The 120,050-nt window shown below is 50.2% G+C and overlaps 3 protein-coding genes across 8 annotated transcripts; all 3 read right to left on the bottom strand.

The window, feature by feature from the left end:
• Positions 1–32,160: 32,160 nt before the first annotated feature.
• TBX21 (T-box transcription factor 21) lies at positions 32,161–43,853 on the bottom strand. Its single transcript, XM_047709071.1, has 6 exons — positions 42,997–43,853; positions 35,083–35,237; positions 34,618–34,739; positions 33,892–34,050; positions 33,693–33,754; positions 32,161–33,424 (listed from the first exon to the last, which is right to left on the bottom strand). The coding sequence occupies exons 1-6, from the start codon at positions 43,485–43,487 to the stop codon at positions 32,806–32,808; spliced, it is 1,608 nt and encodes a 535-aa protein (XP_047565027.1). The 5' UTR covers positions 43,488–43,853; the 3' UTR covers positions 32,161–32,805.
• Positions 43,854–64,300: 20,447 nt separating this feature from the next.
• Positions 64,301–81,865, bottom strand: TBKBP1 (TBK1 binding protein 1). Of its 6 annotated transcripts, XM_047707716.1 has the most exons (11): positions 81,718–81,865; positions 80,180–80,311; positions 79,543–79,802; positions 79,040–79,162; positions 78,667–78,771; positions 77,467–77,647; positions 76,699–76,874; positions 76,440–76,501; positions 67,796–67,914; positions 66,837–67,564; positions 64,301–65,895 (listed from the first exon to the last, which is right to left on the bottom strand). In XM_047707716.1, exons 3-11 carry the CDS (start codon positions 79,765–79,767, stop codon positions 65,767–65,769), a joined length of 1,848 nt encoding a protein of 615 aa, XP_047563672.1. In that variant the 5' UTR covers positions 79,768–79,802; positions 80,180–80,311; positions 81,718–81,865; the 3' UTR covers positions 64,301–65,766. The 6 variants fall into 6 exon arrangements, with proteins under 6 accessions (XP_047563672.1, XP_047563670.1, XP_047563675.1 ...); XM_047707714.1 differs by lacking the exon at positions 80,180–80,311; XM_047707719.1 differs by lacking the exon at positions 81,718–81,865 and having other exon boundaries at positions 78,667–78,765; positions 80,180–81,630.
• A 6,118-nt stretch (positions 81,866–87,983) lies between these two features.
• Positions 87,984–116,489, bottom strand: KPNB1 (karyopherin subunit beta 1). The gene is made up of 22 exons (XM_047707897.1): positions 116,153–116,489; positions 115,992–116,050; positions 113,647–113,829; positions 110,299–110,499; positions 109,254–109,406; positions 106,905–106,964; positions 106,017–106,106; positions 105,545–105,655; positions 104,657–104,758; positions 102,262–102,486; positions 100,899–101,090; positions 100,012–100,142; positions 98,380–98,527; positions 97,966–98,037; positions 96,641–96,785; positions 95,236–95,318; positions 94,507–94,614; positions 93,760–93,903; positions 93,543–93,648; positions 92,757–92,871; positions 91,788–91,949; positions 87,984–91,075 (listed from the first exon to the last, which is right to left on the bottom strand). Coding segments are annotated over exons 1-22 (2,631 nt in total). The 5' UTR covers positions 116,193–116,489; the 3' UTR covers positions 87,984–91,074.
• Positions 116,490–120,050: the final 3,561 nt, after the last annotated feature.

Here is a 120,050-nt window from a genome sequence, read left to right as displayed (position 1 = left end):
CCCTGCGTCGGCTCTGCCCTGAGCATGGAGCCTGCTTGAGATCATCTCTCTCCCTCTCCCTCTCCCTCTGCTGCTCCCCACACCTCCCTCTTAAAAAATAAATTAGGGGCGCCCAGGTGGCTCGGTGGGTTAAAGCCTCTGCCTTCGGCTCAGGTCATGATCCCCGGGGTCCTGGGATGGAGCCCCACAACAGGCTCTCTGCTTGGCGGGGAGCCTGCTTCCTCATCTCTCTCTGCCTACTTGTGATCTCTGTCTGTCAAATAAATAAATAAGTAAATCTTTAAATAAATATATATATGTATATATATGTATGTATACATGTGTATGTGTGTATATATATTCATATATATATATATTGAGGAGTGAAATTGCTGAACCTTATGCTAGGTGTATAACTTTACGAAAAGCTTAACTTTATGAAAAAACTGTTAAGTGTATGTTTAACTTTATTAGAAACTGCCAAACCATTTCCCAGAGTGGCTGCCCCATCTCTCATGGTGAGATCTCTAACTGCTCCACATCCTCATCCACCGTGGTCATAGTCGAGAATTTGGTTTTTATGTTTTTAGGTGTTTTTTTTTTTTTTAGATTTCTATTTATTTGTCAGAGAGAGAGAAAGCGAGCATGAGAGGGGGTTGGGGGGGAAGGGCAGAGGGAGATGCAGGCTGGGCTTTTGGCAATCCTTGCCTGGATTATCGCTTTAAAGTTCCCCTTAAAGCACTTCCATTCTAATGCTGACTTTTAGGGCGATATTTTGTTTTTTTCAAAGATTTCATTTATTTATTTGACAGAGAAAGCACGAGAGAGCGGGAAGGAGGGGCAAAGGGAGAGGAAGAAGCAGGCGTCCTGTTTTTAGCTATTTTAATAAACCTAGTGGCATCTCATTGTGGCTTTAATTTGCATTTCACTAAAGAGCAATATCTTAGGATTTTTTCATGTGCTTGTTTACCATGAATAAACCTCCTTTGGGGAAGAAGCTATTGGAGTCTTTTGCCCATTTATTATTTTTTATTATTATTATTATTGGGTTTTAAGACTTCTTGATATATTCTAGGTCCAAATCCTTTATTGGATACATGTTTTGCAAATATTGTCTCCCAGACTATGGCTTGTCCTTTTCTTCTCTTGAGAGTGTTATCTGAACAGTGTAAGTTGTTGTTTTTTTTTTTTTTTTTAAGATTTTATTTATTCACTTGAGAGAGAGAGAGAGCACAAGCAGGGGGATCCCTACAGGGTTAGGGAGAAGCAGACTCCCCACTGAGCAGAGAGCTTGTGGGGCTTGATCCCAGGACCTGGGGACAGTGATCTGAGCAGAAGACAGATGCTTAACCAACTGAGTCACCCAAGCACCCCCAGTGTAAGTTTTTTAGTTCAATGGAATCCAGTTTTTTCTCTGATGGATCATGATTTTGGTGTGGTGTTTAATAGATTTCTGCCTAACCTAAAATCAAAAATATTGTCTCCTGTGTTTTCTTCTAGACATTTTTATAGTTTAACACTTAGGTCTGTGATCCATTTTGGACTAATCTTTATAGTAAATGCTATTTAGAAGAATTAAAAATAAGGAAAAATGAATTTTATTGTCATTTGAATTTTTATGATTTCCACCACATTTCATTTTTTTCAGGTGGAGCCAAATTTCTCTCTGTTTTTCACATCCACAGCATTGTTTTTAAAAGACATTTACAGACATTACAGACATTAAAGACAAGCATAGTGATTGAGATGGGAGACAGTATCCATGACATTTTGGAAGCTGAAAACCAACAGTGAGTGATAGGCAACCCAAGAAAGCTGCCTGTGGACCTGGCAGGGGGAAAAGCCTGGGGTGACCCTGATTTTTACATGGTTCCCCAAAGGCTCTGGCATGGAAGGTGCCAGGTACTTCTGGAAATGGGGGGAAAGAGAAAATTGGAAAAAATGGGGAGGGAGGATTATTTAAGAGAATATTTAAGAAACAGTTACATCCTCTGGGCGCCTGCGGGGCTCCGTCGTTAAGCGTCTGACTTCAGCTCAGGTCATAGTTCTGGGGTCCTGGGATGGAGCCTGGCATCAGGCTCCCTGCCCAGCAGGAAGTCTGCTTCTCCCTCTGCCCCTTCCCTACTGCTTGTGTGTTTGCTCTCTCTCTCTAGCAAAGATAAATAAAGTCATGGGTTTTTTTTTTAAAGATTTTATTTATTTATTTGACAGAGATCACAAGTAGAGGGGTTGGAAGCAGGCTCACTGCTGAGCAAAGAGCCCGATGTGGGGCTCGACCCCAGGACCCCAAGACCACAACCTGAGCCGAAGTCAGAGGCTCAACCCACTGAGCCACCCAGGTGCCCCTAAATAGAATCTTAAAAAAAAGAAAGAAAGAAAGAAACAGCTATATCTTCAGATTCTCTTCGTACAACACAGCTTAACAACCTTCCCTTCCAATTCCCTAAAGAAAACTGGGGGCTTACTGTGTGGAGAGATTCAAATAAATGGTCTCTGAGCCAGCTGCTAGAGGCCAGATGTAGCAGAGGGCAGGACCTCCCTTCAAGAACCAGAAGGATAATCAGGATGCCTGGGTGGCTCAGTTGGTTGAGTGGCTGCCTCAGCTCAGGTCATGATTCCAACATCCTGGGATCGAGTCCCGCATCCGGCTCTTTGCTCAGCGGGAAGCCTGCTTCTCCCTCTGCCTCTGCCTGCCACTCTGCTTGCCACTCTGTCTGCTGGTGCTCACTCTCTCCGACAAATTAAAAAAAAAAAAAAAAAGAACCAGAAGGATAAGTGACGTTTACATGTTAAATGTTGAGACCTTCTTCTCAAACCTCTTCTTTCACTTAGTGCCCAGGGTCTGGCCATGAGGCTTCAGCCCCATGGGCGAGGGGTCAAAGGGTCCTTTTTAGAGACTCTGACTAGCTCATGAGGATAGACCCAAAAGGGTTCCCCACAAAAGATCCAGCCTGACCTCTACACGAGTCCACTGTGGATAAACCCACTCATGAACTCAGCTCTTCCAATACGTGTTTAGCACCCCATTCTCAAACAGAAGCAGACAAAAGGGTCACTCAGTCTGCAAACCTGGTGGCAAGTCTTTTCCAAGCGTTAGCCCATCCCCAAATGTGGATTTTTGACCCTCTTATGTTGGAGCTAGCTGAAAGCTTTCAGAAGAGATTTCTTCAGCGAAGATAAAATAGATTCATATCAAAGCACATCATCACAAAACACACAGGCTAGTGATCTGGAGAAGACCCTACAAGCTTCCTGGGAGAGAGCAAAAGAGAGTTCATGGGTGAAAGATCAAAAATCAGAAAGGCTTTGGACCCCTCAAGAGTAACACTGGATGTTAGAAGGCAATGAACCATAACTTCTCTGAGGGAAAGTTATTTCTTTGAATTTTGTACCCAGGAAAACTCATAATTTCGTGTGAACTGAATGAAAAACTTTTGGGATGCGCAAATTCTGAAAATACTTACCTGCCACATAGGCCTTCTCAGGAAGCTGCTGGGGCATATACTCTACCAAAACGAGGGTGAAAGCCAAGAAAGAAAAGACATAGGACAGAGGAATCCGGACTCCAGCTCAAGAGAAAAGCAACAGGACTCCCTAGGGTGATGATGGGCGGCAGTGTGGACAGCAGTCAGCCCAGATCAGAGCAGGAGCGAAGATTTGGTTCAGGAAAGATACTTCCATCAGATGAAATGGATGAAAATTCTCGATGTCTCCAAGAGTATTGAGAAGAGATTTAGATAATTGGCAAAGTGTTTGGGATTGGAGTAGTGATATATTCATAGAACAGGAAAACAAAAGCAATTACTAACTTCAAAGGAAAAAAAGAAAAGCTTTTTCAGGGCACCTGATTGCCTCAGTTGGTGGAACTTGTGACTATTGATCTCCGGGTTGTGAGTTTGACCTTCACACTGGGCGCAGAGATTACTTGTAAAAATTTGTTCAGGAAAGTAATTCTATGAGTTTCAGTTATGAACAGGGTTTTACATGGTCCCAATAATGTAAACATGGACTATTGATCTAGTGTATCACATTTCCAGCCATGTTTAGGATATAATTATATCGAGATTGTATGGGGAAGCAAGCATGTTCATGAGATAAAGATTGGAGATGAGGACAGTAAATCCTTATCTTCCATACTGGGAAGTAAATAGATCCTGTCTCCAGGCGCCTGGGTGGCTCAGTTGGTTAAGCATCTGCCTTCTGCTCAGGTCATGATCTTGGAGTCCTGGGATAGTGTCCTGCATCCGGCTACCTGCTCAGCAGGGAGATGGCTTCCCCCTTTCCCTCTGCCCCTCCCCACTGTCATTCTTTCTCACTCTCTCTTTCAAATGAGTAAATAAAATCTTTAAAAAATAAATAGATACTGTCTCCAATGTTCATACTTATGTGAACAAGTAGCTATATAAACATGTTATTTTGAGCTAAAGGAATCAAGGGAGGTTGCCTCAAGAACAACAGAACTTTTCACAAGCCTTCCAGAAAAATTGAGCTCTTTAAACTACCATATGATGAGAGTTAGAAAGGAAAAATAAATTTTAAAAATTAAACAATGAAGAAGATTTATATTTATTGACCAGGAAGGAAGCATTTTTATGATTGACTCTTGAATAAGAAAAGCAAATTTCATAGTAATGTCAACCATATGATCCCATATTCATTATTTTAAAGTGAAAAGAAAAAAATCATGACCCCATGTATATGTTTCCATGTTTTTAGAAGCATAAAGAATGGTATGTAAGGATAAAACTAAACTCTAAACAGTGGTTGTCAAGGGGATGGAATAGGGTGGGAAGCGAGAGAAATTATTATAATCATCTTTATGCCTTTTGCATTATTTGGCTTGTTATTATGAATATATGCATATATTACTTCTGTAACAAAAAAGTTTAATGGCATCCTCTTTACAACTTGACAATGTGATTCTAAATGTTACTGGTATTCTAGAAGAAGAAACATAGGAGACCACTTAAGAAAAAAATTGAAACACTGTCTCCCCTGGCCCCAACAATCAAGTGTTTAATTTTCAGGACTTGTGTGTGTGTGTGCATTCTTGCATTCTGTTTCAGTTATTTGCTGCTGTTTAACCAACTGCCCCAAACTATGGCTTCACACAACTATTTGCTCGTGATTCTGTACCCTTGGCAGGCTTGGTAGGGGAGCTCTCTGGGTCTTGCCGGCGGCCCATATAGCTGTATTCAGCTGGCAGGTCAGTTGTGGGGGGGTTAGTGATCAGCCGGGACAGCCAGGCTTCTGTCTCTCCATGTAGCCTGGGGGACTTTCTGTTCCATCTCTACTTCAACTCGCCAGTGGGGGGTATCTGGACTTCTTAAATGGTGACTCAGGGCTGCCAAGAGCACAAACACAGAACACAAGATTGAAACCCGGAGCTGGCACACTTCTGCCAAAGCGCACGGATTCAAGCAGGTCAGAGGCTAGCCCAGGGCTAGCGCGAAAGGGGGACTACCAAGGACGGGGACATCAGGAGCTCTGGTTTACTGGGTACTGCCCATGTGTCTCAGTGCCAGTCAGCCTCCTGGAGGTACTAACTGTACTTCTTGACGCATCTCTTGTTTGCTCACTTAACTCTCAGGATGTTAGACCTTCCATTGGCAGCAAATTGCTGCCAGGAGGGATGAGCTGGGAGTTCGTCTTCTGCACACGAGGACATCTAGATCCTGCCTTTTCCATCGTGGGGCTCACAGTCTGTTTCCACAGTTCTGCAGGTGTCACTCACGCGTGCCGCTCAGCAGCAGTGATGAGGGGGGTACGGTGCTGCCTTCCCCCTCATCGCTCTTGCTCCCGGCTCCAGAGGCAGCACTGCCAGCTACCCTGACTCACGCTCCACCCAGAGCAGTCTTCTCCAAAAATGTGTGTAGTGAGCTGCTTCCTCAGGAAGGCTGATTTCCATATTTTAGAACTTCTCCAGCATTTCCAGTTTGCAGGCACTATCCCTGCACCCCTGCCTCTCTCCCGTCCTTCCCTGAGATTTGGTGTGAAAGGTGCAGAGGTGTGCCTAGTCTACCGTGCCAATGCAACTCCAATGCACATTTGCCATAACCTATGCGATCAGTTTCCTCCACAAAGCCCTGGCCATGGGTACTCCTAGGACAATCAGTTTCTCAGCCCTGCCTGGCCCAGCCTTGAATCCTGATCCCTCCTCCCACGTCCTCCACCCCCGCCCCCCACCCTCGAAGCTGACAGACATGTCTAAGAGGGTGGTGATACTGAGCAGAATATAAACTATGGGGGAGGGGCAAGCAAGCAGCAAGTGCACTTCAGAAGGCAATAGACTAGAAATGTTATCAGCCTGGACAGTCCTCCCTTCTGGGCTCCTGACTACGTGTCCCGATCAAGTTCCCATTCTCTCTGGTGGTCAGGCAGGAATACCAGATCCCGGCTTCAACACAGTGCACTCCACCGAGACAACACGTCCTTTACGTCTAGTATCTTCTGTCGGATCTCCTCCCCAGTTAGGGAGCCCCACCCACCTCACACGCCCGGGGAAACCTGGCCCAAACCCGCCAGACAGTCCTCAAGGCCAGGAAGCCCCGGCGGACAAAAGGGGAAGGCCCAGGGGGCAGAAATGGGCAGGTGCTCCCGGGCATCCCCTTGAGCGCGCGCGCTGGCACGGACACCCGGTGCCCGGGGCGCGTGCGGGTCGCCGGCGTCGCCGGAGCCCTGGGGGACCAGAGCCGCGCCGCCCAGCCCGGCGATCGGCTGCAGCCGGCACGGTGGCCGCGGGGCGGAGCCCGAGGACCGGAGACGCCCGAGTGTGGGGCCTCTGACGCGCGGAGGGAGCGGGCGCGCCGCAGCCTCGGTCGCCTCTGGCCGCAGCGGCGCGGGGGCCCCGATTGCCCTGGCGGTGGGTTGCCGGGCTGCGGGGCTGCGGGGCTGCGGGGCTGCGGCGCTCGGGACGCGCGGGATGGCGGGGCGCCGTCCTCGGACCCCGTGGCCTGCGGCGGGGAAGCTCGGCTGCGACGCGAGACGGAGGGCGCCAGGAGCCCCGACTCCCGGGCGGGGCCGAGGGGGCCGGAGGCTCCGCGCACACGAAGGCGCGTCCCCTCCCCGACACCGGCACACGGGCACCGCGCCCCCCAGACGGCACACCCCCCCACCCCCGGCAGAGAGAGCTGCCCACCGCACCCCGGCCACTGAGAGTTACTGACGGGACGGAAAAGGCACTTCGGGTCCCACACATTAAAGGACTGAGGGTCGAGAGGTGGTTGGATTGGGGGCGGGCGCACTTTGGAAGAAAAAGGCTGTGTGCGCGCGCGGGGTAGGTGGGGGGCGGTGGGAGGTGTGGGAGGCACGAGACACTGCCAACAGCATTTTATACCATTTATACAGGGTCTGTGGACCCTTTCCAGGCTGAAATGCTCTTCGCATGTATTTGATTAAGTCGCTGCTGGCTTCTTTCTTGCAGATAAAAGCGATGCAAATCGATTGTAGAAAATTTCTGACAAAATTCAGAAAATTATAAGCTGCTCCTAATCTTACCACCCAGAGACAGTCATTGGTAAGCAAACTGTATTTAAATCCCTTTCCTGCTCTCAAGCCGTAACATGATCTCAAGATCACTTTCCCATATCATCAAATAATCAGTGAAGGCATGATTTTTGAAGTTGTTCCCTATTTAAGTGGAAGGCTACATGACCACTTGTTCAGCCCAGTCTCTATTTGCTGGCCTGTGAGGCTGTCAATCTCTAAATAGTGTCTGGGAGCCTCAGCCAACGTCCTCCCACGGGGATCTGAGCCCACGGGGGGAGCTTAGTCTTTTAGCATGAGAACTAAGAGTAGGATCATTGAGTGAATATACAAATGCTCTTTCTCAAATTTATTTGAATTCTAAAAGAAGTACCAGCTCCTTGGGAAGTAAAAAAGCCAAAGAAAATACAAATTCCCTGTAGACAGCAACAATTCATCAAATAACATTAGGAAAGAAAGCAGAGTCAGAACTGAGAGCATCTTCCTGACTCCTACTATCCCCATATCTGCTTTCATGGTCATGGTGGTAAATCGAGGCCCACTCTCTGTGAGGGTCCTGAGGAAAGGCCCTCAGACCCTTGAACCTCGGGTCCTGGAGGGGAGACCCCAGAGTGGGTTAGTGCAGGTTGGATGGAAGCTATGATGCCAGTGCCATTAGGACCCATGGTTCTAGAGGACAGGGCGCTGTGCTTTGCTTGCTTTGAGTGTCCGTGGTGGTGGTGGTGGGGGCTTTCAACAGGGAAGTCTGGGTTTCTCATGTGCTCCGGGGTGTCGATCTGTGTCTGTGCAAGAAATGCCCATCCTCTCCCAACCTTGTGGCATATAGGACAGGCGCCTCCCGTAGCCCTTTCCCAGGGCCTGGCTCTGGACCTGTTTGGAGGTGAGCCTAGGAGAGCTCCCAGGACCTCACTCCTGGTGCCAGGACTGAGCCAGTGTCCTATGAAGCCCTCTCACCTGGCTTTGAGCACACCCTAACCTGTCCTTCTGGCCAGAAATCCTCTTAGAAGCCTATATTGTATCTCCTTATCCACCATGTTCTGGGGGCCTCTGTCTGGGCCTGGCTGTGCCCTGCCACTCAGGGCTTGTGTTCTGGTGAGGTCCCACGGTAGATAACGATACTGAAAGATGTAGAGGGGTGTGGGGAGAATTTGGCCTTGATTTTGTACTTTTTCTGTGTAAAATGGGGCAATAGTGTTCACCAAGTAGACTGGTACAAGGATTAGAAACAAAAAGGCATATGAGGTACTTTGGCTCCTCCCCACTGTGTTCCTTCCCTTTCTGGAATGTCTTTCCACCTCCTACTTAAGGGACTTTGAGATGACGCCTATGACGGTGTTTGCAGAGATCTGAGTTTTTCACACTGCCTGTTGACAGTGGCGGGTCTGATGTAGTGGGATCCCTCCTGCTCCTTAGCTCTGAAGGCAGAGTTGACATCCCCCAGGGAACCCCTAGGGTGGGGTCACCCCCCCCCCCAACAAGGCAGGTGAAAGGGGAAGAGAGTCTCAACTCAGCTAGTTCCTAATTAAGTTCTCAGGTGTTCATCATTATCATAACAATTACGTTCTTTCTTTCCTAATGTTATTTGATGAGTTGTTGCTGTCTACAAGGAATTTATATTTTTCTTACAATGATCAATTTAATTTCAAATAACTCTGACTTTTGGTTGTGTGATCTGCTGTTGCCCCATCATACACACATATACAGCTTAGGGCGTGTCTCTCTCTCAGTGCCTATGGGAAAATCTTGAACCTTCTCTACAAAAGCTTCAACAGTGAGTGGCACCCCAGGGCAGTTAGACAAAGGGGGAAGGGGTAGGAGTTCGGTGATCTCTTTTGGACCCTTAGGATGGCTTTTATATTTTCCAAGGAGCTGGTACTTCTTTTAGAATTCAAATAAATTTGAGAAAGAGCATTTGTATATTCACTCAATGATCCTACTCTTAGTTCTCATGCTAAAAGACTAAGCTCCCCCCGTGGGCTCAGATCCCCGTGGGAGGACGTTGGCTGAGGCTCCCAGACACTATTTAGAGATTGACAGCCTCACAGGCCAGCAAATAGAGACTGGGCTGAACAAGTGGTCATGTAGCCTTCCACTTAAATAGGGAACAACTTCAAAAATCATGCCTTCACTGATTATTTGATGATATGGGAAAGTGATCTTGAGATCATGTTACGGCTTGAGAGCAGGAAAGGGATTTAAATACAGTTTGCTTACCAATGACTGTCTCTGGGTGGTAAGATTAGGAGCAGCTTATAATTTTCTGAATTTTGTCAGAAATTTTCTACAATCGATTTGCATCGCTTTTATCTGCAAGAAAGAAGCCAGCAGCGACTTAATCAAATACATGCGAAGAGCATTTCAGCCTGGAAAGGGTCCACAGACCCTGTATAAATGGTATAAAATGCTGTTGGCAGTGTCTCGTGCCTCCCACACCTCCCACCGCCCCCCACCTACCCCGCGCGCGCACACAGCCTTTTTCTTCCAAAGTGCGCCCGCCCCCAATCCAACCACCTCTCGACCCTCAGTCCTTTAATGTGTGGGACCCGAAGTGCCTTTTCCGTCCCGTCAGTAACTCTCAGTGGCCGGGGTGCGGTGGGCAGCTCTCTCTGCCGGGGGTGGGGGGGTGTGCCGTCTGGGGGGCGCGGTGCCCGTGTGCCGGTGTCGGGGAGGGGACGCGCCTTCGTGTGCGCGGAGCCTCCGGCCCCCTCGGCCCCGCCCGGGAGTCGGGGCTCCTGGCGCCCTCCGTCTCGCGTCGCAGCCGAGCTTCCCCGCCGCAGGCCACGGGGTCCGAGGACGGCGCCCCGCCATCCCGCGCGTCCCGAGCGCCGCAGCCCCGCAGCCCCGCAGCCCCGCAGCCCGGCAACCCACCGCCAGGGCAATCGGGGCCCCCGCGCCGCTGCGGCCAGAGGCGACCGAGGCTGCGGCGCGCCCGCTCCCTCCGCGCGTCAGAGGCCCCACACTCGGGCGTCTCCGGTCCTCGGGCTCCGCCCCGCGGCCACCGTGCCGGCTGCAGCCGATCGCCGGGCTGGGCGGCGCGGCTCTGGTCCCCCAGGGCTCCGGCGACGCCGGCGACCCGCACGCGCCCCGGGCACCGGGTGTCCGTGCCAGCGCGCGCGCTCAAGGGGATGCCCGGGAGCACCTGCCCATTTCTGCCCCCTGGGCCTTCCCCTTTTGTCCGCCGGGGCTTCCTGGCCTTGAGGACTGTCTGGCGGGTTTGGGCCAGGTTTCCCCGGGCGTGTGAGGTTGGGGGACAGCAGCTCCCACGGCCCGGGGGGCTCCCTAACTGGGGAGGGGATCCGTCAGCTCAGGGACAGAAGGATGCTGCGTTCTGTCTCAGAGACTGACAGTGAGGGCACCACAGAGATGGGGGACTCCGCCATCGTTTGAGAAGGAACTTAAGTTTCCACTGTCTTCTCTGTTCCGCCCCCAACTAAACTGTTTTTTTAGGAACTATTTCTGAGTTCCACCTCTGGTTGGCAGGATTCCTGTTCCTCTCATCCTTCTGAGAGGGATTCCATCTCCTGCAGGAACCAGACTGCCGCTGCATTGCCTGAGCTGGGAGACGTTGTTATCCGTCCCCACTCCCCTACCGGGACTTACAGAGGAAGAGACAGGCTCAGGGAGGTGACAGTGGCCATGTGTGGAAGCTGGGTCTGTTCTAGAGCCCGGTGTTTTTTCCTCTGCCCCCCCACTCCCCCTGTTCTGGGCGGCAGGGCCTTGCTTTGCTGGCTGCTGGAAAGGTGGCCTTGGGCTGGATTGTGGGGAGGAAGGGAGAGGAGGAGAGAGAGTTTGGGCTAGACCTCCCTTCCCTAACCTCCACCTTCCCAACCCTTTGTGACCCAGGGGCCTTTGTGATGTCTCTAGTCAGTCAGGAGTTCTGTACAGAATCAGGGCCTGGGCTTGTTCTCCCCACCTCAGCCATCACCCTCTCAGCAGGCAGACAGAAATCTCCATCCCACCACCTCCCCCTCCCCCTCCCCCTCCTTACAGCTCTCTCTGAGAAGCCATAGTTGAGGACCAGAGCTGGATACAGCTTACCCAGCTCAGACTCTGGTCAGACTCAGGTAGCTAGGGGAGGGGTAGGAGAAGAATCCGTGATGGTGTGTTAGGACCATTTGAGGACCCAATGGGTGAGCTAGCGGGTGGGTCTGACTCCCCCAGGGGAGGGGCGTCAGAGTGAGGGGACAAGCATATCAAGGCATGGAAACACCTGATGCTCTTTTTCCTAAATATCCAGTCAGTCCTCAGGATAGCAGGTTCAGGGACAGTGTCTAAGGTTGGGGATATCTAGGTCTCTGAGCAGTGAGTGTATTGGGGTGCACACAGCCTGAATTTGGAGGTTTCCATATGAGTCATTTATCATGACTGGGTAGCACTGTCACCCATTGTCACCCACTTGTGGTCTGGGTCTAACTGACCTGCTTTGGAATAGATACTCCAGTAGAAGTAAATGAAGGCCATAAGGCCATGGGCTCTCCATTATGAAGTGGACTCTTTTGCGCAATTGGGTGCCCTCTTGTGGATACTTGAGAAATTTCACTCTCTTTTCCGCTCCCCCCAGGTAGTTCCGGGACCATTTCGACCACCACCACCTCCACTAAAGGCCTATCCAGGGGTCTCTTTATTAAAGTCAAAAAGTCTTCTAGGATCCCCCATTGGATTTCCATGCATGAAATCCCAATACAGTCTGAACGAGCATTTGCATAGTACTTATTACGGACTTCACAAATAACAGCTCCTTTATTCCCTACAGCTAGCCTGTGAGGTAAGTACTATTATCATCTTTACTTTACAGATGAGGAAATTGTGGCCCAGAGAAGCTAAGTGGCTTACCTGAGGTCACACAGCCACTCTAGATTCTAGACTCTCGCCATGCTGCCTCTCACTGGTGTGGGAGGCTTCACAGAGCAACGCAGAGTCACACTCAGAAGACAGCTGTGTGTACAACAGAAAGAATTTCCCCAGCTCCCCAGGCTTCTTCTCTGACTCCCCCAGAGCTCACCCCACACACCCTTGGGAGGAGTCTGTCCCACCACGTGAATGGAGGATTGGAAGATTTACAAGAACCCCTCTTTTTGGACCTTTTTGGTTCTTTCTACCACTACTGGGGGGTAGAACGTGAGGGAGGAAGCAGGGCTGCTCAAAATTCAGAATCTCAGGGAGCATCAGAGTTCCCTAAGACAATATGGTGCCATCACTAACTGAACCAGAAGCCAGTGTAGATACATGCCAGTCAGGAGGCATCCACACTCTCTTTCCACTCTCGACCCTCTTGGCATGAAGCGGGTCCTGGTGAATGATCATAGGACTTGCCTCTCTTCTGAAACCTGAAACATGGGGGTGTGTGGGCTCAGAAGAACTCCACTTCTACCATGTACAGATAAGGAAATGAAGCCTCTTCCTAAGACCTCCACTCACTCACCACATGTTAGCTGACAACCCACTGTGGGTGTTGGGAGACGGGACACAGAACAAGGTGAAGAGCAGCTCTCTGCCTTTGAGGAACTCTGTCTAGCAAGCAAGAAACAAATGAGGAAACCATAATTGCAGTCAGTGTGCTGGTGTACAGGAAGCTGACTGCTACAGCAAATGAGACTGGACCCTGTTTAAGCGGGGGCAGGGAGGCTGTGAAGGAGGTACCCTTCGCGATTAGTCTTAGAGGGTAGATTGGGCTTCATGGAGGAAAGGGAGAGTACTCCTGGTTGCGGCTCCTTCATACATGCAACGTTCTGGAACAACAAGGCAGGTGCACGCAGTAGTGAGCTTTACATGGCTCCCACAGAGGCTGCCTAGGAAGAGGACAGGACATCGGCTGGCAGTTGGGGTCAGCTGGCAAAAGTCTCATTTGCCAGGCTGAGAAGTTCCGACTCAATGCAGTAAGTGCAGGCAAGGGCCGGTATTGCCCTCTCCAAAGAGCCTGGCTGAGGGGGTGTCCCGCCATGCTCAGAGGGGGCGAGGGACAGGGAGACAGGCACTGGGGACGGTTCGTCCAGTCAGGTTTTCATTAAACTGTTACGGAGTTCTCTATTAGAACTCTTTCCCTTACAAGTGTTAGAAACCCACTCAAAGCAATTTAAACAAAAAGGGAATTTGTTGGTTCGAGTACCTGGGGGAGGTCCTGTGAGAGAAGGAGTGAGAGAAGGAGCCCAGGAGCCAACGGAGCTGGAACTCAGGAGTCAAGGCTATCAGAACTCCTTCCCTGCCCATGTCTTTTCTCCGCTCATCTCTGCCTGGCTGTGTTCTGCAAAGACCCCTTTCATGTGGAGGCACTGTTGGCTAAGCGTCCGACTCCTGGTTTTGGTTCAGGTCGTGATCTCGGGGTCGTGAGATGCAGCCCCTCGTTGGGCTCCAAGTTCAACAGGGTGTCTGCTTGTCCCTCTTCCTCTCTCCCCCCCACCACCCTTTCTCTCTCAAATTTATTTATTTATTTTAAGATTTTTTATTTTTTATTTATTTGACAGAGAGAGAAAGATCACAAGTAGGCAGAGAGGCAGGCAGAGAGAGAGGGGGAAGCAGGCTCCCCGCCAAGCAGAGAGCCTGATGTGGGGCTCGATCCCGGGACCCTGAGATCATGACGCGAGCCAAAGGCAGAGGCTTAACCCACTGAGCCACCCAGGTGCCCCTCTCTCTCAAATTAAAAAAAAAAAATTAGGGCGCCTGGGTGGCTCAGTGGGTTAAGCCGCTGCCTTCGGCTCAGGTCATGATCTCAGGGTCCTGGGATCGAGTCCCGCATCGGGCTCTCTGCTCGGCAGGGAGCCTGCTTCCTCCTCTCTCTCTGCTTGCCTCTCTGTCTACTTGTGATCTCTCTCTGTCAAATAAATAAATAAAATCTTTTAAAAAAAAAAAGAAAAAAAAATTAGCCAAGGGAAGAAAGGAAGAAGGAAGTTCAAAAAAAAAGAAAAAAGAGGACTATATAGAGGTATAGACCACACAGAAAAGGCAGGTTTCTGTCATGGGCAAAAGGGCAAAATGTTTCGTAGTTCCTCGAAAGATGGACGCAGAAGAATGTTCTGTGCAGTGAGAGGAAGTGGCAAGTTCAGATGGCACGTTTGGTGGGGACTGGGGGGCGGCCATGGGTCAGTCGGGTCAGTAGATGACTGGATGCTTTGGATCTAGAGGTTGAAGGAAAAGATGAAGCTGCGGAGATCATTCGGATTCATCCCAGTGGATGGCAGCCGGAGCCATGGGAGGAGGCCGTCACCCAGCGAGAGTGAGAGGAGAGCTGCAGACGCAAAGCTGGTGAACACCCACACGGGCTGAATGGGTGAACACAGAGGACACAGGAAGGAAGACGTCTGTGAAAGGAACAAGTGCAGGTTAGTAACACATTGTGAGCAAATGCTCTGTCCTCCGCAGATGCACTTGTCTCTCATTTGAAACCATCCAGGGGATGATTACAGATTACAGATTACCTTCAAAGGAACGAAAATCAGATTGTCATCAGACATCTTATCAGCAACCTCAGTGCAAGAAGACAGTGGTACAAAGCCTGCAGACGGCAAAGGGAATGGCAAGACTACTAGTTGTCCCCAGTCTCTGTTCCCCCAGAGGCAGGCCAACAGGAGGGCGGGTAGATGCTACAGCAAGTGTGTAATTCTACTTCAGTAATACAACCTTGGGTTTTTAGCTGGGCACATCGCCTTCCAGAACCAAGGGTACATTTCCCACCTCCCTCGAAGCTAAGTGTGTCCAAGTGACTAAGTTCTGGCCGTCCCTTTCCTTCTTTGGACCTTCTCCCATGCATCCTGCTACCTGGAAAGTTAATATGAGGCCATCGTCTTGGACCATGAGGACAAGACAACATCTTGCATGAGTCAGAGTAGAAAACTGGGAGACGCCTAGCCCCCAGAAGTCTTTTACATGAGAAAAAAATAAACTTCAGCTTGTTGGAGCCACCGCTATTTTGGGTCTCTTATTTATAGATAATCCTAACTGATATTAGGGGGAAATTATACCCAGCCAAAATGTCAGTCATGTATGGGAATAAAAGAAAGTCATTTTTACACAGGTAATAATCCAAAGAGAAGTTAGGAAATAAACATTTAAATATATTATTTATAATATATATGTTATAATGTATATTGTCTGGGATACAGACAAGGGTCTCACTTAATAACCTTTTATTTTTTTATTTGGTGTTACAAAAATGAGCACTTGTTATTTTTGTAAAAAAAATTTAAGCATTTATTTTTTTTACATTTTTAAAAAATTTATTTGACAGAGAGACAGCAAGAGAGGGAACACAAGCAGGGGAGTGGGAGAGGGAGAAGCAGGCTTCCAACTGAGTGGAGAGTCTGATGCAGGGCTCGATCCCAGGACCCTGGGGATCATGACCTGCATGGAAGGCAGATGCTTAACAACTGAGCCATCCAGGCACCCTAAACATATATTTTTTAAAGAGAATGAGGAAGGGAAAATAACAGAGGTTTACCATCTAGAAAATACCACAAGCAGAATGACCGGACCGGCAAGGACTCACTTCCCTGGCAGTGAAATCAGGTGTCTCTTAGCAAGTCTGATTGCCCCTGATTTTGACTGCTGTCTGGATTTATCTCATCCGTTGTCCTCCATGGCCAGTTTAAAGAGAATTCCCCTCTCGGGAGGTGTCCTGCTCAAGTGCCCCATTTCCTGCTGGCATAGTTAGAGTTGGAATTATCTCAGGGCTGAGCAATCAGAGCCCCCATTTGCCAGGCTTGGGATTTCTCTAGTGATACAACTCCCTTAAATCCTGGTTGGCTGTCTGCCATTTCAATTCCTAGGGATGCCATGTGCAAGTAACCAATGCCAGAAATCTTGCCCAGTCATGAAACTTGATTCTGAGCCGGTCTCTTGTGGTTCGTCTCTTAGCAACAGGCTCTGACGATCCATCTAGGCCTTAAGTCAAGGTTCTTCCTTGGTGTATGGACTTCTGGGGTTTATAGCATTCAAGGATGTTTATAGCATCCCTTCTGGACTGAGATCTTGAATTTCCTTTGGGAACCATCTCTGCCCATTTCCATCCTTTTCCAAGAGATTTAATCTGGGATTGCTTTCTGCCCCCATATCTAGAGGTATGTCAATCAGTATGTTCCCATCGACCCAGCCGAAATGATCGTTCAGGGAGGGACACATGATCTACAGCAGCCCCAATCAGAATAAATCACAGGACTGACTTTTGCTGAAAATGCCGGGACTTTTCTTGCTCTTCCTTCATGATATTGAATAAGGAAGCTTGTAGCTGCTGTAGGAGCTGCTGTCGGCCAAGAGGGCTGTGGAGACTATGAGTTAAGTTACCCAAAGTGGCATAAGAGGTATGAGGTAGGATAAGACAAAGATGGCGAAGATAGGGGGAAAAAAAAATAAAAAGATTATGATTACAATGGATTGTTTTCTCTGCCTCTTCCTAACTTTAGCATAGAAATAAAATTCAACTTTTGCAATTACATGTAGTACAGAATTATCTCTTGGTGGTCTTAGATCACTGATCACGAAGAGACTAGATGATCTTTCTTAACAAAGCTAATTTTCCAATCTCCTCTGTAAAATTTTTAAATTTTATTTATTTATTTTTTTTAATTTTTAAATTTTAAAGAAAGGTTTTTGTCACCTTGCAGCACCATACTGAAGACTGCCAGTTGTATATCGCATTCAATATCTGTTATTTTTCTATCAAATCCCCAGTGACCTCATTACCACTGGGAAGTATCCACTTTATGAGAGCCCAACAGTACAGTAAAAACGGTGGCCTAAATCCCACACAGGTCAGCAAAGACCGAGTGGGGAGTCTAGACTTCCAACCTTGCCAGGCTATAAAGAGGTGACTGACTCTTCTATTCTTCAGCCCACTGGACTGGTGTCAAGGCAAGGCTAAATATAAAGTCAGAAATTTCATCCCCACTGAGGGCAATCCCCACCCCCGACATACACAGTGTCAGCAGGAATGATGTACAGAACCTGGACATTCACCTCCACCTGAAAGTAAGGAAGGGATTCCACCTCTTTCTTTGCCTGAGCAGTGTCAGAGGAAGTCAGATAAAACAGAAAGATTAAATAAGATCCAACATATCAGAACATAATATCCAAATGTAGAAATTTCAGTAGAAAGTCACTTGTCCTATCAAGAACGAGGTAGTTGTCAAACTGAATGGAAAAAGAAAATCGGGGCGTCTGGGTGGCTCAGTGGGTTAGGCCTCTGCCTTTGGCTCAGGTCATGATCCCAGGGTCCTGGGATCGAGCCCCAAATCGGGCTTTCTGCTCAGCAGGGAGCCTGCTTCCCTTCCTCTCTTTCTCTGCCTGCCTCTCTGCCTACTTGTGATATCTGTCTGTCAAATAAATAAATCAATAAATCTAAAAAAAAAAAAGAATAAGGAGGAACTCAAAACATTCTCAGATTTAAAAACCTAGAATTTGTTACCAGCAGACCTACCTAAAAAAAAAAAAAAAAGACTAAGAGTTCTCTAAATAGAAAGAAAACTCTAAAAGAAGTAATTTTGGAACATCAAGAAGTAAGAACATAATAAGGAAAAATATGAGTAAGTTCAATAAGCTTTTCTTCTCTGCTTGAGTTTTCTAAATTATGTTTGATTGTTGAAGCAAAAATTATAACACTATCTGATGTGGTTTTAAACACACATAAAGGAGGGACACCTGTTGGCTCATTTGGTTAAGCATTCAATTCTTTTACTCCCTGCTGGTCATGAAGGCCAATGCAGGGCTCAATCCCAGGACCCTGAGATCATGACCTGAGCCAAAACCAAGAGCTGGCCACTCAACTGACTGAGCCACCCAGGTGCCCTTAAGCACCCAACTCTTGATCTCAGCTCAGTTCTTCATTTCAGGGTTGTGAATTCAAGCCCTGTGTTGAGCTCCATGCTGGGTGTGGAGCCTACTTCAAATAAACAAATAAACAAACAGGCAAACATAGAAGAAATGTTTAAGACTGTTATACTAAAAATGGGGAGAGTAAAAGGACATAAGGGTAGATAAGGTTTCTATATTTCATTCTAACTGGTAAAATAACACTGACTTTAAGACCATGAAAAGATAAACATAATGTGCGGACACCTGGGTGGCTCAGTCAGTTCAGCATCTGCCTTCAGATCAGGTCACGATCCCAGGGTCCTGCGATTGAGTACCACATCAGTCTTCTTGCTCAGCAGGGAGCCTGTTTCTCCCTCTGCCTGGCTCTCTCTCTGACAGATAAATAAATAAAGTCTTTTAAAAAAAGATATGCATAATGTATAATGTAATAATTAGAGCAACTACAAAAATAAACTATACAAACCGATATGCTTAAAAACACAATAGATGAGGTGGCTCAGTCAGTCAGGTGTCTGCCTTTGGCTCAGGTCATGATCTCTGGGTCCTGGGAATGAGCCCGACATCAGGCTTCCTGCTCGGTGGGGAGTCTGCTTCTCCCTCACCCTGAGCCCCTCTCCCTGCTCATTCTCTCTTTCTCTCTCTCAAATGAGTAAGTAAAATCCTTAAAAAAATAGCTTATTAATGGAACGCCTGGGTGGCTCAGTTGGTTAAGCTGCTGCCTTCAGCTCAGGTCACGATCCTGGGGTCCTGGGATAGAGTCCCACATCGGGCTCCAAGCTCTGCAGGGAGCCTGCTTCTCTCTCCACCTCTGCCAGCTGATCTGCCTGCTTCTACACTTGTTTTCTCTCTCTGACAAATAAATAAATAAATAAAATCTTTTTAAAAATAGTATTAAAAAACCACTATAGAGGGACGCCTGGGTGGCTCAGTTGGTTAAGCGGCTGCCTTCGGCTCGGGTCATGATCCCGGCGTCCTGGGATCGAGTCCCACATCAGGCTCCTTGCTCAGCGGGAAGCCTGCTTCTCCCTCTGCCTCTGCCTGCCACTCTGTCTGCCTGTGCTCACTCTCTCTGACAAAAAACAAAACAAAACAAAAAAAAACCACTATAGAGATATCAAAATGGAATTTTTAAAAAAATTTTGTTTATTTATTTGACAGACATAGATCACAAATGGGCACAGAGAGGGGAGGGTGAGAAGCAGGCTCCCTGCTGAGCAGAGAGCCTGATGCGGGGCTCAATCCCAGGACCCTGGAATCATGACCTGAGCTGAAGGCAGAAGCTTTAACCCACTGAGCCACCTAGGCGCCCCTCAAAATGGAGTTCTAAAAATATATTCAAGTAACCTCCAGGAAAGCAGAAAAAAGAAAACAGAAATGAAAAACAGAAAGAACAATCCTCCAACAAAAAATAAAATGGGAGATTTAATCCACGACATAGCAGTAATTATATTAAAAATAAATGGCATAAATACACCAATTTAAAGACAGAGATTGGCAGAGTGGATGAAAAAAATATGACCCAACTATATACTGTCTACAAAAAATTCACTTAAAATATATTATTTTTGGCAGGTTGAAAATAAAAGGATGGAAAAATATAAATCATGCGAACATGAGGGGCACCTGGGTGGCTCGGTTGGTTGGGCGACTGCCTTCGGCTCAGGTTGTGATCCCAGAGTCCTAGGATTGAGTCCCACATTGGGCTCCTGGCTCCATGGGGAGTCTGCTTCTCCCTCTGCCCTTCTCCCTTCTCATTTTCTCTCTTACTCACTCTCTCTCTCAAATAAATAAATAAATAAAATCTCTTTTAAAAGTCACACGAACATGAAAAGAAATCAGAAGTGGCTATTTTAATATCTTAAAGTAGACTTCATTTTTTAAAAAGATTTTATTTATTGGGGAGCCTGGGTGGCTCAGTGAGTGCTCAGATCATGATCTCAGGATCCTGGGATTGAGCCCCATGTCAGGCTATCTGCTCGGCAGGGAGTCTGCCTCCCCCTCTCTCTCTGACTGCCTCTCTGCCTACTTGTGATCTGTCTGTCAAATAAATAAATAAACTTTAAAAAAAAGATTTTATTTATTTATTTGACAAAGAGAGCAGGAGAGCACAGGCAGGGGGAGTGGCAGAGGGAGAGGGAAAAGCAGGCCCCTTGTTGAGTGGGGATCCGGATTGGGGGCTTGATCCTAGGATCCTGGGATCATGACCTGAGACAAAGGCAGGTGCTCAACCAACTGAGTCACCCAGGTACCCCAGAACTGGTTCTTTAAAAAGATAAATAAAATTAACAAAACTCTAGCAAGAGGAAAAAAAACCCCTCAAATTATCAATATTAGGAACAAAACAGAGGATATCACTATAGACAATGAAGACATTAAAAGTATAATACAGAATACTGTGAATAACTCTACACATATAAATTTGATAACATAGGTAAACTGGACCGATTCCTAAAAAAACAAAACAAAACAAAACAAAAAAAAAACTACAACTAGCCCCATATAAAATAGGAAATTTAAATTGACCTACAACAATTAAGTTAAATTTATAAGATTAAAACTTCCAAAAATGAAATCTCCAAGCCAGATCATTTCACTGGAGAATTCTATCAAAAATTCAAAGAATAATATAAATTTCATACAATCTCTTCCAGAACATAGGAGGAAACAATTGTCCATTCATTTTAAGCAACTATATCAGTAATTACACTAAATTTAAATGGCCTACATACATCAATTAAAAGACAGAGATTACAAAAGAGACTGAAAAAATATGATCCATTTATATGCTGTCTCCAAGAGATTCATGTTAGATATAAGGACAGAAAGAGGTTGACATGAAAGGATGGAAAAAAACATTCTATGCAAACAGTAAGCAAAAGAGAGCTGGTGTGGCTATATTATTGTCAAAGTAGATTTTAAACTGTTTTATAAATTTATAAGAGACAAAGAACATTATATACTGATAAAAGTCTCATTAATGATAATAAACATATACACACAGAGGTGCCTGGGTGGTGGCTCAGCCGTTAAACATCTGACTTTGGCTCAGGTCATGATCCCAGGGTCCTGGGATGGAGCCCCGATTTAGGCTCCCTGCTCAGCCGGAAGCCTTCTTCTCCCTCTCCCACTCCCCTTGCTGTGTTCCCTCTCCCGCTGTCTCTCTCTCTGTCAAATAAGTAAAATATTTAAAAATAAATAAACATATGCACACCTAATAACAGAGCTCTCCAAATATATGAAGGAAAATTGACAGCAATAGTTGTCTGGGTAATGCTCAGGGGTTAAGGAGGTAGTGGTATCTGGAAAGGAGTGAGTAGGTCTATAAAAGGGCATCATGAGGGATCCCTGTGGTCATGGAAATGTTCTGTCATTTGACTGCATTAATGTTGATATTCAAGCTGTAATATTGTATTATAGTTTTGCCAGTGTGCCAGTACAAGAACTGAGAGAAGAGTATATGAAATCTCTGTATGATTTCTTACAATGGCATATGAATCTATAATTATTTCAAAGTAAAGTATTTCCTTTTAAAAGTGTATTATTGGCATAGTAATAGGCAAATAGATGAACAAAAGGGAGAAAATATCTAGAAAGATACATATGTATGCCTTGGAATTTAACATATGATAATGATGACATTCAAGTGGGGAACTAGTGGACTAGTTAGGTAAAGGTGAATAGGGACTTAATATGGGAACATATTAGGAATTACTGTTGATTTTGTTAGGTTTGATAATGACACTGTGGCTGTGTAAGGAAATGTCATTCTTTTTAAAGATTTTATTTTTAAATAATCTCTAACTGAATGTGGGGCTCAAACTTACAACCCTGAGACCAAGAGTTGCATGTTCTACCAACTGAGGCAGACAGGTTCCCCCCCAAAATTTCTTATTTGTAAGCGATGTAGACCACAATTTTTGGAGGTGAAATATCATGAAGTTCATAATTAACTTTATAATACAACTGGTGGTTGTCCTCACCACCAAGCTAGAAGCTTCACTTTCTCTCATCTTTAACCCTCTGATCAAGAATTGGTCATAAGCAAAGCTTTACAAGCTTTTGCTACTCATAAGGAGCCTGCACTTTAATACTTCACTAAGACCTAGGAATGACAGGATCAACCTTCTCACAGATCAGAAAATAATTTCCACAGGGGCAAAAGGAGGATGTGGTCTCTGTCTCCCCACCCTAACCCACTTCCACATCCTTTCACCTTGTTTCCTAATCATCTGATATTACTTTGGGATGAGCTGGATGTACATCCTCTCACTATAGGAACTGAATGGGCAGCATTTTCTTCATCCTCTTAATCACAATGATGTGATTCGCTTATTACGACTGGGATTGGATGTCTTAGTCAAAGTTTCCTTAGTAGTCCCAGACTCCCACTCCAAACTAAAGGAAAACTGTTAACACGTGGTTGTGGCTCAGCGACAAAGAGAGGAAGTTTAGTAGGAACTTAAGAGGAACTGGAACCAGGAAGTTCTTACTCACTCTCGCTCTCGCTCTTGCTCTCACTCTCACTCCCTCCCTCTCTTGTATTTTATTACTTTTTCTCTTCGCACATCTTTTGCTCCTGTCCCCACACACTCATTCTCTGCATCTTCATATATTTGGCTGCCCGGTTGCACCACAGTTTATACAACCCAAACTCAAGTGATATCCCAAACTAATGACTCTTTTTTTAAAGCTTCTTTTTTTTAAAATTTTTATTTATTTATTAGAGAGAGAGAGAGAGAGAGTACAATCAGGGGGAGTGGCACTACAAGATCCAAAAGAAAATTCCAGGGAATTATCATCATCAAAGAGATTTAAAAAATAAAAGAAATCCTTAGGAGAGATATAAAAATATAGGCCAGGATGAAGGGGAGATAGATGAGAAAATGTGGGGTTGAAAAGAAAACTAAAATTCAGTCGAAGAATTTAAACTCTCAATGAAGGCTCTAAAGAAAACCAAGTCAGTGTAGTGAAAGACCATTCTGATCTGTTGTGTTTAGATATGATTCTGCTACATATCTATGCCACAATTCCTCTTTCATCACAAAAGGATACTTGCCATAGGGGGCACCAGGTTGGCTCAGTTGGAAAAGCATGTGACTCTTGGGGCGCCTGGGTGGCTCAGTGGGTTAAAGCCTCTGCCTTCGGCTCAGGTCATGATCTCAGGGTCCTGGGATCGAGCTCCACATCGGGCTCTCTGATAGGCAGGGAGCCTGCTTCCCTTCCTCTCTCTCTGCTTGCCTCTCTGCCTACTTGTGATCTCTGTCAAGTAAATAAATAAAAATCTTAAAAAAAAAAAAAGAAAAGAAAAGCATGTGACTCTTAATCTCAGCATAGTGAGTTCAAGCCTCACATTGGGTGTAGAGATTACTTAAATAAACAAAACTTAAAAAAAAAAAAGGATAGGGGTGCCTGGGTGGCTCAGTGGTTTAAAGCCTCTGCCTTGGGCTCGGGTCATGGTCCTGGGGTCCTGGGATCGAGCCCACCATCGGGCTCTCTGCTCAGCGGGGAGCCTGCTTTCCTCTCTCCTCTCTGCCTACTTGTGATCTCTCTCTCTCTGTCAAATAAATAAATAAATAAAATCTTTAAAAAAAAAGGATACTTGTCATATAAGGATATGAGCATAGGCAGCTGTGTTTTCTTAGATATTTCCTGAAATAATTTTTGTGTCCCACTTTCCTACTTGGAAAAACCATTGGTAATTTAAGTAAAGTAACTCATACAAGCTGGGTTTGGCTGAGTCTGAGAAAAGATTAAACTAGTGCTTAATCTAGTTTTACATCTTAACCCTAGTAGTTACTTTTAAACCCAGCTATTTATAACTCCTGTTATTATTAGTTCTTATAAAACAACATTTAAGACACAGTTATAACCATTGACACTCACAAGGCATTCATGTAAATCATAAGTACAGGCATTTAAACTTCTGGATCACTGTCTCCTTAGATATCAGTCTTCAGTCATCCCCAAGTTAATATTCCATTACTAAGATAAATTTGGAATTCTTTCCTAAAGCACAGAATATAATTTTTTATATATTTTTAAAAGATGAAAGGAAAGAAATAGAAAGAGAACAAAGGGTAGAGATCAAGCCAAAGAATTACATATGTCCCTGAAAAATAAATACTAACTGGATAAGAGGTAATCAGAGGCAAAATTAAATAAAATTTTCCTAAAATGGGGAGGGAGGAAGGCCAACTTCTGAAGGCTGAAAAATTTACAAGCTTTCATTCAAAATCAATGAAGAGTATTTCATTTAAATTTTGTATATTGGGGGCGCCTGGGTGGCTCAGTGGGTTAAGCCTCTGCCTTTGGCTCAGGTCATGATCCCAGGGACCTGGGATCGAGCCCCGCATTGGAGTCTCTGCTCCGCAGGGAACCTGCTCCCTCTCTCTCTCTGCCTGCCTCTCTGCCTACTTGTGATCTCTGTCTGTCAAATAAATAAATAAAATCTTTTAAAAAAATAAATAAATTTTGTATATTGGTTGCAAACATAATAATATAGCGATTTTCTTAATATATGGAACCACAGAAACAAAGAGAGGAAAAAAGAAGCAGACAACAAATTCCAACAAATTTTTGGACTATAGGAAGCAGATAGAGGAGTAGTATCTGATTAAGAAAGATGCAACAACAACTTAAAATGTAGCTACACCCAGAAATGCCTACAATCAGGACTAGCAATAGGTGATTTACCACTAATTTACTCATAAGAAACTCAGGACTTGGGAGTGTCAGGCACAGTAGCAGGTGGAGTCAAGGCATGGTGCTGAAAATCCGTGGGTTGGCTAAACGTCTGAAATTATGGTGCCCATGACCACTTCCTACCCTGAAGAAGTACATATGTCCTAAAAGAACAGTATTAATCTCTGAAGAAAATGAGAACAGACACGGGACTTGTGTATGCCAAAGACAGTGGCTGAGAAAGTGAGTCAAAGCTGAACACAGAAAGTGTGTAAAAGAAAAAATTGGACCCCCAATTTCTCTTTTCACATCTCATTCTTAGAATGCTATCAGCTGGGGTTCCTGGGTGGTTCAGTGGGTTAAGCCTCTGCCTTTGGCTCAGGTCATGATCGCAGGGTCCTGGGATTGAGCCCCGCATCAGGCTTTCTGCTTGGCAGGGAGCCTGCTTCCCTCCTCTCTCTCTGCTTGCCTCTCTGCCTACTTGAGATCTCTCTCTCTGTCAAATAAATAAATAAAATATTTTTTAAAAAATGCTATCAGCCAGGGAAAAGTTGAAAGAGAATTTAGGAGATGTGAATAATATCTTAGGAGAAAAGACTTCTGTACAGCCCTCTTAGGCTTCATGGCGAGGGCCTCAACCTAATAAACCAGCTCCCAGTGTTGTGGCAATAAATGTTTAACAACCAGCAATCTGGGAGGAAGTGTGCCTCACTTGTAGCATTTGCTAATGTGCATCAAAACGTCCATGGACAATGTCAATCTACCAACAGGATGTCACTGAATGCAGAACTGGGAGACAAGTGCACAGTTAGCTTTTGCAAGCTGGTGTTAGCCAGCTCCAGCCCACCATTGACAGTTCACCCATCTTATCATCCTTTCATGTTATCTGAAGTGAAGCTCACTGTTGATTAATCCCTTCCCCCTAGACACATACAAGAGTTTTCATGTAACCTCTAGTGCCTTGTTTGTTTTAATAATAATATATGATAATTATATTATTATATTATTTAATTTATTATATTTATAAATTTATAATTTATTTGATTTATTATATTTTATTATATATTTAATTATATTATTATTATTATTATTATTATTATGTTTTTGTTCTGAAACATGAACAGTCAAGGATCACCAAATATTTGACCAAAACCTCCAATACGAAAGAATCTAAATAAACAGAAAAATAATTTGGAAAACAGAGATACTGAAAGAAGCAAAAGACAAACTCCCTCTTCCAATGAATATACTTTGAGATATGAAAAGATCTTTCATCCATGAACAAGTATAAGAACATTTGGAGAACAAGAAAGAATTCTTGGAATTGAAAGCAAGATAAGAGAAATTTAAAAGTCAATAACAGAACCAAGAGAATCAGCAAAAGGTATCTACCATGTGATTAAAAAGAGTTGCCTAGTTCAGTTGATAAAGCATGTGATTCTTGATCTCAGGGGCTTGAGTTCAAGCCCCATGTTGGGCATGGAGTCTATTAAAAAAAAAAAAAGACTTGAGGAAAAAAAGAATGAATGAATGAAAGGGAAACTTTCTATGAATGAAGAACAGAGTCTCTGAATTGATAGACAGATCTCATTCAGTGCCCCAGAATAATAGATGGGGAAAAAGTATTTCAGACCAAGTCATATAATCAAAAATGTTCAAAATACTAGAGTTAAGGAGAGGATCCAAAAATATAACACAAAGAATCATTAATCACCATGATATCAGACTTTTTAAGTGCAATACTAAAAACTAAAATGAGGAAATGGACAAAGGAGAAACGCCTTGAAAATTCCACCCACAAAAAAATGATTTCCAACCAAAATTTTATACCCAGTCAATCTATGAATCAAATGTACAAGTGAAATATAGGCAATTTCTGACACGTTAAAAACTCAGAAATTTTACCTCCTGTGTACCAGAAAGCTCCTTCAGAAAAATAAAAGAATAGGGGCATCTGGGTGGCTCAGTTGGTTAAGTGACTACCTTCCGCTCAGGTCATGGTCCTGGAGTCCCAGGATGGAGTCCTGCATCAGGCTCCCTGGTCAGCATGGAATCAGCTTCTCCTTCTGACCTTCCCTTCTCATGCTCTCTCTCTCTCATTCTCTCTCTCTCTCAGATAAAGAAATAAAAAAATCTTTAAAAAAACAAAGAAAAATAAAAGAACAAACAAATAAAAAGATATGTATTCCAGGATACAGGAGATACAACACAAGAGAGACATGAAGGGAATCCCCAGATTGATGGCGAAGGAAAATATCCTAGGATAATGGCTAGGCAATACATCCCATGGCTATCATCTAGCAAAAAAATTATTTCCCCTCTTCTTGTATATGCACTGGCTTTGACCAATAGAATGTAGTGAGAGTGATGCAGTTTCAGTTCCAGACCTACCCTTGGAGTTCTGGAAGCTTCTCTCTCACTCTTTTGGAGCCCTGAGCCAAGAAGTTTGACTACAGTGCTAGAGGATTAAGTCCAGTCATAATTTGGTGTTCTCCATCTGTTGAATTAGACAGAAAGAGAAAGTGGAAGAAAGTTTCCTCAAGCTATTCTTACTAACTTAAAACTAACAACTTACTAACTTAAAACTAACTTCAAACTCAAACATGACCCTAGAAAGACCACCAAGTATGCAAGAAGACAAATCCACTATGAGTGATAGTCAGAAAAATCAACATATTAGAGAACACTCCTACCACACCCTCCACAAATACCCTTCATTATTATCTGGAATTGTCAAATACAAATACAAAATCATTGTGTAAAGAATTCTTACAGAAATAAAGAATGCACTTATAGGGGCGCCTGGTTGGCTCAGTGGGTTAAGCCTCTGCCTTCGGCTCAGGTCATGATCCCAGGGTCCTGGAATAGAGCCCCACATTGGGCTCTCTGCTCAGCAGGGAGCCTGCTTTCCCCTCTCTCTGCCTGCTTCTCTGCCTACTTGTGATCTCTGTCTGTCAAATAAATAAATAAAATCTTAAAAAAAAAAAAAGAATGCACTTATAAGGGAAAACATGCAACAGGAAATCATCAGGATCATACAATTTGCAAAAATAGAATTCATAGAAATGTAAAGCATGGGGCACCTGGCTGACTCAGTCAGAAGAGCATGCAACTCTTGATCTCAGGGTTGTGAGTTTGAGCCCCACATTGGATGTAGAGATTACTTAAAAATAATAAAAATTTAAAAAACTAAAAAATAAGTGTGAAGCATAACATTAAAGAAACTTAATGGGGATGTACAAAATAACGATGAGAAATACCTTGTAAACTATGAAAAGAAATTTCAATGAGTGGGCTTATCAGCATATTAGATACCGTTGAAAGTAGAATTAAACTAAGAGATATATCTCAAGAATTTATTCAGGAGGTGCCTGGGTGTCTCAGCAGGTTAAAACCTCTGTCTTTGGCTCAGGTCATGACCCCAGAATTCTGGGATGGAGCCCCACATCAGGCTCTCTGCTCAGTGGGGAGCCTGCTTCCCCCTCTCTCTCTGCCTGACTCTCTGCCTACTTGTGATCTCTGTCTGTTAAATGAATAAATAAAATCTTTAAAAAAAAGAATTTATTCAGAATGCAGAGGAGAGGCAAGAAGAAAAAACCTGAGAGTTGTGAGACATGAGTAATAATAGAATGAGAATGTCTGACATCCATCTGATTGGAGTCCCAAAAGGTGAAATTGGAGAGAATGGAAAGAAGTAATGTTTAAAGATGGGGTGCCTTGGTGGCTTAGTGGGTTAAGAGTCTGCCTTTGGGTCGGGTCATGGTCTCAGGGTCCTGGGATCAAGCCCCGCATTAGGCTCTCTGCTCAGTGGGGAGCCTGCTTCCCCCCCGCCCCCACCTATCTTTCTGCCTACTCGTGATCTCTCTCTCTCTGTGTCAAATAAATAAAATCTTTAAAAAAAAATAAAGAAAATAAAGAAATAATGATTGGGAAATTTCAGAATTAATGAAAACCATGAATACACAGATTCAGAAAGCAAAACATATCCCAAATATGATCAAGAACAAATAAATTCATACCTTGTCACATCATAACAAATCTGTTGCACATCAAATATATCTAGAAGATCTGGAAAGCAGAAATAAAAAGACAGATGACCTACAAAAGAATGATAATTAGAGTAGCAGCTGATTTCACAACGACAGAAGCCAGAAAATGATGGAATAGCTTCTATAAAATAAGAAAAAATTACTATCCACTTAAAATTGTTTACTCAGCAAAATACTATCCAATAACAAGGGGAAAAATAATAATTTTTGTAAGAAACAAGCTTACAAGGAATTTACAAAGAGACCATCTCATAAAAAGTTACAAAGCATTTCGTTTAAGATGTAGGAAAGTGATCCCAGAAAAAACAGAGGTAGAAATACAAAAAGGAATAGTGAACAAAGAGAATGATGATATAAAGTTAAACCCAAGCAACTAGTAACTAAACAAAGTAATACAGGAGTATAACCTGTGGGGATTAAAGAAGAACTGAAGGGGTGCCCGGTTGGCTCAGACAGTAGAGCATACAGCTATTGATCTCAGGGCCGTGAGTTTGAGTCCCGTGATGGGCATAGAGTTTACTTTAAAAATATAGAGAGTGGGGCGCCTGGGTGGCTCAGTGGGTTGAGCCTCTGCCTTCGGTTCATTTCATGATCTCAGGGTCCTGGGATGGAGCCCTGCATCGGGCTCTCTGCTCAGTGGGGAGCCTGCTTCCCCCTCTCTCTCTGCCTACCTATGCCTACTTGTGATCTCTGTCTGTCAATTAAATAAATAAAATCTTTATATATATATATTATAATTTAATATATATATTATATTTTTATATTATATTTATATTTATATAATATATTATATTTTATATAATATTTATATTTATATAATATAATATAATATTTATATTATATTATATATTATAATTTATATATAATATAATATATATATTAGTATTTTGTATTTTACCTTTTCAGTAAACGGTACATTGAATATTGGACAAGTAATAGTAATGAACCTTTATGAGTCAAATAACAAAGCATCAAAACATATGCCCCCACACTTCTGGAAAAAGTGAAGTGTGTAAGTGAACTCCCTTCACTTATAGCTAATGAAGGGAACCAAAACCATTTAAAGACAGTGGGGAATGGGATGCCAGGTGGGCTGGCCCAGTTGGAAGAGCACGGAACTCTTTTTTTTTTTTTTAATTTAAGATTTTATTTATTTATTTGGCAGAGAGAGAGATATCACAAGTAGGCAGAGAGAGAGGGAGGGGAAGCAGGCTCCCTGCTGAGCAGAGAGCCCAATTCGGGGCTCGATCCCAGGACCCCAGGATCATGACCTCAGCCGAAGGCAGTGGCTTTACCCACTGAGCCACCCAGGCACCCCAAGCATGGAATTATTGATCTCAGGGTCAGACTCGAACTCATTCGAGCCCCACTTGGGTGTTGGGTGTAGAGATGACTAAAGATAAGTAAATAAACAAACTTTAAAAATCAAAAATAAAACAGAGGGAGAGAGGAGTGCTGTGATTACAGACAACAGTTCCCAAGGTCTAATTTAAAACCAATACTTATAACCCTAGAGAGTGACCGCCAAAGGCCAGAGCATGGGGCTGGGAGGAATTACTGCATTCACAGAGTGGAGCCTAACAGAACTCCTAATGTTTACAACATTATGAGCTTCCAAATCCAGAGAGGGTGGAACCAAATATGTCTTCCTATCTTTTCCTTCTTCTGACTTGAAAGTGATGAAAATGGCCTCTGGAGAGAGATCAAGAAAGGAGGGGATGTGAACTGTGATAGAAATGAAGTTTTCGGGGCGCCTGGGTGGCTCAGTGGGTTAGGCCGCTGCCTTCGGCTCAGGTCATGATCTCAGGGTCCTGGGATCGAGTCCCGCATCGGGCTCTCTGCTCAGCGGGGAGCCTGCTTCCTCCTCTCTCTCTGCCTGCCTCTCTGCCTGCTTGTGATCTCTCTCTGTCAAATAAATAAATAAAAATAAAAAAAAAATGAAGTTTTCCAAGCTCCAGCAGAAGTGAGAAAATACCCCAGGGCCCATGAGGACAAGCTCCCCTTAGAATGGGGTGTGCTCTGAACTGGCCTGAGGCAAAGGGAGTAATTCCAACCTCTCAAGGGGGGAGGGAGGGACAAACAAACAAAAAACCCCCACTTATCTCTGAGTTCTGTGATCCCTTTGCTCACCTGAGAGTTTTTCATTATTTGACGGTTTGCTTGTTGAGGTTTTTATTTTTGTATTATTCAATCCTGTAAACTAAAATTCAATAGTTTTCCTGAAGAAAAAGCATTTTCAGGGGCACCCAGCTGGCCCAGTCGGTGAAGCATGCAACTCTTGATTCTGGGGTTGTGAGTTCCAGCCCCACATTGGGTGTAGATTACTTAAAAATAAAATCTTAAAAAAAAAAAAAAGCATTTTCCATACGACCATATGATTCCAATGTTATAAAAACACATTTCTGTCTATCTATTTAACCCATTTAACATTTAGTGATAATTTTGGATGGGTGGTAAGATTTGGGAAAATTTATTGCTGTCTTTTTACTTTCCTGCCTGGCTTACGTTAAGAGAAGCAGGTGTCATTTTACAAACATGATTTAGCAGCCGTGTAAAAAGAGAGAAGAACAGAGCTAGAGAATTACAGCAACAATCATGTACAGGCTGAGGCTTACTGTTTACCAGGCGCTGTTCTAAACCCTTTACAGATGTTAGTTTGAATCACGAAATTCTCAATATTCGGCTGTTCTTGACCGACAGAAACAGCAATTTCATGGGGTTCAACTTACATTTACTCCTCTAACTTTTGAACACCCCTAAGATGAAGATGGAAAACCAGAGCTGCTAGACATGTAGAGAGAAATCAAGGCTCTTCTTCTTCGCAGAAACCCCAGTCCCCTCACCCCTAGGGCCCGGTCTTCTGGTCTTGCCCTCCGTCGCCTCCTCTACAGGTCAGGCGCTACCCAGACAGAGGGACCGCTCTCTGCCCCAAGATGCCTTACGAGGTGGAATCAGCCATCAGCCTGAGTGCCAAAGGTAGCACGTATGGCCTTGCTTTGACTCTGTCTGTCCCCGGAATGAAGCCACTCAGGATTTCTAGGCAGCTCCCGTTCTTGGAAACTTCTGCTGCAGCCGGGGATGGATGGTGTCCTCGCAATTCCCAATGGAGCCCCCATCCATGTCCCCCTTCAGGGCACTGAAGCAGGACACATTCTATAGTTTCACGTTTATTTTCAGAAAGTGATGAAGACAAAAGAAATAGATCCAGACACCACTCTCTGTACAATAAATAGCCTTCCCGTTCAAAAAGAAAAAGAAAGAAAGAAAGCGCACACAACCAACCCCCACCCCAAGATGTTGCTCCTTGAGGTGTGCACCAACCCCGCTCCCCTTTCCAGCCTCTTCCTCGGGACCCCACTGTCTCCGAGCCGGTGGGGCCCAGGCCAGCTGCCCCAAAGTCATCTGAGTCCCCTCGCCGACCCTGGCTGGCTGGCTGTCATCAAATCCTCAGCATCTTTATTTGCACACACCTGACCCCTAACCCACCCCACAGAAGAGAGGAAGCTCCTTTGTGTCCAAGACTTTCTTGTTCTGTTTTCTGTTCTCCAGCTGGGAACCCACAGCCAGAAGCAGCACCAGGTAAATGACTGTAGTTAGGGCAAAGGAGGGGGCAGGGAACACGCCTCTCAGGTTTCGCTTTGGGCCCGAAGCAGCAAGTGAACCCCAGAAGCCTTCTTGGCGCCCCTCTTCCTCAACCAACTACGAAAGGAGAAGGGACAGAGGGAGCTGGGGGCCTCCCAGTCCTGAGTCGCCTGTCTGCGGTACTTGATGTCCTCCAACCTGATGACATTGTTCGTGTCATGTCATCTGTTCAATTGGGAAAGTAGCTATAAAACTGACCTTCGGTTTCCTTATCAAAAGGAGAAGGGGCCCCAGCAGGGGAGGAGCTGTCGCCACTGGAAGGATAGGGGGACACACGCCTCCTCTTAGAGTCTCCTTCACCCAGTCCTGAATCACTGGACTCTGGCCGGATGGGGGTGATCTCAGTCCACACTGAAGGGGAGCCCTGGTCCTCTGGCCCCCGTCCCTCAGAAGCTCCAGGACCAGGTTCCATGGGCAGAGTCCGCATGGGGCGGAACCAGCTGCCTGGGCCCATCTTGGGAGGGTACTGGGGGGCCATCGGCCAGCCAGCTCCAGGCGCCAGGACGTCCTGGCCTCGGTAGTAGGACATGGTGGGTCCAGGGGCGGAGGGCAGGAAGGCAGGCTTCATGCTGACTGCTCGAAACTCGGCCTCATAGCTGTGGTCCCGGGGGGCCCCCAACCAGTAAGGCTGGGAAGCCACATCCTTGGCCTGCCCAGGAAGGTCGGGGTAGAAGCGGCTGGGAACGGGATACTGGTTCGGTAGGAGAGGAGAGTAGTGGTCTCCCCCGAGCAATTGACAGTTGGGTCCGGGCGGGGAGGGCACGCTCATGTCAACAGATGCATACATGCTAAAAAAAAAAAAAAAAAAAAAAAAAAAAAAAAGGCAAGAAAACAGGGGTCACGAACAGAACCCATCGCCTGTGAGCCTGCCTGCTGCCTGCCCCTCCCTGGACCTTCTTTCCCTGGCCTCACTGCCCTCCAAGCATCCGTCCCATCTCTTCCCACTGGCTCCCACCCCCAGGGGCAGAGAGGATACAGGCTCTGCGCATGTCTGGAGTCAGGCCTCAGGAGGGACCAAGAGGAGGCCCTTGGTGAACTGAACCCAGCAGCACTTACGACTCAAAGTTCTCCCGGAATCCTTTGGCAAAAGGGTTGTTATCAATTTTCAGCTGAGTAATCTAGAGAGAGGGAAGATGGAGGCACCTGAGTCCCGAGTCTGGGGCTAGGGAACTCCTGAATGTCCCGCCGAGGAAGACGGTGAGCCCCACTCTCCCCCTCCTGCCCCTCGCAGCTCGGGCAGGCCGAAGGCCCTCACCTCCGCGTTCTGGTAGGCGGTCACGGCGATGAACTGGGTCTCTTGGAAGGTGAAGACGTGCGTATTGGAAGCGCTGCAGGCTGCCTCCGGCTCCCCGTCGTTCACCTCGACGATGTGCAGCCGAGGCTGGTACTTATGGAGGGACTGGAGCACGATCATCTAAGAGAGAACCGGATGCTTGTGGGGGTCGACGGGTCCTCTACCCCCACCCTGGCTGGCCGATGGCCAGGCTAGCAGGGACCCTGAGGCCATCATGTCCACTGCCCCACCCTGCTACCATGTGACTTCCTCCAGGCGCTCTAGCTCCGGTCCCCAGACTCTCTAGGGCATCAGCTCTGCCCCCTTGCCCCGTCTCTTATCCCCCAGATGTGCATTGCGACTGAGGTATTAGTACAAGCAGGGTTTTTCAGGGATGGGGCTCTGTTAACAGTATTGCTCAACTCAGAGAGACTCTGCATCCATTGCCTGGGACCACTGGCACCAAATCTATGCCCAGCATGGCGCACGCGTGATGGCAGCTTGGGGTTCGGTGAAGAAACCCCCAGGGCTGGTTTGGCACATGTCATCCCAGATGCGAGCCCACATCTGCCCGTGAGAGTCAGCCGCCTCCCACCTCATCTTCCCCCCTGCCCAGGCATGTGGAAAAGAACGAGTGAGAGAGGAAGGAAGATGACTTTAACAGAACCGAATCAGCCAGGAGGGGTGGGGGTTGGCAAGGAGTCCTACCTGGGTCACATTGTTAGAGGCCCCTTTGTTGTTCGTGAGCTTTAATTTCCCAAATGAAACTTCCTGGCGCATCCAGTGGGCCCCGGTATTGGGGGAGTCTGGGTGGACGTAGAGGCGGTTTCCTGTGGACAGTGAACCTCGTTGGCACACAGCCCCCTAGGGACCAGACCCGTAGTGATGTGGGGCTTCTTTGCCTGTTCTGAGGGGGATGTCAGAAAGGCTGCAGGGGGAAGGCCAGATGCGGCAGGGCAAGGGGAGGTGGGGGCAGAGGACTGAGCAGAAGACAGGCTAAGGCAAGTAGAGAAGGGAAGACAAACCCAACCGGAGTGAGAAGTGGGAGGGGATAAGGGTGGAATGGGGAACTCAGGTGTAGGGGGCAAGGGCTTGGGGGTTCCTCCTGGATCCACCAGGGGGCGCCCAGCCTCAGAGGAAAAGCGTGCCCACCGCTCCACAGGGCGCTCCTACCTGGCATGCTGCCCTCAGCCTTTCCACACTGCACCCACTTGCCGCTCTGATACCGCCAGTGGTGCTGGTCCACCAAGACCACGTCCACGAACATCCGGTAATGGCTAGTGGGCTCCAGTCCCGCCACAGTAAATGACAAGAATGGGAACATCCTCCTGGGGAGAACAGAGAGACCCGCCGACATCCATCAGCCCCCCAACCTCGCAGAGGGCCACCCCCATGCAGAGGCTTTCATTTCGGTGGTGTGCTGGCATCGGCTGGCATCCTGCGAGAGAGCCGACTGGAAATGACCAGGACGTGTGCCAGGCAATTGTTATGTACTGGCAATATTTTTAAATTAAATTATGTAAACTTACAATTAAGTATACTGCCTTATAAGCCAAGGTAATAACTACTCAAAAATCATCACTTCTCAGTTCGTTTACTATATTTCACTATTATCTCTGCTTTTGAAGCGACTTATATCTCTTGTTCCTGCAAGATGGAAATACTAGACACCACACGAATGCCCAGCTCTTCCTGACTTTGCATTCAGTGACTCCGCGTGCACAGCTCGAAATCAGGCACCACAGGAGTCTTCACACCATGGAAATCAGCAAACACTATGAATCAGGGCTTTTCAGTGTTTTTCATCCTGAGGATCGGTTTCTAGACATTAGCTACAAGGCACTGTCTCTAATCTTCGTTTGCTTCCTACTGGGGAGCAAAGCCACAAGCCAGCCCCGCACAGGCACTTCCCAGTAGGCCCTCATGCCTCAGCTCCCCAAGCCCTGGGGTGGTCTCAGGACTTGACCCATCCTCTCCACAGCAGCCCTCACGGTGCTCACGCATTCCCGGCCCCGCAGTGCCCAGGCTTTGCCTGCCCCACCCTCCTGGACCTGATGTCTATAGTACGGCCTGTCCCAGGCCTGAGCCTCATAGAAGTACCTAAATTCCCAGCTGAAACTTTCCATCCACCCGAAATAGAACTCTATTAAGTACAATTCTCACGCTCAAAGTCTTGCTTCCAGGGGAAAGCGGAGGAAGTCAAGGTTGGGATGCTGCATTATCTTCCCTTGTGCCAGAGTAATAGATCAAGAGAAAGAAGCACTTCCCTACCCAACCATCTCTGCCACTTCCACCATCACCACTCCCACCTATACCATCACTATAACCACCAGTGCACCAACAACCCCATCACCACCATCACTACAACTACTACCTCCACCAACACCCCATCACCACCATCACTACCACCCCCACCCCCATCACCACCATCACTACAACCACTACCTCCACCAACACCCCATCACCACCATCACTATGACCACCACCTGCACGAATACCCCCATGACCACCATCACTGCAACCACTACCCACACCAACACCCCCATCACCACCATCACTACAACCTCCACCTCCACCCCCATCACCACCATCACTACAACCACACCTCCACCATCACTGCCCCCATCACCAAACCGTCACCTCCATTATCACCATCACTACAATGGTCCCCTCCACCATTACTGCCCCTACTACAACCACCACCTCTACCAGCACCAGGCTAATGGCCTAGCTTTTCTTTCTTAACCCAAACAGGAAGAGTAGAATTTGCAGGTTGGCAGAATCAAACTCTCATCAGAATGACTTCGCATTCCCACACACCTCTCCCTTCCTACAAGAAGTCATACCAGATGGGAAGAAAGACACCAGCCCATGTGTCAGGAAACCCGGAGAAGGGAGAGTTCCAGAGGCCTGGGAACACTTTTAGGTGGACCCTAGGCCCCAGAAGATCCCAGAGCAACACCCTTGATAACCTTGGGAAGGTGTCCCCACCTTCTTGTCTTCTCCAGACTCTCCCATGCTGAGAAAAAAAATGAGAGACTTACTGGCCCCATCCCCTGGTGTAAGTTAAATCCCAAACCAAACCTCAGTTTCTTCACCCATAAATGGGGACAATAACTCCTAACCATTTTTCCTCTAAGAGCTGCGAAAAAGTTTGAAAGATGTGAAACTCAGCTCATCCGGTCCCTCCCCCACTGCACCCTCTCGCTGGCCCAGAGCGATCAAAGCCCGCTGGGTCTGCGGAAGGACCCTGGGCCAGGGTCCTGAGCTCTAGCCTCAGGCTCCAGGTCCCAGGGGCTCAGAGGGCAGCTGACTTGAGAAATCAAAGGTTAGGGAGGGTACCTTAAATAATTAAAGCTGAAACAATATTTTCAACACGTCTCTAGTAACATCTCATCGTATGACAGCGGTCAGGCTGTCCACATTTTCTGTATTATAACCAGCTGTTGCCTAAACCTGCAGGTTTAAAGGAAGGGAAGGACTATATTCATTGTGTCTCTACTTAGAAGCATCCAGTTCGCCCGAAATGTAACACGGTATTTCCAATTTTATACTTGAAGGAACCAAGGAGCAGAGAGCAGAGCTGACAGCTCCCTGGTGAGAGGGCAGAGTCAGGGTCTCCCGGGCTGTGCGTCCATCTCTCCGCCCCACTTATCTCTGCTGGAGGGACATGAAGGAGATGCCGGAAGAGGATGGGGGAACGGGAGAGGAGAAAGGAGGTCTCATTTCACCCTAAAAGTCTAGAATCACCACCAGCTGGGAATCCCAAAATAGCCCCTGATTTACATGACACTTTGCTGGGAAGCAACAGGGTCTGGTGCCAACCTCAGCTCTCTCCAAAAAGACCATCCTGCCCTCAGAGGATAGAGCCCAAGACCCTAAATTCCTCCGCTGCCACATAGGACTAGCCCATCTCGAAATGATCTGCAGGGTCATCATACCCGTCCGATCCCGAACACTTTTTTTTTTTAAGATTTTATTTATTTATTTATTTATTTGACAGAGAGAAACAGCAAGAGACGGAACACAAACAGGGGGAGTGGGTGAGAGAGAAGCAGGCTTCCCGCTGAGCAGGGAGCCCAATGCAAGTCTCTATCCCAGGACCCCGGGATCATGACCTGAGCCGAAGGCAGACACTTAAAAACTGAGCCACCCAGGTGCCCCTGAACACTTCTGATAGGCTCCAACTCACCATCGTGACAAACAAATTACAAGGAGGTAGTTTTGGTGTCGTGTTGGCAGGATGTTTTAAAATTAATCTCTAGGGGCGCCTGGGTGCTCAGTGGGTTGAGGCCTCTGCCTTCGGCTCAGGTCATGATCTCAGGGTCCTGGAATCGAGCCCCGCATCAGGCTCTCTGCTCTGCGGGGATCCTGCTTCCTCCTCCCTCTCTCTCTCTCTCTGCCTGACTCTCTGCCTACTTGTGATCTCTGTCTGTCAAATAAATTTTAAAAATCTTAAAAATCAATCAATCAATCAATCAATCAATAAAATTAATCTCTAATGCTGACGAGTCTGTGGGGAAATGGGTCCTCTTACATTTTATTCGTTATTTGTGGGAGTATTAATTAGCAGCACCTTTTAGAACATTCCAGCAGTGCCTTGGACCCATGGAAACACAAACAGTACTCAGGCATCAAAGATCTCCACCCACCAACCTCAGACCCAGCTTCGTGGAAATCGGACAGCCACTAGCAAACGGGCCAACAAAAAGTAAAGCTGTTTTCACCTGCCCTGAGAGAAATGAAGCCAGTGGGTCCAAATTCAAGTGCTCCCCTGCCCCGCAACAAAAGAAAAATATAAAAGAAAATTGTTTTAAAGATCTACAAAGTTCTAGGAGTCGGGATTGTAGGGAAGGCCACAATGGCTGTGAGGCCAGTGATCCAGGATCCTGCAGCACTGAAATTGTTTCCTCCAACACTAAATTCACACACACACACGCACACAAATTGAACTACTTAACAACAGAACTACCCAAAGTTATCTTAATTATAATAATCAACTAATCACACCCAGAAAAGTGGGGATTGCCAGCCATGAATGCACTCCCACACACCCACACATGCAGACACCCGCCTCTCCCTTCCTCTGCTGAGAATGTCTACCATCATCTAGTCAATGCCCACCAACACATTCACAGTACACACACAGTGCCACCCAGAAATACAGCACAAGTCCGCGGTGGGCACCCCGAATTTCCACAAACGCGCCAACTTTGAACTCCAACCTCTCCTGTTGGCCAGTCCAACATTTTACCTCACTTTCCCCTCCGTGCCCCACCCGAGTTGCTGGGGTCAGTTGCTGGTGCTGGGAATTGCCACCCCCCACTGTGCCCCACCCTGTTGCTGCCCATGGAGGAGAGAGTGACTGTGTGACTTGTCCATACTGAGGGATGGGTCTAGGGTGGGTGGGAGAGGAAGGATCTGGGAGAGAGTGAGTCATCCCAAGGCAAAAGGCCGTGGGGCTGTGGGTGGGCCTGGCCTGGGAGGATTTTTCAAAAAGGAAGAAGGCCGTGGGTGATGTGGTGGTGACAGGCAGGTCACTGGAACCCACGGAGGGACGGGCCAGCCCTCCATACAGGAGAGAAAGTGTGCCGTGCTCTTCATAAGCCAGTAGAATAAGGAAATGGCCGCCAAGTTCCAAGATCACTGGAGCCCGAGCTCTGTGCCCAGTTATGAGGGCTGGTAGGACTGAATGGGGGACAGTGTGTTTTCTGTCCCCTCTACCCCACCATGGGGACCCTGAGGTCTGATTCAAGGGAAGGCATCAAAGAAAATGGTGAGGGACTACTGCCCCTTTCCAACGGGGACCCCATGGTGTCTGAAGCAGTTCCTCAGGATGGATGGAAAGCCTGAGGATTATCACACACACATGCACAGACACGTGCATGCACATGCAATTACAAAGTGGTCAAGGAAATTTTGATGATATTTATGAATTTTTTCTCAGGTTTGTTAATGATATTGTTTACTTATCAAAAGCTATTTTTAGGGACACCTGGTGGTGTCAGTTGAGCGTCCAACTCTTGATTTTGGCTCAGATCATGATCTTAGAGTTGTAAGATTGAGTCCCGTGTCAAACTCTGTGCTGGGCATGGAGCCTGCTTAGGATTCTCTCTCCCCCCAACCCCCAGTAAATAAATACATAAACAAATAAATGAATAATTTTGAAAACCATTTTTAGGGGCACCTGGGTGGCTCAGTGGGTTAAGCCTCTGCCTTTGGCTCAGGTCATGATCTCAGGATCCTGGGATAAAGCCCCGCATGGGGCTCTCTGCTCAGCAGGGGCCTGCTTCCCTTTCTCCTTCTCCCATCCAAGTACTAACCAGGCCCGACCCTGCTTAGCTTCCGAGATCAGACGAGATCGGGCGCGTTAAGGGTGGTATGGCCGTAGACTCCCTTTCTCCTTCTGTCTGCCTCTCTGCCTACTTGTGATCTCTCTCTCTCTCTCTCTCAATCTGTCAAATAAATAAATAAATAAATAAATAAATAATTTTTTTAAAAAAAACCACTTTTAGACGTGCATAGAGAAATTTTCAGGATGCAAGAATATAGTGCCTAGGATTTACTTACTACATACTTGCCGCCATCACTAATATAACTGCAGACTAGGGGGTGGGAGGCAGAAGCGAGGTGAGTGAGGATAAGAAGAAATGAGATTGGACCAAGCAGTAACAACTGTTGAAACTGGGTGATGGGTAGGTGGAGATTTTTCCTGTACTTTTGTATATATTGGAATTTTTCATATTAAAAGAAAGTAGTTTGGGGTGCCTGGGTGGCTCAGTGGGTTAAGCCTCTGCCTTTGGCTCAGGTCATGATCTCAGGGTCCTGGGATCGAGCCCCACATCAGGCTCTCTGCTCAGCAGGGAGCCTGCTTCCCCCTCTCTCTCTGCCTGCCTCTCTGCCTGCTTGTGATCTCTCTCTCTGTCAAATACATAAATAAATAAAATCTTAAAAAAAAAAAAGGAAAGTAGTTTTATGGATCTGAAAGGGAGACAACAAGACTTGTCAAGAGAGAATTATTCAGCAAGACTCTAAAGGAAGAAGGAAGCCACAGGGGTAGTGACGGCGACCTCACTGAGATGCATGCCCGCATCCCCATGAGACACCCACCCAACCAGGTTGCAGGCGGCCCACAGCCAGCCCCGGACCCACCACCCGGATCTCCGAAGTGCTGGCCAAGGCTCTGGGCAGGCCGCCCCTCGAGACTGGAAGGGCAGGAGCCTGGCAGCAGGTGGCAGGGAGACCCGGGCCAGGCCCCCGGGTGGGAGAGCTTCCTGAGCACCTGAGAGCAGAGGCCTGAGTTCAGGTCAGTTGTGCGACCAAGGACAAGCCACCAGCCGTCCCTGTGCTTCGGTACCACTAGCTGTGAATGGGGAGATCTCTTGGCCTACATAGTAGCACACAGTGGAAGAATGGAAGTGAAAGCACTCTGAACGCATCAAGGCCTTTGGACAGTGTAGGTGGCTCTTTTCACTCCCGGCCATGACGGGCTGGAGAAAGAAGCTCAGGCAGATACCATCTGGGTTCAGGTGCCCGTTCTGCCTACAACAGGTGGGCTGTGAAACCTCAGAGAGTCTCCTTCTGTCACTGAGCCCATTTCCCTGTCTGTGCAGGAAGGGGCCTGGATAGGATCTTCTGGGTCCCCCTCCAATTCAGACGTGATAGGGCTGGAGGCCTGGGCTGTGTCTGGCAGCACTCAGAGGGGACTGGTTTTGGGGGACATAGAGAGAAATTCTCAGAAGGCTTAAGGGATAAAGGCCACACCTTAAAAAAAAAAAATGCCAACTTTCCTCGGTTCATCCCAGAGAAAGAGGTACAACTCAGCAACTTGAAGCTATTCGTTGTTGGTGGACAGGTCCCTCAATCCCATGCTACCCCACAGAAATCCCTGGAAAGGAAGAATGTCCTAGCTATCCCTAGATTGAATGCCAACACCCCTGGGGCCAGCATGGTCTCCCCCACCCCCTGCCCCTTCTCCCTCCCCAAGCCGCACCCTGGGCTCTGCCCTTTGACACCTCCTGGATGCGCTGATGACAGAGCCTCACAGAGGTCCTCCCTGGTCCCCAGTCTGAGCAGGCCCCCACAGGGAACGGTGGGTGCACACTCTCCCAGGCCAGACCCAGGCAGGGCCCACTCAGCATTGCTTACTAAACAAATACCAGTGGCAAGTTTCTCTTCCTTTCCCCACGCAGGAGGCTCTCCCCGGAAGCAGCACCCTTGGCCCCAAACCCTACCCCGCATGCACTGGGCTTCAGGGTCCCCAGAAGCATAGAAGCCATGGGTTCCCCAGGCTGGATCCCCAGATACACTGGAAAGTATCTGGCCAAGGGTGAGGCAGACTTTCGGGGGACAGAGGCGGGAAGGAGCAGAGTGGGACTGGCTGCCCGCTGGGACCCATAAGTTAGCTTCACCTGCTCAGGCCCATGGGCATGTGGGCTCTTGGGCAGGGCCTATGCCTGGAAGGGATCTGAGCCCCCCACACACTTTACCACTCCCCCCTAAAACACACTCACAGGAGACATACGATCTCAAAGTACTACCGGAAAGGAAACTTGGCGACAGCTTCTCCATGTCACCAAATCCCAGGCTTACCCACCTCCCAAAACTGACCTGTGCACAACAGCAGCAAAAAGGCTTGGAGAGGTGGGCCGTGGGAGGGTAGAGGTAGGAGAAGTTGGGGGGTGGGGGTGGTTGTGCTGGGTTATTGTCTGGGGTACCAAGACCCTACCTTCTCCTCCATTTCTCCACATAGGGGCTAAGAGGGGTCCTGCCCTGTTAAATCCGAAACACAGTCCCTCTCTGCCCAGAGATCCCCATGGAGGCAGGCAGGGAGGTAAGGGCACACCCTTAAACCATGATAGCTTCTCATCGCACCCACTCTGCTCCATCTCCCTTCTGAGTTCTGCCTGTTGGTGTAATGTCCTGGGACAAAACAACCCCCAGAACTTTTCTGTCTCGCTACAACTCCCTCCCCGCTTCCCCCAAAGCCTAAGCCAAACGGTGAGGGGCGCCGTCTAGACAGCAGGAAAAAAAAACCACGTCCTTGTTCCGGGCCCGCTCGCCTCGAGGGGCGCGCGTCTCACTCACCGTCCCTGCTTGGTGATGATCATCTCCGTCTGGTGCTGATTAAACTTGGACCACAACAGGTGGTTGTTGAGCGCGACTCTCAGCTTCCCGGACACTTCCAGTCCCGCGGGCAGCGCGTAGTCCTCGCGCGGCCCCGGGTAGAGTCCCGAGCGCGGGTCCGGGGCCGCGTAGCCGTCCCCAGGCTGGTAGCCCTCGGCGCTCGCCGTCGGCGGGAAGGGCTCGCCCACGCCGGGGAAGCCGGTGGCCTGGGGCCGGGGCGGGTAGGCGTAGGCTCCGAGGAAGCGGCCTGGCGGAGCGGGCACCAGGGCGCCCCCTGCGTAGGGCGCCCCCAGGGTGGCGCCCCCGCGACGGTCGGCCGCGTCCTGGGCGCCGGGATCCGGGTAGAAGTAGCGGTTCTGCGGGTCGGCGCCAGGCGCCCGGCCCTCGTCGCTCGCCGGCATCGGCTCGGTACCCGTCAGCATGTCTCCGCAGCCCCGCGCCACGATGCCCATCCGGGGCGGGCTGGCACCTGCCCGCTGCCGTCGGGGACCGGCCCCTCTCCGCGCGGGGGGCAGGCGCGGGGGGTCGCGAGGGGCGGGGCCCCGGGGGCGGGAACGCGGGTGGGGGAGCCCCACTCGAGCCCGGCCTCGGACGCCTGGGTCCTGCGCCCGCGTTCGGCGGGCGCGCGGCAGCTCCCGGGCTCCCTCTCCAGCGGGCCGCTGTCACTAGCGCCGCGGCGCCTTTGCTGTGGCTTTATGAAGCTCTCCGGGCTCCCCCCACCCCACCACCTCCGCGCCGCCCCGCCTCACCCCGCCCCCTCGTGGCTAATACTCTGCAAATTCTATGCAGTCGCCGAGGACTGGAGGCCCCCACAGTGTGGCGAGTCCCCAGGCGCCGCGAAATTCGCGCTTCAAGACTACCTTCTGGAAGAGTCCACCCGTCCACCTGAAAACGCCAACCTGTTTCTCTCCTCTGGACCCTCGTGGAAATTCCACCCATCCTTCAAGGCTCAGCTCTAAGGTCCCCTCCTACAGGAAGCCGTCGGTGATGGCGTTGGCCCGGATGGGACTCACAGAGCCTTGTGGCAGCACTCTAGGAGCAACTAGCAGGGTCTGTACTCAGTCCGAGCTGCTTAGACGGGAAACATTCAACAGATCCACTGGTGCCCACTGTGCGCAGAGGCTCTGTGCTAAGTGGCTTGCCTGAAGTGTCTGTGTTCTTCCTCCAGGCCAGAGACCCAGGTGGGCTGTGTCCTATGCATCTTGTTCCTCCAGCCCCAAGGCAGACCTGGCAGCAGGTGGGCAGTGGGCAGAGATCCCTGAAGGGGACTGCATCACTCCAGCCTCAGATTTGCAGGGCGCTGGGCGTCCTGGGGGTTAGCGAAGGCTCTGGAAGCAGCACTGACATGTCTCTCCTCTGGGTCTTGGCACTGACTCTGCCTGTCACTCAGGTACGTGTGACCTGGACAAGACGCTTCCCTTGCCTGAAAGTCAGCCTCACGTGCCTCCTGGTTAGAATGGGGAAAATTCACTGATCCACTTTTCCGAGGGGCTGTGCATCTCACCTGGGGGGTGGAAGTGTGCAGAGCTTTACCCCTTTACCCCTGCTGCCCGGAACGGATTCAGAGCTGACTGACAGGAAGGACACCCACCTGTTCTGGGGGACTGCCTGCACGAGGGGACGACCACACCAGGGCTTTTCTTTCTCTATTTTCCTTTTCTGTTGACTAACACAGTCTTCTTATGATGAAAACAATCCCCCTCCCCCAGTTGAAAATAGCACCTTCGGAAGTTTTCCTGCATACAAAGGTAAAATACACTCAGAAAAAAATTTAAGCAGTAAAAGTAAAAATGGGACTATATAAACCACCCCAAATTCCACCCGCACCAGAAGCAAACTGGATTGACATTTTGGCGAATACCCCTCCAGACATTACCCCTCCAGACATCACTCCTTGCACACAGCCTTTCTGTCTTTTGTGTGCGTGCCCACACACACACACACACAATTTTATATAAACACCACATGTGCTGCTTTGTAATATGTATTTTTTTTCACTCAACAAGGTGTCATGGAATTTTTTACATGTCAATACACAGATAAAGATTTACATTTTTAAGAGTGTTTTGAAAAATACTTTCAATTTTCATCCTGATAAAGGTTAACCTCTCCTCTCATCGCACCCTCCCAGACCTCCTCACTTCTCCCCTGGGGGCTGGCCCCATCTCCCATCTCTGTCCCAGCGCAACAGGGCTTCACCCTTAGGGGTCCATGGGGACTCTCTGTTCTCAACTAGAGCTGAACCAAGAGGCAGTTTGGCAGGAGAAGGCGAAGCTGGGGATCCCGGGAGGCGGGCATGACCCAGGGAGGGTAGGGGAAGAGAGAATCAGTACATCCCCCAGTGGAGACCAGATGCGGGACAACACCAGAATTGGGAACTAACAGCCCCTCCCACCCCTTTACCCACCATTCCTCCCCCCCATCCTCCCCACCCCACCCCCACCCTATCCACCACCCCCACCACCCCCACCCCGCCGCCATGCCTTAGGGAGGTGGGAAGTTTCTGCCTGCTGTTCCAAGTGAAGCAGCCTTGCCTGAAAGAGATGGGACCTTGGGATCCTTGGCTACTTTTTGAGAAACAAGAGAGATTTCAGTATGACTCCCCTGAATGACTAATTTCCCCAAGAGACTTGAGTGCTGACATCTCTTCTGGGAGACATTTTTGCTAAGTATTTGGCTGTGGAAGGCCAGGTGGAGTCTTGTTCTTCCCTCTCTCACCCTCCTCTTTTCCACATTAATCCTCAGGTCTAGAGATGGAGACATCATCCCCCTGCCTCTGAACAGGATGTCCAGAGCTCCCATCCAGGTTTCCACGGGAGGAGGGATTATGAATTGCAGACTCAGGTGGACCCGGGGACATATGTCCGGAGGAACAGGGTGCCTGGGGGCAGTCCCTCTCTAACCTGATGGCCTGTCAGGGGGCCATCAACTCCAGATTCCTCACCCCCTCACTCCAATTTCTTCCACCCAAAAAAGAAAGTGCTTGTGAAAAGCGGGGGCTGAGTGGCCCTAGTGTCACCACTGCCAGTCCCGCCCTCCGCCAGCTCGGGTGAGAAGAACCCTGGCAGTGACACCTCCTCCTTCTGTTGCTGCATCACCCTCTTCCCAGGCCCCAGGGCTGGAGGGGTGGGAAAGGAGGAGCAGGAGACCAGGCCCCCTGGGATCTCCTCACTTCTCCATCACTGCCTCTCCCGGCCCCTCTCCCATCCCATCAGCCTGCTGAGCGTCCAGAAGGCTGTTCCATCAGGAGAAGCTACACAGGGTGTGAGTCCGGGATTTGAGAGGCACTGTCTCCTACACATATCACATGTGATGACACAAGCTGGATGGTGACTCTGGGAAACCCAGTGACCTGCCAAACTCACAACCCCACTCGTGGCCAAGCCAGGGCTGGAACCCTGGTCTCTGGACTCCTGATCCAGTGTTCTCGAGACTGTCTGCCTTCCCATTTCAAGTCAGAACAATAATAATAAATGAAAAGTCATGTAATCCCGTTGGAAGAGGTTTGGAAAACAGGAGAGAAAATTGCCCCTAACCCACCAGCTTGGACCCTTGTTTTTCTCACCCTGGGGTCCCACGCATGTTTTCAATGCTCCTTTTTCAAGCTGTTCCAAGACTCAAAATGAGGGAGGTCTCCTTGATGGCACTCAGCACCTGCCACACCCGGGGGTCACAGACTGTGCCAGAAGGCTCTGACAGTATGCATTCCTGGGACCTGCTTCCGGAGATTCTGATTCCCAGGCCTGTGGCAGGTTCCCAGAATCTGTGTGTTCCAGGAGGATGCCAGGTGATACTGGGCTCCGGGGAGTCCGCACAGCCCCCTCCCGGCTCCTCTCCCCCTCCACTCTTCCAGCCCCAAGCCCAGCACCATAGAAGGACATTCCGTGTGCCTGCTCCAGCTTGCGTGTGCCTCCCTGTGGTGGATGGAAGGGCTTCGATGCCGGAGGACGGAGGACGGCTGCCCCCAGCATAAAGGCTTCCTTATCAGCTTCAGGACCACATAATTCCTTCCTCACCGCAGAATCCAAAAGCCACCCCGGACCCTCTCCTTAAAATGTGTGGAGTGTCAGGGCACCTGGGTGGCTCAGTCAGTCAAGCATCTATCTGCCTTCAGCTCAGGTTGTGATCTCAAGATCCTGGGATCAAGCCCCGCCTTGGGCTCCCGGCTCAGTGAGGAGCTGCTTCTCTGCTTCTCCCCCCTCTCTGCCCCTGGACCGTCCCCATGTTCTCTCTCACTCTTTCTCTCTCTAAATAAATTTTTTAAAAATGTGTGGACTGTTGAGCTCCCCCAGGACCCAGAAGGCTCCTGAATGGGCTCACCCTGCAGGTGCAGGGAGGGTGGGACAGCCAGCTGGGGCCCGGGGGCGGGTGGGGATAGGGGGGAACGGGAGCCAGGTTGGGGGGGGAGCTGTGGAGACTCAGAGGACCCAGGATGACTCCCCTCCACCCTGCTGGACCCAACCTGAGAGGATAGCTGGGTGAAAGAGAGGGGATCAGCATGTTGGGGATGAGGCAGGAAAGGAAGGAGAGTCACTGTGAGACTTGGGCCATTCTGCAAGAAGCATTGAGAGATGGAGAGGGGCAGGGGCCTCAGTGAGGAAGTTTCAGGTTGGGTAACAGGGGGTGCGGGGGGCGCCTGGGTGTCTCAGTCAGTTGCAGGGTCCTGGGATGGAGCCCCACATGATCGGGCTTCTTGCTCAGTGGGGAGCCTGCTTCTCCCTCTCCTACTGCTGCTCCCCCTGCTTGTGTTCCCTCTCTGTGTCCGTCCAATAAATAAATAAAATCTTTTTTAAAAATGAGGGGGTACAAGACAGAAGAGAGGGAGACAGAATAGGGAGAGGGTGAGGGAGATCTACAGAGGCAGAGCAACCTTGAGAGCTGGGGATAGGGCAGAGGGAGATGGTAGGGCAGAGAGAGATGGGTAGGCTTGGAGCCCCAATTCCAACCCTCGCTGGCTGTGTGACCTGTTCCAGTAGCTTAACCTCTCTGGTTTCCTAGTCAGCAAAAAGAGCCGGTAGACCTTCTGCAAGAACAAACTGGGTGAACTGGATCCCAAGTGAGCTGTGAGGTCCTGTAAAGGGGAGGGGTTTGGCCCTAAGACAGGCACGGATCAGAGGCACGGGCTGGGCTAAAGTGCCTCTTCTTCCCTCTCTTCTGAGCCATCCACATCCTACTCTGCTCCCTCCAGTGTCTGTAGGTCCCTCACTCAGGGTCCTTGAGGCCAGCCCCCAGCCTTTCACTAACGGCCCTGGGCCTAATGAGAGCTTCTCTCTAAGATTTCACCTCAGAAAGGACAGGCTTCCCCTCCTGAGATGCCCATCCACCATTCCCTAGAGGATCTTGTCCCTGAGATGAGCCAGCCGCCCCCACCCCTGGGACTCTGGGGTCACAGAGATCAATCTCAGTCCCAGCTCCTGCCCCCAAACAGCTCCTAGCAGCCGGAGGCCAGGGCCAGAGCTCTTGAGTCCCTCTGCGCCCTTGTCCCCGGAAACCCACCAGCCTGCGCGTGTCCGTGACCCACGTCTGTGCACATACAACCCAAAGACCTCCACTGGACAAACCTACAAGCTGTCCCCACGGCCGCACCCCTTCTCTCATCCTACATCCAGCCTCAGCCTCCCCGGGGCTCCTGGGGCATCTGCCTCAGCTCCCCCCCCCCCCCCCCCCCCCCCCCCCCGCCCTCAATGCCCTACCCCCTGGGGCCCAGATTGCCAGGCCTTCAGAAGAGCAGGGCCAGGGCCGGAACCACGGGATTAACAGCCAGGGAGGGAAGGAGGGGAACGACAAGCACCTGTAGGATCCCCTCCCCCCATGACAGCTGCAGGAGTTCCATGTCCCCAGCCGACCGGTGGTCAGTATGGACTCATCTCAAGGTCAAAGGCTCTGGGTTCTCACCCCTTGGCTGGCTCAGTGTTCCCCACTCCACACCCCTCAAGGTTGGACAGCCCTTACCCTTTGGCTCCAGGCCATGCCTGGGTCTGTCTGCATTTCGGTCCTTCACTCTCTGTGGGCACCTATCAGGGACCATCTCTTCTCTTGGTCGCTAACTCTTCTCACCCCCGCCCCAGCTCTTCACACAAGACCCACACCCCACACACCCCACATGCAACCACACAGCACCCCGCCCCCACTGAGCCCCCAGGCCAGGGTGCCCGTGCCCTCCTAAAGGGACCCTAAGATGTTGGGGCCGGTCTGTGATCCTGGGGGCATGCCAGGTTGTGGATGGGCAAGCCTGAGCTTCAGGGAAGAGAGACTGTGTGCGCCCCGCCCCCCTTCCTGGAGACTCTCAGCAGACAGGCCCTTAATCTCAGGCAGGAAGCAGGGTCCGGTTACCAGGAGGTGAGGGGAATACCCTGGGCTTTGGGTAAAGGGAGCTACTGGGGGGGGGTGCATTGAGGGGAGATGAGGGAAGAAAAGAAGGGTGAGTGGGGTCTAATCAAGTTAACCCCTTCACAGCCAGGCTCCTGTGCTCTTGGAGACGGTGTGACTCCTGGTCACAGTGAGGCTTGGCCAGCTGGGGGTGGGGTGGGGGGGCCTCTCTGGGCCTCTGGTCACAGGACAGCAGACTCCCTGCTCAGCTGCCATCTCTCCAAGGCCGGCTTCTGGCTTCCCGGGAGCCCGGAGGCACCCCTGCTTGTCTGGTGCCTCTATTAGCCTCTAAAGCTTCCAAGTCTCTGGTGCTCTGCTGTGTTTGTCTGCTGCTCAGCCTCTCAGGTCCCTGTGTCTCTGCCAGCCTGGTCGTGTGTCTTCTTTACATCCAGCTGTCTCTGGGATCTGTGCGCTGGGCCTGAGGGCAGGCTCCGTACCGACCGCATCTCCTCCCTCTGGGCCTCCATGTCTGCTTGTCTCTACATCTCTACATCTCTCTTTATCAATCTCTTGAGATCTATCTCCATCTCGGTGTGGCTGCTGTCTGGCTGTCTGGCTGTCTGTCTGGGATGGGGCCTCCATCGGTGAGTCTGTACTGGGCCTGTTGTCTCTGGCCTGAGGCCCTTTGGCTTGGCGCTCTGGTTAATGTTGTGGGGTGGAGATGAGATGGGGCGGGCTTATGGGCTAGACCAGGGATGGCTGAAGGAGGGAGGTAAAAGGGGGACATGGGCGGTAAGGGGGTGGGGGGAGGCGGTGGAGTGGGATGGGAGGGGGGAGATGGAGGGGCAAATCTCATTCCTAACCGTGCCTAAAGCAAGCCGGGAGAGGAGCGCCAGATGAAGCTCCACGGGCCAAGGGAGTGCACAAGGGAGAGAGGGACTGGCAGGGAGTACCCCTGGCTGGGGCCGGGAGTGGAACTGCACAGAAATTGAAACAGACATCAATGGGGAGGACCGGGAAGCAAATAGAAAGACAGGCAGAGTAGATCTGGGTTCTGATCCTGAGTCCACCAGGGGTCCCTGATAACCCTCTCTGTGCGGGGAGTGCGGGGAGTGCGGAGGAGGGGGCAGAAGCCTTCCCCAAACCCAGCACCGGAGACTGCTTGGCCCCTTCTGTCTCTCAAGGGGTATCCCAAAGTCCCATCCAGTCCCAAGGTCCTCTGTGTCTGTGATTGGGCCAGGGGGCAGGTCAGAGAGAAGAATGGAGGTTAGATAGCAGGAAGGACTTCCTGCCACGCAGCAGGAGGGTGAGGAGGCCCAGCTTCTCCCCGCCCCCCCAGTGGTCCTGGGCCCCTCCATTAGGGCTGGGGGTGGGGCTCAGCAGCTGGGTAATTAGCCCTTGCTCTCAGGCCCTGGGGGAGGGGCCCGCTGGACTGAGAAACCAACGCAAAGTGACAGGGGCAGTTTTGACACGCCATGGAGCTGACGGGCCCAGGGGGCCGGGGCTTTGGTTTGGGGGGGTGAAATCCCATCAGATGATTAAAAAATAGGTCAGAGGGAAGAAGCGCAGCCGGCACTGGGTCCGTGGTGAGAACGCCATGTAGCTTCCCTGGGGGCTTCAGGCCAAAATGGGGCGGGGAAGCTGGGGAGCATTGGCAGGGGCGGGGGAGCTAGCAGTGAGGACAGGAAGGCTTCGGGGCCCAGCAACTGGCCCTCTGTCTCCCTCAGCCCTGTCTCATGGGGACACTTGGACATCCTATCTGCAATCCACTTTCTGGCCATCCTGGGGTACCTGCTTCCTTCTCAAAGGCAGGAAGGTGCCGCTCTTCCTCTGTCCAGCCCTACTCTGCCAGAATCTGTTGCCCCCCCTCTGCAAGACCTTCTTACCTTCTCGCCCCAGACCTCCTGCTGCAAAGGCAGCCCTTTGACTTCCCCAGCATTTCTCGACCAGCTAAAAAACTCACCTACCACCACACCCTCTTCATCACCTTGATGACTCTACGTCCTGCTTGGGGTCCGCTTGGCCCTCCAGCTTTTTCTCAGAGCTTCCATTTCCCTCTTTCCCTCCTACTTCTCCTTCTCAACTCTTGCCATAAAACAAAACAGGGACCTGGGAAAGGCATACGACAAAGAAAAGGCAAGGAGGAGCGAGGGCGGGGGCCCACGAATCTGGCCCAGGCCGCTGATCTCCATGCACTTCATAGATAGAAGTGACTGTCTGGGTTGTACAGACCTCGGAGACACCTGGAAGTGTCCTGTCCCTTGAAGCAGCATAGAGCCACCTCCCACTTCATTTACCTAAGGTTGGGAAGTTCTTTCCATTGTCTTCCCACAGCCCCTCATGCTGCAGCTATGATCCCCAGAGCCTATGCAGACGGAAGCACCTGCTCAGTGCTCAGGGAATGGCAGTTCGACAGCCGGTGCCCTGTTCCTCATAGATCCCAGGTGCACACACAAGGCGGGCAGGCAACAGCGTCTGAGCAGTGGGACAAACCAGGCATGAGCAGCTTCATCTTCAGCGAGGGGACACCAGGATCCCTCTCGCAGCAATGGAGGACACCCAAAACCATGTTGGCATGAAAATGGATTTGGCTGGGTCTGACCTTGAGTTTAACCCCATTTACCAACCCAGACATAGATCCACTCTGACACGCAAGTCTAAGATTTCCCTGGGAGCCTGTCTTTGGCTGCCCACCCCACTCAGTCACCCACAAGGCGCCACAAGGCGTCCTGCCCACTTCCTTCCACCAGGGCCACAGGCAGGCGGCACTCCCCGCAGGGTCCTGAGATAAGCCCTGGACCCACAGCTCCAGCCACAGGGGGCATGAAGCTGGTGTGGCCGCCCAACACTGCCCCCCTCCCATTGCCTGCTTCCATTTCTTTCCAATCGCTGGACCAGAACCTGACGAGTCCGTTGGGTTGGGGAGGGATGGCTGTGGTCAGGCAAGTCCTTTGCCTTGGGACGAGTGGCTGCAAATTGAGGTACTGAGCCCATAGTCTTCACACCTCTCCTCCCTTCCCCCAAGCACCCTGACCTGAGGCTACCACCAAAGCTCAGGGCCCCAGGAACGGGCTGTGCACCAGGGTTCCCCAGCTCCCATTACCCCAGACACACGGCTGCTGAGTCTAACTTGTATTTTGTCTCATCCCTGGACTCCCAGTGAGTTTGGAAATTGGAAAAACCCAAATCCTCTCTGATTACCCCATTCCCCTCACTGCTGCTTGGGGTGGGGAGGAAGAGACAACAGAGCACCCCAAGCCATTCATACCCTTGACTTCACTAGACGTCTCGGGGCTGTGAGGTCAGCTCGGCAGGGGTCATGGTCCTCCTTCCGCAGACAGGGAAACTGAGGTAGAAGTTAAGTACCTGGTTAAGGTCACAGAGTTAGAGACCCAACGCCAAGCCCTGCACCTGCACTTTCCCATGATAGCAGCTGCAAAGAAGAAATTGTTGTTCTTCCCATTTTACAGATGAGGAATCTGCTGCTTAAATTTCCCCAGGCTCTCTATTGTTTGGATCCCCTCTCCTTCTCTCCTCCCAAGGTATCCTGCCCAACCCAATTCTGGCTCAGAGTCCTTCCCCTTCCTCTGGAGAAGGGCGAGACCCTAAGGTCTCCCCATTCACCCTAGTGAGCGCCCCCCTGTACTTTGAGTAGTCATTCTTTATGTCCTTTTCCATCTGATGAGCCTGCAGAACTGAACTCCATTACGCAGCAAATCCCATCCCACTTAGAGTCAGGAGGGGTGGGATGTAGGACTTAGGAACTGGAAGGGACAGGGAGAGGCTCAGATGCACGGCCACGATTGGATGGGGCACGGCAGCAGTGGAGGAAAGAAGAATCTGAAGAATCCGGGAAGAATCGGGAGTCCTGGTATCCAAGTGCAGGGGTGGGGGACAGGGGCATTCCTCACTTCTCTGAACTCCCTACCCCTTGAGACTGGGCTCCCTTCCAGACATCCAAGCTGTTAGGTGCTTCTATCTGTGTCGGGAGGGGATCTGGGCAGCTCTTAGAAATGGGAGGAGGACGCCACTGGTCATGCTGCCTGTCGTTCCTGCTCTCTGTCCACTCTGAGTTTCATCACACCTTCAGCTCTGCCCTTCTGCTAACAGAACCCGCACTCACTCTCCCTCCCGCTCTCACCTTGGGACCTGTGAGCCAGTGGCCAAGAGGGGGGCAGCAGAGCCAGCTGGAGATGCCAGCTGCCCCCACCTCTCCCCTGCCAACCCGACTGTCTATGATCCTAGGGAGCCCTGCCTGCCCCAGGCTCAGCCTCCGCGGTGGCTCTGAAGACAGCAAGCGGGACGTAAGAATTCCTGATCTAGGCTGAAAGCGAGGAGGGGGCTTTCTTTGACTACTTATGCGGGGAACTCGAGGGTCCCATCCTCTGGCCCCAGATCATCTCAGGATCTAAAACCACCTGAAGCTGCCATCCTTCTTTCACAAACCCAGGGAAGATTTTCAAAAGGATAATCTGAGGCAGAGTCCCTTCCTTGCCTGGGCTGTAAGTTCTTCTTCGAGTCTAACCTTGGTCCCTTGCAGAGGGGTGGAAGGGGGCAGAGATGAATCGCAGTTTCTTATAAACCTGGTGGCTTCTTGTTCCCCGACGACAATATAGCGGAGGAGCTCTGTGGTTCTGGCTCTGAGTCAGGCCCCCTCGCCTGGGCGTCCCCAGTGCCATCTCTCTCCGCCCCGCCCTAGACTGGAAAATCAGGCTCATGCCTCTGCCGGAGTCAGTGCTTCCCCTGCTTCCCCTCACGAATCTCGCTTTCCCCTAAAGGGAGGTATTTCCTCGAAGCTGGGAAAAGTTAAGGGGGCAGAGGACTTGCCAGCTATGGGGAGATGGGGAGATGGGGAGGCGGATGGTGGGCATGGGGCATGGGGCAGGGGTGGGGCTACGCTGCCTTCCCTGTCCTCCCCCTCCCCCACTGTGCCCAGCTCCCCAGTCCAGATCTTCTAGCTCAGGATGTGTGCACCAGAGCGCAGAGCTTGGTGTGTGTGTGTTCACACACTTAACACACACATATATGGCTGGTATTGGGGGTCGGCCCCCCGCAGTCCCCAACAGTGAAGAGGGGGAGGAGGATGGGACGTGTCATGCTTCTGGTATGCCTGTGAATGGTACATATTTTTCCTAAATGCATGTTCTTTATATGTTCGGTGTCCACACGTGGTCTGCTTCCCTCCCAGAATCATAAGTCTGGTCAGTACCCACCTCCCTACCCTACAGCCTGGGTCAGTAAAAGCGTTCCCTCCCCCTCCTTAAACGAAAAGAAGCACCCTGGCTTGGGCTGCCCCAAAGGTTGGGGGACTCGAGGATCAAAGAGGAGGTAGGCATTTCCCTTCTCAGAAAACCAACTCTTCCTCTGCCTACCGGCCAGGGGACCCCCAGCCCTCAGCTGCGGGGGGCTGTTCACAGAGACAGGGTCTGTGTGCAGACCCTCCAACTTCCCACCTGCACAAAGGCTCAAAGGGACAAGAATCCCGTCCTTGTGGTTCCCAGACCCCAGGTGAGGGGAGTTTGGGGAAAGCGAATCCTGGGGAGAGTGTGGTTAGATGGCCTGAGTCAGCAATCTAGAACTCACGTGTGCCCACCCCCAGCCTGGGGCAGGCAGGGGTAATGCGGCACCGAAACAGAAAGAAAGATGGGGAGACAGAATGAGAACAGGAGAGAGAGAAACCGAGACAATGGCCAGTCAGAAAGAGAGTGAGGGGCCGAACGGGACGGGGTCGAGGCTGGGCACTGGGAGCTGTGAGAACACAAATGATGAGGGAGCTGGCAGGAGGGTCAAGGGTCCCTTTGCCCTTCTCTTTCTTCGCTAGCAGTGCTGAGCCACCAAAGGTCAGCACTGGAAGAATCCAAGAATCCAAGTCTTTCATCTCAAGAAGGGGAAATGAGGCTTAATGATAAAGTCACCAAAAGGGAAAACCGGGCAGGGGTAGGACCCACCCTCCTGCCCCAAATGGAATCGGGAGGACCAGGCAGGGGGAATGTTCGGTCTCAGCCTTCTGGATAGGTGATGCTGGGGGTGGGGGTTGGGAGAGAACTGGAGACTTGTCTTGACACGTACTTGCTTGCCAAGTACACTTCTTCCTTTGAGACATTACAGATCAATAATAGCTAAACTTTCTAAAGGATGCTTTAACCCCACTTTACATAACATTGAGATGAAGGGAGGCGACCTCCTCCCTTTGCGGATGCCCAGGAAGGAGGAGGGAGGACAAGGGGCCCAGAGTGTTTTATCCAAAAGAAAAAAAAAAAAAACAAAAAACAAAAAACAGTCCCTCTCTTACCCGGCCCACCTCCACCCGGAACTCAGGATCACCTGGGTTCTCTCTTCCTGACTCAGGTAAGGATGGAGAGGTAGACCCTGTCAGCTCTAGAACTATCTGTCTAAATCACACGGACTGCAGGCCTGGGGCTGGGCATTCCCATTCACAGCCTGGCTTCTCCCATCCCCCGCCTGTCCCCCCCCACCTGAAAGACCACCAGCAGAACTTGGCCCGGATGGCAGAGGGGACCTGTCTCCAGGTCACATGGCCACCAGGTGTGGGGGAGAGGAGGGGAATTCCCAGCAAGCACTCTGGTCCCAGGCCCAGGCACCAGCTGGGCTGCCAAGCTGATACCCAGGCCTGCCCAAGGGACCTGCCGTGCCCAGTCCCGCCCTCAGCAGCAGGCAGCTTGGCTCCTGGCTCCCTGGAGACTGGGAGCTGGAAAAGGCAGATTGAGAGGAGACCCTCTGGGGGACCTGAGTTTCCTCATCCTCGGCCCCTCCCTGTTCCAAACTGTTGGATAAGGGCAGTCCAGGAATGATGTTACCCTCCACCTTGGTAACCTCCCCGCCAAGCCCCCGGGAGCCCAAAGACACAGTGCCTGCCGCCCACCATGTGGGAGCTCAGATCCCATCCAAAGCAAACCACTTTTCCATCTCTGCCTCTGACTCCTACAAAAATTTGGGGGGCTGTTAAGGGGGGCTTCCAACCCCTTTAGTCATCCTAAGAAGCTGAGCTGAATAGCGGTGACTGATAGTCACCTAACCACAAGCCAATTCTGTGGTTTGAGTTGTTTTCAGGGGAGCAGCAATGCACCAGCAGAAGGCCCAGGGCAGGGGAGGTGCCTCCTGGACCCCTGCCTTTGTCCTTGCCCTTGCCCAGGGCCCCACCCCCACCTCCCAGATGCACAGAGAAGGCTCTGAAACCACCAGGAAACCCTCGCTCTCCCCTCTTGCCTCCATGTCCGCCTGGCACCATGACTGGTTAGGGGGGCTGCTTCCTACATCCATGACACACATTTTTCTTCTCTTCTTTTCATTTCATTTCATCCATGGTTTTCCCCCTTTGCTTTCATTTCCTTTCCTTTTCCTTTCTTCCCTCCTCCCCTCCCTTCCTTCCTTCTTCCCTCTCTGCCCCCTTTCCTACCCTCTTTCCTGTGTGTGGCAGAAATAATTTAGGAGCCATAGTGAAGACAGCAGAGGCTGCTGGAAGGCCCCCAAATGTACATGGCCTGCCAGGCCCCCAAACCAAACCTACAGATACCCAGGCCCAGTCTCCAGCTCCTTCAGCTGTGGTACCTGCTGCCCCCAGTCACGGAGCACATCTGTTCACCTCCCTCACAGGCTGGGAAAAGATCAGGATTAGCAACAAGGGATACTCGCCACAGAACAGATTTTAGAAGACTTTCCGAAATATAGAATGCCAAAATGTCAGAGCCAAGAAGGAAATTAAAACCACCTGGTCCAGAACCTTCTTTTTTTTTTTTTTTCTTCCTCAAATTGAGAAGCGGAAGCTCTGAGAAGTGATGCAATGTTCCCAGAGCATGGTTAGGACCAGAGGTCCTCACTCTCAGAATGTACTCTAACCGCCTCCCCTCACTGGACGGCAAGCTGCGGTGTTTCTCGCCTTCAGGGAGCAGCATTGAGCGGACCCTTTGTCCTGATGACCAGGGAGAAACATAAGCCAACCAGGGAACAGGCCAAGCACAGGGAGGCAGAGAGGCTTATGTTTTTTCCAGAAACACACAGCATCCCTCTCCTTGTCCTCTTCCTCCAGGAAGTCTGCCTGGATTAGCTATGGGCCTGTCACCTCCATACATGGAGGGAGAGAAGGAGGGAGCAAGGCTGAGAGAGATGGGCCTGAGTGCCAAATCCAGCTCAAAGCCCCGAGGGACAGGGAAGGAGGAGAAGTGAGAAAGGCCAGAAGTGGGATCTGGACAGGAGGCGCCGTGGGGAGAGAAGGTAGGGAAAGGAGGCGGCACCCCCAGGGGAGAGAAGCGGCCCAAATGAGTCACGGCTGGTCAGGTGCAGCTCTCCTGGGGGTACCCATTTTTGGTTAAGCTTTATCATGTGATTTCTAGGAGTGGTGGGCTGGAGCTGGCTCCCACCAGCTTGAAAGAGCAGATTATGTCCCCCTCTTCCCAGGGCTCCGTGCCATCATCACGGCAGCTGAAACTGGAGAGCCCGTTGTTAGACACTGACCAGCCCAGCACTGGGTAATGGGGGCGACTTCCAAGCCAGGAGCCCGTGTGTCAGTGTGCATGTTGGCCATCATGCACCATTCCCAGGGTCCCCATGGGGTCCTATATGAGTGCGAGACAGTGCACTGTGACACCTGGGCTAGATCCGTGTGGCACTGTGTTCCCGGTGGTGTGAGACTCTGTGTGTGTGTGCCATGCGTGTGAGAGGAGTGCGGCATCCCTGGGAGCCTGGAATGTGAGGAAGGGTATGGTGTGTGTGTGTGCATGTGTAACTGGGACTGTCATGTGCTTTGTGTATCTGGGGCTAAGTGTGACAGGGTGAGTCTGCTGGACAGTGGGGAAGAGACCCGCATGTGCCCGCTGTCGGGGATTAGGACAGTGCCTGGGACCAGAGACCCATAAATCCCAGAGTTCTGAGGACTCAGAGTGGGTGGTGGCTGAGGGCCCATCTGTGAAGTCCCACTCAGGCCTCTGTCTCTGTCGCTCCTGGAGGGAGTCGGATGCCAAGGCAGGATCTCCCTGACTCCAGTCCTCTTCCGTGCCCCTCACCCACGTTTCGGGGTGAACCATCACCTTCACACCATCTCCAGATCTTCCCTGTCACCTCCCATCCACACTTGGCTTTTGTCGGGGGAGCAGGACAGCTCAGGGGCCTGCAGCACCCACAAGGCCAAGGAGGGACATGATGGGCACGCAATCAGCCCCGCCCACTTACCTCCCTTTGCACTGGAAAACTGGGCCGGATGTCCTTCCAGAGCAGGGGGTACTGGCTGGAATGGTGTGGGCTCCCTGCGTCGTCCCTTTGCTGAGCACCTCCACCCAGTCCCTCTGCCTCAGGGAATTTGAGTCCACTACCTGAAAACCCCTGCAAGAGGTCCTGCCAGCCTTGGGCTCAGGTATCAGGGGAGGGGGCCAGGCTCCTTCACCACAGCCGCTCCCCCTGCCCCTGTCCCTCCCTGGTCTGAGTTTGGAGGAAAAGCAAGACAGGACAGTAGGAAGAGGACTGAGAGGAGAGACAGCGTTCCCACTTGTGGCTTCCTGACCCAAATCCCACACCACAGTCCGGCTTGGGGCCATAGGTCTTCTGCCTCACCATCCTCCCTCCCCCTCCTCCCTGGAGCCTTCAGACCCCCATCACCTAAAGTGGGTGACGGCTCAGCTCCTGCCTCTGGCCTGCACCGGCCCCTGGCAGCCCAGACTCCTGGCCTTAGAGGGGGAGAGCTGTCTACTGTGGAAAACAGCCAAGGAAGCAGAGCCGTCCGTTCATCCGGGCAACGCGCCCGAGTGTCTTCACCAGAAATTCTTCCTAAAGTCGACCCTAACATTCCCTGTACGTGCCCTGCACCAGCTGGCTCCAAGCCGGGCTTTCTTCCCAGTTCAGCCAGCCCTGCTCCTTCTGCCGAAGCGGGACTATCAGGCAGAGCAAGAGCCCAGTTCCAAAAACGAAAACAAAAGTCTCTGCTCATTCCCAGCGCTCACCTTCTCTGTGCACCGTGTCCACCCCCGGCCACCACAGAAACCCACAGGGCATTGGAGCCTTCATCCCAAAATGAGTCAAGGTCCCTCAGAGGGGGTTGAACCAGGGTACAGGAATTTCCCTCCATGTCAAGCAAGGGCTTTACTTGACACCAACCTCTGTCCAGCCTTCTTGGCCCTTGGAGCCAAGATTGGCTTCCCTACTCAGAGGGGCCAGAGCTCCTGTGGGCAAACCCAGTTGTCCCCTGGAGATGCCTTCCTCCCTGACCTCTGATAATACCTAACTCACTCCCTAAGTTCGACGTTAAGGGGGGGACCCTAAGTCCTGGCTTGGGGGCGAGAAGCGCTCAGGCCTGCTGAGCTGTACTGTGCACCTGCCTCACGTCGTGTCCCACAGTACACTCCACATCTTCTGTCCAGGGAAGCAATGGAAATAGAAGCTTCTCCCTAGGTCTGAGGCCTCAGGGGGCTCTCAAATGGGGTACCAGGAGGCCAACTGCAAATCTCCTAGCTCATTCTTTTTCCCCTTGTGCTCAAGAGAACAAGAAGATTTTCTTCCAGCAGGGAGGGGAGCGCTTGGAGGCAGGGAGAGGTTCCAGGGCCAGTAGGGATGGCTGGCAGGAGGAGTGGAGGCAGCGGGCCATCCAGCTGACCCCCAGGGGAGCTGGCATATCCCCCCACACCCTGCCCCCTGCTCTGCATATATTCTCTCCCTCCAAAATAGCATCTCTGGAGGGGGGAAGAGGGGGTTCTCAGCTCACTGTTCGCTCCTTCCCACATTGTGTTCACAGCTCTCTGGGCTGTCTCTCGCGACCTGGTTTCTCTGCCAGGCCCTTCTGCTGTGCCTCCGCCCTCACCACTTGGCTCTTCCAGGTCCCAGACCCCTCTGGCCAAGAGGGCGCTCCTTCTCCTAGCTTGGCCCGTCTCCGTCCTGCAAGCTGTGCCTGCCACAGCATCCCCTCTGCTCTTTGAGACAGAAGTGAATTCAGTGCACACAAATGGGCACCAAATGCATTTGTGGGGGGTCTGTGTGGTCATCACGGGGGCAGGGAGGAAATAGGGCACAGTCCTGGTTCTGTTCTACAAGGAACTCACAAAGGAGAGGTCTGGCACGGGAGCCGCTTCCAAGTAAAGGTGGGCCATAGGCCTCTCCCAGAACTGGGAGGCCCTCCTCCCACTCACCCCATAGTCCTCAGGCCAGGGTCCCACACTGGATCCTGGTGCACCTCACACCACTTCCAGAATCTCCTCACAAGCTCCCCTACTAGCGTCTGGACTATTTCTCATGCCGAATGTTCCCTTGCGCAGCAACCAGGTGGGCCCTGCCCTGGGAAATGCCCAATCTGACAGAGCAGCAGGACCCAGACTAAAGAGAACAAGGTAGGCAGAGCTGGGGCATGAGAGCCGTGAGAGGGTCCCCAGGGAGAGAGTTTCCAGGGGAGGGAAGGCTGAGGGGACGCTGCTTCGGAGAAGGACTGAGGCAGGGCTGGGCTTCTGGGGTGTCTGGGCCAAAGGAAGTGGGAGGTCAGGATGGGGTGTCCGCCCAGTCTGAGGAAGGAGGAGCCTGGGGCCAGCTGTGGGTCTGGAAAAGGCCTGACCTCCTGCCTCCCTCCCTGCCCTGTTTGGTGGGGGCGTTGGAGGCAAGGAAAGAGAACCTCCAAGAGCCCCCCAGGGAACCACCTCACCCCCCTTGTTATTTCTGGCTCCATTTTCTTGGTCAAGAAGGGTGTCAGTGGTAATGCAAATTAGGAGGTGTTGGCCAACACCCATCCTGTCCCCACTCCCAGCCTCTCCCTCCCTCCCCCCATGCCCACGCTCACACAGCCAACTGGAACATCTGTGAGGCATGCCTGGTGCCCTTGACCTTGGCTCAGTTGGTATGGAGGGTGAGTGAAGCGGTGGGTTCTCTGGGGCACCAGCCCCTGCCCCAAGGACAGGGCAGCCATCTGATGCCCAGGTCCTCCCCCCACCTTGACCCCCTCCAGCCCTTGACCTGGCCAGGCCTCCCTGGGTCATTACCATCTGCAGAGACAGCCAATGCCCAGACCAAAGCCTTCTCTCCAGGCAGCCATGGGAGCAGCAGAGACTGGAGCACCGTCCCCAGCACTCCCTGGCCCTGCAGTTTTGGTTAGACCTCAAAGGCACTTGGGCAACCCCGGGGCACAGCCCTAAGAGCCCCTAGTTTCTCTGGAATCAATACAGAGAGACTGGAGGAAGGGCAGAAAGAGAGCAGGGCGCTGGGAGGATCTCTCACACTCTTCCCCAGGAGCTGGCCTCTGCCCCAGACACCTTGTCCCCCTCCTTCCCAGTTAGAATCCACCTTGTCCTTGATGGTTCATCTGTGCGTCTGACCTCAATTCTTCCTGGGGAAGCCAAAGTGGCTCTGTTCTTGTTCTTGCTGAGGGAGAAGTGGGACCGGGGGAGCGGCCCTGCTCCCCCCACCCTGTATAAAGTTGTCACCCCCTCTGTTCTTGTTCATTAGTCCTAATCAGCGGGGTGAGTTGTTTCTCATTAACACGGCTGACTCACCTACACACCCCTCCTCTTTGTTAGCGATCAGCTTCTTCCCTCACACACACACACACACACACACACACACACACACACACACAGCGCGTGTGCTCACGCACGTGAGCATACACACACGCCAACTTCTAGAAGGAGCTGACAGCCTGCACAGGGACCCAGAAGAGGGGCAGAGGTCTCCCAGAGAAGGGCAGTGGTGTAGGGTCCCCAGAGATGAGGCAGCTTGTAGTGAAGGAGAGACCGAAGGCAGAGGGGCCACAGCCGGAGAGAACGTTACTGGGCGCCGGGCCTTCACGGAGCCCTTGGAGATAGACATGTGCTGGCTTTGGTCCCTGTGCATCTCCCCCATCCCTACTACATCTGGCTTTGGGTCTGCGCTGGCAGGAGCCAGTGGGTCCCTTGGGTGTCTTCTCCAGCCTCAACAGCAGTCTCCTCTCCATTCTGCCCCTGGGAAAGTTGTTGCAGCCTTCTCATCCTTCCAGAAGCCTCATGATCCGGATCCTTTTGTCCCCACACTCTCTCAGGCCCTAGAGAGCCCCCTACGTTACTCCCACAGACTAACAGGTACCCAGAGTAGCCAAGGCCCTGTCTGATCACCATTCTACTTGAGAAGAGAGAGAGGAGTGTTGGCAGGCTCCCCAGCCCTCTCCCAGCTCCCCCAGCTCTCATGTCCTCTCCTTTTGGGGGGCATTAAATGAAAGCCTACAGTTCTGGAGGACATGGGCTGGGGACACACTGGCTTTCCCCTCTTTCTCCCTTCCCTCCCAGCCCTCAGCAACTTTCTGCCTTGCACCTGAGACCCTCCCCAGATCCCTAGAAATCAGAGACAAACTGACAGAATATGCACCCTAGGGGCGCCGGGGTGGCTCAGTGGGTTAAGCCTCTGCCTTCAGCTCAGGTCACGATCCCAGGGTCCTGGGATCCAGCCCCGCATCGGGCTCTCTGCTCAGCATGGAGCCTGCTTCCTCCTCTCTCTGCCTGCTTCTCTGCCTACTTGTGATCTCCATCTGTCAAATAAATTTAAAAAAAAAAAAAAAAGAAGAAGAAAGAAAATAATATGCACCCTATGTCCCCATGCCCTCCTCACACTGGTGACCACAAAGATGTCCAGGCTATGGGATACCTGGGTTCCCTCTTACCTTCAGACATGCCAAGGACCAGAAGTGGTTCCCCAGGTCATGCCCCAGCCTATAGTTCATTCCCAGGTCATCCTTTGCCTTTTTTCTCTCAACGACTGGGATTTTTCTTTGCCTCATGTCCTTGTACCACCCCTAATTCACTCAAATGCTAGCAAATGTTTCCAGAGATGCAAGAAGGACGACCCAGAAACCTGGGTGCTGCCTTCTTCCATGGGAGTTGTCTGAGGTGGAAGAATAGCAGGGTACACTGAGTGCCAATGTTCCAGAAGTTTCCAGAACCTTCTTTCCCACGGTTTATGAAGCCATGTCCCATAGGAATGGCTATTCTCACCTTTCTTTGCACTCAGGATTTGGCTGCAGATGGAGTCAAGGTTGGAAGAACTTTTAGAAGCCAACTGTAGTTGTTAACTGCAACAGAGGAGCAGAGAAAGCTGGGACATCTCCCCACTGGGGTTTGAACCTTGGCACTGTATGGGGAGGAATGTTTGCCCTGGATCTGGAGCTGAACCTCAGCCTTCTATGAGCAATTGCCCCAGCCTTTTAAGTGAATTCTTGGCCTGCAGGTGTCATGAGGAAATGAAAGGCACCAAGAGTTGGTGAATAGAGCTCAGGCCTTTTCTGCAGACAGAGGGCACAGCTCTGACTGGGGCCAAAGTCACAGGTTTATGACCTGGCTTTGACAGCCCCGGTTGTGGGGCTTTCAAGGCAGCTGCTGAGGCTGGAGCCCAGCCCCTCCCCCACTCTCAGAACCATAAGGATGTGGAACACGGGTTCTTCCTTTTTGAGGCCAAGCCTGGTTCCTGGGATGCAGAAATCACTAGGTGAAGACATAGCTGGTCCCGAACCCCCAAGGCATTGGAACCTCTACCTGCTGGGAGGGAAAATTCAAGAGTTCCCGACACCTGCTCAGGGCTGGGCTGGCTGCTTTGTCACAAAGACATCCTCTACTGGGGTGCCTGGGTGGCTCAGGGGATGTAGCGTCCACCTTTGGCTCAGGTCATGATCCCAAAGTTCTGGGATCCAGCCCTCCCTCCAGCTCCCTGCTCAGCCAGGAGCCTGGTTCTCCCTCTCCCTCTGCTCCTCCCCCCGCTTGTGCTCTCTCTCTGTCTGAAACAAATAAATAAAATCTTTTAGAAAGATGCAGTTTAAATAAACTCCATGTTACAAGTCATCTGTGCCCACCTCCATATCCACGTCTCCAGAATCACTCTAAAACACCGATGCCCCACACATCCCGTTGTCCAGTGCAACCCTGCATGGTTGTGGTTCCTCGAGAGGGTCTGCAAAACCTCCCACTACCCAGGGTTTTCTCCCTGCCCCAGCCAGGGACAGCACAGACCAAGAGCAGATGGAACAGGTAAGTTTTATTTGGACTTTCAACTTGTTCAGAGAGCTCAGGGGCCCCCACCTCCCTCTTCAGGCCCCCTTCTCCACTTCCCCTCCCCAGGGGAACCCTCAAGGTACAGTGCCATGTGTCTCTGGAGTCCTTGGTCCCTTCCTGCCTGACACACCTCTTCACTCCCCTGCACTGAGGGGGAGGAGAGGGGTGTGAGGAGGTGGGGGGGGGGCTGGAAGTGTTGGATCAGAATGGGACATGCACTGACGGGTAGCGCCCACTGCCACCAGCCCTGGGCTAATACCTGGGAGAGGCTCGCAGCGGGGAGCAGTGGGGGAGAGTTGGATTCATCGTGGGGCAGCAGGCTCTTGCCTTAGGAAGCTCCCCACCTCAGCCCTAGGGACCCCCTGGCCTCCTGCTTACCCATCCTTCTGAGGGTACGACTCTGAGGTAGATTTCACAGAGGGAATGTGGGTCGCTGGGGTATGGGAAGGGGGTTAGCTCTTTTGAAGTTGATCTCCAACAGCACCCTCGGCCCAGCCTCAGGTTCTGGCCTGGGAGGCAGGGCTGACGACACCCACCCAGCTAACAGAGGCCGAGTTACACACAGGTTCCAGGGCAACTGTGTTCAGGGACTCGAGTAGTGTAAGGGTGGAGGCGAGCATCTGTCTTAACCATCTGTGTCTTGGTGCAAGGGGCTCTGGGGGGTTGCAGGGGCCTGGGAGGCTAGCACAGACACTCCCCTGGCCTGGGGGTCATGGTGCAGGGTGTCCCCCTCACCACCACCACCCCTGCCCTAAGGGCAGCCTCTTTAGGCTGAATCCTCCCAGTCCTGCAGGGTCCTCCCTCTCCACTCTCACCCCCAGGGGGGCAGAGGAGAACAAGACTGGCTGCAGGGAATGGCAAGAAATGAGATGCCTCCTTCCCCTAAGGAGGGCAGACCGTGCCAAGAGCCCAGAGCTGGCCATGGGATGGAGGAACCAGTATCCTTGTGCAAGGCAGGCTCTGGGACCCCACCGAGAGGTGCTCCCTGGACAGAGCACAGCCTGAGAAAGATGGACATCTGGGGAGAAGCTAGGGGAGCTCCCAGAGTCCTCTGATACCTTCCCCCTCCCCCAGGCCCAAGCACTAGACACTTTCTTGGATCCAACCCTGTCTTGAGAACAGAAAGGCAGAGGGAGAGGCTGGGCGGGGGATGCCCCTCCCCATCCCAGCCCAGATCCTCACCCCCATCCCCCCTGGCAGAAACCAGGGAGCTGGGGAGAGCCTCGGCTGGCCTTCTGGAAAGAGCCAGGGCTGAGTGGTGCCTAGACCAGGGAAGACGGCACACACGTTGACTCGGTAGCTAGTGGAGGTATCTGGGGGTCGCAAGGGGCAGGGGCCCCCCACGAGATTCATGCAGCATTCAAAGTGAGTGAGTGTTTGGGGGTGATGAGAGAAGATGGAGAAGCAGCCAGTGGGTGGGGGAGGCACCCTAGATCTTGCTGTTCTCCAGGTGGGAGTCAATGTGTTTGATGAGGGCATCATCCGGGTACCCAACAGGGAAACCTAGCTGGCAGAGGGGGCAGCTGCGGATATCAGAGCCCACTGTCTCCATGAGAAGCTGTGGAGAGAGAGGGGAGTCAGGTAAGGTCCCCAACCCTCCCTCATGGACCCACAGCCCAGCCTGCCCCTTCCTGAGACCCAGGGCAGAGAGGACTGTAACACGCAGAGAAGGCCTGGTTACCCCTTGTAAGCACCATCCCTCCTCCCCCGCCTTCCCTGCCCACCTTCCACCAGTTTAGCATCCACTGCCCCAACCCAGGGCATAGGACCCCAGGAGGCCTGTTTGCTCAGCCTGCCCAGGGTATATGCAGTAATGAGACATAATGCAGAAGCCGAGACCCAGACATGCCCCCAGAGTGACTAAGACACGGTTCCCACATAACTCAAAGCAATGGATAATCCCAAACAATGTACAACCCAAAAATAATTCTCTATCTGGCTTTGGAATATATTTTGGTCCTTCCAGGTGGCAAGGGTTGGCTCTGACATTCAGGAAACTCATTATTTCAGTGAAACGCTAGAGCCCCAAGACAGGCTGCCTTCTAGGACAGCCGGTAAAGAGCAGGGGCTCTGAGGCCAGAGGGAGGGGACTGGATGCGCAGGCCCGACCCTCGTGTGGGCCGGAGACCTGTGGCGTTCATCACGGCACCCATCATTAGTGTCGCAACAGAAGGCTTTAGGCTCCCTGCCTCCCTCTTGGGAACCCTCTAACGGAATTAGATAAGAAAACTGAGGATCAGAGAGGATAAGTAGCTTGTCCGAGGTCTCCCCGCTGCTAAACGCTGAGGTCTGGAATCAATCCCAGGCTGTCACTCTCAAGCCAGGCCCTTAACCTCCGCAATGGACGCGCCCCAGCCAGTCATCAGGGGCCGGCAGGGTCCTTTCAAGCCAAAGGCAGGGAGAGAGAAGCGAAGGGCGGGGGCAGCCCGGGGAGGCGGGGCGGGTGCCCAGGGTGGGAGCCTACCACCACCCCTCCAAGCCCGCGGGCGCCCCACTCACGTTGATGGACGGCCAGGACTGTGCGTGCTCCGCGTGGGCATAGGCGGCGGGCGACTCCGGGATGGGGAAGCCCGCGCAGAACGAGGCGCAGCGGATGGCGCCCGCCTCGGGGCTGGGCGGGCTGGTGGGCACGGCCCACTCCTCCTCCTCCGACGGTTGCTTCTCGAAGCGCAGCCGGAGGCCGTCGAAGGCGCGCCGAGGGCTGAGGGGCCGGCCGGGCCCGTAGAGCTCGCCGCCGTAGGCCCGCGGCTTGGGCAGCGTGGCCGCCTCGGCCTGCAGCCAGGGCGGGGAGGCGCCCGCGTAGCCCGCGCCCTCGGCCATCTCGGAGTAGCTGCGGCGGCCCTGAAAGCCGGCCTTCACGTGGTGGCTGGGCGGCTTGGCGTAGGCGCGCTCGGCCGGCGTCCTCTCCCCCGGCGGAGGGGGCGGCGGGGGCCGGGGCTGAGGGGCCGGGCAGGCGGGGGGCCCGGGGGAGCGGCGCTGCGGGCTGGGGGACTGGCACGGCGGCGGCGGCGGCACCGGCGAGCGGCGCTGCGGGACGGGCGACGGGCAGGAGGGCGAGGCCGGCGAGCGGCGCTGCTGGGGCGAGGGGCACGGGGGCCCGGGAGAGCGGCGCTGGGGGGCGGGGGACTGGCACGGAGGTCCAGGGGGCGCCGCCCGGGCGGGCGGGGACGGTGAGGGGCACTGGGGGGCCGGGGAGTGGCGCTGCGACAGCGGCGAGTGTCTTTGGCCTGGAAGAGAAGCAGGACGAGTGCAAGGAAGGACAGGGGTGGGTGAGAGAAGGCGTCAGAACCGGGGGGAGCCACGGCAGCCCCCCAGCTCTCCTCGGAACGCGGGGAGGCAAGACCCAGAGGGGAAAAGAAAGGCAACCGTGGCCCCAGGATGCGGGACGGGAGCCACAGCTGCCCTCTTGCCTCCCTGCGGACCCAGCTCCCAGCCTCCCCTTCCAGGACCCATCTCACCGCCGCTCCGGGCCTGCTCCTGCAGCAGCGTCCTCAGGATCCTCCCCTGCAGGGCACTCAACTCCCGGAGCCGGCCCAACTCCTCTGTCAGCTCCGTGTAAGCCAAAGCCAAGTTCACCCTAAAGGACAGCCCAGCCACCCCCCCACCCCAAGACAAGGCTTGACTCCAGCCTGCCCCCGACCCTGAGGTCAGAGGGCAGGGAGTGAGGAGGAGGTTAGCGGGTTTACTGTCACAGCTGTGGAGGGAGAACTGCCAGTGCCCAGCTGCTGGCTCTCCCTTCCATCCAAGGGCCCTCGTACCCCAACTGCATAAATGCTCTTGGGCTTTAAGGTCTACCTCAAATACCACCTCTTCCGGGAGCCTCCCTCTCTTCCCAGTGAGCCTTACCTGGGGCTAGGGCAGTGGCTCCCCGACTAGGGACTTGGGCTGGGGAGCTCAGTGACGCCAAGGGGTACCTAAATCCATGTGTTCACCAAACACTGTCTACGGCCTGAGCACATCTGATACAGGTGTGTGCGAATGCTTTTCTAAGCTGAGCAGAAGTTGCGGTGACAAATAAAACAGATTCATCAAAAAAACGGCCCTGAGTTGAAAGTAGCTCTGGTTACTATGAGTTTTCTCTAAGAGTGATTAATAAAAGCATAAGTACAACCTGTGTGTTGGGGGCAGGGGTCCACGGGGAGGCCTCCCCCTTTGTAGGACTGGGGACCAGTGCTGTACAGTTCCATAGGTGAGGACGCGGCCTCCTGGCTTGCCAGAGAAGCCAACTGATAAACTGGAACCCGGGTCGGCCAAGTGCCAAGTCCACTGCCCTCCTTCCACCTCAGCGCTGCCCCTGAGCTTCCAGTCCCGCACCTCCTGGGATCTCCAGGGAGCCCTTTCCAGGGGGAGCTCTGGAAACAGCTGTCGTGCACCACACACCCCCAGAGGGCGCCACCCACGAGACACACTCAGCAGAAGTTGCCTTGCTCTGGAACTGCACCGGGAGTTCTTCAAAAGGGAGCATCGTGTTGCTGTATTTCTATTCCCAGCACCCTGTCCAGGCCTGGCCCCCAGGAGATGTTCCGGAAGTGAAGAATGAATTGAGCCTCCCCATCCATTTGCCTTTCTTCTTCCCTTTCTTCCTCCCACTTCCTCCTGGGCACCCACCTGCATGGAGCTGGAAGGGCTCTGAACTTAGCAAAGACTTCACCCACTTCCTTTTCTCTTCCTTTCTCTTTGGGTCACTTTGACCCAGCCCCACGGAAGGTTCTCTCTCTCACACTGCCCCTCCCCTCTCCCAGCCTGGGCTGCACACCCCCAGGGAGCCCTTCCTGACCTCACAGGCGGCTCTGCGGTTGCCTTGGGTCACTGCTTTCATCTCTGTTCCGGGCTTGGACACAGCCTGGGAGGCGGGGGTTTGGTTTCCTCAGATCTCCCCACCCCCTTCCCAAGTCCAGAAGGGACTCCCGGGAGCTTCAGGGAAGTTGGAGCTGAAGGGAGGTGACAGAGAGCGGCTCAGCCACTTCAGGTCCTGCTCCCAGGGGAAGCCCTCTTGCTCTAGGATCTGTAGGGTGCTGGGCATGAATAAGATTGGGGAGGGGTGTCTTCAGGCCCTGAGGCCCTGTGCCCATCCCAAGGTCATGGTCATGGGAGAGAGGATCCATGTGGAGGGGATGGAGTAAAGTCAGGAGTGATGCCACTTGACTGTGAGGAACGTGTGAGAGTGAGTGTGTGTGTGTGTGTGTGCACATATGTGTGTGTGACTGACCCTAGAGGAGAGAAGGGGAAGTCTTGAGGTTAGGGCTTCAGAGGGCAGGAAAAGCCGAGGTGCAAAGAGGACAGATAATGACTGAGCTTCACTCCATGCTCACTGCTCACCGGCTGGTTCTCTCTTGCTAATCCTGGGGCTAGCTGGGTGATGGGGGAGCCAAATGCCCCTCCCATGACGAAATTATTTTTAACCCATCTGGGCCAAAGCCAAATTATTGCCAAGAGGCTGGATTCTGGGGGAAAAGCCCACTTCCTAGGGAGAGAGAGTGCCCACTACCCATTTGAGGGTGCACAGGGATAGAGGGGAGCAGAGAGGAGGGAGTCCTTCTGGGAGCCCTGGCTGAGGTGCTGAAACCTCAATTCTACCCCGTCTCAGCCCTTACGTGACGTGTCCTGTGTTCCCCAACCTCCATCTCAGGGGTCTGTGGGAAGAAATGGCATCTCTCCCAACAGACTGGAAGGTCCAGCCTGGGTGTACCATATTTAATTGAGGACTCCCCAGTGACAGCTCCCCTCTTCCCTCTGAATGCAGGAGCGATGTCTCCCCCATCAGACTGGGGGTTTTGGAGGCTCACGCTGACCGCTCAGTGGCAGGAGCAGGAGGGGGCTCTGAGCAGGGCAGGGATGGAGCGTCCCCCTCTGACGGAGCAGGGAGCAGCTGCTAGTCTCGCTCCCCATCCGCCTTCACTGCTGTATCTCAGGTGACAGATACAGGTCGTCGCCTTCACACCCTAGCTTGGAGATCTCACCTGCCACGCTCAGTTTCCAGGCCCCTATCTCTTCCCTACTTGCCTTCCTCTCCTTGTCAGGAGCTACCCCAGTTTCCACCGCCCTGCTCCTGGCACCCTCCTCACGGAAAAACAGATGGGCCAGCAGGAAACGGAAGAAGCCCCTAGCCCAGAACACCCCAGCTCTGACCAGGTGCGGGGAGAGGGGGACTTGGGGAGGCCCGTGAGTATGAATGTCCTGCAGCCCCAGGCAGCCTCACAAAGACCTCTGAGACCCCAGGCGAGGTGCTGGGGCCTGATCTGATGTCCCACGGCCCTCTCCGGCCACCCCTTATATCAAGCCTCTCTTCCCACCTCAAGATGCACAGGCCCCAGGCAGCCAAAGATGCTGACAACTGAATGACTCACATTAGAACACACTGCCAATTCAGTGGAAAAAAATCTCAACTTCACAACACAACCAAGGCTTGCACATGTGCACCTGAACACACGTTCCGTTTCCTGGCTTCCCGGCCCACACCTGAATGGTAGTTCCCACCACACAAATGTCTGGGAAGCACGGGTCAGGCAGCAGATGGCTGCTCTGGGCAACTTCTTTATGGCTTAAATTATGGGAGAAAGGGGAGCCTGGGGTGCTCAGTCGTTAAGTGTCTGCCTTCAGCTCAGGTCGTGATCCCAGGGTCCTGGGATCAAGCCCCGCATCGGGTTCCCTGCTCTACGGGGAGCCTGCTTCTCCCTCTCCCGCTCCCTCTGCTGTGTTCCCTCTCTCTGTGTGTCTCTCTATGTCCAATAAGTAAATAAAATCTTTTAAAAAAATATTATGGGGGAAAGTTCTGTCTGCATCTCTCAGAACCTGGGAGGGACCCAGGTTGAAAAGAATGGAGGAGGGGTTACCATGGGGCCGGGCATGATGCTAAAGAGCGTTCCTGAATCCTCAGAGCAACCCCATCACATGGCCACTCCTCTCTCCATGCTACAGATGACAGAACCGAGGCTTACAGAGCCCTCAAGCCGAGGAGCAGGGCAGGTGCTGAAATGGAGCTCTGGTTCCCCAGACTCTAAGGTCCAGGCTGCTGACCACTAAGCTATATACCGCCTTCCAAGAGGATCAGGAAAGCGGGGAGCCGGGGGGCTGGGAGAGGGGGCAGAAGGGAAAGAGGAGCAGGAGGAGGCTGGGGAGCTCCGCAGTAGCTGGAGCATCACCGACCCTGCCCTGGAAGGGGAGAGGAAGGTGCTAGACATACGTGGAAGATGAGAGCTGTTAAGAAGCTGGCTCAAGGTCACAGAGCAGCGGTGGCACAGAGCAGGGACTCAAACCTGCTCTTGGCTCCTCAGCCCGCTGAGCTGGCACCTTCGGGGAAGCCAGAGTGCAAACGGCAGAGCTGGCAGGAAGGAGGACTCCCTCCGCTGCAAATCTTTCCACCCTTCATTGACTTATCCTCTCATTCATTCTTTCCACGAATAAGTCCGAGATCTCAAAATTCCATCTGGAAGCAATAATCTTCACCGTGACTGATAAAGCAACTGAGAGGAGGAAGGTCAGGGACCGAAGCCTCCTCCTCCTCCGTAAAGGGGCTCTTTCTACCCCAAACCAGCTGGGAGGTACATGGACTCTTCCACGCCTTCCCCTGGGAAGCTCACTGGGGGCCCACGCCGGGCCGGGTCACAGGGACGGGTCACAGGGACGGCCAGCGCTGGGCTATGGCATTGGAACTAGGGATGGACTTGAGGTCGGGATTAAGGCTGGGGTCAGGGTCACATTAGGGCTGGGGTTGACAGCTCATTTTCAATCAGGATTGTGGACACAGTTGGGGTCAGGAGGAGGGGTAGGGTTAAAACCGGGGACGCGATCAGTATTAGGGTAGGATTGGGGTCAGGATCAGACAGCTGGTCAAATCACCAGCTGACTCAGAATCAGGAGGAAAAACCAAAAGCCAGCATTCCCGGCCCTTCCATCTCTGCCCAGAGCTGCCCCCAGCTGCCCTTAGCCCCCTCACCCTTGTGGGGGAATTGAGGGACCAAACTTTCCACCACCCACGGGCACACCCAGCATCAGTCTTCCCGCCCGGGCCTCGGGGAGGGAACCACAGGCACCAGGCCGTGGAGCGGACTTGAGGCTGCGGGCCGGGGGGGAGGAGGAAGTCACTTTGCAACAACCCAGTGCTCTACCACTTCCTTTCAGGCGCCTTGAGCCCCTTCACTCTCCTCGACCAGCTATGACTTGCGGTCCACAGAGCCTGGCTCCTCATGGCAGCCCTGCCAGGCTCCCAGCACAGCTAGACGTTGGCTGTGTCTGGAAGGCCTCCCTGGAGACAGCCACGTTGAGAAGCTGATGCCGGGGCTGGGAACCAGTACGCCTGTGTGGGTAGGGAGCCACGCATCCCAGTGTGCCCAGGGCTGTCCTGGTTCCCCCGAGCAGCCCCAGCAGAATCTTGAGGGTTTCTGAAGTGTTCAAATATTGAGATTTTCACTTGCAACCCTGACCTGGTTACCTCAACAAATTACCCGATCGTCCCTCACAGCAGAGCCGCCCACCTGAGGAAGAACCCAAACCAGACAACCACCAGAGAGACCATCGCCCCACTGGGTATACCGCTGGGTATTCACACTTAACTTGTCACTTAACTTCTCCAGTCACTAAACTTCTTTGCTCAGCAGGAGAAAGGGGACAAGACCTTCGCCGTATTTTTGGTGAGAACAAGAGTCTGCAGGTAAACGGCCTCACACAGTGGGTGGCCTGGATGAAGGCCTGGGAGTGCCCAGGAGAGGGGTGGAGAAAGAAAGAAAGAACTTCACGCTGATCCTTTCTTGGAGACACCAACCAGCTCACTGACCTTGGTTTAGGAACGATGGGAGGATGTGCAATTTCCCATCTAGGGAGACAGAGCTGCTCTCTGCCTTCCTAGCAAGGAAAGAGTCAGAGACAGATTCAAAGCCCCCCTGGTCCCTTAGGCCACAATGAGGTGGGAGTGCTGGGCACCGACTTCAGAGCTGCTCCCCCCACTCGGGGAGTCCCAAGGCTGCAAGTGCTCAGGGTTAATTCCTGTGAGCGCCCCTGCCCTGGCTGGAGGAGATTTGAAAGAAAGGAAGTAGGGAGGGTGAGAAGCGTGAAGGGGGAGGCCCTGGGCCTGCTGGTTCTGGGGCATGAGGCTCAGTTCAGGGTATTCGGGGGGTCTCCGACTTCCGTCCTGACCCACCCCACACTGCCCTTGACCTCTGTGCAGAGTTTCCATCCTCTCTCTCCGAGTTCACACTTCTCCCCCACCACTAACCGCAGCCCACGCAGAGGCTTGTGGGCGGAGAGAGGGGTGTGGGGAGGGGGGCGGAAAAGGGCCAGGGCTGTAACACTGAGCCCCCCACGTTGGGAAAAAAGCAAGCCCTTATGGTTCTCTTCCTCATCACCCATACTGAGCCCCCATTTTCTCACAGGGGGGCTCCCCTCTCTCACTGCACCCTCACTCCCTTCACTGAGCCTGCCCACCCAAGCCCTCAGCCCCCTCAAGGAACCCCCACTCCATGATTTCCCCTCCACCCTCAGCACTAGCCACACCCTCAGAAAGGCCACACTTGGGAGCTGTGACTCTGAGCTGGGCTTCGAGGGGAGGGGTCTATGGGTTACACACACCCCCCAGCCCTCAGCTGAGACACTCTGGGGTCCTTACCTCCCTGTGCCTCCTAAGGAGCAGGTGGGTCTCCACTCCCACCCTCCCTCATCATTGCCTCTGGCCCCTGACTGACCTCCAACAGCTCTTCCTCTGGGACAACCTGTCCCTGTCCCCTGGGCAGCAGCCACCAAGTGTTGGGCTGACCAAACAGCAGGGCAACCTTGCCCAGAGGTCAGACGTGGAGGGTGGCAGAGAGGCCCAGTCTGGAAGGCGGCTTTCAGAGGAACACTGCCGCTGAGCACGGCTGGTGGGCTGGGGGTGAGAAGGACTGGGAATTCTTGGGGCCAGGGCTACCTCGAAGGCCTGTCTCCTCGGCATGCGTAGACCCACTGGCAGGAGTGGGGGGCCACGTAGGGTTAGCAGAGGCAGTTATGGGGGGTCTATTTTAACAGTTAGGACTCCCACAATAAAACTGGCTGGCCTGGAGGTGTCCGAACGGAGACAGGTAAGCGCCTTTCAGGAACACATGAGTCCCCCATGGGGGTATATCAGCCCTGCATTCCTCTCCTGGGAGACCCCACAGGCAAAATTCCCACTAGCCTGGAGGGTCTGGACAAAGTGGAAGGAAGAGGAGGGGCCAGTGGGGGGAAAAGCGAGCTGAGAGCAGGTGACTGAGGCCTCAGGTGGGAGGACAGGGGAGGGAGCCCTTGGGAAGCAATTACCAAAAGGAGCTGAGTTTATAAGAAAATAAAACTGCCGGGGGAGTGAGGACTTCCTCTGAGAATTAACTCTTGCCAAGCTGGGGCTGTCCAGAGATGCTCCATTTGAAAAGAAGCATGAGGCTGGGCCAGACAGAGCCCGGCTGGCTCCGGGGTGAGAGATCAGGAGGCGCCGAAGCCGAGTCCCAACCTTCTAGGACGGAGGGGAGGAACCAGAGGTCACCCCTGGTAAGAACGGCCCGGCCGGCCTCTGGGTGAAGCACAGCTTCCTTTGGCCAAAGGGACTAGGGCGGCAGGTGCCCTGGGTGGGAAGGGAAGGGAAGGGGCTGTCCTGCCCACGGGGGCAGCATGGACCCTCGCCCTCCACAAGTCCCTTCTGGGAGTTCTGCTTTCCTCACTCACTCACAGCCTTGGCCCCTTGGAATCTGCCAGTCCTTCTCCGGCCTCCCACCCTTATCACCTTCCTCCCACACCTCTTGGTAAGGACTGACCTCTGAGCCCAGGACGGAAACCTGGGGCTGCAGAGCTGAAGCCGGTAAAGCAAAGCACTCGGCATCCCTGGAAGGATTGACAGCCTGGCTGTTCCGATTCTGGCCCAAAAAGTCCTCTCCCTGGATGCACCCAGTTGGAGGGAGCTGACACTGCTGGGCTGCTAAGAGAGGCTGGGACTCAGTGAGCCATAGAGGCCCTTAAGCTATAATGTCTGAGGCAAGCTAGGCCTCTAGAAAGTGTGTGTGTGTGTTCTGGATGGGACGCATGGGTTCGCACGTGCCCAGACCCACAAGCTAGGGCGCACCCAACACCCCCCCACCAGCAGCCAAGCTGAGGGATCCCACCCACCAGTCCCACAAACTGGGTTCTCACCCCCCAGCTATCACAGCTCCACCCAGGCCCTCACCCCAGGGTGCAGAGGGAGGTGAGGGGTATCCCCAACTGGCCAGAAGCCTGGAGGAAGGTGAGAAGGAAGCCCACTGGAAGGAGGATCCCTAGGGTCCCGTTGCTGGGTAGACAGTGTGATGGAGAGGGAGTCTCTGCCCCTCTCCAGGCCTCGGTCTTCCCTCCCATGAAAGTAGGGAGTCTGTGCCACACGACTGGTTTCAGGGGAGAAGACTTAGGCGGAAGGAGGTTTGCGCTCTGTTTCTCAGAAAGCGGGAGAGGGTGAGTTCAGGGTGCGGATGTGAAAAGCATCAGGCTCGCCGCTGTCAGGCTGCCACTCGCCCTCTCCCTTGCTGCCCAACGCTGCCCCAGAGGCCCCCACCATTAGACTCCCCACTGACAGAACTCCCTCCCTACTTCCTGTGGCCCTTCCTTCCCAGCGCAAGTCCCAAGGGACACCCCAGCAGAACAGGTTCTAATTCCCCTCCCTGCTGCCCCAGAACTCCAGGATGCCCCTCTTGTTCTCAGCCTCAGCTTTCTCCTGAGACAGGAAACAAGGCACCACAAATCCTAGAAGAGACCACCTCCTTCCTCCTCACCAGGGAGGGGACAGCTAACCCAACTAGCTGGCCCTCTTACTGGGACAGAAAATGGGGCCCCAGAGAGGCCCAGGAACTCACCAGGGGATGCAGAACAGAGCAGCAAAGCTGCTGAGATGTCTCAACCCGACACCGCAAGGAGGCATGAGCTTGGGTGCCAGAAGCAAAAAGAACATCCCAGGCCACCTCCTTCCTGTGAAGCATGCGGAGCCACTCGAGCACACCAAACCCCACAACCCTGATGCTGGAAGAGAGGTCCTCCGAGCAGCACAGAGCAGGAGAAGTGAACCGAAGGGGGGGACCCAGGAAATGCCACCCCTAGGGCACAGAGGCAAAGAAGGAGAGAATTTCGGATGTGACTTACTGATCATCCCCGACTCTTTTCACCCACGCCATGTCCCTCTCTGACTGGTTGGAGGCGAGATCCTAGGGAGGAAGACTGAGGTCAGATGCCAACGGTCACCTTGCCCAGACCCCCAACCCCACACACACCCCTTAACACTCCCAGGGCCAGTCTATACCTAGGAAGGAAGTCCTGGGCCTCTAAAGGCTACTTCCAGCAGCCCCCAGGCCTCCGTGGAGCTCTGGGCAGGGTTCTGGCCTCCAGAGTCCCTGCCCCTTACCTGGGCCCGGCTCTCCTGTAGCTGCTTCAGTTCCCCCTGCAGCCGCTCGCACTCAGCCTGGAGCTGCTCCTCCCGAAGCTGAGCCCCCCGGGCCTCCCCCTGGGCAGCCTCCAGAGCCTCTTCCAACCGCCTCCGCTCCAGCTCACTCACACTGGCTGTGGGGCCCGGCCAGCCTGCTGGCAGGACAGAGGATAACGTCAGGCTGGGTCCAGCTGCCAGGCACCCTCCACTGACTGACTCCCAGACTGGCAGAGACTGAAACAGGTGAGCCCCGCAGCATGAGAGATCCGAAAGGGCTGGCCACAGGCCAAGTGTCCCGAGAAGCCGCTACTGAGGGCTGTGAGGAAGGATGGTCTGAGCTGCTGCTTCTAATCTTCTTGGAAGCCAGGGACAAAGTAAGATGGCCTCATGAAGAACTTCTTCCCTGGCCACATTCAAATCTCCAAGAGTCCTTTGGCCTCTGCTCCTCACCACCTGGGACTGGCCTGGGGAGGGGGAATCTGAGTGGAGATGCCCTCTGCTGACACATATGGGAACTGCATGCACCGGCCGCCTGGGGCAAGCAGGCAGTAAGGGGGGAGTGTCATGGGAGAAATGGGTAAAGGAACAGGTGGTAAAGAGGGATAGGGTAACTATGGGAGAAATTTAAGACATTATAATGGGGTGTTAACCCCCAATCCCAGAAGGGAGAGGTGTCCGGTGATGCTGAAATGGGGGTTAGGCTTGGGGACTTCAGGGTAGGGACATCGGGGGTCGCGGAGATCTCACCGTGACTCAAACCAGATCCCCCTCGCAGGGCCAAGTAGTGCAGGTCCAGATCGGCACATGGTGGGGCAGGGGTGGGCGGGGGGCTGGGGCTGGAGAAGGCGGCGTCCCGGAGACCTTGCTGCTGCCGCAGCTGCTGTTCCAGGCCGCAAATCTGCCGCAGGTGGGTCTCTACCAGGGCCCGCTGCCGGGAGACACAAAGGGTAGGGTCTGCCCAGCACCAGGGAACCCTTGAGGGCTCCCCAGACCCAGGACTCCCACATGTCTGGGACGCCACCTCCCCACAATGAGCTGAGGCCCCAAGTCCCACATCCCAGCCGTAATCTCAGTGGCTGTGAGTGTGCGGTCCCGTCTCTCAGTAACTGCAATGCAGGTGTTTCTGGCTGCTGCCCCAAGCAAGGTCAGGGTGAAGGCCTCTCCCCTGCCCTAAACACACGGGACACTTATACAGACCACACCATCCCATCGGTCCAGACACAGCCACCCCCTCAGAAGCATCACGACTTCTCTTTGCCTATAGGACAACCACTCTGGGCTTCACCCATCTCATCTCCAACACAAGGACAGCCATGCTTACCTTGTACGCTTGTTCAAAGGATTAAAATCAGTAAATATATCTAAAGAGATCACAGCAGTGCCTGGCACACAATAAGGGCCGTGTAAGTGTTTACAGTGATGAAGGCAAAGCATTTTTACACAAATGCCCCACAACAACGCAGCACTGCAGTTCTCGTGAGCCCTTTCCAGAGGAGGGCCAAGGCTAAGTGATGTGACCCAGGGAGGAGCTGGCAGAGACCACGTCTCCTGACTCTGACGCCAGCACCCCTACTCATGCATGGCCATGCCCCTGCTCAGAATCACACACATGCCGGACTCATCCCAGCAGCCACGGGGACCTGATCCCCTCTGCCCTTGCCCACACCACCTTCCAGGCACAGGTCCACAGGCACAGAGTCGACCCAGCCGAGACCCAAACACACGCATGGAGACACAGCATCGGCGGGGACACTGCATGGCCAGGGGTGTGCCAGGAATCACTCACAACCAGTACGACACACTCAGCTACACTCTAAAGGGCGACGGCCACTCAAAGACACACAGGAATCCACTGGGTTCCACACTACAGACACACACACGTGGGGTCACACGCCATCAAGCCACAAGGGTCACACACTCAAGCACCCCCCGCTCCCTGGGCCTCACCATTTCCCCCAGCTCTGTCTCCAGGTCGCTCTTCTCCACACAAAGTTTCTCATAAGCCTGGATCATCTCCCCAAGCTGTTCTTCCTGCTCCTTATTCTTCTGCAACTAGATGGGGCCAGGAGGGAGTGAGGGCACGCCACGGTCAGGCCCCCCCTTGATGTTGGGGCCAAGCTGCTCCCCGTGCCTCCCCCCCTCACACCCAGCACCCAGTGGAGGGGTGGGCGAGGCTGCAGCCCATTCTAGGGAAGACCGCAGCCATCTCTGATCACGGAGACAGAGGCGGGGGTGGGGTGGGGCGGGAGGTGTTGGAATTCTGCTGGAGCAAGGAGCTCAGGAAGCCCAGCCTGGGCTGGGAGGCCAGCAAGGGGCTCACCTCATGCTGGAACTGGTTGAGCCGCTGCTGCAGGCTGACCTTCTCCATCTCCAGCAGGGACCCATCCTTGATTTCATAGAGAGAGAAGCCGTGCTCCTCTCCAAAGTCATTGATCAGCGGGTACTGTGGGCAGGCAGGCGCTCAGGAGAGCTGGTGCCCAACTCCCTGCCCAGGCTTCAGCCTCTCTTAGGCCCCCCACCCCACAACCTGCCTCAAAGTCCTGGTCCCTCCCTCCCCCTGCTCAACTGCGACCCATACCACCCGGAGGCATCTCTCACCAACCAGATCTTGTTTAGTTCCAAGGTCCCATCGCTTTGGCCCTCCGGATCCCTTCGTGATCCTTCCATCCAGAGCACCCACATCCCTCACAAGAGACCCTCAAGTTTCCAAGAGTGTGGATCTTGATCCTTCTTTGGGATTCCTGGGATCCCCAGTTCCTGCCCCTCAGCAACCCCCACCCCAACACACACAGAGCCAGACCCCCATCTTTTCCAAGTTCTGACCTTGATCTCATAGACTTTGAGACGGCGGCGGAGGGTGGCATTCTCCCTTTCCAGGCCTCCCAGTCGCTCTTTGATGTCCCCATAGGCTGTGATGAGGGCAAAGTGGGAGGCGGAGCACATGTCCCCACCCAGCGAGGGGTCTCCTGGGGCATCCAGCCACACCTCACTGGGCCCCAGTGCCTCCTGGGTCAGGATGCTGATGTCATCTTCAAACATGGACTCCATGGCAAGGGCCTGGGCCTCGGCCCCCACTGGGCCTCCTGGGAGAGCAGGAGCAACGGTGGAGAGGGCAGCCTGGAGGCTGTCCCTAATACCCCTCGACCTGGCCTGAGGAACACTGTTGCCAGCCAAGAGGCAGCTTGGAAGCTGTACTCCCCCACCCCCGGTTCCCCCCAAGGGCTGTCTTCTCTTCTCTGCTGCCTTTGGCCGAAGGGGCTGGAACCAGCTGAAGACTTGGATGGGGGGCAGGGAAGAAGTAGGGACAAGAAAGTCAGGCCAGCAGAAGGGAAGAATTCCTTTCAGAACCCAGGAAGACCTGTGGACAGGAAAGGGCTGCCTTCCCAAGTTAGGACCCAGCCAGGCCTGCCTTGACACTCCTCAGCCCCTCTCCAATCCCCAGCCTCGCTTCCCCAAGTACCTCTCTGCCAAGCTGCTCATCCCAGGCCTCTGGCACCCCAGCCCTTCCCTAAGGCCCAGTGCGCTGGGAGAGTCAGCCCCTCGCTGTCAGGACGTCCTCTGTGGGGCCCCCGCCCAACTTCCCAGCTTCTTCCTGCAGGATCCCAGAGTTCAGGAAAAGGAAGTGCCTCCCCCACTCACACCAGGGCTGTGGCAACCCTCCAGGACCTCCTCGCCCCTGACCTGGGACCCACAGGAAGTCCTCCCAGAGTGTCAGAGGGAACACACAGCCGGGAGGGTCGGCCCTGGGAAGGCAGGGCCAGAGAATTCCCTAGCCCGCCCATGTGCAGGCACACAGGGAAATGGGGAGCCCTGGGAGGGGGCAGGAATGACTCAGGGCTCCCAGAGAGTAGGCGAGGGGGTGCGTGTGTACTTCTCCTGGCCCTGTTTATGAATGTGTGTCTGTGGTTGGCATGTGTGGGGGGGGAGTGTGTGTGTCTGTGAATGAGTGTAGGTGTGTCACAGTCAATGAGTGCCTTCGCAGGGCTGCAGCTGGGGGTCAGGGATGGAGTTGGGAAGTGGCCCAGAGGCCGTGTGTGTTTGTGTGTGCGCGTGTGTGCACGCGTGCGTGAGCGTGTGTGAAGGGTGGGCACGTTCGGGGCCGTGTGTCACGTGAGGCACTATGGGAATGTCTGAGGTGTGTGTGTGTGCGCGCGCGCCGGAGAGTGTGTGCGCGTAGAAGAGGGGGCTCGGCGTGCGGTGTGAGTTGAGACAGTGGGTTCCGCGACCTCCCAAAGCCGGGCGGCAGGAGCCTGGAGTGGAGAGGGTTCAGGCCCGGGGCCCAACACCCTCCCGCCCCAAGGCCCCATTAAGTGCCAGGGAAAGGCGTGTGACCGGGTCTAAGTAGGGAGTGTGTGCGCGTGTTTGTAGGGCTGGCCCCACCTTTAACCCCTTCCTCTCCAGGCGTATCCCCTCCCCCCCCCAACTCCGACCGCCAGCGCTCACCACACGCCCCCCGGACCCCCAGCCCGCCACCTCGGGCCCAGCCCCGCCTGTAGGGGCTCTGTCTCCTGGGCCGCCCCGACAGACGCTCACTTCCTCCGCATACCCCGCCGGCCCAGCGGCCCCGGGTGAGAGCCGCGGAGGGCGGATGGGGAGGGGGGGGTGCCTCCTCGGCCCCGGGCCCCTACTGCGGCCCCTTTAAGAGCCGCCCTTTAAACCCCTTCAGTTCGGCGGACAGAAATTGTCGCCCCTCCCCTCTCGGGGGCCGAGACCACGCAGCCCCCTCCCCCACCGCTGGCCGAGCCCCGGGCCCCCAGTCGGCCGTCCGCGGGCCAGGGAAGGGGGCTCCCGAGGCGGTGCGGCCTGAGGAGCGGCGGCGGAGGGGGAAAGGGAGTGGTGAACGCAGGCGGCCGGCGCCGGACCCTTACCCTCCCTGGCCCGCCGGGGCCAACTGCCGGCCCACCTCCCGCCCCCCTCCCCTGGCCCACCCTGCGACCCCGGGGACCGGCCCCCGGGCGCCGCTCCCCTCCCCCCGCCCCAGCCCCGCTGGGGACTCACAGCTGCTGCCGGTTCCTGCTTGTAATCGCAGCTTACCCCCTCCTCCTGCTCCCTCCCCAGACGGGCACCGGTGCCCCCACCCCCCTGGCACCGCGCTCCGCTCTCGCCCTGTCGCCGCCGCCGGGTCTCTCCCCACCCCCCACCCCTCCCCCCAGCCCCCCTCCCTCCCGCCCGCCCCGCTCCTCCTCCGCCGCCGCCGCTGCCGCCTCCTCCTCCCCGGCTGCTCCGGGTTTCTCCAGCTGGGAAGGCGCCCGGGACCCCGCCGCTGCCACCACCACGTGGCGAGGGGCGGCCAGCCCCCGCGGTGCGGCGCGGCCTGGCAGCGCGCCCGGCGCCCCCCGGCTCCCCGCAGCGCCCGGCCGGCGCTCCGCGCCCCCTCCCCGACGCGTCCCTAACGCAGTGTGGCGTGGCGTGGCGTGTGTCGGGGGCGCCTGCGGCCGCGCGAGGGCTCGGGGGCGCTTTGGGCTTTGCTTGCGGGCTGTATGTTTCAGGGGAAAGAGAAGCTGTGTATTTGGATTTGGGTTTTGGTTTTGGTCTTTGCCCTCTTGTGAAGGAAAATATTAGACTTATTCTTCATTGCTCTTGGGGGTGGGAGCCTTGCTCTGATAAAAGATACACTAACCATGGGATCTAGGCGGAGAGATTAGAGTTAAATTGGTTAACTTCTTTGGAAGTGAAAGTGAACTAAGGAGGTCAGAGTTTCATTTAGAAGGGAAACAGCTTTCAGCCCCCCAACACAATCCCCTCACCACCCCCCCTCCAGGCCAATGACACGAAGAAACAGCACGTCTTTGCCTTCCACAAAGATTATTTGAGCACCTGCCAAACTACTGGGCAAGGGACACAAGTTGTTTTTGTTTATGTTTTTGTTTTGTTGTTTTTCCCACTGTGTGACCTTGGGCAAGTTATTTAACCTCTCTGAGTAAAGTTGGAGATCGTTCCCAACCCAGGCAACCATGGGAGGAAGAATGGGGAATCAGAACTAAAGGTGCTCTGAATTCTCAGGAAGTGTTAATGAGTCATTTCCATGATGATTCCTTGATGGATTAAAACGTGGGCGGAGGCATGGTCACTGGCCTCCAGTGGGGGAAACTCTAAAGGGCTCTGGCTGACTCCAGACAGGCCAACCCTGAAAGCAAGGTGGAGGCTTTTGGTAGGCTCAGCATTTAGCCTCCCATCTGGAGGGAAGGTTCAGGCTGCTGGGAACCAGAGCCTACTCTTCTGGCCCTTGGAGGGAGGAGGGATGAATCTGGAAAGGGGAGAGGAGGAAAGAAAATGCTTCTTCCTTGTGAGCTTTGAGAAACATCAGGAGCTGCTTGGATCTTGCCCCACTGTAGGGAGAAAATTGGATTTAGAGGTAAGCTTGTCCTCCTGGGAGAGCCAGCAGGGGCTGTGGACTCTTTCTCTGCAAAGAGGGGGATTCTTATATATATATATTTAAAGATTTTATTTATTTATTTGATAGAGATCACAAGCAGGCAGAGAGGCAGGCAGAGAGAGAGGAGGAAGCAGGCTCCCTGCTGAGCAGAGAGCCCGATGTGGGGCTCGATCCCAGGACCCTGAGATCATGACCTGAGCTGAAGGCAGCGGCTTAACCCACTGAGCCACCAAGGCGCCCCAAAGAGGGGGATTCTTAACTGGCTTCCTTCCTCCTCCTCCTGCTGGGTTCCTTTTTATAGTCTAGAACAGGAAGGCAGGTCAGCCACTTGCTCTCTGAGGCACAAGCTTTCTCAGAGCCAAATGGGACAATCCACCTGTCCTCTAGATAGGAAGGCTCCTGGGCTGGGACATGCATTGCTGCTCTAATCCCAAGGGGCAGGCAGGTGTTACCTTCCTTGGTGCTGCACAAGGTTCTCTTCTGAAACAGAAGGCCAGGTAATAGATCAGAGGCTAGGCTAGAAGGTGTGGGGTTGGCCACCACTGGACCTGTGAACCCCACAAGCCCTCCCTCACCAGAAAGGGTAAGGGTTCCAGGTATCCATCTGAGCACTTACTCCACAGAGGAAGCCGTTCACTCTTGCTGCTGTTAGGCTGCTCAGGGTACGGGCCTAAATCACAGCTAAATGGTTTATCCTGGGTTCTAGGTAGTTGGTGGCTGAAGCCCAACAAGGATTACGCTGGGGTTTGATAATCCTAAAATGCCACACACACACCCCGCTCCCCAATCTGGACCCGAGCTCATTGCATTCTCCCTGTTTCTGACTCTGCTGCTCCAAACAGTTCTGAGAGCAGGGACTGTCTTCTACCCATCTTCATCTCCCCAGTGCCCTGATGGTACCTGCTCGCTATTCATTAATTCAGCAATGACTTTTAAAAAAATATATATATATGTATCTATTAGGTTCTGCTGCTCATTTTTTTTTTCTTGAGATTTTATTTTTAAGGACTCTCCACACCCAACAGGGGGCTCACACTCATGACCCTGGGATCAAGTCCCACTCTCCACTGACTGAACCAGCCAGGCGCCCCAAGAGTCTGGTTTTTATGGTTTGTCTCTTTCCCTCCCCCACTTTTTTTGTTTGTTTGTTTGTTTTGTTCCTTAAATTCCAATATGAGTGAAATCCCACAGTATTTATGTTTCCCTGACTGGCTTTTATTTTACTTAGCATTATACTCTTTAAATCCATCCATGTTGTTGCAAATGGCAGAATTTCATTCTTCTTTAATGGCTGAATAATATTCCTGTGTGTGTGTGTGTGTGTGTGTCTTTATCCATTCATCCATCGATGGATGCTTGGGCTGTCAAGCTGAATCTTTAAGGGTAAGAAGGAGTGCTGTCAGCTGACTGAATGAATGAATGAAGCAGTGTGACTTTGGATTAGTTAACTCAACCCCCAGGCCTCCTTCATCTGAGAAAGCTAGAAATTGGTTTGAAAGCCTTCTAAGTACCCACGAAATTATCAGGGCTCATCATAACAGAGACAGGAATAGGTAAAAACCTTTGGTGGAGGGGCACCTGGGTGGCTCAGTGGGTTAAAGCCTCTGCCTCTGGCTCAGGTCATGGTCCCAGGGTCCTGGGATCGAGCCCCATATCGGGCTCTCCGCTGAGCGGAGAGCCTGCTTCCTCCTCTCTCTCTCTCTGCCTACTTGTGATCTCTGTCAAATAAATAAATAAAATCTTAAAATAAATAAATAAATAGAAGCAGGCGGCCAGGAAAATTGACTAGACACATGTGACAATGCAGGATCCGGGTGCCACTTTAGCCCTCCAGTTCTGAGCCCTAGAAAATTAGGGTTTGCTGTCGAACCATCCTGGGTCTCCACCTGCACCTGCTGGTCTTTCCGTCACATCAGAGGTCTGGGCGGTGATGGAAAGACTCACCCCTTCACCCAAATCCCAAGTTCCTGTGGGGGTCCTACACATCCTCTAATCAAGTGAGCAAGGCTTGGGTGGAAATAGTTTTTCTTTTGTTTTGTTCGAGTAACTACTTTTCCTTCGTATTGTCCATGACCATGTTCATTGCTGCTGTTTCCCAGATTTCTTTGTCAGGATTTTAAAAAATGATTACGCTGAATTTTTTAATACTACTGTTTGTTATTATTCATTAGCCTGTGGGCTCCGTCGGAAGGATTCACTGCTATATCCCCAGCTCCTTGAACAGTGCCTGGCACGTACGCAGTAATAGTTGTGGATCAGTTAATGAGATGAGTGCCTGGTGAGGCGCCGTGCTAAGAACTTTGCATGGGTTCTGTTCCCCTGGGATCTCTGTCTTACACATGACGAACCTGAGGATCGGGAAAAGGGAAGGCTTTGCCCAAGGTCAGACTCAAAAAGCTGTACAGTATTTTGAAGGGCACCACTCATTGCTCCAGGGAGCTTTGAGTCATTTAATTCTCTTCCCCTCTGGATGGTGACAGGCTGCCCCTTGCATCCAGAGCACGGGCCGGGTGCCAAGGCGGAGATGTACTTTCCTTTCACACCAGGTACATTTCATACTGAGGAGAGCTCAGCTCAGGAACTTCTGGCCGCGGAGCCCCTGGGAGAGGGAGCAGCTCAGGCTGTGCGCCCAGCACCAGCGGACAGCGCCAGTATTCGGCCCTGTGGCCACCAGGCACCACCACCGCCCCTCCCCCAGCCCTGGTTCCCAAAAAGCTTTGAGCTCAGTGGGTGAATTGCAAGGAGATGGTTCAAACTCCAGAGGGGAGGAAAGTTGACTTTAGGAAAAACGGCACCCCCCACACACACCTAAATTGAGTTTGACCATCGTCGAAAGGTGTAGAGTGGATCCCATTATTGAATTAAGGCAAAATGGCTCTGCTGTTTAATTCCAAGAACGCTTCATCCAGGGCTCTCCCTGCTCGAGCAGCGGAAACTTGCTGGGAACGGAGGCTCCTGGGCTCATCCTCTAACCCGCATCCCACATGGTTACCCTGCGGGACAAGCACAGCCTGTGGGGTCAGCAATGCTTGGCAGCCGTGTGACTTTCGGCAAGGTTGTCAGCCCCCTTGTGCTTGTTTCTCCTCCTGTAAAATGGGACTGAAGTGGTACCTCTGTTAGTGTTGATGAGAATTACTTTGACCTCTCCATGGAAGATGCTTAATTACAAGCCTGGCATTGGGTCAGTGGATGAAATAGATGTCACTGGAACAACTAACTCTTGACTAATCCTGTTCCCATTCCTCCAATGAACCCAAGGCTAAGAGGCTAGCCGGAAGTCGTCTGGCAAATGAGGAGGGGGAAGAGCTAGGAGCCCAGATCTCCCGAGGCCCCACCACTGAGGTTCCTGTATACCCTGACTTTCAAAGGCTAAGTGATACTATTCCAGATACCCCCTGAACTGTACTGACACCAAGTATTTATTGAAGGTCTACTCTATGACAGGCACTGCTCTAGACTGGGGGGATACGGTGGTAAGCCAGCCAGCCAGCCAAAGTAACTGCATCAGGGCGCTTACATTATAGTTGGGAAAAATGACAATAACCGTTTTACACTTTTCGATACTGCTCTGAAAGAGATGGGTGGCGCATCATAAATATGGACAGCGCAGACCCTCGTTTTTGTCTCCCTAAGATGCTGACAGCATCTGTCTAGGGCAAGTGTGAGAAAAGCATGGGTTCTGGTATCTGACAGACCTGGGTTTGAATTTGAGCTCCGTGTGATCTTGGTCTGACAAATCAGTCTGTGTGTGCCTCCTTTCTCATCAGTAAAACGGGAACAGAGATTGTTAAGGTTCCCGCGAGAATGGATACGTACATTTTCCCAGTGTTAATGCTTTTCACTTCCCACAAGTCAAGCTGGAACACTTGATGGGGCCAGGTGGAACTGTAACCTTGTGTTGTGTGTTCTTTTTGAGTATTTGATGGGGAGGGGATAAATGTGAATGGGGAGTAACCTGGAGAACTACCGAAAAGGAGAAAAAAAAAGCTCCTGGGAGAAGCAGCCCCTCCCCACGTAACGAACGGACGGCATTCTTTTCTCTCCCCATGCACCTTCAGGGGAGAAATGTTCTTGGCCCACTGCCATCACTCAGGATTTAATGCAGTCTTAGAATTACAAGTTACCCTTTATAACCCAGTCAGCTCCAAAATTGGGCATAGGAAGAAAATATTAGAACTTCTATTTGTATTTATTTTCATACAATCGCTTTTTAATATCTATTTTTGTGTCTTATGTTACACAATATATGGGTACAGTAGTACAGGTTTATAATTTATAAACACAGGGGGGTATGCATGATCAAAAATTTCTGACGGGGGGCAATCAGAAAAGTGAAAGGCCACGTGGAGGCTAAGGGAGGGAAATTATGGTCAGCCCTCATTGTACTTGCCCAACATAAACGAAGAAAGTGCATTATTTTCAGACAGTAGCCTGCAGGCGCCACTAGCCTAATAAGCAACAGAGTGAAGGAACGGACCTAGTTCTTAAATCCCAAGTTAGTGTTCTCTCTGCCACAAATTTCTGGGGGGAAAAAGTGGAAGCAGAAATTAAATACACACTGCAAGCTACGTAAAAAGCCAATTTTGGATGAGCCATTAAACAAACCAGATTAGCCTGAAAAATATGCACAAGACAGAAGACGATCTCCAGCAGTTGCAGCAGCGTTGGGAGCAGAAGCCGCCTCCACACAGCGCGCTCACGGCCACACCGGAGGCCAGCCGCTCGCTCACCGCCCAGCGCGCCGTGCAGAGTCCGTGGTTCAGACAGACGTGTCTTTCCTCTCCCCAGCTCACACGCACACCGGCCGCGCACACTCCAGCTCCTTTCAAACCATTCATTTCACCTCCAAGGTGACACCATGTGGAACCAAAAATGAAGCGGCAAAATGTTGAAAATAAAAATAAAGCGGACTTTATTTAGAAGATAAAGGTGGTGGTATCAGTTTTGGTTAATAAAGTTGGGCTCAAGTGTTTTAACAGGTCTTTAATGCCATCACAGACTGGCATGCCAAGGGCATTCTGAATGCCAATTACAGACTGAAGTTGTTTCGAAACCAAGATGCTACCGAAAGCTGATGGAGTTGAGAGTTCTCATAAAAGTCGGACTAACACACTTCTTAAATATCAGAGTGACTAGATTACTTGGTTCTGAAAGTGAAAACACTACACTGAGCAATCCCCCTCCCTTTCTCCACAAGTCCCTAAGGCAGTATTACTGTTGCCTGACAGTCAAAATTCCAACATTTCAACAGAGGGGAGCTGAGGGGAACTGGGAAAATGAAAAGCAAAATTAATAAGTGTAATTGTAATTGATATAGGCAGCTGCCACTTGTGGCAAACCAAAGCCTAGTCTGATGCCCCCTTTCCTCACATTTGCACTTACATCTTCCCGAGTGGACGGTAACTACATTCCAGAAGGAATGTGCCAAGACTAGGATGGGGAAGGCCCAGACACTGAGTGGACAGAATGCATTTTGCATCCAGTTGCCTTAGGTGGTAGTTAAGGACAAATACCCCGACGCTGGAACGCGCACTAGCCAAAGGTAACTGGGAGAGAGGATTAAACGCATAACCAGTGTAGAACGCCTGCAAGGCACCACGACCACAGTCCAACCAGCCCACTTTCCTCCTCCATCACTGAATGGATCTGGGAGAAAGCGTTTAACAACAGCACTTGTCAACTGCTTCCCTGGAACAAAACATGACAAAACACGCGGAAGGTTTTGTTTCCATTATGGTTCTCGGTGTACTTTATTCTCCTGCTGTCTAGCTAAGCAGCCCACACAGGACAGAAATGGGTAGCACTGAGGAATGATCAGATTTTTTTTTTCTCCCCAATATTCCTGTCCCCTCCCTGAGCCCTGGCCAACCCTCACAATCAGGAATGGTTAGTGTATCACCCTCTCCTTCAAGAAACTAGGATTTAAACAAGGCATTAGAGGGTCAGGTCTCTTCTTAGTAGGGCTTAGGAGGTGGTGCAAAATCTATTCACAATGGAGTCTTTCCTTCAAACACCTGTTTTTTTTTTTGTTTGTTTTTTTTTTTTTGTACACTGGTTCATAGATCGGCACTTGACTTTGAACCTGGCACCAAAAGGCACAATATCTGATACCCTGTACAAGAGCTATTAGAGATGCTGCCGTATGGATGAGCAAAACTGAGCCAATCCCACTTATCAATGGCAGGCTTAGATAGGTAAGGGAAAATGGCAAAGAGAAAAACGAAAGCCCACATTTTTTGCTAGAATGGACATGAAAGTGGGAATTTAAGGTCTTGTGTTTTAATCCTTCAAATACCAGGAAGCAATGAAAAATCTTCCTTGGGGTTTTTGAAAGCAGCATATTCAAAATGCCAGCAAAAACTCCTAGTAACTGCAAAACCAAAAGGGTGATCAAAGCTCACTGACATCCCTCCTTATTGCTGAGATTCTAAAACCAAAATTCAGGGTGACTGTTCCCTTGCAAAAGGGAAAATAACTTAGTCTGATTTATGGTTCTCACAGCACATCACACTTTTAAAAAAATATCAGTGTGTGTGACCAGGGGAATGTTTGACACCATTTTATTAATCTTTACCTTCAGTGGAAAAATAAAACCCTTTCCAAGTGCCATTCTCATCACAAGAATTCTAGTATATATATACTTTTTTGTATTTTGTTGATTAGTTCGTTTGGAAGTGCAGCAAGAGACCAATACCGCATTGTAGTCAATCAAATAAAAGAGAACAGAAGGCCAAGCAGTTTCCAAATGGTTATTTTATCAGATTGTTTGAACATTAAATTTATCCTCGTTTGCAATCCAAAATAGTTACCTGAAGTTTGCTGTGTGTGTTTGTGTGTGCATGTGTGTACTTTTATTGTATATTTGTTTTCTAAACTCTTTGGCACAATTTTCTGGGGGTGTTCCGACTACCACGATACATGTCAGGAGAGAACGAATTGTTTTGTGCTGCCAATTCTGAGCATCTAAATTTTGGTTTGTTTGGGCTGTGGCTTTCTTTTGCTTTTGAAGTTTGCATTCTTTATTTGTAACAACTGTATTTTAATTTGTTCTAGATCCTCTAACTCCGAGTTTTCTTTTTCTCCCCCCTCCCCCCCACTTCTACATTCACAGTTGAACCATATTATTTAGGAAAGGCGCCTTGATGAAAAGATCAGGATACGGGAGCTCTGACCATTCGTCAGTGTTTTCCCTAGAAGATAATTAAAAACAAAACAAAACAAAAAAAAAAAGAAAACAAAACAAAACCTAAACAGCGTCTTTCCTTTTTTTTTTTTTTTTTTTTTTTTTAAACACATCTCTTGTGCTGCATCAGTAGACAGAACTTCGGTTAGTTTTATGAAATGCAACATCTAACCCCTTTTTTTCTGGGAAAAAGAAACTGCAATGACTTGAAGTTGAGAATGTGGATACCGCCTCACTCACACACACTCATTCTCAGACTGTAAAGAATCCCTCACCCTCCTTTTAGCCGGCACGTGAACAGTACCGTGTAGCAAAGGTACACCAAAGGTGGGCTTGAGACCCAGGCTCCATCTTCCTTATCAGTAGCAAAGGCCAGGCTGCCTTTTACAACAAAGCACCACAGCTGAACCCAGTCCCTCCTCCTCTCCCAAACCAGTCACTCCACTCGGCACCGGCCAAAAGACAGAAAAGCTAGTTCTAGCCTCTCCTGGGAAGAGATAACTTTCTTTTTTTTTTTCCCTAAGCAAGTAAATCCATCGTTTTTCTCTTTTCCAAGATGGCCGACGTTATGGTTTTCTACGAAGTCAGTGCTTACTTAGCTCACTAACAGCGCTGCTGTTGGCGGCTGCGGCTGCTGCGGCGGCAGGATTTTCAATGTGGTGTGTTTTCAAGCCTCACTCACTCATCCTCTCATTCCCAAACATTCAGCATCCGTGCACACTCCTCACTTCCGGGTTTTTCAAAAGATTGGAGATTTCCAGTGGGGGTCTCAGGTTATCATCCCAATGGTAACAGATCTAAAAACACAGATGGAAAACAGGTCAACTGTGAGATCAGACAGCCAGGAGAGCCAAACGCTTCTCTGACTCCCACAATTAAGTGCTCATAAACCCGAAATCAATCTGTCAACTTCTCGAGGATTTTTTTTTCTTGTTTTCCTATGCACCAGCTACCTGTTCTCATTAGCACCTACATTAGAGGATGGCAGGGACACTAAAAAGATAAAACTCAAAATAACCAGTTCTACTGAGGTCTTTGGAGTAAGACAATTAAGCACGTGAGAGGAAAATAAAACTACATTTGAAAGCAGGGGTCAGACAACTCTTGACTTTGGCTACCTTCTGCAGAGCCACATGTCTAAAAGCACTGCAGTAAAAAAGTAAACAGCAGGAGGAAGGGAACAGGAAGTAGAAAAGAGAATTCTGGGAAAATGCCATTACTGATGATTTTATTAGGGCCCAAGATCATTTGGGGACTTCACTGAATTCTAGTTACATAAGTTCTGTTCTTCATCACCACAAGTAATCGAACATTTGGCTCAAGGAAAGATTGAGGGTGCCCGGCCCTTCCACTAGTACAAGCCTGAGAAACAAAGGCTCAAAAGCACTTATATGGGAAAGAGTACAAAACAAAATACCAAGAGAAAGGCAGCCCTTCTGGGAACTGTCTGAAGAAACTGTGCCTCCTCCCCAAGAAAGGAAAAATAGAGCAGTGGAGATAAGCTCTTACCAAGCTTGGTTCTTCAATTTCCTCAGTTCTTTTGTTGCCCATGTAGCAAGGGTTTTTGCTTTGTTAGTCTTCGATCTCCGTCCTTCCGTTAACAGTTCATGGATCATTGGCCTAGCTTCTACTAATTTCAGTACATCCTTCCCAAATGCTGTACACAAGTCCCTGTGCAAAACACACACACCTGAGAACGTGCTCCCAGCCTCATCCCCCTATCCTGTTTTGAGCCAGTGCTAAGCTAGTTGTGGGTCCCTTGGAATTCACCTACTTTTTTAAAGCTGGAAGAAATTTTTGGGTTAAGTTCTGCACCTGCCCTAAGCAGATGCAAGAAATGAGGTCTGAAGAGTGAGGACGACTGACCCGGAGTTCCACAACTAATTCATGGTTCTTTCTTCTAGTCATGCTTCAAACTTTCAATAGAGGAGGATAAACATAGGCAAACTGTTGACCAACCTCAGAATATGGGATGGACACAGATTTGATGATGCTTTACACCTCTGAGACCTCCGCAGAGTTTAGCGAACAGAAATTACAAATCTGGAGGGTCTGGAATGAGACCAGAGCTAAGGTCTGGAATGAACGATCATCTGTGAGAACTTTTAACAGGACACCATGGGTTCTATTAAAGAATTATCTGTATCGGGGCGCCTGGGTGGCTCAGTGGGTTAAGCCGCTGCCTTCGGCTCAGGTCATGATCCCAGGTCCTGGGTTCGAGCCCCACATCGGGCTTTCTGCTCAGCAGGGAGCCTGCTTCCTCCTCTCTCTCTGCCTGCCTCTCTGCCTACTTGTGATTTCTCTCTGTCAAATAAATAAATAAAATCTTTAAAAAAAAAAAAAAAAAAAAAAAAAGAATTATCTGTATCAAAGAAGTGGATAACTACCATCCAGGCTACCCTCAAAGTTCTTCACCACAGGTCTTCTCACTTCCCATGAGAAGTTCTATTCAGCTGTTGGAAACAGGATTTAACCTACCCTATCAGTCCAGCAGCACAAGCTACTACTCCGTCCGTATGATCCTCATCTCCAGCAATGTGGTCAATGAAAGACAGAATAAATTCTACTCTGGGTTGTACCAGCATGACATCCGCTATAATAGAAACAGAAGATCTGATGAAGCTGTCCCACCTTCGGCAGGACTACACCCCATTTCGAAATTTCCAAATACATTACCCCCGCCACCCCGCCAATCAGGCAGGTTTCAGGAGGGAGAATTAGTTGCATATAATTCTACTGAACTGTTCTTCCTCAAATTCAGAAGTCCTTCTTCACACCCACAGAAGGGGCAGCTGCTCTTGCTGTTACAAGCAGAAATAATAGAGAAGGAACGGAGCCCTTCCTCTAAGCCCATGATAGCAAAAGAGGTAAAAGACAAATATTTCCCCAATCAATTACAGGAACATCAGGTGGGAGAGAAAACGTTACCTCCCAGTCTTTTATCACAACTGCCCCGGAGGTGTGCATGTGCTTAACAGCTGCCCCCACCTTGGGGCGGGTGTAGATGTGACCAGCACCAACAGCCCTGCTGGGTCCCATCCATTATGAGGCTCAAGAAACGTGAGACAAAGCAGTAAGGGGTGGGGTGGGAAGGAGAAATCGGAAAGATTATCTCTTCTTCCAAAGCTACTCTCTTAATGAGGGTACTATTCCTTCTCCCCTTCCTTTAAGCAACAGGTGCCAGTTCACGAGCTATAGAACCAAAGACACAGCCCATTTGGCTACATGAACTCTGGACTAAGTTCACTGGGTTTTATACTCAACGGTGCACGTTCTCCTGGTCTCCCTTCAATCCCTGGACAATTCCGGTGTAGGCCTCCAAGCAGCCTTCTCTTAGCTCATTCAGATAATCCACCATGTCATAGTCTGACTGTAAGAGACAAACAGAATCTCCATCATACCCAGAGCCTTTAGTTGTAGGACTGTCACAAGTCCCACTCATCCAATCAGGGCTGGACTTAAAAGACAGCTGGAAGCTCACCTTGTCCACCTGGGCTTGGGAGGCCTGCTGAAGAGTATTCAAGACAACCTCTAGATATTTTTTAAATTCTCCACCAATAGCAAGGGCAATATCACCAAACACTGACAGAATCTGTGGCTTCACAGACCTGTGGACATTTTCATTCTGACCAGGGAAAAAGAGAGAGAAGAGCAAATCAATAAAAGCCAGAATATTAGGTCCAAAGATTACAGAAACATTTTTTATAATAAATAATTGCTGGGGCGCCTGGGTGGCTCAGTGGGTTAAAGCCTCTGCCTTCAGCTCAGGTCATGATCCCAGGGTCCTGGGATTGAGCCCCACATCAGGCTCTCTGCTCCGCAGGGAGCCTGCTTCCCCCTCTCTCTCTGCCTGCCTCTCTGCCTACTTGTGATCTCTGTCTGTCAAATAAATAAATAAAATCTTTAAAAAAAAAATTGCTAATATGCTTTGTACTGACCTTAAGGATATACACAAAAATTATTAGTGGCTCTCTCTGGACAGAGGGATTACACATACACTTTACTGGCCTCCCTGCTCCCCCATTTCATGTATTGAGTATGCCTTCTTTTAATTAACTTTACAACCTTACTTTATATAATCATCTTGTGAAAATGAACAATTCCCTTCTTCATGAGCCTACTGCCAATATTCTGGCAACTGATAACTCCCTCTCACTTAAATTTTTAACCATCTTTCCAGATTTCTCCAAATACGGGTAAATTACAGACTATGTGTACAGATACTCACCCCCAGGTTCTCCAGCAGGAGCTGCATCACCTCATCACAGAAAGGTAAGATGTTGGACTGCAGGGCACGGCACAAGTCTCCCACTAAGCCCACAGCTGCCAAACAAACCTGAAAAGAATCAAGGAAATGATCTTCCAAACGGAACAGGCCACCTGCAGGGTAAGGCATTATTTTTATTTAGCCACTGGTTCTTTATCATTTGAGCCTAGAGTCGAAGAAGAAAACATCCAACATCCTCCCTCTCTGAGATTAGTTCAGGTTTGTTTTTGTTTTTGTTTTTAAAGTAGGCTCCATGCATAGCATGGAACCCAGTGCAGGGCTTGAACTTAAAACCCTGAGATCAAGACCTGAGCTGAGATCAAGAGTTGGACACATAACCAACTGAGGCACCCAGGCGCCCCCGATATTAGTTCATTTTAACAATCCATATGGCAGGGAAAGAGCTAAGACTCTCCAAGATATTAAGAAAGGACGGAAATGACAATATCCACGGGAATAATGGTGGCAAGAGCCCGGTGGCTTAAAAAAAAAAAAAAAAAAAACCAGAGAGAAGGAAAAAGCCCCGCTGTCAGGTGCTATTCTGGGCCATCAACTATCCTGGTTTTTTTCATTGACTGTTCAGTTCCACACCCTCGGACAATACAGAGACCAACTGGACTTTGCAACACAAGTTAGTTATCAGGGATAAATGAGAATATAAATGTATTCTTTTGGAAAAGCACAGATTACCTGGTACTCAGCATAATTTTTCAATCCAATGCCCAGGAAGGGTTTAAAGGCCTCCATGTACTTTAGGAATTCACCACCTAACACTGCAGAGAAACAAAATGTGAGCACCACAGGATATCACAGAAGTGAGCAAAAATAACCATGCCAGCTCTCCCAAAATGTATTCACTCCAATCAACAGGTTGGGTGCAGTGTGAGTTAATTACTGACTCTATCACAAAAACAGTAAGGTTGTCTCAGACAAGCCAAATTCTTAAGTGCTAGAAGGGCCTAACTCATGCCCTAAAGATGATGCAAGATCTCCAGAGTGGGATTTCACTATGGCTACAACCAACAAACCAGCAGTCTTTTTTCTTTTTTTTTAAAGATTTTTTTTTTATTTATTTATTCAACAGAGAGAGAGAGATCACAAGTAGGCAGAGAGGCAGGCAGAGAGAGAGAGGAGGAAGCAGGCTCCCCGCTGTGCAGAGAGCCCGATGTGGGGCTCGATCCCAGGACCCTGAGATCATGACCCGAGCCGAAGGCAGAGGCTTAACCCACTGAGCCACCCAGGCACCCCAACCAGCAGTCTTTTTTCAAGGGTTAATTTTCCTTGGATGAGGAATACATCATTAACAATACTGCCTCCTGGCCACCTCTTCATCTGATTATAACCTGTCTTCTCTGGCAGCCAGCTTTAAAACAGGGTCCATCCCTGAGGAATTCCATCAAGGACATATTTTATAAGCTCACCAGGGAAAGCAGACTGGGCTTCCTTCTGAATTAGCCACTCCAGGGGCCAAAGTGAACCTCCTGATGCTAGTAATAGGTATGGTCCTCAGGAGTGGTCCTTGCGTAGCAGCCTTGGTCAGTGTATACACCACATGGGCCAACCCCAAAGCAGCATTCCAGGTTTCTTAAGTACCCATTAATGTGCTTTTAATGGCCCTTCAACGAGTCTTAAGCAAACATGGCTTCCTCAAAGCAATTTTGTATAGTCAGACATGTAACAACCTAGAACTCCTAGAACTCTCAGTGTTTCGCTCCATCCTATTCTGAGCACCATGATGTGTCAGGCTAGAGTCCAAAGCATTATAACCCAAACTAGGAGGTGCCAAGTGCCAGGGAAGAAAATGGAAACCTTTGTGTCCTTGATCCTTGAAAGGAGCCAAACCTCAAGCAAGTGAGTAGACTTTCAGAGGAAAAAGGAACCAATCTGAGTTGCAGCTGGCTCCTCTTCATTTCAAGGAGAGCAGTAAGGCACTTATGGACAAATTTACTCTTATATTCAATCCAACTTTGCACTCAAGTCATGCCCCAGGAAATGAGAAGACAGGACTATGCTTTCTGTGGTCAAAAAAATTCCCCATGGCTACTGAAACACTTGCATCCTAAAGACAGTCCCTGCTTGATTCTGGCTCACTGACCTTCCACCAGTGTGCTCACTGCCATTAGGGCATCCTCTTGCACTCCCCCAGACCCAGCTGTGCTTTGGAACATCCTTAACAGGGAGGCCATGACCACATCAGAGATCTGCAAAGCATCTTGATGTTGCACTTTTCGGAGAACATTCTGTGAAATGAAAAAGAGTTCAGGTTGTGTTGATTACAAACCCGCCAATCAGAACACTATATCCACCTTTTTATAAAATCAATTGAACCCTGTGGCTTTGTTTTTGGAAAGACCAAACACACTCCTTGGGCTCAAAAGCTTTGACAGTGTAAATCATATGCAACAAAACATACATTTTAATATCCCTCCTATTTTCCAACTCTGAACGAACACGAGATGATCTTCCATGGTACACAAAGTCATCTCTTCTCCAATTCATTTACACCTGACAAACCCATCAGCAGCCTCCATATTCCAGTCTTTCTGGAACAGCAGTTGAATTTATTTCAGCTTTTAAGAAGGACAGGTTACATTTCAGTTCTTACTCATAAAGCAAGAAAGCAATCCTTCTGATATCCTATTTACTAATGATGAGCAAGAAGTAGTTCTGATAAAATAAAGCCAACCTGAATTCTCCTAATTCAATAATGCTCAAACCTCCCTCCTTACCCTTTCATTTGTTTCAACTAATGTCACCAGATCATTCCTGTATTTGTTTGATGACTAAAGAAAGACCTTAACAGTCAAGATTTTTAAAAAGCAAACAGGTTTTTTGAGTAAGAAAGAGAAGGGAGTTCAGAGAGAAGATGACCTAGTTAGCATCACTCAATACTAAAACCTAGTACCCACCTGAGCCTTAAGACAAGTTCTAGGGTTTTCCTGATTTTTGGTAAAAGAGGGAATAGCACCTCAGTTACTTCAGGAGTCCAGTCATGAATGAGGAGTGATTTTAATCTTTCCAATCTCCCCTCAAAAAAAAAATCTACTCCGAACAACTGGTACAATAAATGATTTGAATTATAATAAGGCTTCCAATAGGAACTGTTGTTTCACAAGATGATGGCAGAAACTCAAGGCTGTATTTTTAGCCTAGTGAACCACAGCTGGGAACCAAATCTCACTGAGCTACCTTTGGACAACCCAATAAACACCAAAGACTAGAAGCTGTCAGCACAAAATCACTGTACAGCTGGAAGCACCACCACCAACCAAGTAGTTTCTTAGCCTACACTACGCAAAAGACACATTCTGTCTAGAGAAGAAAATGGAAAATCACTCTCCCAATCAACCACAGATGAAGGCCTTTTGAGAAGAGTTTCTGATCAGCATCAGAACAGGTGATAAAGCGCCCTCCTCATACCTGAAGAGTTGCACAGAGCAAAGACTGAAGGTCATTGAACTGGATCCTATCGGATGTGCTCTGGATATGTGACTGCAAGGAAAAGAACATCATCATACTCTGAATAAACAGCTTCTAAAAGAGCTCTACACTCTCTCCATGCTTCTGTTTTTGCTGGGTTTGCCAGGACCATTAAACAATCTTTGTTGATGCTAATGCAGGAAATCAACAAAAAACTTAACATTAAAATGTACACATTGTGATACACGTATAAGTAAACTTGGATGAGCAATGTAGATTTTAAGTGGCAACAGATTTTGTATAAGCATTCTACCTTTCTGAGAAAAACACACTTCCACGGAAACGTGAACACAAACCACCTAGAGAGGACGTGGCCCCGCCCTGCCCCCCCGCACCAGCCTGGCCCAGCCTCACCTCCATCTGAAGCACCTGCTGCAGTCGTTCCATGATAACCAGAGTAGTTTTCTGAACTGCGGGATAACAATCCTTGGCACTATTTTTCACAATTTCCATCAGAGATTCATATGCAGAACTCCTCAGGTTGTTCTGGTGTCCATCAGGTCTGTAAGGAACACACAACAATCCAAAAGTTTTACCCGAGAAAGAAGAGAGCTATAATAACCTAGACCTTATCTCACGGAAAATAAGGAATCCAGAAACCGCTATGATTGTGAATGTGGTTTGAGTTTGGCAACACAGTACAACCAGGAATCAAATTTCTAACTCTTGAGCCAATGGCTATGTTCACTAGCGGTTTCCAGACCTGATTACACTTCAGAATGGTGACTATGGAAATGGGCTAAGTTACAGGGAAAAAACTAGTTTAAAATGCTGAAGAACCCAACTGACAAGGTCACCTAAGTAAGAGAAAGATGGCTCAATTTTCTTCATTCGTCTGCGAGAGATGGTATTATACATAATTTTGGTCATAGAAGCAGAGATGGAATTAGTTAAGCATGGCAGAGTTTATACCCTGCCTCCTTCCTCATGGTGTCTTTTGAGCACGGCTTTCGGTATAGCTCACATAAAACCAAAATCACTAAAGGTTGTCCCAACTTATATCCCATTGAAACATTTCAGGGGTCCCTGGCTGACTCAGTCAGTGGAACATGTGACTCCTGATCTTGGGGATGAGTTCAAGCTTCACACTGGGGGTAGAGATTACTTAAAAATTTGAAAAACTCATTTATAACTATTTTATGCCAAGTTCTTCATCTATTATCAGAAATAGTAATTAATGATCTGACAGGGCAACTAAATCCACGAGGAGAGCTATTTCCCTTATACAGTAATTACAAATTCCCGTTAACTGTAGATACTACAAAATGAAGGGACCTCTCTAGATCAATTCCTTTTATTTTTTTAAAGAGAGAGAGAGAAGGGCGCCTCGGTGGCTCAGTCGGGTTGAGCACCTGCCTTCTGCTCAGGTTGTGATCCTGGGGTCCTCGGATGGAGCCCTGAATTGGGCTCCCTGCTCAGCGGGGAGCCTACTCTTCTCTCTTCTCTCTCTCTCATGGATGAATAAAATCTCAAGAAGAGGGAGAGAGAGGGAGGGAGAATGGGGGGAGGGGAGAGGGCGAGAGAAAACTGAGCAGACTCCACACTCAGCCCGTAGTCAGATGCAGGGTTTAATCCCACAACCCTGAGATCATGACTGAAGCCGAAATCAAGCGTTGGGACACTCAACCGAGCCACCCAGGTGCCCCCAGATCAATTCCTCTTTATAGGATACTATTTTCTGACTTTACTTGTAACCTGAACATTCTAAGGTAGACAGAGTCAACATTTTCTTCTCTCTTTTTTTATGTAAAAGTAATCTCTAAGCCCAAAGTGGGGCCTGAACTTACAACCCCAAAATCAAGAGCTGTATGCTCTAATGACTGAGCCACCAGGTGCCCCCTTTTTTACCTAAATAAATCATCTACTATTATGATTCTTTAAATGCTTCCTGTTACTATGTTCCCATGATTAGGCTAGACGCCCCCCACCCAGGGTAAAAGGAGTTGGATACAAAGACACCACGCGGTTCTGTGTAGTATCAGTCACCTGTCTGTGGTCTCCAGGAGCTTCTGAACTATGAGTTCAAAGGAGGAAGATAGGCAATATGTGGCTGGTTCTTCCTGGTCATCAGCCACATCTGCAGCTTCATAAGCAGCTTCGGCCAGACTGGAGAAAGCCTTAAGATCAGACAGAGTTTTAATATTAGTTCTGTAAAGAACCCTACCCCAAGATAACCTCATTTTTCCTTAACATTCCATGGGCAGTATTCCTTTCTAAATGATCTAAGAATAAATCAATGCTAGTGAATCCTTAACTTTTTCTGTCAAGGTCGTCTCAAGACAATCTCTTTACAGACACCCTTAAAATTACATATTTGCTTATTTACTTATATTGTTTGTCCCCAAATTCTCTCAGCAGCAGCAGAGTACTTTCATTTACCACAAACACCCACCACTACTTCTCCGCTTACAGAAAAGCAAAAGCCCCACTCCTTCCTATCTGATCTTCCCCCCCACCCCCAAAGGGCTCTAATGAACTACCTTCAGCCTGTACTGACTCAGCACTTGGGCCGCCTACCTTCCTTCCTTTTTGTCCCTTCTCAGTAACGGTACTTTTTGTAGCCAGCAGCTCTCTACCTTAACCAAAATTTCTTGTCCCCAAGCAACTGAGAAAAAGAAAACCAGGTCCAGATAGTTTACCCACTGGGTTAGCATGACTATTTTAAACGGTTTGGGAACCAGTCACCATGAGTCAACAGCTCCCACTGGCTCATGCAATTGGCATCCCCCACATTTTAACTGGAGAAATTAGGAAGGAGATGCTATTCAGAAAAGGCCTTCCAGTGAGGTAGACCCATTTCTCTCCCACACCTCCTACCTCCTCGCGAATGGCTCAGCCCCGCTGCATATCTCAGTCGGAAGAAAAACCCTTACCCAGCACACATTTGAAGCCACTCTGGGTTCAGCACTGAGGCCCTCAATCAGACACTGCAGCAGGGGGGTCAAGTAGACATCATTGATGGCAGCTTCAGGGAGCAGTTCACAAATCCGGCCCACAGTCCATGCAGTTGTATCTCGAACAACTACACTGGGGTCTTTCATTAATTCTATTAGCGTGGGCATAGCCTGCAAATACAGCAGTTGTTAGCAGAGCCAAGCAAAAATTAAAATTCATGTTGACTGAAGAGAAAATACTGATAGTTGGGATTTCTTTCAAGTTTTATGCAAATAATCTCTACACCAAACATGGGGCTTGACCTCTTGATCTCTAGACCAAGAGTTGCACACTCTCCCAACTGAGCCAGCCAGGTGCCCCCTGATGACTGGGTTTTAACCTGAAGCATCAAGATAGTATGTCATTTTAAGATACATCTGTCACGGGGCATCGGGGTGGCTCAGTGGGTTGAGCCGCTGCCTTCAGCTCAGGTCATGATCTCAGGGTCCTGGGATTGAGTCCCACATTGGGCTCTCTGCTCAGCAGGGAGCCTGCTTCCCTCTGTCTCTCTGCCTGCCTCTCTGTCTACTTGTGATCTCTCTCTGTCAAATAAATAAATAAAATCTTAAAAAAAAAAAAGCTACATCTGTCACATGTCCAAGAGTATAATAAAATTAGAGTGAAAAGTGAAATAGTCCTCTCTTCACCAAATCCCAGCGTAGAGCCTAGTACGGATGCTTCCACCAGCCTTTTACTGACTTACTCAGGTGATGCGCCCAGAGGAGCCGTGACGGCATCTGCCTACATTCCAAAAGGCTCAGTTCCATACGCACGAAACTCAATTACAATGGACTCTTCTATCACTTATAACAGTAAAACATAGTATTTCCATAAGACTTTTCATTACAATAGATACCATTTTGTCCTAAGGACAGAATCATCACATCACTAAATGCATCACGGGGAAGGTTTATGATACAGCAGTAAGTGAAAAGACAAGTTTTAAGGCTACTGCCCAGTAAGAACTCCATCCTGTTGCACAAACATACGTGAATACAGAAGAATGTCATACAGGTAAACACTAAGAATTAACAATGTTTATCCCTCGGTAGTGGGATTAAAGATGACTTTTTCTTTTGGGCCTTTTCTGCATTTTTTTCAAATCATGACTTTTGTTTAAGGAAAAAAAAAAAAAGTCAAGAAATACAGTTTATCCTTCCTTCACTGACAGCAAACAGCAATCCAGAATAACCTGTTTGAATGACTATGCACAGTTTTGTTTTGAAAATATGGGCACACTTTCAACGAAAAAGTTCAAACAATGAATATCCCCCTTACCACCCCCAAACTCCCTCAGCTCACCTGGATGACGAGTGGTTTGAGCTGATTGGGCTCTGGTCCCTCCAAGATGCAGCCAAACGCCATCACTGCCGCGTCCCGGTACCGCCAGTCAGGGTTCTTGATGTGTTCTTTGATGAAGGGGAGGACGTGTGGGACGATGTCATCTTCACAGCAGGTGGCCAGAAGCATGAGGCACACGCCTGCCGCTTTGCAGGGGTTCCAGTCATCATCATCATCATTCTCGTCCTGATGAGAGTATAGCTATGGTCATCGTTTTGTTCAAGGAACACTTTAACTAAAAAAACCTAGAATTACTAACTCAAAAGGTTTTCTGACTTCTCCTGAATGTCACTGGAATTTAAGTTTGGGGGATGTAAATAAAATATAAAACCTTTATATTTTCATTTCTTCCACAAAGATTCATCACACATAACCTTTGTTAAATGAGATGCAGTAGGAGCGAAGTCCTACTGGGTACTGCACAGTGAGATGCGCCAGCCTCCACTACACACAACCACAGGGATGGAACTCGAACAGATAGAGAGCAAAAGGCAGAACAATAGGATATGCTGCAGGATTCTACTTATATGAAGTCCAAACTCAATCAAAATTAACCTCGAGCACTAAGAGGGAGACAATGAATTACTAGGAAGAAGGCATGAGGTGGCTTCTGGTGTGCCTCTAATTATATGTAGTTCAATGAGAAGTTAAACAAAAAAAAAGATTCCATTCAGATAGATCTCCCCTGAAAGTAGAATTCAAGGTTTTTCTTCCTTACTGTGACTATTCCTACCACACAGTAATTTAAGGTAGGCTGCCTTCTGCAGCTTCAGAATATTACATACCTAAAGAATGACTTATTCCCAAATGTGAGAAGCATAACAAAAATATACAAAAGCTAGAAAAATACTAAGGCCAAAAAACACAGAAGTAACTGTAAGACTGAACAAAGAGACAAAAATTTGAGAGAACACCCAGTCCATTTCAGACCAAATACATCTCTAGTTTTCTTTTACGACTGTTATACTGAAAGAGTCATGTACTTTCCTAAACACAAATGACATTCCCGGGTACAGGGAAATTCTCCAGTGCTCCAAGTCACAGCAGTGTTCTCTCGGAGCACCACCGGCTCTCTGGGAACGCTCCACATGCAGCAGAGAGGAAGGACAGAAACAATCTTTCCAAACACCATACCAAAGCCGTGATGCCTAAAGTCAAAAGGGTCAATGACAACCAAGATATACTTCTTGTGAAAGAATTTCTTTATTTACTCATTAGGCCCACATCTTTGTGAAGTCCTGTTGCTTTTATTTTGTCCTGAATGTTACTGATGTTAATGATCATGAACGATCAATTTTTTTTTTTTTTTTTGAGAGAGAGAGAAATAGAGTGCAGGCAGAGGGGAGCAGAAGGAGAGGGAAAGGGAGAATCTCAAGCTGGCTCTATACCTAACAAGGAGCCCAACGTGGGGCTTAATGATCTCACCACCCTGAGATCATGATCTGAGCCAAAATCAAGAGTAGGGACACTTAACAGACTGAGCCACCCAGGCGCCCCCAGAATAATTCTTATCCAACCTCATCAGCACTTTACTTCATTTAAGAATTTGTATTTTAGGGCGCCTGGGTGGCTCAGTGGGTTAAAGCCTCTGCCTTCAGCTCAGGTCATGATCTCAGGGTCCTGGGATCGAGTCCCGCATCGGGCTCTCTGCTCAGCAGGGAGCCTGCTTCCCTCTCTCTCTCTCTCTCTCTGCCTGCCTCTCCGTCTACTTGTGATCTCTCTCTGTCAAATAAATAAATAAAATCTTAAAAAAAAAAAAAAAGAATTTGTATTTTATTTGACAAAGAGATAGAGAAAGAGAAACACAAGCAGAGGGAGTGGCAGGCAGAGGGAGAGGGAGAAGCAGGTTCTCCACCAAGCAGGGAGCCGGATGTGGGGCTTGATCCCAGGACCTTGGGATCATGACCTGAAGCAAAGGCAGATGCCCAACCCACTGACCCACCCAGGCGCCCTTCATCAGCACTTTAAAGGTATATACATACTATGAACTCCTGAAAATAACTCAAATGTTAGAAGGTATTCGAGTGGCCTGAAACTAGTCCATCTCTCTTGTCAACCTTTCTCTACTACAACTTTAATACTGCGTGCCTCTTGCATTACTTTGGACAAGGTACAGCACTCGGGAATCCGTGTGTGTAGCCTGCGCCCGATCGAGGCTGAAATGTTCAGACCCAACTCCCCTTCACAAACAACTCAGAGCCTAGAGGATTTTAGAAATCGAGTCTGGCCGCTCCCAGTCACCTATAACGGAGCCTCAACCAGCTCAAGAATTGCCAAGGCTTTTTGCAGAAACTGTTCCACAGCAAACCAACAATGTCTCACGGCTTAACCAGTTCGATCTGCAAGGTTAACTCACCTGTTTCGTGAGTGTCTGTGTGAGGATTGGAACCAGGTACTGTAGTGCTCCCTTGGCATAAAACTTGCTGGTGTGCTCAGGGGGTCGTCCTTGTTCTGCTGCCTGAGGAGAAACATAAAAGCAAATTCTGGACGGCAGCAAACAGGCTGCTACTAGAGGCCTACAATGCAAGCTGCCCAGGGGTTCGTACAGAAATACACAGAGCAAAGGTAACATACTCTGTGATCTTTTGGAGGTCCTCGTTTCTTTGGTCTACTTCAATGGGATTCTTTGAGGCCATACATATAATCCACCTTAAAGGGCCAAGGCAACCTTAAGAACTACCTTTCTTTTTCACAAGCCCAATTCATATTAACAAGCTGTCATCTAACTAACCTTCGGATCAAGAGATGTACTAAGTTTATGTAATGATGTCAAAAATAAATCTGTGTTTCTTAAATTGTGCAAGACAAGGCTGGAAACAAAGCTTGAGTTCAAAGATTGCAAAGTGCAGAACTAGCCCCCTTGTCGCTATGGAATTTCTTCACCAAAGTTAGTAAGCTATCAATTATGCATCCCATGTTTTTGTTAGGACTTCCAAAAGGAAGTAATTCAGCACTGCACGTCACCTTGTTAAACTGTGACTGCCTGCTGCCCCCTTGTGTTCATGGTACTAATATCAACATTTATAATAAATCACGTCTGGCTGATCGGTAAAGCATGAAATGCCTCATTACAGGTCTGTCTCCCTCCTGAGGGGCTCTGGCTAGCAGAGAAACCAAAATCTCTACAAATGGAGATGCCCTCTAAGCCCAGTCAGAATAAAGCTTTCCCAGAGGAGACTAATGCCCACAAAGGAACTATGTCCGAGAAACAACTCTTCCCACTCCGAATCTCTCCCAGGCTCACCTCGGAAGCCTCAATGGCCAAGTCCATCTCCTCATCACACACATTGGACCAGAATTCTATCCCTTGTAGGGCCACCTCATCAATGTCACTTTTCATTGCTTCAATTGTGATCTTAAGAGGGAGGGAGGAAAAAAGACATCCCAGGCCCCAAGTAAGGGCTGGTTCGAGTTAGACCCGCCCCCCCACTTCCAACCACAAACATCCAAGTGTCAAAAATACAGATTTATGAAAGCTGGGTCTGAAATGAAAGGTAGAAACAGGAAAAAGACTTTTAAAATACACTCTTTCCCAGCACGAAGACAGTACAAGTCTTTCTGGCACATTACTGATGGCTTAAACATAAAACTCCGACTCAAGGAATTTCCTTGATTTCATAATATTAAGGACAAAAATTACAGAAATGACGAAACAGCAAGAATGAGGAATTTTGCAACCAGTTACATGCTCACATACATAAAACAGAAATACTTACAGCAAAAAGAGCGGGACCCATATACGTCTCCATGTACTGATAATACAAGGACATTATCTTTACCAGATTCTGTAAGGCGGCCACTCGTACCTTTCACAAAGAAAAGATTAGTTTGCTATTTAGTTTAACAACATAGTCTGACAAAGGTAAGTCACATAAATGGGTCAGTAATGTAAAGGGTCAACTGAGGTATATTTGGGTAATGTCAACATTTCCCCCAAAATCAATCTCTTCTCTTCCCTTTTTTTCACCATCCTTATTATCTCTTTTTTTTACCCCCCCCCTACTTTAAAGGTGCCTGTGGAACCTACAGAGGACTAAGCTCAGGAATGCCACTCAGACTGGATGTTACTCCCACCTGTTTCAAGGGTCAAGGTTTAGGTTACAGCAACAGCAAAGCTGTTTGAATGGCTACAATGAAAATCAATCACTTGTGTAACTTACAGCAATTAAGTAGCAAGGGTGATCAAAAACCATTTCTTCCTTTAAACCTTTTTAAGAGGATGACAACTTCCATTATGTTAACTTTCCAAGAACTGTTTTTCCCTCTTTTATTAAGAATAGCATTAGCTGGGGCACCTGGGTGGCTCAGTGGGTTAAAGCCTCTGCCTTTGGCTCAGGTCATGATCTCAGGGTCCTGGGATCGAGCCCCGCATCGGGCTCTCCACTCAGCAGGGAGCCTGCTTCCCCCTCTCTCTGCCTGCCTCTCTGCCTACTTGTGATCTCTGTCAAATAAATAAATAAAATCTTTAAAAAAAAAAAAAAAAGAATAGCATTAGCCAAACCTTATTTCTGAAGCACCTGATTCCCAACATTACAAACCGCTATGGAGAGATGGCGTTTCCCAGGAAAGACGAAGCTAGGCTTTTCACCGGAGCTCCCACTCACCCTTGTATCTGGACACTGCGTGGCTTCGCAGACCACCTGCATAATGAAGTGCCTCTCGGACTGCGGGACGGACAAAGATCAAGAGAGTAAGAAGAGTACCAACCGCATATATGGAGATTGCTAGACTAGCTCTTCGGGGAAAACCCTGTACCCCCGCCCCCAGGGACCCCATAACCCTGAACCAATCAAGCAGCTTTTCCCTGACACAGCAATGGCACCAGGAAGGCTATCAAGAGTCCGCCTCCCATGTCTACTACATGACCCGCCCTCGAAAGAGGTCCCTAATCTTTTAATCCCCAAAATGACCTTCACTAACAAGACTCCAAGGAGGAAGTAAATAGGAAAATGTAGGTCACAGGGTTTAAATAAAAATGGTTAAAAAAAACCCCAAACCCTACATTAGGAAAACCCATTTTTTTGTATTTAAAATTTAAGAGAATTCAAAACATCTGCTTTACTTCAACATAAATTTGTTTTCTGGAAGGTGGCAAACCCCCATCAAATATAGTAAGATACAAGAGAAGAGAGCAACGAAATAATTTGCTACTGTTCCAAGTCTTCTGAAATCTTAAAGTCTGTCTAGAAAAACTGCAATTAGAAATGCAATTTGCTTTGGCTTCTTAGACCTCCCTACTTTGTCCACAATAGGACCAAGAAATGGCAAAAAGCACAGCTCAAGTGTCAACAAACAAATACACAAAAATACTTGCAGACCATATAATTAGTGATTCTCAGTATAGATCTAAAAGAACTGAAAGCAGGGCCTCAAAGACCTATTTGTACACCTGTGTTCATAGCTGCATTATTCACAATAGTCAGATGAACAGAAGCAACCCAAATGTCCACTGACAGATGAATGGATAAACAAAATGTTACCTATGGTATATACATATAACAGAACAGTATTCAGCCTGAAAAAGGAAATTCTGACACAAGCTACAATGTGTATGAACCCAAGACATTATGCTAAGTGAAATAAGGCAGTCATAAAAGACAAATTCAAATACTGTATGACTGATTCCACTTAAATAAAGTATCTGGCGCAATTAAATTCATTGAAACAGAAAGTAAAAAAGTGGTTGCCAGGGCCTGGCAAGGGGAGAATGGGGAGTTTTTCAATGCAGAGTTTCAGTTTTGCAAAATGAGAAAGTTCTGGCAACTGGCTGTAAAACAATAGGAATATACTTAACACTATTGAACTGTACACTTAAAAATGCTTAAAATGGTAAACTTTATGTTACTGTATATTTTTTACACAACTTGAGCAATGGGAGGAATACTTTCAGGCAAAATAAACTTTGTTTATATATTAATTTCCAAAAGTACCTTCCAAGGAGTTATGAGATAGTCCAATTCATGTAATTTTTTTAGTGGCGCTGGGTGGCTCAGTTGGTTAAGCATCTGCCTTCAGCTCAGGTCGTGACCCCAGGGTCATGACAAGTCCCATGTCAGTTCCCTGCACAGTGAGGAGCCTGCTTCTCCCTCTGCCTCCACTCCCCCTGCTGGTGCAGGCTCGCTCGCTCTCTGAATTTTTTTTTTTTAATAAACTCTATACCCAACAAAGGGTTCAACTTCAAGACCCTGAGGATCAAGAATTAGATGCGCCACCAACTAAGCCAGACAGCCGCCAGGTTTGTTTGTTTTTATTTTTTATAGTAAATGCTACAACCTCCCGTGTTTTTTAAGATCTTATTTATTTATCTAAGAGAGAGAGAATCTTAAGTAGACTCTGTGCTGAGTGCAGAGCCGCCATGGGGTTCAATCTCAGGACCCTGAGTTCATGACCTGAGCCGAAACCAAGAGTCAGAGGCTCAACTGCCTGAGCCACCTGGATGCCTTTAAAAAAAAAAACAAAAACAAAAACAAAAAACAACTTTTTTAAAAAATCCCAGAGCAGGGGCGCCTGGGTGGCTCAGTGGGTTGAGCTTCTGCCTTTGGCTCAGGTCATGATCTCAGGGTCCTGGGATCGAGCCCCACATCGGGCTCTCTGCTCCACGGGGAGCCTGCTTCCCACCCTCTCTCTGCCTGCCTCTCTGCCTGCTTGTGATCTCTCTCTGTCAAATAAATAAATTAAAAATAAAATAAAATAAAATAAAATCCCAGAGCATACGCACAGTTTGATCTGTTAAAGGAGAAACCTAAGTTTAGAAACAATTCACGTCACACTTTTCCCAAAAGCAAACACCTACTCCATGGCCATTTCTCACACAACACAAATCTTCACTAGAATGGAAATGAGTGCACCTAAACAAGATGGTACTTTCTAGACCACAAACTTAATAAACACCTTTCATTTAATTCTTACTTCTTCCCTTCTGAACGTACACCTTTTTGTCATAAAAGACTCACCTCTTTGTCAAAGTTTGCTTTGGTGAACTCCAGTGAGTTCAGGAGTGCATTTGTCGCCGCCAGCTTCACATTATTACTGGGCTCTTCTTTCCTCATCCCCTGGATTATAGCGGTCAGAATCTCATTGGATTTCTCCTGTAGTTGCTCTGGGTCCTGAAACAAGTGGAGAAGCGCAGCGAGTAAAATAATGAGCTCATGACCCATCAGCAGTCCTTTTAACTGTGAAATCCACTTGAGTGGGCATCCTGACTTTCTCTGATCTTTTCCCACACATTTCCATTTAGGGACAAACCACCTGCAAAATATCCCGGGGCCCAGTAGTCCAAAATTGAACTAAAACAAGTTAAATCCATCAACTTCATCTGATTTCTTAGCATAATGACTCTGGGTATGAAGTAATGCTGGTTTTTTTCTTCCCCCGTCTGTGCAAAGGGACATGGCAGTCTGGTGTTCTTCCCAGGCCATCTGTATCAACTGCCCAGGCACAACACCTAGGCAGTCTAAGTCCAGGTCAAGTGTGGACTTCCTGTTTCATCAAGTTTGTATATGGAAACAGACACCCAGGTGGCGGCCTCAGCAGCAGCCACAGTCTCAAGAGCGCTACATTTCACAAACTGCTGTGCCTTCGCTGGCTAAGCCAACCACAGCAAGCACTGGCAAAGTGTTTTTGTGAAATAGTACATGCAGAGTAACACAGCACGCTGAGGTACACTGAGGACTGTGCAAAAGGGATCCGGGTCAGGGATGCTCCACAACTAGCATATTCCTTTTTTAAAAGTCTAGAAGCCCCACCTCTCCAAGCATACAGATTTCTACTCTGAGCTTGGGATCCTCAATTCTCTTTACTTTAGGGCATGATTAGCAATGGGAGGATCAATCAGCTATCCAAACACAGAAGTCTAGATTAAATAAAGCAGTACTACTTGCAAAACATTCTGTAGTAGCTTGGCTTTCTCCATCATGTAAGAACAATCCTAATATCACGCATGTCACAATTAGAGGGAATCAGAGCTCTGTGAAGTTGCATACAGAAGACTGTACTTACTATATCTTGGCAAATGTAACCAATAGCTTCCAATGTTGACTCTTTCATGTGCTCTGTGCTGTTTGGGTTTGTGACATTGGCCACCAGCTGAGGAATGAGTTCTGGCCACTGGTTCACTGGGATCTCTGCACAAGCAATACCAGCCACACACTGTGAGGCAGAACTAGGCCGGTAAGTTTCTGTGCCCAAAGTCTGCAAAACCTGCGCACACATACACACACAAAATGAAAGATATCAATTTCTAAAACTATTTGAACGCATTTTGCCTACCACGCTTCTTACATCAGTCTGAATTTTCTGCAACACACAAAAGTAGAAAAAGGCATATACAGTACAGTCAGCTGTCAAATAAAACGAAACAACCAGCCTCACTAACACCAACACAGTCAACGGTGCTCCAGAGCCCAGAAAAGAAACCAATCGTTCCCTGCTTCCAAAAGGACTTCTCCAAAGCCAGACACCTCATGTCAATGTTCAATGCAAGGTAACAAAGTGATAGTCAGTAGGGAGACAATGTTAGAAGGCAAAGGAGAGGACAAAATTCACCTTCTAGACTCCTTGCAGGAGGTACAATGTTAGGATGCTAATAGTCTTGTTTTGTGGACAGAAAATGTAAAAACTTCAGAAAGAACCTAATTCTGGGCATTCAAATGGTTCTGATTCACAGGTCGTGGTTTAGCCTGATCCAAGGAAGAGATCTTCCAGCTCATGAGATGTGGAACAAGCTTCCGTCCTTCTGGTCAATGACAATTTAACACCTGGGGTGACTTTCATAGAAAGGTCTTGGTTAGGGGATATCACTAGATGCAGATACAAAGTTACTGATGTCACCAACACCTAAGAATGAATCCTTAACTTCCAATCAGGAAGGATTTGTTGTTTGCCCAGGAATCAGAGAACTCTTCTCTCCACCATCAACAGATAGGAAGAACTAGTTAGATATGCCAATTAAAATGGGATCCACTTATCATTAAACGGGTCTTGTTTGAAATGATTATCATACAAAGTTTTATGTAAAGCGTAAAGGCACAGGTACAGATAAAGGATGAAGCCACAATTGACCCAAGGTTAATCATTACCACCATCAGCTAATTCAGTCAATGAACTCACTAAGAATCACCCGTCCACTCAAAAGACAAACAGTTAACTGTTCCTGACATGAACACAGGACAAAGCGTAGCTGCCAGATATTCAGGCCAGCTCTGCTGACTGGGTCAGGTCACTTAGTATCCTGCTTTGTAGCTAGTAATAATGAACTCCCCATCTTTCCCCCATACAGTATATCATCATCCCTGCCCGCCCCCACTGCCAACAGCTCTGCCCAGTAACAAACTGTTCTGATTGATTCTAAATCAAGGTTTTGCTCTCTAGGGTTACCAGAGCTAGAATGGACTTTAAGAAAAACTGTATGTCAAATACATGAAGCGGAGAGGCAGGGATGAGATGACCGGTCGAAAACAGCAGGGGCTGAACAGGTACCAACCCAAGTCTGATGAGGGTTCCAGTTCAGGGTGCCTTTACACTACATCACACCATAGCCTAGTACAGATGAGAGCACCGACTCCCACCACACCTTTATCCCTCTTCCTTTAAATGGCTTTTCAAAGACCCCTAGTTAATATTGTTTGAGGTGATTTAGAGACCATAAAGGTCCCAACTCTTAAGGTCAGAAAGGTTATTTTTTTGTTTTTTTAAAACCTAGGGGGTAACCCTAATAATAACAGCCAATTATCAGAAAGAAGAGGGATAAAGGAGGGACCCTCAACTGTGTCCAAGACCCACACTGCAAAAAAATAACTATCAACACTGAGAAAGTATTCATTACCAGAGGTGCTATGAAAGGGAAAAAGGGCCATGATTAACTAAATTTCTTTCACGCAGAAGGGTTCAACAACACATATAACATACAAAGTCTTATCCAAATTTTAATAAGTGTTAAGACCGAAAGAGCCAATTACAGTTCCAATCATGTCTCATCACATTTACTACTGCATGATTCTGCAAGATGAGAAACTGAATGGGCACTACAAGCACCAAGATTTCCAGTGATTGATGGAATAAACTTCAATTATATCAAATTACTGAAGGGAAGATTAAAATGTTATTACATAAGCAGACCCGATGTGGACAAAAATAGCTCCACATATTCCAAAAAAGATTCAAAATAAGTTGGCTTTCATAACCTAGTTCCCACAGTCATGAGTACCTTCGTGCAAGACTAGAAAGACAAGAGGTATATAACTTAAAAGAGATATTGTTGCCTTAAGGCACACAAATTTACCTAACGCTGATACCTCTAACCAGGAAATAGCAAATATGACGACATGTGCAAGTACACATTTAGGACCCCCTCCCCCACCAATTTCTCCTCAAATACCAAGGGCTAATTGCGTGAATTACCATTTTCTGTGCCTTATCCACATAAGACAGACCACTAAAAAACCTCGCTAACTGGGGGGTGGGAAAGACATCTGTCCGTATATTCTGAGTTATCTTTTGCTGCAGCTAGAATTATGGATTTTAGCTCAACAACAAAGTCACAAGACCTCCATGATGCAGAGCAAGGGACATTCATTTTCCTCAAAACTCATCAATCCACTCCTTAAAGATCCTGATTAAAAGCCAGATGCTTCTAAACGAAGTTTTACATAATTTACTAAGTAGATAAAAGCATCATTAACTTCAAATTCTTATTTCACAAACTCTTTGGGCTTAAAAGGCCCAAGAGATTATTTAGTTCCCCCCTTTGAACTCCACATAGTGCCATGCCTAAACACTAAACATTGAAAATGATCTATAGCACAAGTTCAGCAGGAGCAGGGACTGGATGACTATGAAAAAAAAAAAATCAGGAAGACAGGAACATCTAAAAAATAATTCCTGAGTCTCACTCCAACAAAAGAGAATCTCTGAAGGGAGCTTGGAAATATATTATTGTTAGCAAATTCCCTCAGTGAGTCTCAGAGTTCAAGTTTGGGAACCACCAATGTGTATACTATGTCAATTCACCAGATTCTACAAATTCTGGCATCCAGTTAAAGGTGCCCAAACTGCTGTTTGCTTTAGTTTCTGAAAAAAATTCCAACACACTCATTAATGGGAAATGACAGCACCGTATAGACAAGCTAAACTGAGAAAATTTAAATAAAATACTACCTTTATCTTCAAGTGAAGCTTAAGTCTCAGAAACCTATTACACTGTCACCTGTATCCCATGTAAATGACCAAAAAACTGACCAACTGTTTCTTGTAGGGGGTCCAGGAGGAAAGGATGGGGTGGGTGGGTGGGTGGACGGTGACTTCTTATTCCCAGAGGCTGACATGACCAAAGGAGATAAAGTTACTTACATAATTCTTCACTTCCCGTCGAGCATTAGCATCAATTGCAAGCCACCTCTGCTGATACTGTGCCTTGATATCTGGATCTTTAGATGTCAAAGAGTTCTTGATTTGTAGACCAGCTGCAACTCTGGCAACCTGACTGTTCCCCGGATTTGCCAGCACTCTGGACAGTTCCACAAGGAAAGTGGGCTATTAAGAGAAGATGCATGTGTGAATGAAAGCATCTCCTGGGAATTTTACCAACTGAGGACAGCTTACAGAGCACCAAGACACTGGGGGAGACCGAAATTCTTCAGGATATATCATAACATCTCATAAAATGCTACAATGCCTACTTCAAGACTCCTATAAATGTGTTACATGGTACACAAGTCAGTCACCCATCACCTCACGCAGCCTCAGCATTTATCGAGGTACAGATTTTCCTATCAACATCATTCTTAGTGCTCAAGTCTTCACAATAGATCACCCTAAAATAAAGCTCGAAAATCTAGTAGTCAGAGGAGTCTTCTATTTAACAATGCCTGACACTCAACAAACACTTGTTAAATGAATGAATATGTGAAGACAGGATAGAATGTAAAATTGTTTCCCTAAATTTAAGATATCTTAGTCCAAAAAGATTAATATTCAGGGCGACTTTTGATCTCATGCAGGCAGGTAATCTTGGATAACAGAGGGAAATACTTACAAACCTGAAACATGGATTTAGGAAGCTAGTCTTCTCTTTTAGCTTTAAGTGTTCAATGAGAGAGGACAATGAAAAAAGACTTACTTATAATTTTGATAATATTTAGAAACAGGGAAAAAGTGAAGAGATAAAAATGCCAAGACAAATTTGCCAAGAAAAAAGATTTTACATTTAACAGTCAACAGTTAACACACTAAAGGCTCCTACACATTTTGAACTGGGACTGTCCACTGAGCATAGTGCGTTTCTGAAAAGCTTTCTCAACCTTTCATAATGCCCAGGTCCCCAAAACTACTCCCTCTGTTTAAAAATTTTAAGACACATTTCTCTTTCCTGCAGAAAGCTCTGTCCAAACGGAATTTAACAGGAAAAACCAAAAGCAGATAGTTTCTTACCACTAACAAGTCCTGCAATCCCATAAGATAAATCTTAAAAGTTTTATTAATTATGTACCACTAAGGAATGTTAGCAATGCCACAAAGAAGTTAAATGTTAGGAACAGGATAAAAGGCTTGTAAATGAGCAGAAGCAGAAACAGAAATAAACCCCAAATGGAAGTATTATTGGTCTATGTTAGCAGGAAAAAATCCTTTCTATGGAAAGTTAAGAATAAAAAGTAGTAAAAGCTAGCACCTAAGAGTGCAATAAAAAGGGAAGTCATTTAAGACAGCTTGTATAAAATAAGCAGTGTCACTTTTGTGCTTATATTTCGTCTAGATTACAAAGGGACATGTTGGGTTACAATGTTATTTAGGCTTATTACCTATTACCTTTAAAAGATGTCAAGTATCCTCCACCCTTCCATCTGCTCCCCATCCCCCGCAATAAGAGGGACATCAAAGGGAAATGTTACTGGCACACCGGCTGTTTCAACCAATCCAGCCCACATTTTTATACAGAGGTCCAGTCTAGTGGACTTCTCTTCATTTTTTCTGTACCCCTTAAATATGCAAACGAGGAACTTTCCTCTATGAATTCATCTGGAAACAGGCCCGATCAAGGATGAGCCTCAGCCTGTTATATGGGTACAAATTCAGTCTCTACCCATCGAAGTAAAAACAAAAAACAAAAAACCCCCAACCAACCCCCACCAAAAAATAAATAACCCAAAGAGGAATACCCAGGAAGGAACGGGAGGAATATTGCCGAAGTGGGGTAGGAGGTATTCGGGTGCCAGGCCTGGCCATGAGCACAGTACCAAGGGGCGTAGGAAAGGGTACACTCTGGGAAGTAGGTGGAGAGAATCACAGGGTCCACGGGACAGGAAGGAGAAGCCGGCCCGGGTCAGAACAGGGCGGGCAGCTGGGCTCCGAGCTTCCACATGGCCCCTAGGCCCGGCTCCCCCACCCCCACCCTTGCTGAACACGCAGCGCCGCGCAACCTAACTTCCCTTCCCTCCCTCTTTCTCCCTCCTGCTGCACCGCCGCCCTCAGGCCGCGCGGCGATTGGGCGGCAGTCACCCCGGCGCGCCGCGCCATTGGCCAGCTGCCGGGGCCCGGGGCGGGACACACCCACCGGCTTCCCGATCGCGGGGTTAGGTTGGACCGGGGTGGGGGGGAGGGGGACGGGATGGGGCGGGGTGGGTTCCCGAGGCCTGGGCCTCCAGGAGGGCGGGAAGGCCCGCACGCAGGGGATGGGTGGACGGCGGGGTGGCACGCACCAGGTTTTCCACGGCCGCACGCTCCAAGAACTTCTGCGCCGCTTCCAGTTCCAGCCGATCTAGGGGGAAGGAAAGTGGGAAGGGAACAGGGTCAGAGGGGCCTGGGCTTCCCCTCCCCCCACCCGGTCACCTCAGCCCGACCCCCGGCCCCCGCGTCCTACCGGGAGACACGGTCTTCTCGAGGATGGTGATCAGCTCCATGGCGGAGGTGGTGGCGGGGACTCCTCCTAAGACGACGGTCCGGTCTCTCGGGCGGCGGCTCTAACTGGGGATGGGGGTTGGGGGTCGGGTGGGAAGGGAGGGTGGGGTGGGGGGCGGGGGTCACCACAAGCCCATTCACCGGCTCCCTCTTGGTAGTCGCCCCGGCTCCCTTTCCTTCCTCTTTTCCTTCCTTCCTCCCTCCTAATTTGTTGCTGGCGGCGGCGGCAGCTGCTCCTCTGGCGGCGGGGGAGGGACCCCGGGGGTAGCTCAGAGCGCGGCTGGTGCTCGGGTGGCGGAGGGAGAAAGAAGGAAAGGAGGCGGTAAGTGAACGGCGGCTCGCAGGGAGGGAGAGAGAGGGAGGGAGGAAGGCGGAGGGATATTCGGGCCGGACCTCTCCGCGGCGGCACCGCGCTCCATGTCGATTGGCTGCCGCCGTGGCCACGCGGAATCCTCAATTGGCTAGGCGGTCAGCATTGAAGGGCCGCCCTGCGCCCATTCGCCCGCTGGTTTCGAGGCCCGGGTTGGCTGGGCGGGCAGCAGAAAGAGACGCGCGGATTGGTCGGGGGGAGGGAGATTGGGGTGGGGCAGGCGAGAGCCGGCCGCTGATTGGATTGGCCTGGTAAAGGCCTTGAGCGCAGACCGGCTGAGCGCTGGGAGGAGGGTGGACCAAAGGCGAGACTCCGGGCCCGCGTGATTGGCTGGGACACCAGACGTTGATAGGATAGGGCGCCCGGGAGAACTGGGAGAGGAGTTCGGGGTCGGGGCCGCGGAAAGGCGGGAGGCGCCCCGCCGCTTCAGGAGCCTAGCGCGGGGCACGATGGGACGCCCCCGGGAAGGGGCGGAGCCGTGTTCGGGCTGCGGTTGGGAAAGCGCCGTCACTCCAAGGGGCGTGTTGAGGAGGATTTCGCGGGCCCTAGCGGGGGAGGGGGGACCGTTAAAGCCTTGCACCGCGCCCACAGGAAGCTGCTCTCATGGCCAGGCCTACTTCATACCAGGCTCTCAGCTGGGAAGGACCTTGAAGACCATGCGGTTCAACTTCCAGTTTGCAGGTGTGGAAACTGAAGCCCAAAGAGGGTATGCGACTTGTCCAAGATTACACAGTCGGTTAGTGGCCTGCTCGGGACTGGCCTTAAGCTCCCCTGACTGCTCTTGGTCTTACACGCAGCTTCCCTCCCCCTCAAGGAGGTGAATGCTAATGTAGTTTTGAGGCCTAACTAAGGTGGGATGGGCATCCTGGGTGCCCCCATCCTTAGCTACCAGCTGTTTGAAGGAATAGAAATGTTTTCAGCCTGCGAAGGTGCCTCTATAAAGGCACACTCGTGAACCGGAGAGAATGTGTTTGCAGGCATAAAGGATTGTTAGCTCTTAGCCTTTTTTAGTTCAAATCCTGCAAGAAATTAATGAAAGCCTTTCTGCAGCAAAATGCAGATAAAGAAAGTGTGCATACATTGACCTCTGAGATTGATACATGGGTCTCTGACGAAGAATTTCCTGAATTACTACGTTTTCACCATATTGAGTTAGAGTTAATGGGATGTAACTAGTTGAGAGAGCTCTTTACCCTATCTCTTGAGCTTGCAGAGTAATTACTCTACTCTAGCCCTACTGGGAAGACCTAGAAAGACTTTGTCCTTGCTCAGAGGTTCCACCCAAGAATTAGGAAAGGTTGGCTAGCTACCCTCAATCCTTTCTTTGTTAGGAAGTCTTTACAGTTCTGCATCTTAAAGTGTGGGGACCATTCTCACCCATCCTGTGACTGCTTGGTTTCCTATGGCTTAGCAGCCGGCCTGACCCCAGCCTTTTGCCTCACCTATGAGCTCAGGGAGAGAGCTGCCCTATGTGTGTGAGTTATCTGGAATCAGTGAAGATTAAGTAAGACGACATCCATGGAAATCTTTTGAGTTGCCCTTATGTGGACTCCCCATGCTACAAATGATCCACAGTTCTGCTTCACTCCAACCCAGCTTCCTCCCGCCCCCAGTGGTTTGCTCCACATGATAGTACCAGGGAGGGCAAATGGATTTTTTAAGGACCTGGAATAAAATGCTGGGAAGAGAATATGTTGTGCAGCAACATTCCAGTCAAACATAAGATCCTTGCCAAACCCAAGTGAAATGATTTTTTTTTTTTCAGTTGAGCTAAGGTTAATGATGGTGCTATCTAGTCCCTTTCAGAAGCACTCAACACTAGCCTGCATTCAGTGATGACACAGACTCCGAAACAGACTGCCTGCTTTCATATCCCAGTCCTGCCACTTCTTAGCTTGTATGACTTCCTTTGCTTACATGGAAAATGGGGCTAGAAATTGTACCTACTTCATCTAAGGCTTTTGGGAAATCTTAAAATGAGTTAATACATGGGAAGTGCTAGGAACACTGCCTGACATGTTATATATGCCATATATACATTGGCTGTTATCTATTAAGCATGTATTTTGTACTCAGTGAGTGGTTCTTGGTCTTTGGCCTATTAGGAAAGAAAGATTTTAATTGATTAATCTCATAAGTAAATGTAAAAGTGACAGATGCCAAAGCCTGACCCAGTCGGGGGCTCAGGGAAAATTTACCTGAGAAAGGGAAGAGTTATTCAGGTGGAGAAGGGAGGAACAGCATGTGTAAAGGTCCTGTGATGGGAGGGAGCATGGGGATTATAAGGAACAGCAAGAGGGCCAGTAGCCCCAAAGCCCAAAGAAGAAGGGATTGAGGTAAAGTTGGAATGTTGAGTAGGAGAAAGAGCATATGAGACTTTGTGTACCATGCATGTGATTTTGTCTATATTCTAAGAGCAAAGGCAGCGACTCAAAGGTCTTAAGATTGGTGGTGATAATGTGGAAATTAGACTGGAAACAGGGCAAAGGAGATGCAGGGAAACCAGTTAGGAGGCCATTGCAATATTCTACGTAAGAAAGGATACATGAAGAGAGGAGAGAGGTAGAAGTAATAGTGGAAATAAGAATAGGTATCAAAATTAATTGAGCCTGGTAATTGATGGGAACAAGAAGGAGGTGGCACTCATGCCTACTAGATTTCTGGCCTGCACTATGCAATGGAGGGTGATGTGATGCCCTTGCAGTGTTTCCCAGGTAGGAGGAATTGGAGGCCACATGGTTTGGTAGAATGCACAGGCACACGGGCTTCAAGTTGTATTTCTTGAGCTGTGGATGGTGTCCATGGGTTTGAAGATGTTATTCTCTCTAACTTTTTGAATGTCAAGAATACTCAAGTCCAGTGGACAAATTCTGAAATTAAAGAGAAAAACTGGGTTTCGTTCTTACTCTGCCCCTTCCTGCTGTATGATCTGGAACAAGTTACTTAACCTTTTGGATCTGTAAAATGGGAGAATCTCTGTCCCAGCACTGGGTGATCTGAGCACAAATGGGAACCTGTCCGTGGGGCGCTCACTGCAAGCGTCCTGCTCTGGGAGACGCTCCCCAGCATCTTTGAAGCAAGTGTGTTTATGAAGGGACGGTACCTGCTGGCGTCTCCACCCAGTCCCCCATCCCACAGGGCACATGAGTGAGAAGATCCACTGCCAAGGAAGAAGCAGTCAGCCTGTGACCTGATGCCCTTTCCTCCTGAGCAAAGCCAATGGACCCAAGATGGGTAAGACCTTGGCCTCCTTGGGGCTGAGGAAGAAGGGAGGTGAATTATCACGTCTGGAGATCCGAGTGCCCCCCTGCTTAGTAATGGGACAAACTTTGTTGCCTTTTTCCTGACTCTCCACACCACACTCCTTCCAAGTAATTCAGAAAAGGGATCATTTGAGGGGCTCCTGCATGGCTCAGTTAAGTGTCCAACTTGATTTCAGCTCAGGTCGTGATCTCGGGGTGCTGAGATCGAGATCGGGCCCCATGTTGGG

Source organism: Lutra lutra, chromosome 16 (genome assembly GCF_902655055.1).
Source record: "Lutra lutra chromosome 16, mLutLut1.2, whole genome shotgun sequence".
Classification (NCBI taxonomy): domain Eukaryota; kingdom Metazoa; phylum Chordata; class Mammalia; order Carnivora; family Mustelidae; genus Lutra; species Lutra lutra.
The sequence above is the reverse complement of the archived record's forward strand: the minus strand, read 5'-3'. Positions and strand labels throughout refer to the sequence as shown.

Coding starts and splice junctions, on each gene's coding strand:
- TBX21 (XM_047709071.1), bottom strand. CDS start 43,487: ATGGGCATCGTGGCGCGGGGCTGCGGAGACATGCTGACGGGTACCGAG. Junction 34,051..34,617: donor CCTCTAACAATGTGACCCAG/GTAGGACTCCTT, acceptor GTTCTCTCTTAG/ATGATCGTGCTCCAGTCCCT. Junction 33,755..33,891: donor CCGCCTACCAGAACGCGGAG/GTGAGGGCCTTC, acceptor CCCTCTCTCTAG/ATTACTCAGCTGAAAATTGA.
- TBKBP1 (XM_047707716.1), bottom strand. CDS start 79,767: ATGGAGTCCATGTTTGAAGATGACATCAGCATCCTGACCCAGGAGGCA. Junction 79,163..79,542: donor TCAAAGTCTATGAGATCAAG/GTCAGAACTTGG, acceptor GCCTGCCCACAG/TACCCGCTGATCAATGACTT. Junction 67,565..67,795: donor GGAGCAGGCCCGGAGCGGCG/GTGAGATGGGTC, acceptor CTTCTCTTCCAG/GCCAAAGACACTCGCCGCTG.
- KPNB1 (XM_047707897.1), bottom strand. CDS start 116,192: ATGGAGCTGATCACCATCCTCGAGAAGACCGTGTCTCCCG. Junction 101,091..102,261: donor TCAAACCACTCGTCATCCAG/GTGAGCTGAGGG, acceptor CTGTATTTGCAG/GCTATGCCCACGCTAATAGA. Junction 98,528..100,011: donor CTCCTGGAGACCACAGACAG/GTGACTGATACT, acceptor TGTTCCTTACAG/ACCTGATGGACACCAGAACA.